Here is a 144179-nt window from a genome sequence, read left to right as displayed (position 1 = left end):
CACTCCCTGGCCTCTCAGTTCCTTGAACTCCTCTCCTCCATGACCTTCTACTCTGCTCTCCCTGAGTCCCCAACTCCCTTGTACCCATAGACCTTGTCTTGCCAATAACCCAGCCCTTCCCTGGTCTCCACTTCATGCTTCCCACTCTCTGACGTCCATTTCTCCTCCTCATCTTCTTGCAGGGTGGCCTAAGGTCTGGAAACACTGATACTATTATTTTATCATATATTTATCATATGTTGCCCAGAAATTGCGTTGATACCCACAGCATCAATCATGTCCCCCTATTACAGTGGGGCGTATAGAAGCCAGGTAATAAATGGAATCCTGGACAAAGTGTGGCTCAGAATGAGACCCCTGTGTCCACGGACCCACCCGGCAATCATCCCCCTTTCACGAGTGCATAATTGGCATTGATATGCTTGAAAGTTGGAGTAACCTCCACACTGGGTCCCTGGTCTGTGGAATACGGTCGCTCTTTGTGCTGAAGACCAAGGAAACCTCTGAAATTGGCCCTATCTTGGTCAAATCAGGAATGATACTGTGTCCTAGTGCAGGTATTGTGGAGGTTTTGCAGGTATTGTAGGGGTTAGCACCACCATTAGAGACCTGATGGATGCAGGGGCCATGGTGGTGTTATCTCCAGTTAATTCAGCAATCTGTCCCTGCAGGAGCCTGATGTGGTCTAAAGGATGCATGAGCTACTTCAGACTCAACCAAGTAGTGGTCCTGATGCAGCTGCTGTGCTGGATGTGATGTCACTGCTAGAGCAGGTTAGTAAGGCCTCAGGCACGTGGTATGTGGCTGTAGATTTGGTGAGTGTGCTCTTTTTTATTCCTGCTGGAAATGTGGAGGTGGAATGATTAGCTTCGAAGGAACAACATTTATTTATGGTTTGCCTCAGGGCTCTTTTAACTCTGCATTCCTTCAGATATTGTCTTAAGAGATCTGGACTCCTGGACATCACGTAGAATATCACGTTAGTTCATTTCTTTGACAACATCATGTTGATTGGGATGGATGAGCAATAAGTGGAAAGTATATTGGAGGCCTCGGTAAAGCATGTGCACTCCGGAGAGTGGAAGATAAACCTGACCGAGATTCAGGGAGTGGCCACCTCAGTTCGGTTCTAGAGGTCAGTGGTTAGGGGCATGCAGGCATGTCCCCTCCAGAGTAAAAGACAATTGGTGCATCTTGTATCCCTCACTGCAAAGAAGGAAGCACACTGCCTGGTAGGCCTATTTTGGGTTCTGACAACACATTCCACACCTGGGTATATTGTGTGGTCATGTTCTGGGTGACATAGAAGGATGCCAGCTCTGAGTGGGGCTTGGACATGAAAGGACACTGCAGCAGTTCCAGGCTGTGGTGTAATCAGTCACCATCCATCAGACCTGATGGTGTTGGAGGTGTCAGTGGTGGAAAAGATGCCGTGTGGAGCTAAAGGCAAATCCCAGTGGAAGAATCACATGCTGGCAGCTGGGATTCTGGAGTAAGGCCATGCTATCCACAGCACAGAAATGTTACCATCCATTCCTTGGTTTCTGGATCACTGAAGTGTTACAGGCGGTCGACAAGTGAGGAAGCCACAAGGGTAATTCCCCAGGTGGGAAGAAAAGAAAGAAATAGCCACCAGACATCCCCAGGCAAAAATCCATAAAACACTTCCGCGAAGTTGACTAACCACTGGCTGAGGCTAGGGTCCCTTCTGGGTTGCCAGAATTGATACAGAGCAATGGGCTCACTCTGCTCACCACAATCTAAGCCAGTTACTCACAATGAGTTAGGAATGGAGAAAGGAAGTTTAATTAGATTAGATTAGCCAGCAAAGCAGAAGATGATGACTAATGTCTCAAAAACCCAGCTTCAAACATTACAGAATCTTCAGGGTGTTATACAGGGGAAATGGGCAGTAATGAAGGGGTTCCCTTCAGGCATGACAGAGCAAAGTTTTAATTTATGAAGGTATTGGGGAGATGCCTGAAAGGGTCTCTCACATAGAATTTTGAACGGAGTCAATGTAAGTCCACTTCGGGGAGCTGCTCTAACCTGTAGCAAGGCAAAGGGCAGAGCCTCATCCCAAGTTAGTTGTGTTTCCTGGCAGATTTTGGCAATGGTCTTCTTTAAGGAGTGATTTATTTTCTCCATCTTTCCAGTTGATTGAGGTCTCCAAGCTGAGTGTAATATCCATTGGATGCCTAAGCTACTGGACACTTGTTGGGTTATTTGGGACACAAAAGCTGGTTATCACTCTGCAAGGAATCAGGCAGACCAAACCTAGGGATGATTTCTTTTAGCAACATGTGAGTGACTTCTGATCTTTTTTCAGTCTGAGTGGGAAAAGCTTCTACCCACCTGGTGAAGGTGTCCACAAACACTAATAAAAACCTAAAATTCCTAGCTGCCCGGGGCATCTAGATAATGTCTATTTGCCAGTCTCCAGTAGGCCAATTTCCTTTATGCTGGGTGCCCAGGTGTGGGGGACTGGAATTGGTCTTGGGGCTGTTCTTTGCACAGATTATGTAATTTTTAGTCACCTGTTATATAGTTCTTTGTAAGTGAGGCCCTATGATGTATATTTGGACCCATTAGATTTTCCCTCTGGTGGCCAGGGCAACCCGAGCAGGCTCATTAATAGCACCAAGCAGTTTCAAGATTTCAGAGCCATGTCTGATTTCTTTTTTCCTGCTGTTGAGGCTCCTTTCTTCCTTTCAGATTGCCCCAAGAGTATGACATTTTTATCTCCTTGAGCTAGATGTAGAGCCCGCATGAGGGTGATTATTTTTACCTTTTGATCTGATGTCCTTGTGAGTAGGGCCTTGCCTCTAAAAACTCTTGTAAAGTTATAATTGTGTGCCCCACACACCTCTCACCTTGATCCCTGAAGCTGCTGCCATCTGTGAAGAGTTCCACGTCAGGTTCCTCAGGCAGTCCTCAGACAGTCCTACAAGTCAGCTCAGCTAGAATACAGTGTCTTCATAACTTGTAAGCAGTCATGTTCTGAGGCTTGTGATGTCTTATTAGGGAGCAAGGTGGCTGGGTTTAGGGAGGATGATACTTGCATCCATACATGTGGATTGTCCAAAAGGATGGCCTGGTATTTGCCCATCTATCCTGAAATGAGCCAGTATCCTCCTTTTGGTTCCCACAATGTGAGTACTTGATGTGGCACACATACCATGGTGGGTTCGCCCAGGGTAAAATTTTCAGCTTTCTGTAAGATGTCACAGGTAGCAGTATTGCCCTTAGGTGGTGGTGCTTGTGGGGGCATCCCTTTACAGTCTGATCTAATTGCTTGGAAAAATAAGCCATTGGCTGGCAGGGGTGTCATGCCCAGTATTTGAGTTAAAACCCCCAAGCTTGTTCCCTGCCTTCCATGTACTTATAGGCTGAAGGGCTTGTCCAAGTTAGGAAGCCCCAAGGTTGGGGGTGAAATTAACTTTGTCTTGATGGTATCAAAGGCCACCTGACACTCCTTTGTCCATTCTAGTGGCTCCCGGTCTAGCCGTTTTAGAATCTCATAGAGGAGTTTTAGTATGAGACCATAGTCAGGAATCCAAATCCCACAGAGACCAGCCATGCCCAAGAATCCTCGCAGCTGTTTCCAGTTGGTGGGAGGGCTCAGCATGCCATAGCCCTGTCTTTGGTCTGGCAGCAGTTCCCTCTGCCTTTTGATAATGCAAACCCTAAGTATGGAACTTTTTGTTTGCAGATCTGTGCTTTCTTTTGTGAGACCTTGTACCCATATTCAGCCAAAGGATTTAAGGTCTTTATTGTGTTGGCCAGACACTGCTCACAAATGGTGCACACGATCAGCAAGACATCTACGTACTATAACAGTAATCCTTCTTATAATTGTAAGTGGCTCGGGTCTTTAGCTGGGGCCTCCCCAAATAGTGTAGGGGAGTTTTTGAAGCCCTGGGGCAGCACTGTCCAACAATATTGTTGAGTGGCCTGAATATCTGGGTCACATCACACAGAGGGAAAGATTTGTTGTGATTCTTCCACGAGCAGTATGCAGAAGAATGCATCTTTTAAATAAAAAACTGAAAACCAGCCAGATTCACCCAGCATGTTGGTTAGCAAGGTGTAAGGGCTGGGCACCACAGGGTGTAGGTCCTAAACCACCTCATTTATGACACAAAGGTCCTGAACAAACCGATATTTCTCTGAATTGTTCTTGTTGTTGTTTTTCGTTTGTTTGATTGGGAGAACAGGAGTATTATGTGGAGACTGGCAAGGTCTGATTAATCCTGCCACCAGGACTTTCTGAAAAACTGGCTGAATGCTTTTCTGAGCCTCCAGTATTTAGTAGACATTGTTTCGGGCTATATGAATCGCCTGGGCATGCTTTGTTTTCCCAGGCTTCCCCTCTGCCCACACGTCTGGTCTTACCTCCTTGAGAATCTCCAGTGGCAGTGGGTCAGGCAGTGTGTTTGAACATCTAGCAGGGCCATCTGGAACTGTAAAGATGATTGTTTTGGTGGTACTTGCACCTTTAGCTGGCCTGGAGCAAAAGTCACTTGAGCATTCAGTTTACATAGAAGCTTTTGTCCCAGGAGAAGAACAGGGCATCTAGGCATATAAATGTTTTTTCAGTTAAAATGATCTGAGGAATAGAGAGGAGAGTGGATCCAAAAAAAGCTAGCCAGTTGCCCTTGTCCCTTTAGGCCTATGGGGTATTGTCACAGTGGAAATTACCCTGCTCCGGAAAGGGGCCCCCTGAGTGAATTGTGTCCCTTCCTGGGTTTGAGGAGAGAGTCCCTCTCTTATACCTGGCAATCCTTCAGGCATTTTCCCCTGGGCAAGCAATGGGCCTGGGAAAAGAGAGAGGAGGAGCCCGGGGACTCCTCGGTCCATTGTCCCTCCTTCCCTGATCTAGCCAGAGCAGCATAAAGGCTTGAACATAGGAGACTTTATCTTCCTTTCCTTCCTTCTTGTAGAACAATTCTAGCTGCAAGATGGTATCCTGATTGAGCGATCCGTTTTGGGGCCACTTTTCTCCTGAGCCCGGTGTATGCTTGGGCCAGGCCACGTTACAGTAAAAAATTCTTTTCTTTGTCATGGGCTCATAACTGAAGCCAGCCCCATTTGCCAGCATGCACCCTAACAGACATTTTTATAGGGGTGATGGATGGAGTGGCCATGGAGAAAAACTGGCACACAGTCAAATCCCACTCCACCCAAAGGCACAGTTTTTGCACTAGTGCAAAACAAGCCAAAGAGGCAAGAGGTAATGGTTTAAGGTGGGCTAAAGATCTAATTTCCCAACTGGTTGTAGGGGGTCAGGTGCCTGGCAGAAAGTTTTTAAATCTTCTATTTTGCAAGAAGTCCAAGTCCGGTTTACTTTAAGCCCAAATCTAACTTACACACAATACAGCAAAGAAGGTACTGGACAAGACAGAAAAGGGGGGGAAAGGATGGTCGGGCCGTGCGCTCACAACCTCCTCCCAAGGGTTAGCACACAAAGAGCAATGCCTGCATGGAGGCGTATGATTCCGTGTTGACACTTGACAGTAAAGCTCGCAAACTTCACGTCCCCACAGATGACGTAACAAGCCCTGGAGGCTGTGGGATTCTGACACAGGGAAGAACTGGCACACAGACTAGAGGAATGACACACACACTCAGGAGAATAGACCATAGAAGCGTGCACACCACAGAAAAACCAGAGACTAGTCTTCCAGATAACATGCTAGGCAGTCTGTACTTTCCTTTATTCCTAAACAATGGCACTTAACAGATGGATCTTGGCCTGACCAAGAAGGAAAAAGGCATACATAGTACCCAAGAGTGCACTTTGGATTACTCACCTAGCTGCAGACACAAGCTCCGTCAGTTTACCATCCAATCCTGGGTTTCTGGATCACTGAAGTGTTAGAGGCGGTCGGCAAGTGAGGAAGCCACAAGGAGAATTCCCCAGGTGGAAAAAAAGAGAAAGCAAAAGCCACCAGACAGCCGCAGGGAAAAATACCAAAACCACCTCCTCCAAGTCGACTAGCCACAGGCAGAGGCTGGGGTCCCATCTACGTCGCCAGCACTGATACCTGAGCAACCGATTCACTTTGCTCATCACAATCTGAGCCAATTAATCACAATGAATTAGGGGTAGAGAAAAGAAGTTTAACTATATTAGATTAGCCAGCAAATCTAATCACTGGCCACCAGCCAGAAGACAGGTGACTAATGTCTCAACACCCATCTTCAAAGATTATGGAATCTGGAGGCAGTTTTATAGGGGAAATGGGCAGTAATGAAGGGTTTCCTTCAGGCATGACAGAAGAAAGTTTTAATTAATCAAGCTATTGGGGAGTACGTATGTAAGTGGAGGCCATGAATGAACAGAGCCTGTGGATTTGTTTAGAGTATGTGCAGAGCAGTGAGTAGTCACACAGAGGAGGGGCTGGGGCCATTTAGCATAACAAGATGGCCTCACTTATGCTCACTTACAAGACCAGCAGGTGAGGAGAGCAGTCACATCTTCTGGAGGGAGAAGTAATGGACCCTGATCCACAGGAGGGTGGGGCTGTGTCAAACATTGGGGCGGGAGGAATACCTGTGGAACCCGAGTGATGCACTTTGACACCTCCTGGTTCTCCCTCTGCTGTAACTGGACTGAACACGTGCAGCACCCAGCCTGAGAAGGGTTTGAGTTCCAAGAGCCCAGATCCCTCAGGTAGGAGGTTTTAGGTCACATCCCCCAGGAAAGCCACAAAGGCCCCCTCCTGGGCTCTGAAATCCAAGGCAGCATTTGCACAGAGGCCCTGCTTCCCATGGGCTGTTTCAGAATGACTAGTCACAGCAGGGACACCGAGGCAGGCTACTGCTGGGAGACAGGGGCTCCTCTGACAGCTGAATGTGGCTGAGGACCCCCTGGGGCCTTGCTCCATTCACTGAGATCGCCCAGTGGTCTAGGATAGTCCAACAAACCCTCTCTCCTTCTGACCATCACTTGGGATCAGACTTGCATCTCGGTCTGCTGCCTCTCTCGGCATTTTCTGGCTCCTTCTCCATATTCTCTGCTGGGTGTTTCTTCTAATAAAATACTGCTTAGTTTAATCTCATCTTGGTGTCTGCTTCTTGGAGGGCTTGGACTAACAAAATCATTTTCATCTGTATACCAACAACCTATTACTTATTCCATCTTGTAAAGTCCTCTCTTTATCCTCTCTATCCGCTCTGTTTTGCTTGTCTTTGTATTCTCTCTTTGACGTAACAGATATTTATTGTTGTAAGTCACTAAATTCTGGAGTAGTTTGTGGCACAGCAATAGATAACTAATAACTCTCCCTTAATTTCTATTAGTCTAGATCCTTTGATTTCCTCGGAAATGCCCTCTCTCTTTGCTATGTCCAATTCCTCCCCTGTTCCCTCTTTTCTTTTATCTTTTCTCCTTCTCTCTCTCCCTCATCCCTTTTTTCTTTTTATTACAGAAGAATTCAAACATAAAAAAGCACCATGTGGTTATGCTGAAAGGAAGAATTATCTGGACCTATATGATAAAAGTATAATGCCAACATACATGGAATAAAAGTAAATAAAGTTATTAAGAGAATCTGAAAAAATACCTAGGTGATTCTGCAGCCAAAGCAGTTGCTTTCAACTTTTTTCTCTTTTTAATGTTTTTATTGGGCCAGCCCTGGTGGCTGAGTGGCTGAGTTTGGTGCACTCTGCTTCGGTGGCCTGGGTTTGGTTCCTGGCATGGACCTACAGCACTAGTCTGTCAGTGGCCATGCTGTGGTGGTCGCTCATATACAAAATAGAGGAAGATAGGTGACAAATGTTAGCTCAAGGCAAATCTTCCTCAGCAAAAATAAAAAATAAAAAAATTTTCTGTCAAGAATCTTCTATTTTGTACGTGACCATGCCACCACAGCATGGTCACTGACAGACTAGTGGTGTAGGTCCATACCAGGAACCCTACCCAGGCTGCTGAAGTAGAACATGCCAAACTCAGTCATCAGGCCACTGGGGGCTGGCCCCACTTTCAACTTCTAATTCCTCCTCTTCGGCTGAGCTTTTTATTTTCAGAACAATCACATTGGCAGCGTGAACTCTTACATTCCTGGTAAAAGTTAAATTGGCACAAGCACTTTGGAAATCAAATTAACATTATCTCGTGTGGTTAAAGTACACACCCCATACAATCCAGCCATTCTACTCGTCATCATACACTCTGGGGAATTGCTTGTCTATGTGCCCCAGGAGACACGTTCACTGACGTTTACAGCAAAAACTGGAATAACCCAATATGCATCAAAGGAAAATAATAAAATTGTGGTATAATCATAAAATGTAAAACTTCAGCTGTAAAAATAGATGAATGACAGCTTCACACATGAGGGATAACTCTCCTACGTAAATCTGAGTCATGAAGAGTCTATGCAGTCTGAGTTCACTACAGGCAGTTCAAAACCAGGCAAAACTAAATACTATTTGGTTCAGGGATATATACACTTACTGTGAAATCTTTAGAGAAACTCAAGGGAATAGTGAACACAAGGCTCAGGGTAGAGGTTCCATCTGGGGGATGGGATTGCGGAGGTGGCCACAGTGGCTTCACAAGTTCTGTTTCTTACAGCACTGATGGGCGCTAGGTATTTGTCTGGTCATAACTCTGTAAACTGGCATTTTTCAAATTGCAGCTATGAAGCATTTCTGATTAATTTTTTAAAAATGAAAGAGAAAAGAAAATACCAAAATTCATTGAAAGGATCCTTAGCAAGAACACCCACATTGGAACAAAGCCACAGCCAATATTATGAGCAGTGTTGAGAGAGAGTGCCAGTTCGCCATAAAAAATTAGCACCGGCTAGAAATAGGCCATTTGATCTTCTGCTCACTGGCATCTCTGTAGATTTTCTGGTCTATTGTGTCCAATCTGATGTCAACGTAATTCTGTCTTGAGAAGGATTTGATGTGTTACATTTAACCCCACATAGAACCAAATTAACTACTTTTACAGAAGTGGAAAAGCACATTGTTGATCAATATGAAGGAAAATGGAAACCCTTATAAATGTATACCCAACCAGTGATAGAACAGAAAGCGTGAGTGGAAAACACAATGGAGTTGCTTTAAAAACACTTTAGAGGCACATATTAACGGTGCTTGTTAGAATCACATTGGTGTCCGAGTCACTTGTACCAAATCTCATTCCAAAACACAGGGAATGATGTTAAATTTATTATAGGATGCCAACTGAACAGCCAGTTTTTAGAAAACCTTGTTCCCAGATTGGGGTCAACCATTCCTCCCTACTGCATCCCACCAATATTGTCGTCATGATGCTAAGCTAGGTGTACAGACTGAGGTATGAGATTCACATTTTTCTAACTGAAAAGCAATTTCATTAGGCAACTATATTTGAATATGATCTTGAGTAAGAAAATTGGGTTTTTAACCAATATTTTTGACATTAAACTAAATTTGAAACTTCTAAAGGGAAACAGAGTTATTATTTCAAAGGTATTATTATTATGGCACTCACATCTTCAAAGTACAGCATTTGATCTACCTACTACATGTTCTCAACTTTCTTGCAATTTATTGAAGGGAACACTATTATTAAAGGCATTTGCAAGAAAAACTTATAAATATTGTTGTATCTCCTTTCTCTCCGTCAAACTTTTAATCATTATTTTCCAAAAGAGAAATATAAAGCACTAAAAAAAAATCCGATAAAAGAAGCTTTGATTTACAAAATTCTGAAACAATATCTAATTTAAATTTTGGTATTAACATGTATGTAAATTTGTTGATACTCCTCCCTTCTAGAGGTGGAGCTTAATTCCCTCCTCTTGAGTGTAGGCCGTGCTTAATTACTCACTGCTAACTGACAGAATAAGGCTGAGGTAATGGTGTGTGACTATGAGTCTAGGACAGAAAACACATTGCAGCTTCCACCTTCCCAGCTCTCTCTCGGATCACTTGCTTTGGGAGACATCAGCTACCTAATCATTAACCACCTAATGGAATGACATAGGTAAGAAGTGAGGCCTCCTGGGACCATCCAGCAAGGAACTGAGGCCTCTTCCAACAGCCATATCAATGAGCCAAGTTTCATGGAAATGTCCCAGCCCCAGTCAAGCCATCAGCTGATGCAGCCCTAGGCAACAACTGGACTGCAACCTTGAGAGAGGCCCTGAGCCAGAAGTACTCAGGTAACCCTCTGCTGGATTGCTGACCCTGGGAAATTGTGGGAGATAATACCTGTTTGTTGTTTTGAGCTGCTAAGTTTTGGGTAATTTCTTATGCTGGGGTACATAACTAACACAGAGTCCAAAGAGAGAGTGAATTATTGCCCTTTAACTTTTGCTTGCTCTAAATTAATTACACTAGTTCCCTCTTATCTGCACTTTTGCTTTCCACAGTTTCAGTTACCTGCTGTCAACTGTCGTCTGAAAACATTAAATGGAAAATTGCAGAAATAAACAATTTACAAGTTTTAAATTGCATGCCATTTTGAGTTGCTTGATGAAATCTGGCAGCATCCTGCTCTGTCCTGCCTGGGATGTGAATCATTTCTTGGTCCAGTGTATCCACGCCACGTATGCTATCCGCCCATTAGTCACATAGTAGCTGTTTCAGTTATCAGAGCAACTGTCCTGGTATCACAGTGCTTGTGTTCAAAGAACTCTTATTTTGCTTCATAACGGCCCCAAAGTGCAAAAGTATGCATAGGAAAAACCACAGTATGTAGGGTTTGATACTATCCCCGGTTTCAGGCATCCACTGGGGGTCTTGGAGGGTATCCTTGTGGATAAGCGGGACGACTGTATTAAATATTAATCACATCATTTGGTTTTAAGATTTAAGAAGAATTTCCATGGCTAATAAACAGGATGCATTTTATTACCATTCACAACAATCTATTTATTTGAACTTAAATTTCTAACCAAGACCCAATTGAACACAAAGGAATAACCATGCTGTGCTAGGCTGATTCTATGATGGTCCACAACAACTACCTTCTGGTTACTCTCCTTCCCCCCAGTTATTCAACCAAACACTAACATAGATGCTGCTGAGAAGGGATTTTGCAGATGTAACTAAGATCTCAAATCAGTCGATCTGAAGACAAGGGGATTGTCCTGGGTGGGACTGTCCTAATCAGGTCAGCCCTTAAAAGCACTGGGTTCTTCCTGAGCAAAGAGATTCAAAGGTGAGAAAGATTCAACATAAGGGATTTTCTCCATTGTGGGCTTTGAAATGGAAGCCTCATGGCGAAGAATGCTGGTGACCAGTAGGTGTTGGGAGCAGCCCTCCTCTGGCTCCTCGCTGACAGTTGTCAAGGAAAGAGGGTCCTCAGCCCTACAGCTGGAAAAACGTGAATTCCGCTAACAAGCTCTGTATAAGCTTAGAGCAGGATCCTGAGCTCAAGATGAGAATGCAGCTTTGTGAAATCCTGAACAGAGAACCCACACACACCACGCATGGATTTCTGACTAAGGAACTGTAAGCAAATAAGTGGGTGTTGTTTTGAACCACTAAGTTGTGGTTTTGTTACGCAGTACAAACTAATATAGAAGCTCACTGTGCAACAAATAAGCACATAGCATTTTCCCCAGTGGAATGAATTTATGAACTGATAAGCATGCTAGTCGCATAAAATAAAATCTTTCCAAATTTTTTTCTGTTTTTCATTTTATGATTTTTCAGTAACGTAATTAAATTTTAATGCAATCATATTTCATTCATTTAGTCAACAAGCAATTTAATCCCTACTATGTACAAGCATGGTTGTATATGCTGGGGATACAGCTTTGACCTGAATAGCCCAAAGCCTCTGTGCTCATGTGTCTTACATTCTAGAGGCTTCCCAAGAGTGAGATGGAGCCATTGGAGTGTTTTAGTGAAGAAATGACACCTCCTGACTCACACTAGCAGGATCCCTGACCCCTGTGGGAAGGATAGTCCATGGGTGGCAGGTGAGGGGTGGCACTGTTGCCACAGTTCAGGCCTGAGAGGGTGGTGGAGACGAAGGGGAGAAAAGGGGTGAGAGGGACAGAGAGAAGGGCTGGAGAAACAGGCGTAGGAAAAGAAGCAGAGGGAAAAAATTCTACAGCAGTGGAATCCTCAGATTTAAGCATATGTATTGTTTCATAGGTCTTTAGTAAATATATCTACAAGCCCAGCAGGGTAGCCTTTGCATTTGGTGTTTACTATATTCTGTGGGGCTTCCTAAACACTAATGCCCCTTATGTTAATCAGTTTAAAAAATGTGTCCCAATAAAATATTCACACTGCTCAGATGTGAAGAACTCATAAAAAGAGGCAGTGCAGGGGCTCTGGTGAATGGCATTCTGACTGCATGAGCACTAGCAACTTTGAGAAAATTAACCCACAACAACAAACTCTGTTTCCTTGTGCTTCGTTGTACTGAGGACATGTCAGGGACTCACCGGGACAAACGAGGGAATGAAGATCATTTTAAAATACAACAACCTGGGGTCACAGATATACTGACTGGAAAGTAACAGGAGCTTTGTTAGTCTGACTGCAGGGCTGGGCAGAGACATTTCTGTATGAAGGGGCCGAAATCACTGCTTTTACAGATGAGATTCCTGATGTTCAGGGTTTCCAAGATCGTGTTACCCACTGTGGTTAATAAACAAAAAGGAAGCTGGTCTCCATGAGAACCTCTATCTGGTGTTTTCAGGCACAACTTCTCCAGGTTTAAAGAGAAGAGCCCTGTCCCTCCACCTCCATTCCCAGGGCGAGCTCACTCTCTGGCATCAAGATCCCTGGGGGTGAGTTTTCTTCTAGAAGAGTCCAGGGGAGAGGTCAGGGGTGAAATGTAAGGAATCCATTTCAGGGAGAGGGATTCCAGTAAGAGGAGGAAGAGGGGCTGAGCCCAGCCTGGGGGTCTCTCCCTGGTTTCCTCAGACAGCCCCTGCGCCAGGACTCAGAGAGACGGTGTGACAAAGAGCTCTCGGTGCAGGAGGAGAGGGGTCAGGGCAAGTGGTTCTCAGGGTTCCAGGCCCCGAGGGCGGAGTCTGGGGCGGTTTCTGAAGCTCAGTGTTGGGGAGTCCCCGTCTCCCTGAGATTCACTGCTCCCTCTCACAGCCTGTGTCAGGTCCTCCTGCCTGGAGACTCATGACGGGGCCCCAGTTCCCACTCCCATTGAGTGTCTGGTTTCTGGGGAAGCCCATCAGCGTGTCTGCCTTTCTTGGTTATAAAGTCTCCACCACCCTCCGGGGCTCAGATTCTCCTCAGATCCTAAGAATAAGGGTCATGGCACCCGGAACCCTCCTCCTGCTGCTGTCGGGGACCCTGACCCTGACCGAGACCTGGGCGGGTGAGTGCGGGGTCGGGAGGAAACGGCCTCTGCGGGGGGCGGAGCTAAGACACCACGCGACTGGGGGCGTTGGACACCCAGGGAACCCGGGTCTCCGCGGACCCAGGTCCAGACCCGCAACCTGGGCCTCAGGTTTCCCGACCCCTCCCTTCTCTTGTCCCGCCCCAAGTCCCCGCACTTCTACGTCCGCCTCATCAACCTCTGACCCTGTGACCCTCGCCGGGAGGAGGGTCGGCCGGGTCTCATCTCCTCCCCGCCCCCAGGCTCCCACTCCATGAGGTATTTCGACACCGCCGTGTCCCGGCCCGGCCGCGGGGAGCCCCGCTTCATCTCCGTCGGCTACGTGGACGACACGCAGTTCGTGCGGTTCGACAGCGACGCCGCGAGTCCGAGAGCGGAGCCGCGGGCGCCGTGGATGGAGCAGGAGGGGCCGGAGTATTGGGAGCGGAACACGCGGATCTTCAAGGACAACGCACAGACTTTCCGAGTGAGCCTGAACAACCTGCGCGGCTACTACAACCAGAGCGAGGCCGGTGAGCGACGCGGGCCCGGGTCCAGGTCCCGACCCCCATCCCCACGGACGGGCCGGGGTCTCCCCGAGTCTCCGGGTCCGAGATTCACCCCGAGGCTGCGGGACCCGCCCGGCCCCGACCCGGGAAGAGCCGGCGGGGACTTCTCCGCGGTTTCATTTTCAGTTTAGGTTTAATCTCTGCGGGGGGCGGGGCGGGGCGGGGCGGGGCTGACCTCGGGGCGGGGTCAGGGTCTCACACCTTCCAGTTGATGTACGGCTGCGACGTGGGGCCGGACCGGCGCCTCCTCGGCGGGTACAGTCAGTACGCCTACGACGGCGCCGATTACATCGCCCTGAACGAGGACCTGCGCTCCTGGACCGCGGCGGACGCGGCGGCGCAGATCACCCGGCGCAAGTGGGAGGCGGCCGGTGCGGCGGAGGGCTGGAGGAACTACCTGGAGGGGGAGTGCGTGGAGTGTCTCCTCAGACACCTGGAGAACGGGAAGGAGACGCTGCAGCGCGCGGGTACGAGGGGCTGTGGGCCCTCCTGATCTCCCCTTGGGCTGAGCCTACCATCCCGCAGAGAGAGGAGGGAAAACGGGATCAACACCTGAATGTGCCCAGCCCATGGGTCTGGAGACTGAGTCCACCAGGGTTTTCAGATCCAGTGCCAAAGAGTGACTCCCCAGAGGGCTAGCCTTTCTCTCAGGGACTTTAAGGGGTCCAGGCTCTCCGGGGATGGAGGGAGAAGCTATCTCTGAAATAAGTGACAAGCGGTTCCCTTTGACTCTGGCAGCAGCTCTGGGACTTTGTCTCTCAGGCCTTGTTCTTCATTCTCACACCCTAACCGTGTTTGAGGTGTGACCAGGCTCTTTGAGTCATTCCACCTCCACCCAGCTCAGGACCAGAAATCCCTTTACTCCTATTCAGAGACCTGCCTCCTACCCTTGGGCTGACTCAGTCTTATTCCAGAAATTTCCAAGGACTGGAGCTTATTTCAGGTTTCTGTGTCCAGGCTGGTGTCTGGGTTTTGTGCTCCCTTCCCTCACTCCAGCTGTCCTGTCCATTCTCAGGATGGTCACATGAGTGCTGCTTCAATGCCCCAAACGGATGCAAAGTTCCTGAATTTTCTGATCCTTCTCCTCAGATCCCCCAAAGACACATGTGACCCACCACGCCATCTCTGACCATGAGGTCACCCTGAGGTGCTGGGCCCTGGGCTTCTACCCTGCGGAGATCACCCTGTCCTGGCAGCGTGATGGGGAGGACCTGACCCAGGACACGGAGCTTGTGGAGACCAGGCCTTCCGGGGACAGGACCTTCCAGAAGTGGGCGGCTGTGGTGGTGCCTTCTGGAGAGGAGCAGACATACACATGCCGTGTGCAGCATGAGGGGCTGGCTGAGCCCATCACCCTGAGATGGGGTAAGGAGGGAGCTGTGGGCTCAGAGCCTCTTCTCAGGGAAATCAGGAGCCCTTCTGGAGACCTTCAGCAGTGTCAGGACTCAAGCCTGAGCTCAGAGACCCTCATGTTCCCTTCTCTCTCCAGAGCCGCCTACTGAGTCCACCATCCTCACTGTGGGCATCATTGCTGGCCTGCTTCTCCTTGGAGCTGTGGTGGCTGGAGTTGTGATCTGGAGGAAGAAGCACTCAGGTACGGGAGGGGTGTGGTCTGAGATTTCTTGTCCCACTGGGGTGTTTCAAGCCCAGGTAGAAGTTTGTCCTGCCTGGTTAATGGATAGTCCCATCCACAGGCACATATGCTTTTCTAGTCTGGGACCCTGTTTGCTAACACTTACTCTTTAGTAAAGTACTTGTGAGAATGAAGGATAAATTTATCACCATGATGGATCTGGTGATGGGGACCTGATTCCCAACAGTCACAGGACAGAGGAGAAGGTGAGGGGAAGTCACCACACATGTGCTTCCCTCATGTTTCCTGATCCTGCCCTGGGTCTGTAATCACAGTTCTGGAAACTTCCCTGCGCTCCAGGACTAGGGGGTTCCTTTAGGATCTCATGGCCCTGCCTCCTCCATGGTTTCTCACAGGATGTTTTATTCCCTTAGGTGAGAAAGGAAGGGGCTATGCTCAGGCTGCAAGTAAGGATGGAGTGAGTGTGTTGCCTGAGACCCTTGTGATAGTGCAGACGGGAGCCCATGGGGAGCTCACCCACCACAGAGTTCCTCCTTTAGTCTCATCTCCTGTGGACTCTGACCATGTCCTGTTTTGTTCTAATCCAGGCAGTGACAGTGCCCAGGGCTCTGATGTGTCTCTCAAGGCAGGTGACACTCTGGAAGCCTGGAGTGGGGAGATGTTGGGGCAGAGGGGCCTGAACTAGGTTATGGAGACTCTTTGATTGGGACATTCTGAGCATGTGGTGTGCTATTCAGAATGTCACTAATTATAGTGAGTGACTTAAATTGTTCATAATTGTTTTCTTCTATAGCGTGAAACAGCTGCCTTGTAGGGGACAGAATGATGCAAGATTTGTTCCTGTCCCACCCCCATTGTGACTTCAGGAAACTCTGACTTCTCTTTCTGCAAAGGGCATCTGAGTGTGTCTGTGTTCCTCTTGGCATAATGTGAGGAGATGGGGAGACTAGTCCCCCCCCCCATGACTCCCTCCCAACTGCCCTGTGTTCTGTCCCCTGATTGACTTTCCTGTCCCAGGAGAGGCGGGGCTTATTCCATCCCTGTCTTAACTTTGTGTTGGGCTGAGCTGCAGCTTCTTCCTTCCTTATTGAAAATAAACATCTAGATATGAACTCATTTTTTAAGAATCTTGCCATCAGGGATTGATGGGCTAATTAAAGGAGAAGATTCCTAAAATTTGAGAGGGGAAATAAATGGAGGCTCTGAGAACCTTCCAGGATCTGCCTGTTCGCTGTGCTGAGTCTGTTGCAGGTGGGGACAGGAGAAGGCTATGAGGAGCTGAGTGTAAGCCTAAGGCCTGTGTCCAGTCGATGTTCAGTGCATTGTGGCCTTTGACGTGGGGACTCCTTGGTTGGGACATCTTCTCTGCTTCCTTGTCCTTGTCCTTTCAGGAGAACCTTGTCCCACCAGGATCTGTGATCACAGGGATTTGGACATCACCTGGGCCTTGTGTCTCCAGGACCGCGTGCAGGGCGGGCTTCATGTGGACGGGTCAGCCTAGGCTCAGGGTTGAGTCCAGCCCTCAGACCCCTTTTGGGTGTTTGTTTTTCCTTAGTTTCTGAAGCAGATTGTGCCTTTTCTTGTTCTTCTGTATAAGTTCTGGTCATTCTCCTCTGGTGTCCCCCATCTCTGACAGCAGCAGGAGTCATTTGGTCTGTCATTGTCCCCACAAGGCTAGATGGCCCTGCACACAGGCATCTGTGCTGTCCAGAGATGAGTTTTCAAGTCGTCCAGCTCTGTCCATCTTCTAGGGCTTGATTGTCATTTCCCTCTTTCCCCAACCTTCTCAAGGGAGCCAGAATCTGGAATTAGAGAGGAAGTACCCCGTAATTGCTCATCCTAGGCAAGTTCCTGTTGGAATTCTCCTCTGCGGCCTGCTCTCCCTCCCCGCCCTTAGCGCTGATTCTCCCAGCGCTGGCTCCAGTCTGAACTCACGATGTATGAAGCAGACCCTAGATTTATACTTGGTTGAAAAATCTGACTCACTTGTAGGGCTTGTTAATTAAGCGATTCCTTGGTCTTGTGCCTAATATTCTGAGATGGTGGGTCTGGGGAGAGCACTGAGTATTTTTTAAGAAATCCCACAGCACTGCTAGTGCTGAGCCCTCATCACTGGGGTCTTTCTAGTGATCAGCCCCCATCCTGAAGCTATCTAGGACTCCACAGACATCTCATTAGCATATGAAAGTCACTCATGACTCAGGAGATTCCAAGGGTTATAGGAGCTCTTTGCCAGGAACCGGGGACAAAGACTCAATATTTTTTTATTATACTGCAGTCTGCTCTCTGGTTTTGGACCACAGATCCCTTATAGCAAAAGGAGCATAACAGTTTGAAGGTGCTGGCAAATTACTGGTTCCCATTTAGTCATGAACAATTAGTCCAGTCTGTCATCCTCTTGTATGAGAATGTCTCCCAGGGTGAGGTCACTCAGGTTTGCAGGCTTCCATTTGATGTTGTCAGGTTCCAGAAGCAGAAATAGTGTCAGCAGTATATGTTTACACCTTTTCAGACATCTGGATAATTGAGTTAAGAGACAATATCATCTGTTGCTCACACTTCTTTTAGGTGTTAATGTAATATTGTGTTTCTCTCATTACGTAACCCATTTATTCATTGCTTTACCTTCAGCTGCTATTTTTCCTTCTCTCCGTTTATACCTAACCTTTCCACCTTTGGAAGGGACATTAGGTTTGGCTGCGGTGCTGGTCTAGACGCAGGCAGCAATACTAGTGTAGCAGCCCCTCCTCCTCAGTGCGCTCCCATTCATAGAGGGTCACATAGGTACAGAGCTAGGGGGCTAACTGACCACCAGGCAATATAGCTGCATTCACTGTCAGCCCCGATTTTGCCAGATGGGGTGAAGGCACTCTCTGCCCCTTCGGGTCCTTAGGAATTCTGACACAGGGGGTAAAAATATAGTTACAGTGTCTTGCTTAGGAATCATTCATGTTCTGGCACCTGTGGGCATCCCTGACCTGAGACCACTGCATCAGGCAGGAAGAAAGAGAGTCGGGTGGCTATAGTCATACCATCTTCCCCCCCATTTCGGAAGAATCGTACAGTCATACCAGCATCCTCTTCCACCCCTCCTCCGCAGATCTTCCAGGAAAAAGAGAGGAAACCTTCTACTAGGGACATTCGTTTAGCCCCACTCATGTTGCGTGTGAGCACACACTTGTGAAGATTTGTAAGCCAGCCTTTTGTGCCTCTTTAACCCCCACCACCCCATTTTAGACAATGTTCCAATTGCGCATTCAAATTCTCTATCACACTATTCTTCTGAGGAGGATGTCTCTGCCCATTGTTGGACTTTATGGGCTATAAAGTATGTTCTTTGGCCTGAAGAATTGTGACTCAGCAGTGCAAATTGGTGCACTATCTTCTGTTCTGGTTCTTTTATAGCACTCTGAGCATTCGTATCTACCACTGGGTAAGCAAAGCCCGTCCAGAGTCAATATCTACTCCTGTCGAGACCCATTTGTAGCCCCCCTGGGCCACCAGCATCAGTCTGATTTGCCAGCTACGTTCAAGGCATTCCCACCAGGCAATCTGCCACATAGCCTAACTTAGTCTCTGGTTGGCAGACAGAACAGTTCTGTTTGGTATTTTTCTTCAGAGGATGCAAGTGGAATATGTCTAGACTCAGCCCGTCTCTGCGTTGCTGCAGCCCCTCAATGTCCACTTATTTCTTGGATCCAGGTAGCCACATCAAGGGGAATAACAGGTTATCCGCTCCTTGATTCCAGTCTCTTCCCAACCCAGAGGGGGTTCTTGTGATGGGCATCAAGATGTCCTACTTTGCACACCCCTGAAATTCCCATAGTGATTTCCGTAGGACTGTGCTCCATATGGGCATGCCTTTAATAGACCAGGTTTCCCTTGCCCGTTGCCTAACCATATGGCCTGGCTGTTGACTACCGTCTATGAGTTTGTAAAAATCAAAGCATAAGGGCTTTTGTCGTTGTTCAATTCTTCCATCGCTGCTAGGAACCCTGCACACAGTTAGCTCATTGAGCTGATCTGCTTTTACTTTCCTTGATCAGAGAGGTGATGTTCCAAACAGGATGTTGCCCGCGCACCTTGGAACTGTCATCCATAAACCAAGCAGCTCTTCATAGGTCAGTTGAGAACTGTTTATAGGATATTGTCCAAGTGACGAAACAATCCAGCAGCTCCTCATGCAGTTCCAAAGTTAATCTGAGGGAAAGACAGGCTCCCTGCTCATGCGTGCATTCTTCCATATACATATGTTAGGGTTTATTTTTGGGCTCTTGATTCTATTCCATTGGTCTATGTGTCTGTTTTTATTCCAGTCCTGTAGTGTTTTGGTTACTATATCTTTGTAATGTAGTTTGAAATGAGGAAATGTGATGCCTCCAGCTTTATTCTTTTTTTTTCTCAGGATTGCTTTGGCTATTTGGGGTCTTTTGGGGTCCCATCCAATTTTAGGATTGTTTGTTCTATTTCTGTTAATAGAGGTTTTTAATTTTGATAGGGATTGCATTCCATCTGTAGATTGCTTTCACTAGTATGGACATTTTAAGACTATTAATTCTTCCAATGAAGGAACATGAGATATCTTTCCATTTATTTGTGTTGTCTTCAGTTTTTTTCATCAAAATCTTATAGTTTTAATGCATACAGCTTTCACTTCTTATTCTAAATTGTTTTCTTCATTTATTTTTCCTAAAAACTGTTATTGATTTATAGAAATGCAACTGACTTCTGTAAAGAAAAGTCACTCGCCCTTCTATATAGTGGCCTGAACAAATGGAATTTGAAATTAACAATGCAACAGTATTTACATTAGCATCCTACCAAATGAAATGCTTATGTATAAATCTAACAAAATATATATATGTATATGACCTATATGAGAAAAATTACAAAACTCTGATGAAAGAAATCAAGAACTAAATTCATTGAGAGGTATCCCATGTTTATGGATAGGAACATGTCAATATTCCCAGTCTGTCAAGGTATCACTACTTTCCAAAATGATCAACAGATTCAGTGAAATCCCAATCAAAATCCCAGCAAATTATTTTGTCTCAACAAAATGATTCTAAAGATTCTATTGAGAGGCAAAATACCCTAGTAGCCAACGCAGTAGTAAATGAGAGGAACAAATTTGGAGGACAGACACTACTCAACTTCAAGGCTTATTCTAAAGCTACAATAATCAAGTCAGTGTGGTATTGGTGAAAGAATAGACAAATAGATCAATGGAACAGAATAGAGAGCCCAGCATAGACCTGCATAAATATAGTCTATTGATCTTTGACAGGTATCAAAAGCAATACAATGGAGCAAAGACAGTCTTTTCAATAAATTGTGCTGGAACAGCTGGACAACATACACACGGAAAAAAATGAATCTAGACACAGATCTTACACCCATCACAAAAATCAACTCTGAATCATAAACCTAAATGTAAAGTACAAAATTATAAAACTCCCAAAAGACAGGAGAAAAGCTAGAGGACTTTGGGTATGGTGATGGCTTGTTAGACACAACCCCAAGGGCATGATCCATCAAAGAAGTAATTGATAAGCTGGATTTCACTAAAATTAAAAACTTCTGCTCTATGAAAGACAATGTCAAGAGATTGAGAAGAGAAGCCACAGAATGGGCAACAATATTTGCAAAAGATACTTCTGATGAAGATCTTTTACCCAAAATATAAAGAGAAGTCTCAAAACTCAACAGTAAGAAAAGAAACAACCTGATTGAAATTTGGGTCAATGATCTTAACATGATTCCTTATCAAGGGAGATTTGCAGATGGTAAATAGGCATATGAAAAGATTCTCCACATCGTATGTTATCAGGGAAATACATATTAAAACAACAAGGAGGTACCGCTACACACCTGTTAGCATGGCCAAAATACAGAACACTGACCACACCAAGTGATGGGGATGATGTGGAGCAGCAGGAACCCTCATTCACTGCTGGTGGGAATGCACAATGGTGTAGCCACGTTGGAAGACAGTTGACGGTTTCTTACAAAACTGAACATACTCTTACCATACAGTCTAGTAGTCACACTCCTTAGAATCTACCCAAAGGAGAGGAAAATGTACGTCCGCGTAAAAACTTGCACGCAAATGTTTATAGCAGCTTAATTCCTAATTGCCCAAACTTGGAAGCATCTGTGATGTCTTTCAGTAGGTGAAAGGATAAATAAAGTGTGGCGCATCCAGACAATGGAATATTATTCAGCACTCAAATAAATTAGCTATTAAGTCTTGAAATGACACGGAGGAGCCTTAAATGCATGTTAGTAAGTGAAAGAAGCCAATCTGAAAAGGCTACATACACGACTCCAACTATATGACATCTTACAAAAGGGAAAGCTGTGAAGACAGTAAAAAGATGAATGGTTGCCAAGGTTAAGCTAGGGTGTACGGTTGAATAGGTGGGGATTTTTAGGGTAGTGAAAATACTCTGTATTATATCATAATGATGGATACATGTCATTATATATTTATCCAAACCCATAGAATGTGCACCACCAAAGTAAACCGTATTGTAAACTATGGCCTTTGGGTGAATATGACATGTCAATGTTGGTTCATCAGTTGTAACACTTGTACCACTCTGGTGAGGGATGTTGATAGTAGAAGAGGCTGTGTGCATGCGGAGGCAGAGGGTATATGGGGAATCTCTGTACCTTGCTTTTAATTTTGCTGTGAACTTAAAACTGCTCTAAAAAACTTACGTTTTAGTAAAACAAAAACAAAACAAAGCAAACAAACTGTTCATCTACGTTGTTGCATGCATTGATAGTTCATTCTTTTTGATCACTGAATAGTATTCTAGTGTCTGTTGTACTGTGTTTGTTTATCTTTCCACTCTTGAAGGATATCTTGTTTACAGTTTTTGGTGATTATGAATAAAGCTGCTATACACATTGACCTGCAATTCTGTGGAAATAAGTTTTCCATTCACTTAGGTAAATATGTGGGAGTGGGCTTGCTGGGCTGCATGCTAAGTGTACATTTAAGTTTATAAGAAACTTGTTTGATGTCTCAACATTTGATTTCTCTTAGTGAATGCACCATAAGCACTTTAAAAATATTTGTAATCTGGGGACCAGTTCAGTGGCATAGTGGTTAGGTTCACACACTGTTAGTGCTTTATTTCTTCTAATCTTGTTTCAAACAAACTGTAGTTTTATTTTTTCTGAAAATATCTTTTCTTTTTTTCCCCTGAAGAACACTTTAACTGATGTAGAGTTCTGAGTTAACAGGTTGTTTTCTTATGGTGCTTAAAAAATGTCATTTCATTGTCTTCTGAACTCCATTGTTTCTGATGGAAAATTAGAGACATATTCACTGGTCAGTCTGATAACTGTTCCCTTGTATGTAATGTGTAATTGTCCTCTGGTTGCTCTCAAGATTTTCTGTTCATCTTTGGTTTTGGTCAGTTTTACTAGGTGTGGTTTTATTTATATATATACTGCTTGGGGTTCAACAAGTTTATTGAATCTATAAATTCATGTCTTTTACCAAATTTTGGAAAGTTTTTGGCTGATCTCTTTATGTATTTTTTTCTATCCTGTTCCCTCTTTCCTCTCCTGGGATTCCAGTTACACATGTGCGTGATTGCTTGGAGACTGTCCACAAGTCTCTGAGAATCTGTCACAGGTGACCTTCAGAAGAACTCTGCAAAGTAGCTTTTCCCTTCTCTAAGGACACTAAGGCACATCAAGGTTTGGTGACCTGTCCAAATTTACACAAGCAACTAAGTGACAGAATCAAGAATTAAAAACCAATCCTTCCATCATAACCCAATGATTTAAATTAGATTCCATTAATGCATCCTGATATCAAATGGACATGTAAATAAATACTCGGGGACAGGGAGAGTGGAAAAATCTACTCTTCACTGTGAAATGCTAATTAGTAAATATAAAAGAAGGAATGGAGTTTGAAAAATCATTGTTTTGCAACCATAGTAGTAATAATGGATACACACAGGAATCATCAAGGAAGGCTAAACTAGTGAGTGAATGTTGTTGAAGAACAGGATAGTTACATATTTTCAAAGTATCTCCCCTCCAGTTCCTTCTCAATTATAATGGAAAACAGTAACCTTATCCTGGAAATACTTGGGAGGCACTGCCTTAACCCAGTGATCAAGTTGACATCACCCACAGTGGGCTTCCTGATGCGATGCTCTGAGAAGGATGCAACATCCCTTCTGCAATATTCCTACCAGAAATGCATAACTTGAATCTAATCATGATGAGACATTGGATAAACCCAAGTTGAAGAATTTTCCATGATATAGGGCCTGTCCTCTACGAAAATACCATCATTAAAAAGAAATAAAATCTGAGGAACTGTTCCAGGTTAAAGGACACTAAAGATACGTGACAACTGAATGCAGTGCATGTTCCTGGATTAGATCCTGGACTGGAAAACAAGTGCTTATAAATATTACTATGACAATTTGGGACATCTGAAAAGGGACAATAGTATTGAGTCGATGTTAACTTTCCTGATTTTGATTATTGTGCTCTGAGTATGAAAGAAAATGTCCTTGTTCTTAAGAAACATACGCTAAAACCTTTGTGAGTAACAAGGCAGAGATATCTACAGTTTATTTTCATATCATTATATATGCAGCAAAAGTGGCAAAATGTTAGCAGTTGGTGAATCTGGAAAAAGGTATATAGGATCTTCTTGTGCTATACCGGCATGCTTTCTCTAAGTTTGAAATTATTTCAAAATAAAAATTAAAAGAGAACAAGTTATTCTGACTTCAACAATCAACATATCACACTTTATTTAGTATAGTCTTTACTAGTCTAACATGGATGGTTATTTCTCTATGCATATTTTGAACATTTCTTGAAATCACTTGTTTCAATGCCCCAGCATTAGGATATCCTTAATACTGTTCGCTCCTGTTTGAAGACTTCTGTTTGAAGATTTCCTAACTGACATCTTTGAAATACAGAAAACTCTCTAAATCTAGGGATTGTGGGATTTGGTCAAAAGTACCTCAGTTTAACTTCTACCACGAACTTTGGCCATCAAGGTAAGAGGAATGGGAGGGAGGGAGGAACGCCTTTATTTTCTTTCGCTTGGAAGAGCTCCCCACTCTTGCTGTTCTTTGCATGTCCCTGGGCCTGGGGGAAGGATGGCTCCCACAGACTATGAGAGACAAATGATAATGTGGAAACATCTTCCTCCATCACCTCCTCAATCCTTCGGCTTTGGGTGTTGAGCACTGGAGTCTGAACAGGAACAGACACCTGTGATCTGCTCACACTGAGCCCTGTCTGGTGCCTGGTTGTAGGATGACCTTATCTCCTGGATGCTCTTCTTTTTGGTCCTTGGGAAAAGTCCCTGGCCAACTTCTCTGTTGACACCTGGGAGACTCAGTCATCCTGGAATGATCACTATCTTTGAATCAAGCCCTGACTTTTCAGCGTTTAAACTATGTCAAAGACTTGCTAAATGCCCTCTCAGTTAGGACTTGTTTAAAAAGGGTGTGGTTATAACCCTAAGCACATTGATTTTGAGAACCCTAAAAAGAAGAACCCCTCAGGGAAAGAGCCCTCTTTGATTTCTCCCAGAACACCTCATTTCATCTTCTCATCTATTCACTTGGTTGCAAGGTGGCTTCCCTTTTGCCTGACTTCATTGCAAGAAATGGAAATACTTGCTCAGTAAATAAGTTCTTTGGAAAATCCAGGATCTCAAACACTGCTCTCCAGGAATCACACACATCAGAAAGACACTGGTCTCTACTTCTGCAGTCCTGGAGATTCTGTGTTTTGATTCCTGTGTGTGCATTACAAACACTAGAATACCTGACTTTTCATTCCCTTTCAGTATCGGAAAATGAGCTGAGTTTTCAGACTACTACCCTCCAGCGAGTCAATTTTAGAGACACTGTCCATATCCAGTGTCATCGTTTCCTGAGTCAATAAAGAAGCCAACACGTGAGTTCCTTCAAGAAAAATAAAGAGAATTTCCAGACTCCAAATTTCATGTGGCAGCTGTGAGTTGGGGCTGGTAGGATCTCTCCTCAGCTCTGGTCACACAGCAGAATATGCAACTTTGAGGTCCCTGTGGGAGGTAGTCAGCCACACTGTCTGGGGGACATCCAGGAAAATCCTCAGGGAGGATTCTGTCTACTCAGCTGCCTCCTTCAGCAGCTCCCCCTGAAGAAACCCCCAAGTCTTAGGAATCAGTTGAGAACAAAGGTATTAATTGTCCCTGATAAAGTGAAAAACCAGCCATCTGCCACCCAGTAGGGAAGCCACTTAAGACAACTTTAGGACAGTTTCCCACTTCTACACTGGACATGTCTGCACATGCAGAAGCTGTAGGAGTCGCCCCTGAAACGTTGTTCCAATTTGTGCTTCTACAAGTCTGGCCTGAGAGGGCCTGGCTCCCAAACTCTGCCAAAACTGGCTTTTCTTTTTTTCAGCCAATTTCTTAGAAGAAAAATAATGTCTTGTCACTTTTCAATCCTTTGTTGCTACCCAGTCTGAACATTTTTCCACGGGTACTGGCCATTTAGATCTCCCTTCCTGTCTATTGGGTTTCCATACCTTCAGTGCTACGTCTTAATTAAATCTAGGATGAAGAGGAAAGAATGGAGAAAATTAACAATTATTGAGTGCTGGTTACTTGCCAGTGTAGACTATTGAATTCCCAGGGACTCACTTATCCTTACAACAGGTCTGTTATTTCGCCATTTTATAGATGATGATGCTACAGCTTCTGCATGTGAAGAAAAGCCTAGTGTGGAAGTGGGAAATTGTCTTAAAAAGGGTTAGTGTAAAACAGACAGTATATGGTCATCAATGCCACAAGCCATGGCTTTCTGAGAGACGACTCCACTATTTGAAGTAATCCTCCTGTGAATAAAAACACTGTTTCTCTATGATAATAAGCCTATTATAGGAAATCATCTCCTATTGCTAATTTTTCAGTCAAGGTGGAATAATTGGGGTAATTGGTGCTGGTAGCCCACTCTGTAAGGAATTTCTCAGAAACCCTCATGAGATGTTCTTCAGGAGGCTGCACCAGAGGGAATGAGGCCTTGTATTTCTGCCATCCTGCTGTATCCACTGTGGTGGAGTTTAGTCCAGGTACGATGACAAACTGGAAATGTGGGAATGCAAGCGCAGGACCAAACCTCTCCCCTTGTCCTGATCCCATGCGCTTTTCTATTGCTCTTGCTCTGTCTGTGCTAGGGGAATTTTCCTGAAGGAAACGCAGCACAGGAAACACTGTCCTTGGCTCTGAATCTTTTGTCTGCAGTTCCTGTTATACACGGACATGTCCAGAAAATGGCTCACTAGCCATTCTGTTTTCTTGCCCTGCTCTTCCTCCATCCCACCCACTTGGAAGTCAGGTCTATGGAGAGGGGGCGCCCTCACAAGTACAAAGTAACCAAGGGGAGAATTTTATTTTCATCTGAGCTTGGGATTCCCTTTGCAAGGTTGGGAATAGAAATGTCCATTTATCATTCAGAAGTGAATAATGCTGCTCAGAAAAGAGACAAAAGAATTTAAATAGTGTTGTTTATCTTTGGCTTCTCAGCTCTGAGCTGCTGATTACTTTTGTTGGGTGCCTGAGAGATGCTGAGCATTCAGTACAAAGCAAGACAATTTAAGTTCTCAGAGAATCCTCTTTCTTAATTGTATTGGAAGATAGTTTGTCAGTTTCATCAGTCTCCTCCCTCTCTCTCATTTTTAAAGAAACTAATCACTGGTCTCTCCAAAAAAATTACCAAGAGATGAAAAAATATACAGTCTCGGGTTTACTTCAAAACAACACAGTGTGGGTGATGGTTGGGGTATGGATGAATCCTGATGGGGCGTGATTGATGCTGTGCTGAGTGAAGGTCAGGGTTTACTGCACATTCTCTCTACTTTTGTGTGTGTTGAAAATTTCCTCAGTACAGAGTTTAAAAAACAAGTATGAAGGTAACCCAGATCCGGTGGGGGCATCGCGGATTCTGAAGAATCAAGAGATCCTGGTTACAATTTCAAACCAAACCTCCAATGAAGATAGATATTTTGAAGTGAAAATGCTTCTAATCTCCTCCTCTTCCTCTTCTCAATCCAGGTGAGTCACTGTGTGCTTCCTCTCATCCATTGGTTCCACCTGGGCAAGGACTGGAGCTTACCCTCTGATAGGGCAGGGATTGAGGATTTAAAAACTATATTATTATCGATGACGGGAAATAGGATTGTCATTGAGAGGGAGGGCCAGGTAGGAGACAGCTGGAGAGTTGCTGTCCCCAGAAATTCCTATTTCACTCTCTGAGAGAAAGTGTAGACAGAGACCAAAGACCCTTGGTCTCAGGGGTCTCATAACCACCTGAAAATTGCATGAAAATTGTGTGGGAATGCAGGTGAGGGATTTTAGGTGGGGGCTGGTGTTGGGTAAGGCCATAGCTTTCCTGAGATTGTCAAAGTTGTCTTGATGCACCGAGGGGACAAGAGAGTCTGAATAGAGTCGGCCCATCCCACTGACTCTGAGGGAAACACTGGAGACACAGGTGTGTGTCAAAAGATTCTGAGACACCAGTGGGAGAGGGTCCCTTCAGCTGTCCTTGTCCCCTCAGCTGCTACTTCAGCTGGGGAAACTTCCTGAGGGCTTCCAGGTCATGTTTGCAGCCTGAAGTGGGGTGACCCTGAGCTAATGAAGATGAAGCTGCAGTTCCCCTCACCTACACAGGCTCCTTCTTCATAGTTACTCACTTTTGTGTCTAATTTTGTATTTATATTTTTGCATTCTTATTACTAAAGAACATCCCCTAGAAGTGTAAACTTTAGCCCCCATAAACCTTGCCTATTTCTACTGTACAGATGTTTCCCACATCTGTACATCTCAGAAGTGGGAGGTAAGTCACCCTTTTTCTGCTGCCCCTAGTCATTTGGTTACCACCCCTGAGGAACTCTTGTTACCAGTTGCTTGTGTGTCTTTCCAGAGATTGATTATGCATTTAAACTCTTACACTGTTCTTAACACAATAAAAAGATTTTTCCCATTTCCATATCTAGTTGCATGATTTGCTGAGAAATTTCATGAAATGTCCAAGGGCACCATTTATTGTCCTTCCAAAAGAACAGTTGTTCAAGTGAGATTCAAGCCAAGGACTTAGTATGGTGGAGACACACCCCACAGTCCTTCATGTTAACAATGGAGCTGTCCAAGACTTGTCATAATTCCTGTAGGACACTTAAATAATTTCTACCCTGATGTTTTGTTTTGATCTTATATTTGCATTGGTTCTGAACAGACAGCCACTACCTGGGTCCAATTCTCTGCTCCACACCCCAATGCCAGTTAACTTTCTCCAACTGTCCCCTCCGTGTCTACTATAGACAGTAGAGAATTATTTCAAAAAGACAAGGTGCCTTGATTGAGTCAATGCCCAGTGGACTTTAGAAACTGTGAGATTCTCCTTCATGAAGGCCCAAATGGAAATACTGCATGTACGGAAATATAATGATGATAATGATGTCTGAGTGTTTATTTTCCTGTGTGGCAAGGGAACTCAGGTGGCTTACATTCCAGTGCACAATTTAAGTGGGACAATTAAAAATAAACAATAAAAAATCAGCATCTTAAAGCAAAGATCCAGATATCCCATTTGTGAGGGATACAGTCAAGCATTATGTATGTTCAGTACTAGTTGTACCCTCAGCTTTTGGCACCTCAGGCAGTAAGGGAAAGAAATGGAGAATGTACTAAACCACCTGGAGAGAAAAACAAATTTTTATGATGTATTTAGGAAAGAATTTAACATGTAGATTTGTGTGTAAATGTCATTGCTTACAAAGATGAGAATTATTTATAACTGTACTCTTGAAAAAATACAAAATTGGTTTTTAAATGACTACTTATTTTATTTTTCAACTTTTGTATGCTCTTAAGTTTGGAATGTGTTTCTTCACAAGATCAAACATATAATTGGATTTGATCTTATAGAGTCTGACAATTTTTGTATTTTAATGAGAGTCTATAGGCAAAGGTATCAGACAAGGGTGCATTTTATTTCCCTAGCTGTTTAATCTGTACACAGAACACATCATGTGAAAAACTGGGCTGGACTCAGATGAAGGGGGAGTGAAAATTGGTGGGAGAAATATCAACAATCTCAGTTATGCAGATGACACCTTCGTACTGGAAGAAAGCAGCAATGACATGAAACGACTTTTGATGAAAGTGAAAGAAGAAAGTGCCAAAGCAGGACTGCATTTGAACATCAAGAAGACAAAAATCATGACTACAGAAGAACTACACAACTTTCATGTAGACAATGAAGACATTGAAATTATGAAATATTTTGTTTACCTTGGTGCAGTCACCAATTTAAGTGCAGACTGCAGCCAAGAAATCAAGAGAAGACTGAGACTTGGAAGGGCATCAACAAAAGAATTAGGAAAGATCAAGTGGAAGGAAGTGTCATTAGGGACCAAAGCCAAGATAGTCCACAGCCTTGTACTATGTACGGATGCTAAAGCTGGACAGTGAAGGAGGTTGACAGGAAAAGAATTGATTCTCTTGAAATGTAGTGTTGGAGAAGAGCTCCACGGAGGCCATGGACTGCCAGAAAGATGAGCAAATGGTTCCTAGAGCAAATTAAGCCTGAACTATCACTTGAGGCAAAAATGACCAAACTGAGGTTGTCCTACTTTGGAGACATCATGAAAAAGCAGAAATCTTTGGAGAACACAATAATGTTGAGAAAAGTAGAAGGTAGCAGGAAAAGAGGAAGATCAAATGTGAAATGGATTGACTCCATAAAGGATGGCATAGGCATGAGTCTAGAGAAGCTGAAAAGAGTTGTTGAGGACACGACATTGTGGACATCACACATTAATAGGGTCACCAGGAGTCAGAGCTGACTTGTTGAAACAAAACAACAAAATGAGAGTCTTTACTCCATATATATTTCCTAATGTAGTAAGAGTGAAGTCTACCATATTTCTATTTGTCTCGTCTCTTCTTTGTTCCTCGATTCTTATTTCTTACTTTCTTTGGGATTAATCAAGTATTTAAACTTTCAGAAAACTTAATCTCCTCTATTAGCTTGAAAGTTATACTTCTTATATCATTCTTCACCCATAGCCATCAAATACATTTTCTTTCCACCAAAATAAGCCAGATCCTGCTCTTGGTGCTTATAAATCAAATAACTCAACTTATTTATTCATTTGTACACAGTTATTCTGAGGGTTGTAAACTGAGGCTTAGAGAGAGGCCCTCTGACAATCTTGTCAAAAAAATTAAGAAACATAAGTGAGTACTGGAAAGATATGCTTGTTTAATTTAAAACTGGAACAGTTTTTGGGGGCTGGCCCCGTGGCTGAGTGGTTAAGTTCGCGCGCTCCGCTGCAGGCGGCCCAGTGTTTCGTTGGTTCGAATCCTGGGCGCGGACATGGCACCGCTCATCAAGCCACGCTGAGGCAGCGTCCCACGTGCCACAACTAGAAGAACCCACAGCAAAGAATATACAACTATGTACCGGGGGCTTTGGGGAGAAAAAGGAAAAAATAAAATCTTTAAAAAAAATAATAATAATAATAAAAAAAAAAACTGGAACAGTTTTTAGGGAGTACAATGGGACTATTAGGAAGGCAAAGAAACGTTAAAATAAAAGATAATGTAAAAACATAAGTGTAACTACATGAAATGGAAGGTAAATAAACAAGGGAAACTTGAAATATGTAAAACAAAATGTGGAATAAGAAAAGCAGGTTAGCTCAGTGGCATGACTTTCTAGGAGAATTCAAGGGAATTCTCTTTGACTAATTTCCATAGGCAGTGAACTCTCTCCTGTGCTAGCAGGACTTAGTGAAATGTTCCTAATTATTACTATGATCCTCATCACTAGCTATGCTTTGAAAAACATCACAGTAAGTGAACTCTGAAAAGACTGTAAGGGCCATCCATTCCAAAGGTGAATCCCATTTATAATATCCTTTTTAGGTTTCTCCTTGTGCTTGAACATCCTGATTGATGGAGACCTCACCACCACCTAAAACTCTCATTCTGACTTTGGAGATTTTCCATAGGGCACTCTTTGTCATGCTGATCTATTTCCATTACCTTCCACCTAATTTTAACTCATGGGGGATAAAGAACAGATCTAATAACTCCTTATCCATCTGTGCTCATACTAGAAAACTGACAGAATGCCTTCTCTTTCCCAAAATATGTCTTTATATTGTGGTTTTGAGTCCTTGTTAGCATCCTAATTGCTCTCATCTTACTATACTCCAGATTTTTAAATAGGTAAAACTAATCTATATTGCCTGACATCAGATAAGTGGTTACCTGTGGGGAAAAGGAAGAGATCAATGACTGATGGGGGTGTTCTGTGGTGCTGGTGATACTCTTTTTCTTGACCTGTGTGGCTGTACCAGGGATATGTTAATTTGGTGAAAATTCATTAAACTATTCATTGATGGTCTGTGTGTTTTATACTTGAATTGGAAGAAAAAAAAAACAACCCAAAACTCTGATTGGCGCTGGCCCCGTGGCATAGTGGCTAATTGTGTGGGAATGCAGGTGAGTGATTTTAGCTGAGGGCAGGTGTGGGGCAAGGCTGTAGCTTTCGTGAGATTGTCAAAGTTGTCTTGATCCACCGAGGGGACAAGAGAGTCTGAATAGAGTTGGCCCATCCCACTGACTCTGAGGGGAAACACTGGAGACACAGGTGTCAAAGGATTCTGAGACATCAGTAGGGGGATGTCCCTTCAGCTGTCCTTGTCCCCTCAGCTCCTGCTTCAGCTGGAGAAACTTCCTGAGGGCTTCCAGGTCATGTTTGCAGCCTGAGGTGGAGTGACCCTGAGCTAATGAAGATAAGTTCCAGTTCCCCTCACCTGCGCAAGACCCTTCTTTATAATTACTCACTTTTGTGTCTAATTTTGTATTTATACTTTGCATTCTGTTTACTAAAGGACACCTCCAAATGGTATAAACTTTAGCCCCCGTAAACTTTGCCTTTTTATACTGTAGAGATGTGTCCCACATCTGTAAATCTCACAAGTGGAAGGTAAGTCACACTCTTTCCACTGCACCTAGCCATTCAGTTACCACCCCCGAGGAATTTTTGCTACCAGTTGCTTGTGTATCTTTCCAGAGATTGATTATGCATTTAAACTCTTAGACTGTTCTTTACACAATAAAAGATTTTTCCCAGGCTAGCCTTGGTGAGGCCAAGTGGCTAAATTCACTGCACTCCACTTTGGTGGCCCGAGTTTTGTTCCTGGGTGCAGACCTACACCACTCATCTGTGAGTGGCCGTGCTGTGGCAGGAGCTCACATACAAAAAGAGAAAGATTGGCAGTGGATGTTAGCTCAGGGTGAATCTTCCTCAGGAAAAAAAAAAAATTACCCGTCTCCATATCTGGTTTCATGATTTGCTGAGGAATTTCATGAAATGTCCCTGGTCACCACTTACTGTCCTTCGGAAGGAAGAGTTGTTCAAGTAACATTCAATCAAGGACATAGTATGGTGAAGACACACCCCACAGTCCTTCAAGTTAAGAGTAGAGCTGTCTAGGACTTCATCGTAATTCCTACAGGATACTTAGATAAGTTCTGCCCTGATGTTTTATTTTGATTTTATATTCACATTGATTTTGAACAGACAGGTACTCCCTGAGTCCCATGCCCTGCTCCCCACCCCAGCTCTCCCCTCTAGGTCTACTACAGACAATAGAAAATTGGGCGGAAGTGAGACACGATGCCTCAATCCAGAGTCAATGCCCAGTGGACTTTGGAAACTTTGAGATTCTCCTTCATGAAGAACAAAAGGGAAATACTGAATATTCGTAAATATGATGATGTTGATGATGACGATGTGTGTTTATTTTCTTAGTCAGCAAAAGGAACTCAGGTGGCTTATATTATAATGCATAATTTAAGTGGGGCAGTTAAAAATAAACACAACAAAAGTCAACGTACTATAGCAGAGATCTAGATACCATATTTATGTGGGATACAGTCAAGCCTTATGTCCAGTAGTGATTGGCTCCTCAGCTTTCAGCACCTCAGGCCATATGAGAAACAAGTGGGGAATGTGCTAAACCACCTGGAGAGAAAAACAAATTCTTATGATGTATTTAAGGAAGAACTTATCACTTAGAATTGTGTGTAAAAGTCCTTGCTTACAAAAATGAAAATTCTTGATAGCTGTAATCTTGAAAAAATACAAAATTGGCTTTTAAATGTCTACTTGAAATACCTCCTAGAGGAAGATTGAGATCAAATAATTAACAATTTAAAGAAGCCCATTTCCTGCAGATCTAAGAAAATGTGGCCTAGGAAAATCCCTTTCCAATAGTCTAAACAAATACACAGGAAAGGGAGTGTCCAGAGGGGAGAGTGCCTAGAGGAATGGGCAGTTCCACTTAGAGCATCTCTCCCACTGACCAGGAATCCTAACCAGAGCAGGGCAGTGTTGTCTTACAGTGTAGTTTTCTTGTGTTGTTGTTATATTGTTATTCTATTTCATTTTTATTAGACAATGGTTTCAAATTTTCAGAAGTTTAAAACTACCCAAATCATACTGTGAAAATATTTTCAAAACTGTCTCCCCTTCTCACAGTTCCTACTGCTCTCCCCTTAGAGACCATTATCACTAAGTCCTTGGTTGTCTTTCCAGGCATGAAGGTGCATAGGGGTGTGTACACACCTATGTACATAAATTCTTGTTCCCCTTTTAAGGAAAATATAGCATAGTATACACAGTTCTGCAACTTGATTATTTTTGTTAATAATTTCGTTTGGAGATCTTGTCAACACGTGAAGAATTTCCCCTTTTCCTTTTTTTATAGCTTTATGGTGTTCTACTATGTGGATGGATTTAACTGATCCCCTATTTATTGACACTTGAGTAGTTTTATCTTTTGCTATTAGAATAGTGCTGCAATGCATAATCTTCTTCTATATGATTTCTAGGCATGATGATCTACCTGTAGGATAAATAATCAGAAGTGGGATTGTAACATGGATCAATATTTTACCTCCACGGGAGTTATAAGGAAGTGTGGTTGATCATTATACATTTGGGCAAATTTAGAGAAGTGTCGGTTCCACATCACTGAGAATCAGACTTCTCAGTTCCTCACCTGAAACCTAGACAGAGCAGCCACTCCTAATTCACAGTCAGGGAGGGCGGTTCCTAGTTGCAGGTGGAGACTTGAGATGAGCAGAACTACTGTATCGCTAAAGGAATAATAGGCTCGGCTCAGGTTTTGAGCAAAAGACAGCCCAGCTGTATTTCCCTCTCCAGGGAAACTAATGAGTCAGCCTAGAGACTGAAGGAGAGACAGTGGAGGACTCTGGCAATGGGAGGATAAGGTCCCTGATGGCAGGGTTGTGTTCACACCTGTAGCAGCAGAGCCTGATGCACTGAGAGGTTCAGACATTTCTGTTACGTCTTGCCGTTGGGTGGTTTCACTGCTTCTTTTCCTCCCTGCAAAGTTCCCTTCCCATGACAGTTTTCAGCTGGGCAATCTTAAAATTCAACTGATAGGAAGGAAATTATGTCTAATGTGGAAGAGACCACATAAAAATGTAGGTACTTTGGGGGGGTGGGGAGTGGTGTTCAATCGTTTCTCTTCTCCCCGTCTCCCCCCATAGGGTGTATTAGAGATCAACTTCCTCCACCCCACCAAGGTTACACCCCCCCACTCAGCCCTCCTCCCGTTCCCCACCCTCTTCTCCCCCTACTTCCCCAGCCAATGGAGATCATGGATGATGAGACGAAGCTGAGGCTGCATGGGTTGCAGCAGTGCTACATGAAACTGAAGGACAATGAGAAGAACCGGAAGCTCTTTGACCTTCTGGATGTCCTTGAGTTCCACCCGGTTAGTTGTTCAAGGCCCAGTAGGAGCATGAACATATCTCCAACTGTAGGAGAAACCTTTATTAAGTACCCTTGTGTTGAGAAAACCATGTATGTGATTTGAGAGAGAATGGTGGAGAAATTCTCTTAAATGTAATTCTTTTAATTGACAATATAAAGGTCTTTTTCGGGGCTGAGCATGAACAAGGTGGAAACTACGTTTCTGTTCCATGGCTGGCACCAACAGGTACTCAGTAAATAAGAACCTCAATAAATAATCCTCAAAAAATGAAAACTCTTGAGGGGTTTAATAAGTTCGTAAAAGTCCCCAAATATCTTGGGGCTGTTAGGTCCTTAAATTTGTTTGTTTGCTTTTACTTGTGTTACTGACTGAGGAAAAGCCTTCCATCACTGTACCTGTTGTGTGGTTTATCATCACTAAAAACTACTTTCTGGAATAGGGTAGGTTGCTTATGTTTGGTATTTTGATGAGCAGGTATATTGGTCATGGTCTTTCTAGACTTTAGTTCTAATTTTTACCACTTCTTCAAGAGGTGTCCTCATCCTTGTCTCCTAACATATCTGGTAATTTTGGTTACTTTTCTCTACATCTTCTCTGTAACATGTCTGCTCAGGAAGACTCAGAGCCGAGAGAGAGAAGCTAAGTTATATTTAGAGCAGAAGAGGAAATATGTGATGGAGACGAAGGGGAATTCCTTTAGAAGAGTGTAATCACTGAAAACTCTCTCGCCCATCATTTCTCTCATACACCCATGAACATACATCCCCATTCTTACACACAGAAACACAGAAACACACACACACACACATGCACACGTGGTGATCTTGTGAAGTCTGTGCAGCGTTGCATTGCCCTGGCCCAGTGCCTGGTGGAGCAGAACTTCCCAGCCATTGCCATCCACCGAGGGATGCCCCACGAAGAGAGGTGAGTCGGGGATGGGAAAGATGTTTTGTGTCCTTGGGAGGAAAAGAGGCCCTGGAGAGAAGGGACTTTCAACATTTTTCTAATTTCCTTTCTCGTGAAGACTTTCTTGGTATCAGCAGTTTAAAGATTTTCAATGACGAATTCTTGTGGCTACCAACCTATTTAGCCGAGGCAAGGACGTGGAGCAGCTGATCTTTGCCTTTAACTGTGACGTGCCTGAGCATTCTGACACCCACCTGCATCGGGTAAGCCCCACACCAAGGAGAACACCCCATTGTCCTCCCCCAACCCTCTATTTTCTGCAACCTTGCAACCTTTCATCTTCATCCCTCCTTTTGGGTGTCTTCTCTTTTTGGGGGTCTTCCAGTTCTATCCTCTGTGTCCTTCCAGGTGGCCACAGCAGGCCAGTTTGGCCCCTAAGGCTTGGCCATCAAATTTGTGTCAGATGAGAATGATGACAAGATCCTCAGTGATGTGTAGGATCGCTTTGAGGTTGATATTAGTGAGCTGCCTGATGAGATAAACATCTCCTACAGTGAGTACTGAAACTGGCCTCCCCAACTCTTTAGATTCCCCTTGTTCTTTTGTGTGTTTGTTATAAATCCTATTACTTAGCAAAGCCTCTCCTGCATCCTTGATGCCCTGTTGGGATGTTAGTTGACCTCTATATTGGGTGTCTTTCTTTTCTTGTCACATTTCTTTTTCCCACCCTCAAGTCTATCCTCTGCACCCACACACCACATAAACAACTGCCAACATCACTTCTTCTTCTCTGTGGCTTATCCTAATCATGCCGTGTTTTCTCTTGAGTTGAACAGACATGGTAGAGGAGTTACCTACCCATTCTGGAATGTGACAGCTGTCCCTCTTCAAGAGATGACACCATGGGTAGGAGCAAAGGAGACACTAATGCCACCTACCCCTGACAATCGCCAATCCCCACCTCATGACTTCCCTCTTTTGCATCACCACCACTCCTAAACCTCCATTTCCTGAGTTGTCAGAACTTTTTTTCAACAAAACTAAAAAACACATGCGTCTGTGATGTCTGTAAATGCTCCATCTCTTTATTGGATTTGGGGTGAGGTTGTTTTAGGGCATGATCCAGGGTATATTCCTGTAAGGACTGTGTTCCCTGCTGTGGGGCAGAGGTCAGTGGGAGGGGTCAAAGTGGGGGATGTGACTAAAAAGACTGCAGAGACCATGGTTCTCCACTTTTTTCCAATTTCTGGCCCTTTGTAGAGGTGTCTTCCATTTTTCTTAGTGGCCTGGGGGAGGCTGGGATGTTTCTGACTGAAGAGCTCAGAGGGCTGGTGTGTAATATTTCCATTGTTGGAGGGTGAAGTGGGAACTGGTGGAAAGCTTAGGCGTCTCCTATCAGGCTCTTTCTGTGTCTCCTCATCTGTTCCTTCAGCTTCTGGGTCTTGAGCACCAGGGTGTGGGCTTCCCAGGCCCCTTGTTGCCATTCCAGTAGGGCCTGGGACAGTTACAGCTGCTGCTCCAGCAACTCCTCAGCTTGGGTCAGCTCAGCTGTGGGGTGGGGCTGGGGATCCTGTATGAGAGGGTCACTGGGGACGGAGACAGGGCAGGGGGCTGGGTTCGTTGGAAGTCAGGAATTAGGCCTCTCCCATTTTTGGACCCTATTTAAGGTCATCTGTACTGTGTAGCCAAGCTAGCTTCCTGTCTTAGGTAAAGGCCTCTGGGGGACAGAGATCAGTGGCCCAGGGGCTATGACTGGCCTTGTACAAGGATATAGCATTATGAGAAAGAAAAGATTGGGTGTCCCCACCGCCTAACAAACAATGACCTCTTAGATGGGAACTCTTTATGGACTGTGCAGGGAGGGAAGCGTGTGGGAGAGGGAGCCCTGAGGCCTGGAGTGGGGTCGGGGTGGGCAGCTGAGAGTTGGAACTAGGCAACAAATTCCAGGAGTGTAGACGGGTGGTATCTGCAGGCCTGTGGTGCAGGACAAGTTTGAAGGGATCCCCTCACAGTACAAATACCCTCCACATGCCCCTTGCAACCTCCACCCCCACCCTTGGGGCTGCTTACCTGGGGGCATGACTTCATCTTTCACCAATACCACACTGTGTTGATTACTGTAGCTTTATAGTAAGTCTTGAAGTCTGGCTTTGTGAGTCCTCTGACTCTGCTGTCTCATGGTGTGCTGGCTACTCTGGCTCTTTTGCCTCTCCAGATAAACTTTAGAATGAGTTCATCAATGTTCTTGCTGGGATATTGAGAATATCAGCGGTCAATATCTAAAATAACTTGCTGGGATTTTAATTTGGATTCTGTTCAATCTAGAGATCAGGTTGGGAAGAACTGACATCTTGACAAGATTGAATTTTCTTATCCATGAACGTGGAATATTTTTCCATTTATTTAGTTCGTCGATTTCTTTCATCAGAGTTTTGTAATTTTCCTCACATAGATCTTGTACATATTTTGATAGATTTATACCTAAGTATTTAATTTTTTGTGTGCTAATGTAAATAGTATTGTGTTTTTAGTTTCAGCTTCCAGTTGTTCATTGCTGATCTGTAGGAAAGTGATCGACTTTTGCATATTAACCTTGTGTCCTGCATTTTGCTGTAATTGCTTGTTAGTTGTTATTCCAGGAGTTAGTTGTTGTTGTTGTTGATTCTTTGGATTTTCTACATAGACAATCATGTCGTCTGCCAACAGAGAATGTTTTATTTCTTCCTTCCCCCTCTGTATACCTTTTATTGCCTTTTTAAAAAAAATTTTGGTCCTGTATTAGCTAGGACTTCCAGTCTGATGTTGAAAAGGAGTGGTGAGAGGGGACATTCTTGCCTTGTTCCTGATCTTAGCAGGAAAGCCTCTCGCTCTCACTTCTCACTATCTAGTCTGATGTTAGCTGTGGGTTTTTGGTAGATTTTTTTTATCAGATTGAGAAAGTTCCCTCTCTATTCCTGGTTTGCTTAGAGGTTTTATCATGAATGAGTGTTTGATTTTGTCAGATGCTTTCTTGGCATCTATTGAGATGGTCCTGTGAATTTTCCTTTTTAGCTTGTTGATGTGATGGGTTACATTAATTGATTTTCTAACGTTGAACTAGCGTTGTATACTTGGGAGAAACCCCTCTCGGTTATGGCATATAGTTGTTTTTATACCTTGTGAGTTATATTTGCTAATATTTTGTTGAGGATTTTTGCGTCTATGTTCATGAGATATTGGTCCATAGTTTTCTTTTTTCGCAATGTCTTTGTCTGGGTTTGGTATTAGGGTAATATTGGCCTTTAGAATGAGTTAGGAAGTGTTCCTTCTGCATCTATCTTCTGGAAGAGATTGTCGAGAATTGTTATACTTTTCTTCCCTAAATGTTTGGTAGAATTCACCAGTCAACCTATCTGGGCCTGGTGTTTTGGAATGTTATTAATTACTGATTCAATTTCTTATGTAGATCTAGATCTATTTGGATTGTCTATTTCATTTCAGTTTTTAAAATTATGTTTTGAATAGTATTAGTTTGCAGAAGAGTTGTAAAGCTACAACACAGATTTCCCATATACCGTTCACCCAGCTTCCCTTCATGTTAATATCTTACAAAACCATGTCAAGACTAAGAAAGTAAGAAACTAACATCGGTGTAATACTACTAAGTAAACTATAGAATTTATTTGGATTTTACCAATTTGTCCACTATTGTCCTTTTTATTTTTTGTTCCGGGATCCAATCCAGGATAGCTTAATACGCATGAAGTTATCATGTCTTGTTAGTCTCTTCTGATCTGTTGAGTTTCTTAGTCTTTACCTGTTTTCATGACCTTGAAAGTTTTGAAGATTATTGGAGAGAGAATTTGTAGAATGCCACTCAGTTTGGGTTTATCTGATGTTTTCTCATGATTAGACTGGGGTTCTGGGTTTGGGGGAAGAACACCATAGAAGTGAAGTGCCCTTCTCATCACCTCATGTCAGGGGGAGCATGATGTCAACATGACATTTATCTCTGTTTAAATTACGTCTTCCAAGTTTCTGTAACTTTTCCCTCTCCATATTCTATTCTTTAAAAGTGAGTCGCCATGTCCAGCCCCCTTTCAAGGGGAGAGAAGGTAAGCTCCACCTCCTGGCAGGAGGATCCTCTTGCATCTATGTTCATGAGAGACATTACTTGGAATTCTTCTGTAAGAAAGATTTGTCCCTTCTCCCCCATTTAAAAATTTTCAATCACTTATCTATTTCAGTGTGAACTCAATATTTATTTTATATTTTTGGTTATAATCCAAGACTATTGTTATTTTACTGCCCAAATTTTTCCAGCTTTGTTCATAGGGAGCTCTTTCAGGTGATTTCACTTTCTAAAGAGGACACAGAGGTTCTAGAGCCGTCGAAGCTCACACAGGGAAACAGGTGCCTCTCACTTCAGCACCATGTTCGAGTTTGTTCAGTACAGCCTAAGGACCCAACACACTATGGCCAGTTCTCCATACATGCCTTTCTTTGTTAAAGCTGCTGTTTTTTCAGTCTCAAGTGCTGAGACATTAATAATTTAATTTCTTAATATTTGGAGACTTTCCTAAAACAAAAACTTTGGTCATAGAAAATTGAGTAGAATAGGCAAGAGAAATAAAAAAGCATATGGAGAAATCTCTTGTATTTTTCTTCCATGTGGAATATTTTCCTCTTCCTGCTGCTGTTTCCATGTCCCTGGGCCTGGGGGAAGGATGGCTGCCTTGGACCATGAGAGAAAAATGATGATGTGGAAACAACTTCCTTCATTGCCTCCCCCAGCTCTTCAGCTTCTCCTCTGGCTGTGCCCAACCGCCTCCCCCACCCCTGGCCCAGGAGCCCTTCCTGCCTTCAGCCTCACCTAGAGCCCAGCCTCTCCCCTAGAGCTGCCACTTAGTGAGAAGTGAGCCATTCCTACCACAGGAGGGCAGAGGAGGAGAGAGAGAGGTCAGAGCCTGGGAGTGCGGGAGAAGGAACAGCAGGAAAGAAGGAGGTTAGAGTAAGAAGGACTTCCTCATGACGGTGAGATGTGAGTGATCAGAGGGGAACTGAGGACATTGCTGGCATCTCCATTTAGGAGGGAAGCATTGGGTACAGGGGCACGGAGCATGGGCAGGACCTGGATGAGATTCACCCCCACCATCACCCCTGTCCTCTCAAACCCCGGGTCACACCAGGGGGCCCTTTAGGCCCAGGTCATCCATCAGACAGGTGTATCTCAGCTCCTCTCTGGGGAGGACCCCCACAGCTCCCCAGCTCTGGTGTGTCTTGTCCCCCCCGTGTCAGCTTCCCCTGGGTCCTGAGTCCACAGTCAGCTCCTTCCCTTCCTGCAGCCAGGTCCGCATGGTGTTGGCAGGGAAAGAGTCAAATGCTCAGCCTCTCACAGTGTGATGGTCCTCCTTGTCAGTCACCACGACCTTGGGGGACCCTGCATGCTGGAGAGATGGAGTGAGGTGGGGCCCCACCTTCGCTTCCTCCCTCCTCTCCTAGTCTTCCTCCACAGCAGCGCCTCCTCCCTCCCCCAGCCCCAGGACTTCTGAAAGCCCAGGCAGGGAGGGGGGAAGCCCACTTCTGTGCCAGGAGTCTCTCCACAGTGTGCGCACTTCCACTCCCACTGCAGTTGTAGGGCCTGCTCCGTGCAGAGCCCCGGGTACTCGCAGAAGGCGATCCAGGAATGTTCTTCCTTCAAATGTCTGTGTGGCTCAGTTCCTCACCTGCTTCAAGTCTGCACAAGTGTCATCTCAATGAGGCCCGTCCTGACCGCATCATTTAAAAGTGCCACCTCTCCCATCACCTTGCATTGACTGTCGACTTTTCATTGTTTTTTTTCTCCCTCTCTCTTTTATCACTGTCTAACACATGAAGAAGGTTTCTTTTTCCAAGGATGGCCTCAGCATTATCCCCCATCCCACATGCTCCTTTGCAATGTAACCTGGCCATCTCCTCTCTAGAGGTGGGGCCTAATTCCCTTCTCCTTGAATCAATGACCAGCTTTGACCACTAGAACATGGAATGGTGACATAGCTTGATTTCTAGGTTCTGATATAAGATGCTTTGTGGTTTCTGACTTGTCCACTTGATACACTCCCTCCTGGACCCCAGGTGCTGAGCTGGGAACAGCCAAGCCATGTGGAGAAGCGGGTGGAGGAGAGCCTAGGTCCAGAAGAGCTGCCCGACTCAGCCCTGTCAACCCAGAGAATGAGAGGGAACAAGAAGGTGGTTGTGTATTTAGGATTGTTTGTTACCCAGCAAACAAGGAGATAATGGGAACACATCCCATATAATGTGTTACTATTATGATGTTTTCATTTATTGTCTGTCTGTCCTGTCAGACTGTCAGCATCAGGAGAGCAGGTGTTTTGTCTGTTCTGATTAAATGATCCCCAGGCCTGGAACAGTGCCTGGTACAGAGGCTCTCATGGAATATTTGCGAGTGAATGAGTAAATGCTGTGACCACGTTCCTTAGAGCTGAGTCTGAGACTGAAAGGGAGAGTTTATGATGTTGGTTTGGAGGTTGTCTTCCTCTGCTCCGGCTGCCGTAACAAAATGCCACAGACTGGGGAGCTTAAACAACAGAAGTTATTTGGTTTCTGATCGGGTCTCCCTCCTGGCTTGTGGATGGCTGTCTTCTTGCTGTGTCCTCACATGGCCTTTCCTCTGTGTGCAGAGACAGAGATCTCTGGTGTCTCTTTCTCATAACCAGCAGTCCTGTCGGACAGGGCCCCACTCTTATGACTTCATTTAACCATAATTCTCTCCCTAAAGGCTCTATCTCTAAATACAATCACATTTGGGGTTAGGTCTTCCATGTAGAAATTTTGGGGGCCACAACTCAGCCCATAACAGGGGTTTCCTGTGATGTGTGTTTTTGGATCCTACCAATCAGTCTTGGTTTCTGGAACCCCTCGACGAGCACCATGCTCCGCATTGCCCCAAACTCATGTCTCGCCACACCAGCACAGCAGATGGAAGGTGTCTGACCACCAACTGCTCCAGATGTCTCTTGGGCCAGGAAAGGGGTCTGCCTAGGTTTGGGGTCATGGGCAACTGCTGCCCAGATGTGGCTGTGGCTTAGCTGGGGCATGTGGGGCTTTGGGACAGCCTCCCCTGGCTTGTGGACCCCATGTCTGTCAGCTGCTATAACAGAATGCCATAAATTGAGTAGCTTATAAACAACAGAAAATTATCTCTCACAGTTCTTGAGGCTGAGAAGACCAAGATCAAGGTGCTAGCAGCCTGCATGTCTGGTGAGAACCCTCTTCCTGGTACATAGATGGCCGTCTTCTCACTGTGTCCTTGCATGGTGAAAGGGACTGTGGGGTCTCTTTTATAAGGATGGTAATCCTACTCATGAGGGCTCCATTCATGACCTAATCACCTCCCCAAAGCCCCACCTCCAAACACCATGACATTAGGGATTAAGTTTCAATGTATAAATTGTGGGGGGAACACATTCAGTCTATAGCACCCCCAAATTCCTGGGTAAGTTGTCAGGGTAGAAATGAGATTTCAGGCTGGGATTGCAGAGCTCATAAGTTGAGGATTTGGGGCAGCAGAGAGCAGGGCCAGAGGAGACCAGTCTGAGGATCCGGGTGCTTGTGTCACCAGAGAGGAAAGGGATGGGATCCCCAGAGTCCTTGGGCAGCGAGCTGCAGAAAGTGTAGGGACCATTACTGGAGATGGGTAGTTGGTTGCCTGGGTCCTTTTGCTGAGATCCTTGTAGCCCCACCACATGTTCATCAGCTGGTGCTCAGGGGCCCCTTGGCCTGGTTCTCAAAGAGGAGGAAGGGACCACTGAAGGCTGGAACCACTGGCTGCTCTGGGCTGGGTTCAGACGTGGCTGTGATGTCCTAGTGCGGGGAGTGAGAGCCTGGAAATTCTGGGAATTTGGGATCAGGGTTGGTCCCTACAAGGGCAGCACAGGCACTTGCCCTTTTTTTTTTTTTTTTGCTGGACCATAGAGTATGGTCCAATACCCAGAAAACCCTCTGCAAACACAAGCCCACCGGTGTCCCCTAGGCCAGCCCTTCCCATGCCCCTCCCGTCCCTGGCTCCTTCTTCTCCCCTCCTTGTAACCTCTACCCCTCTGATTTCCTGTTTTCTGCCCTGTCCTCACTTCCCCAGGAACATCCTCTCCTTCTTGGACCTAACGCCCTGGGGCTTCTCTCCCCTACCCCCATCCTATATCGTGAGACTCACTGGACAGAGTCCAGCCCCAGAGGCAGCAGCAGGAACAAGTCATAAGGACTCAGGGGTCCTGGGTCCCATCCTGGGAGACTGAGGGCACCCAGTTTGTTTTGGGGGTCCATTCTGCACCTGGGAACCAGCTGTTATGGCCTGGAGACCTCCCTGTGCCCTGAGGCAGAGTCTACAGTGACTCATTGGGGAGGAACATCTATGTCAGTGTGGATTTGGGGAAACACTTCACACTCTGAACCCAACACGGGACAGGGGCACCCCCTTGTGTGCAGAGCCCAGTCCTGCTACTGGGGGCCCAGGGAGACCCTGCAGAGGTCCTGGCTGAGCAGGAGAAAAGGCAGCTGGCTCTTCTGTCCTCAACACTGTGGCCACACGGGGGCGCCACTGCTGTGCTTTCAGATTGTGACTGACCTGCAAGGAGGGTCTGAGCTTTAAGTTGGTCAGAAATGAAGGACCTCGCGGCTGGGCATCAATGAGGGGCAGAAGCTTCTGAGCCACCCTGGACTCCACAGGTGTCAAGGTCAGGGATGGACACGGATTGAAGGAGAAGAGAGCTCCGGAGCCCTGTGCCCTCTCTGAGGTTCCCATCCCCTCCCTGGGACCCTTCTCCCAGCCCTTGATGACAACACCCGGGAAACTGAGAAGAAACATTTTCTTCCACTTTCCATTTCTTTTCAGTACTCCTCCTTGATTTAGAAACAATAACAATATCTGTATAAATTTTTCTCAGGAGGATACACGAGAAATTGGTAACATGCTCATCTCCGGCAGGGGACCTGAAGGGAGCCTGGGGAGGGAGGAAAATTTCCCACCTTACACTCTTTGGAATGTCTTGAATGATCTTTTCAAAATATGTTACACTAAGAATCTCTTTCATTTGCACGACACTTTCCAGTTAACGCTTTCAGTTTACACAGATGCGGCTGTGTGATGGGCCTGTTCCCGCCTACAAACACTGGTTCTTTACCCACCACACAAGAGCGGCCCAAAGAAAACTGAAACGCCAGGCTTATGGCAAGGAAAGGGCTTTTATTTCGGGTGATGTCAGCCGGGAGACAAGAGTGAGCCCTGATATTCGTCTCGTTTTATCTCATCTTCCCGGAAGAGGGAAGGTGAAGGGTCTTAAAGGTTTTTGAGGAAAGTGGCTGCTTGTAGACAGGCAGGAGGAGTCAGTGGCCTTGCCCGTCGGAGCTTTCCCACAGGCCTGCATTAGGCCTTGGGAACTGCCCATAGGGAGAAGGAGATGATAAGGAATCCAGGTGGGCGACCTTGGCTGTTTGTCTCCATGGCAGATAGTGGATTCTGAAGCCAAGGATCCCGGGAGTAAGCAGGGAAGGAGTGCTTTGGTTTTAATCCCATATATGCTGGATTTAATGTGGGGGAAATGATATCAGGGCCAGCATCAGGCCGAGATGCAGGCCCTCCACTGTGTGGTTCCTCCAGCACTTCCAGGGTGTCTACACCTCAGAGCCTTCACTGCAGCTCCCCAGCCTGAAAAACGTGTCTCCCAGGCAGCTCTTCCCTCCCTGACATTCTCTCCAAACGTCCTCACTCAGAGGCCCTCCCTGCACCCCCCCTGCACGTGGCACCTTCAGCCTCCCCCCACCCCTGCCCTGCTTTGCCTTTGTTCACACCCTGCTCACTAACACACGTTTTTACATGTGCTTATTTAATTGTTTATCGTCTGTCCCTCCCGTAGAAAATGAGCTTCCTGAGGACAAGGATGGGGATTTGACTGTTCATGGCTGTGTTTGCCCTGCCCTGGAAGTGTCTGGTTGTTGGTTTTAACAATATTTGTTGAATGACTGACTGGATGAATGTGGGAATGCACATGCAGACTGACACACTCACACACACTGCCAGACACCAACACACAGACACTGTCACACACACTGACACATTCATACACGGAACACACGTACACACACATTGACACAAAACTGACACACATTCTTACACATGCATACTCTTGAAGCCTAATCTTCATTCAATATTATATTGTGAGCATTTTTCATGTCATTATGCATTGTTATTTTAAAAATTTTCTCCAAATTATTGGTAAAAAATTTCAACCATACTTCAAGTTTGAAAGAATAGTACAATGATTGCTCTAGTTTTAATCATCTTAATATTTTCCTGTATTTTCTTAATGTGTGTAATAAATAATATGGCTATAATTTTTGCTGAAATACTTGAAAATCATTTGCCAACATCATGACACTCATCCGTAAAGAGTTCAATATCCATCTACTAAAAAATAACCTTTTCATTCATACAATATTATTATTACACTGAAGAAAATAACTATATTTCCCTAATAATGAAAAATGTCAAAACAATGTAAAATTCTTTTAATTTCCTTCCGAATGTCTTTCATTTGGAGAAGAGGAGAGCTCAGTGTTGCCTGTCCCATCTCTGAGGTTTCTTTCTCCTGTCTGCACCCCCTCTCTCAGCCCCTTGATGTCAATACTCCAGAAAACTGAAAAGTGGAAACATTTTCTTCTGCCGCCTATTTCTCACTTTTGTAAATAAAATCACCTCCTATTTGAGAACATCTCAGTGTCTACATAATATTCCATAGTGTAGATATGCATACTAGGACTATTGAAACTAGGAGCACAGCTGCCCTAGACTTTCTGTCTCCCCAGTAGGACAGAAGAGGGACCCCTGTGCCAGGGGTCACACGTGGTGCCCCAGAAGTCACATCTCCAACAGCAGGTGTCAGGCAGACCTGAGACCAGGTGTGAGCACACTCGCCTCCCTCAGGGTGGGAAGAGTGAACATATGCACATCCTCTAGACCCCGCCTCTCCTTCAGGCGCTCCATCCCATAATCAGGGGGTTGAGAAATGGTCACAGACTAGAACCAAGACCCAATCACCCCGAGCCTCCTTATCTCCTTTGACAGAGTCCAAGTGAGAGCCCCAAACCGCTGCTCCTCCCCACCTTCATCTCTCACAGACTCACCCCCATCATCTGCCTTGAATCCACCAGGACTAATATCACTATGTCCCTTTCTCTGTTTGTGTCAGTCACTCCTGGTCCCCCAAATATCCTTCACTCTCACCTCCACAAGGCTCTGCACACCACTATTCTGTCTCCTCTCACACCCCCTCGCCAGCTCCTGAAACCTGTCCACTGCACCCCCTGCAGTTCTCAGCCCATGATCAGCAAAATCTCCAAAGACATCTCATGATGTTCCCTTCACATCTCAGCTCTGACAGAAACCTGGGTCTCCCTGAGGACATGGTTCCCTCTGGAGTCCTCTCCCACGAGGTGTTTCCTCTCCCACAGGCCTTGCATCCCTGGACCTGGAGATGAGTGGGGCCCTTGCTCCTCATTGCTGCTCTCAGACCTTTGTTCCTCCCTCTTTTCCAAACATCTTCAGATGTGAATCTTCTGTCATCAGATCAGCGCCCCCAATCCCCGCACTGTATGTGTTCCCTATGGACTTCCAGACCATTCCCCTCATTCCTCCTCTCTTAGGTTCTGGTTCACTGTGACGGTCTCCAGCAGTGCTATTGCCTTGATCCTTGGTGGTATCAACATGAGATGTGGTAAGCTGAACAGTGGTCCCCAAGGATGCCCATGCCCTAATCCTTGGAACTTATGAATAGGTTGCCTTACATCTCAAAAGGGATTTTGTCAATGTAATTAAGGCTAAGCTAGCCCTGGTGGTCTAGTGGTTAAGATTCAGTGCTCTCTGTGATAGCCCAAGTTCATTTCCCGGTCAGGGAACCACACTACCCATATGTCGGTTGTCACACGGTGGCAGCTGGATGTTGCTGTGATGCTTAGAGTTATGCCACCAGTATTTCAAACTCCAGCAGGGTCACCCATGGTAGACAGGTTTCTGCGGAGCTTCCAGACTAAGACAGACTAAGAAGAAGGACATGGCCACTCACTTCTGACAAGAATTGGCCACGAAATCCCTATGAGTAGCAGTGTGAACATTGTGTACTACAGCACCAGAAGGTGAGAGGATGGCTCAAAAAGACCAGGCAGGGTTCTGTTCTGCTGTACGCAGGGTTGCTAGGAGTCAGCCCAACTTGATGGCACTAACAACAGCAAATTCAGTTTAAGGACCTTAAAATAGAGGGATTATCCTGGTAGGGAGATTATTGTGGATTATCTGGGTGGGCCCAAACAAATGACATGAATGCTTAAAGAAGAGAATTTTCTCTGGGTAAAATCAGAGGGATGCTCTAGAGGAGACGTGGCAGAGGGGAAATCAGAGAGGTCTCAAGTGGGAGAAAGACTGGTGTGCTGTAGGTTCCCATGTTGGAGGACTGAGGAGATCCTCTATGGGCTAAGGACGGCTCCAGCTGACAGCCAGCAAGGAAATGAGACCTCAGCCTTACATCTGCAGTGAAGTAAATTGAGAGAACAACCTAAACCAGCTTGGAAGTGGATTCTTCCAGAGCCCCCAGTAAGGAACACAACCTGCGACACCTTGATCTCAGCCCAGTGAGAACCAGGACTTGTAACCTACGTAACCATGAGATAATAAATGGGTGTTGTTTAAAGCCACTAGGTCTGTGGTGATCTTTATGGCAGCGATAGAAACCCACACAGCAGAGAGGATGCTCTCACTCCCTGGCCTCTCAGTTCCCTGAACTCCTTTCCTCCATGACCGTCTACTCTGCTCTCCTTGGGCCCCCACTCCCTTGTACCCCTAGACCTTGTCATTGCCAATAACCCAGCCCTTTCATGGTCTCCACTTCATGCTTCCCGCTCCCTGACCTACATCTTTCCTACTCATCTCCTTGCAGGGTGGCCTAAGGTCTGGAAACACTGATACTATTATTTTATCATATATTTATCATATATTGCCCCAGAAATTGCATTGATACCCACAGCATCAATCATGTCCCCCTATTACAGTGGGGCCTATACAAGCCAGGTAATAAATGGAATCCTGGACAAAGTGTGGCTCAGAATGGGACCTCAGGGTCCATGGACCCACCAGCGATCATCCCCCTTCCATGAGTGCATAATTGGCATTGATATGCTAGGCAGCTGGAGTAACCTCCACACTGGGTCCTTGGTCGGTGGAATAGGTTCTCTCTTTGTGCTGAAGACCAAGAAAACTTCTGAAACTGGCCCCATCCCAGTCAAATCAGAAACGATACTGTGTCCCAGGGCAGGTATTGTGGAGGTTTTGCAGTTATTTAGGAGTTAGCACCACCACTAGAGATCTGACGGATGCAGGGGCCGTGGTGGTGTTGCCTATTATCTCCAGTTAATTCAGCAATCTGTCCCTGCAGGAGCCTGATGTGGTCTGAGGAATGCATGAGCTACTTCAGGCTCAACCAAGTAGTGGTCCTGATGCAGCTGCTGTGCTGGATGTGATGTCACTGCTAGAGCAGGTTAGTAAGGCCTCCGGCACATGATATGTGGCTATAGATTTGGTGGGTCTGCTCTTTTTTATTCCTGTTGGAAATGTGGAGGTGGAATGATTAGCATCGAAGGAGCAACATTTATTTATGGTTTGCCTCAGGGCTCTTTTAACTCTCCATTCCTCTCAGATATTGTATTAAGAGATCTGGACCTCCTAGACATCATGTAGAATATCACATTAGTTCATTTCATTGACAACATCATGTTGATTGAGATGAATGAGTAATGCTGCAGGCCTTGGTAAAGCATGTGCACTCCAAAGAGTGGAAGATAAACCTGAGGGAGACTCAGGGAGTGGCTGCCTCAGTTCGGTTCTAGACATCCAGTGGTTAGGGGCATGCAGGGATGTCCCCTCCAAAGTCAAAGACAATCGGGGCATCTTGCATCCCTCACTGCAAAGAAGGAAGCACACTGCCTGGTAGGCCTATTTTGGATTCTGACAACACATTCCACACCTGGGTATATTGTTTGGACATATTCCGGGTGACATAGAAGGATGCCAGCTTTGAGTGGGGCTTGGACATGAAAGGACACTGCAGCAGTTCCAGGCTGTGGTGTAATCAGCCACCGTCCATCAGACCCGATGGTGTTGGAGGTGTCAGTGGTGGACAAGATGCCGTGCGGAGCTAAAGGCAAATACCAGTGGAAGATTCCCGTGCTGGCAGCTGGGATGATGGAGTAAGGCCATGCCATCCACAGCAGAGAAATGTTACCATCCAATCCTCGGTTTCTGGATCACTGAAGTGTTACAGGCGGTCGACAAGTGAGGAAGCCACAAGGGGAATTCCCCAAGTGGAAAAAAAAGAGAAAGAAAAAGCCACCTGACAGCCACAGGGAAACATCCCAAAACCACCTCCTCTAAGTCGACTAGCCTCGGGCAGAGGCTAGGGTGCCATCTGAGTCTCTAGAATTGATACTAAGCAATGGGCTCACTCTGCTCACCACAGTCTGAGCCAATTAATCACAATGAGTTAGGGATCGAGAAAGGAAGTCTAATTAGGTTAGATTAGCCAGCAATCCAGAAGAAGGCAATTAATGTCTAAAAAACCTAACTTCAAAGATTACAGAATCTTGAGGCAGTAATATAGGGGAAATGGGCAGTAATGAAGGGGTTTCCTTCAGGCAGGACAGAGCAAAGTTTTAATTTATGAAGGTAGTGGGGAGTACATATGTAAGTGGAGGCCATGAATGAGGAGAGCCTATGAATTTGTTTGGAGTAGGTGTTGAGCAGCGAGTAGTCACACAGAGGAGGGGCTGGGGCAATTTACCATAACAAGATGGCCTCACTTATGCTCACTTACAAGACCAGCAGGGGAGGAGAGCAGTCACATCTTCTGGAGGGAGAAGTAATGGACCCTGATCCACAGGAGGGGTGGGCCTGTGTCAAACACTGGGGCAGGAGGAATACCTGTGGAACCCGAGTGACAGACTTTGACACCTCCTGGTTCTCCCTCTGCTGTAACTGTGACTGAACACGTGCAGCACCCAGCCTGAGAAGGGTTTGAGTTCCAAGAGCCCAGATCCCTCAGGTGGGAGGTTTTAGGTCACATCCCCCAGGAAAGCCACAAAGGCCACCCTCCTGGGCTCTGAAATCCATGGCGGCATTTGCACAGAGGCCCTGCTTCCCATGGGCTGTTTCCAGAATGACTAGTCACAGCAGGGACGCTAAGGCAGGCTACTGCTGGGAGACATGGGGCTCCTCTGAGAGCTGAATGTGGCTGAGGACCCCCTGCGGCCTTGCTCCATTCACTGAGATCGCCTAGTGGTCTAGGATAGTCCAACAAATCCTCTCTCCTTTCTTTCCTTCTGAACATCACTTGGGATCAGACTTGCATCTTGGTCTGCTGCCTCTCTCAGCATTTTCTGGCTCCCTCTCCATATTCTCTGCTGGGTGTTTCTTCTAATAGAATACTGCTGAATTTAATCTCATCCTGGTGTCTGCTTCTTGGAGGGTTCGGACTAACAAAATCATTTTCATCTGTAAACCAACAACCCATTACTTATTCCATCTTGTAAAATCCTCTCTTTATCTGCTCTCTTTTGCTTGTCTTTGTATTATCTCTTTGAGGTAATAGATATCTATTGTTGTAAGTCACTAAATTCTGGAGTAGTTTGTGGCACAGCAATAGATAACTAATAACTCTCCCTTAATTTGTATTAGCCTACATCCTTTGATTTCCTCGGAAATGTCCCCTCTCTTTGCTCTGTCCAATTCCTCCCCTGTCCTCTCTTTTCCTTTGTGTTTTCTTCTTCTCTCTCTCTCTCCTCCTTTTTTTCTTTTTATTATGGAAGAATTCAAACACATAAAACAACACCATGTGGTTATGCTGAAAGGAAGAATTATCTGGACCTATATGCTAAAAGTATAATGCCAACATACATGGAATAAAAGTAAATAAAGTTATTAATAGAATCTGAAAAAATGCCTAGGTGATTCTGCAGCCAAAGCAGTTGCTTTCAACTTTTTTCTCTTTTTAATGTTTTTATTGGGCCAGCCCTGGTGGCCGAGTGGCTGAGTTTGGTGCACTCTGCTTTGGTGACCTGGGTTTGGTTCCTGGCACCGACCTACACCACTACTCTGTCAGTGGCCATGCTGTGGTGGTGGCTCATGTACAAAATAGAGGAAGATTAGTGACAGATATTAGCTCAGGGCAAATCTTCCGAAGAAAAAATGAAAAAATAAAAAAATTTTCTGTCAACAATCTTCCTGTGTTTTTATGTGAGCTGCTACCACAGCATGGTCCCTGACAGACTGGTGGTGTAGGTCTGCACCAGGAACCCACCCCAGGCCACCGAAGCAGAACATGCCAAACTCAGTCATCAGGCCGCTGGGGGCTGGCCCCACTTTCAACTTTAATTCCTCCTCTTCAGCTGAGCCTTTTATTTTCAGAACAATCACATTAGCAGCGTGAACTCTTACATTCCTGGTAAAAGTTAAATTGGCACAAGCACTTTGGAAATCAAATTAGCATTATCTCTTGTGGTTAAAGTACACACCCCATACAATCCAGCAATTTTACCTGTCATCATACACTCTGGGGAATTGCTTGCTTGTGTCCCCTGTGGGCCACGTTCACTAATGTTTACAGCAAAAACTGGAATAACCCAATATGCATCAAAGGAAAATAGCAAAATTGTGGTATAATCATAAAATGTAAAACTTCAGCTGTAAAAATAGATGAATGACAGCCTCACACATGAGGGCTAACTCTCCTACGTAAATCTGAGTCATGAAGAGTCCATGCAGTACGAGTTCACTACAGGCAGTTCAAAACCAGGCAAAACTAAATACTATTTGGTTTGGGGATATATACACTAATTGCAAAATCTTTAGAGAAACTCAAAGGAATAGTAAACACGAGACTCAAGGTAGAGGTTACGTCTGGGGGATGGGATTGGGGAGATGGCAACAGTGGCTTCACAGCTTCTGTTTCTCATAGCACTGATGGGCGCCCAGGTATTTGTCTGGTCATAACTCTGTAAATTGGCATTTTTCAAATTGCAGCTGTGAACCATTTCTGGTTAATTTTTTAAAAATGAAAGAGAAAAGAAAATACCCAAATTGATTGAAAGGATCCTTAGCAAGAACACCCACATTGGAACAAAGCCACAGCCAACATTATGAGCCGTGTTGAGAGAGAGGGCCAGGACGCCATAAAAAATTAACACCGGCTAGAAATAGGCCATCTGATCTTTTGCTCACTGGCATCTCTAGATTTTCTGGTCTACTGCGTCCAATCTGATGTCAACGTAATTCTATCTTGAGAAGGATTTGATGTGTCACATTTAACCTCACGTACAAGTAAATTAACTACTTTTACAGAAGTGGAAAAGCACATTGTTGATCAATGTAAACTAAACTGGAAACCCTTATAAAGGGATAACCAACCAGTGATAGAATAGAAAGAAACGTGAATGGAAAACACAATGGGGCTGCTTTAAAAAAAACTCTAGAGGCACATCTGAACAGTGCTTTTTAGAATCACATTGGTGTCCAAATCCCTTGTACCAAATCTCATTCCAAAACACAGGGAAAGACGTTAAATTTCTTATAGGATGCCAACTGAACAGCCAGTTTTTAGAAAACCTTGTTCCTAGATTGGAGTCAACCATTTCTGCCTACTGCATCCCACCAATATTGTTGTCAGGATGCTAGGCTAGGTGTACAGACTGAGGTTTGAGATTCACATTTTTCTAACTGAAAAGCAATTTCATTAGGAAACTATATTTGAATATGATCTGCAGCAAGAAAATTGGTATTTTAACCAATATTTTTGACATTCTTAAACTAAGTTTGAAACTTCTAAGGGAAAACAAAGATATTCATTATTTTAAAGGTGTTCTTATTATGGCACTCACTTCTCAGAAGTACAGTATTTGGTGTAACTACTATATGTTCGCAACTTTGTTGCAGCTTATTGAAGGGAACACTATTATTAAAGGCATTTGCAAGAAAAACTTACAAATATTGTTGTATCCCCGTCTCTGTGTCAAACTTTTAATCATTATTTTCCAAAAGAGAAATGTAAAGCACTAAAAAAAAAAATCAGATAAAAGAAGCATTGATTTACAAAATTCTGAAACAATATAATAATTTAAATTTTGGTATTAACATCTATGTAAATTCTTTGATACTCCTCCCTTCTAGAGGTGGAGCTTAATTCCCTCCTTTTTTTTTTTTATAAAGATTATATTTTTTTCCTTTTTCTCCCCAAAGCCCCTCTAGTACATACTTGTATATTCTTCGTTGTGGGTCCTTCTAGTTGTGGCATGTGGGATGCTGCCCTGTGCTGAAGTGTCCTATATTCTAGAGGCTTCCCAAGAGCCAGTGGAGTGTTTTAGTGGAGAAATGATACATCCTGACTCGCACTAGCAGGATCCCTCACCCCTGTGGGGAGGATAGTCCATGGGTGGCAGGTGAGGGGTGGCACTGGTGCCACAGTTCAGGCCTGAGAGGGTGGTGGAGACGAAGGGGAGGAGAGGGGTGAGAGGGACAGAGAGAAGGGCTGGAGAAGCAGGGGTAGGAAAAGAAGCAGAGGGAAAGAATTCTAAAGCCATGGAATCCTCAGATTTAAGCATACGGATTGTCTCATAGATCTTAGTAAATATATCTACAAGCCCAGCAGGGTAGCCTTTGCATTTGGTGTTTACTATATTCTGTGGGGCTGCCTAAACACTAATGCCCCTTATGGTAATCAGTTTAAAAAATATGTGTCCCAATAAAATATTCACACTGCTCAGATGTGAAGAACTCATAAAAAGAGGCAGTGCAGGGGCTCTGGTGAATGGCATTCTGACTGCATGAGCACTTGCAACTTTGAGAAAATTAATGCACAGAAACAAACTGTGCTTCTGTGAGTGACTCTGTAGTGAAGACATGTCAGGGACTCACAGGGACAAACGAGGGAATGAAGATCATTTTAAAATACAACCACCTGGAGTCATAGATATACTGACTGGAAAGTAACAGGAGCTTTGTGAGTCTGACTGCAGCGCTGTACAGAGACATTTCTGTACGAAGGGGCCCAAATCACTGCTTTTACAGATTAGAATCCTGATGTTCAGGGTTTTCAAGACCGTGTTACCCACTGTGGGTAATAAACAAAAAGGAAGCTGGTCTCCATGAGAACCTCTATCTGGTGTTTTCAGGCACAACTTCTCCAGGTTTAAAGAGAAGAGCCCTGTCCCTCCACCTCCATTCCCAGGGCCAGCTCACTCTCTGGCATCAAGTTCCCTGGGGCTGAGTTTTCTTCTAGAAGAGTCCAGGGGACAGGTCAGGGGTGGGAGGCAGCGAGTCCATTTCAGGGAGAAGGATTCCAGTAAGAGGAGGAAAAGGGGCTGAGCCCAGCCTGGGGGTCTCTCCCTGGTTTCCTCAGACAGCCCCTGGGCCAGGACTCAGAGAGACGGTGTGACAAAGAGCTCTCGGTGCAGGAGGAGAGGGATCAGGGCAAAGTCCCAGGTCCCTGGACGTGGCTCTCAGGGTCCCAGGTCCAAGGGCGGAGTCTGGGGAGGGGAAGCTCAGTGCTGGGGAGTCCCCCCCCCCCCCCGCCCCGTTTCCCTGAGCGTCGCTTCTCCCTCAGCCTGTGTCAGCTCCTCCTGCCTGGAGACTCCTGACGCGGCCCCAGTTCTCACTCCCATTGCGTGTCCGTTTTCTAGGGAAGCCCATCAGCGTGTCTGCTGTTCCTGGTTATAAAGTCTCCACCACTCTCCGGGGCTCAGATTCTCCTCAGATCCTAAGAATAAGGGTCATGGCACCCGGAACCCTCCTCCTGCTGCTCTCGGGGGCCCTGAGCCTGACAGAGATGTGGGCAGGTGAGTCCCGGGTAAGGAGGAAACGGCCTCTGCGGGGGGCGGAGCGAGGGGACCACGCGGCGGGGACACAGGACCCCCGGGGAAGGCGCGTCTCCGCAGACCCAGGCCCAGACCCCCCTGACCTGGGCCTCAGCTATCCTGACCCCTCCCTTCTCTTGTCCCGCCCCCTTCCCGCCCCAAGTCCCCGCGCTTCTCCGTCCACCGCTTTTCCGTCTCACGACCCCATCACCCTCGGACCCGTGACCCGCGCCGGGAGGAGGGTCGGCCGGGTCTCAGCCCCTCCCCGCCCCCAGGCTCCCACTCCATGAGGTATTTCTACACCGCCGTGTCCCGGCCCGGCCGCGGGGAGCCCCGCTTCATCGCCGTCGGCTACGTGGACGACACGCAGTTCGTGGGGTTCGACAGCGACGCCGCGAGTCCGAGGGCGGAGCCGCGAGCGCTGTGGGCGAAGCAGGAGGGGCCGGAGTATTGGGAAGAGCAGACACGGATCGCAAAGGAAGCCGCACAGACTTTCCGAGTGAGCCTGAACAACCTGCGCGGCTACTACAACCAGAGCGAGGCCGGTGAGCGACGCGGGCCCGGGTCCAGGTCGCGACCCCCTATCCCCACGGACGGGCCGGGGTCTCCCTGAGTCTCCGGGTCCGAGATTCACCCCGAGGCTGCGGGACCCGCCTGGACCCCCGCCCCGGCAAGACCCGGCGGGGACTTTTCCGCGGTTTCATTTTCAGTTTATGTTTAATCTCGGCGGGGGGACGGGGAGGGGCGTGGCCAAGGCTGACCTCGGGGCGGGGTCAGGGTCTCACACCCTTCAAAGGATGTATGGCTGCGACGTGGGGCCGGAGGGGCACCTCCTCCGCGGGTACTGGCAGGAAGGCTACGATGGCGCCGATTACATCGCCCTGAACGAGGACCTGCGCTCCTGGACCGCGGCGGACGCGGTGGCTCAGATCACCAGGCGCAAGTGGGAGGCGGCCGGTGAGGCGGCGCGCTTCAGGAACTACGCGCAGGGGGAGTGCCTGGAGTCGCTCCTAAGATACCTGGAGATCGGGAAGGAGGCGCTGCAGCGTGCGGGTACGAGGGGCTGCGTGGCCTCCTGATCTCCCCTTGGGCTGGGGCTGCCATCCCACAGAGAGAGGAGGGAAATGGGATCCACACCTGAATGTGCACAGCCTATGGGTCGGGAGACTGAGTCCGCCGGGGTCTTCAGACCCAGTGCCAAAGAGTGACTCCCCAGAGGGCTTGCTTTTCTCTCAGGGACGTTAAGGGGTCCAGTCTCTCCAGGGATGGAGGGAGAAGCTATCTCTGAAATAACTGACAAGCGGTTCCCTTTGACTCTGGCAGCAGCTCTGGGACTTTCTCTCTCAGGCCTTGTTCCAGGCCCCACACCCTAACCGTGTTTGAGGTGTGATCAGGTTTTCTGAGTCATTTCACCTTCACCCAGCTCAGGACCAGAAATCCCTTTACTCCTCTTCAGAGACCTGCCTCCTACCCTGGGCTGACTCACTCTTATTCCAGAAATTTCCAAGGACTGGAGCTTATTTCAGGTTCCTGTGTCCAGGCTGGTGTCTGGGTTTTGTGTTCTCTTCCCGTGTACCAGCTGTCTTGTCCATTCTCAGGATGGTCACACGAGCGCTGCTTCAGAGGCCCAAACGGATGCAAAGTTCCTGAATTTTCTGATCCTTCTCCTTAGATCCCCCAAAGACACATGTGACCCACCACCCCATATCTGACCATGAGGTCACCCTGAGGTGCTGGGCCCTGGGCTTCTACCCTGCGGAGATCACCCTGTCCTGGCTGCGGGATGGGGAGGACGTGACCCAGGACATAGAGCTTGTGGAGACCAGGCCTTCCGGGGACAGGACCTTCCAGAAGTGGGCGGCTGTGGTGGTGCCTTCTGGAGAGGAGCAGAGATACACATGCCGTGTGCAGCATGAAGGGCTGGCTGAGCCCATCACCCTGAGATGGGGTAAGGAGGGAGCCGTGGGCTCAGAGCCTCTTCTCAGGGAAATCAGGAGCCCTTCTGGAGACCTTCAGCAGGGTCAGGGCTGAGGGCAGCGGGTCAGGGCCCTCACCTTCCCTTCCCTTACCAGGGCCACCTCCTGAGTCCACCATTCTCACTGTGGGCATCATTGTTGGCCTGGTTCTCCTTGGAGCTGTAGTGACTGGAGTTGTGATCCGAAGGAAGAAGCACTCAGGTGGGGAAGGGGTGTGGTCTGAGATTTCTTGTCCCACTAGAAGTTTGTCCTGCCTGGTTAATGGAAAGTCCCATCCACAGGCACATGTGCTTTCCTAGTCTGGGACCCTGTTTGCTAACACTTACTCTTTAGTAAAGCACTGTGAGAATGAAGGACAAATTTATCACCTTGATGAATCTGGTGATGGGGACCTGAATCCCAACAGTCAGAGGACAGAGGAAATGGTGAGGGGAAGTCACAAGTCACAGGTCACGAGGGTGGTTGGTCCAGTCCCCACACATGTGCTGTCGTTATGTTTCCTGATCCTGCCCTGGGTCTGTAATCACAGTTATGGAAACTTCTCTGGGCTCCAGGACTAGGGGGTTCCTTTAGGACCTCATGACCCTGCTTCCTCCCTGGTTTCTCACAGGATGTTTTCTTCCTATAGGTGAGAAAGGAAGGGGCTATGCTCAGGCTGCAAGTCAGGATGGAGTGAGTGTGTTGCCTGAGACCCTTTGATAGTGAGACGGGAGCCCATGGGGGAGCTCACCCACCCCAGAGTTCCTCCTTTAATCTCATCTCCTCTGTGCTCTGAATATGTTCTGTTTTGTTCTACTCCAGGAAGTGACAGTGCCCAGGGCTCTGATGTGTCTCTCAAGGCAGGTGACACTCTGGAGGCCTGAATGGGGAGATGTTGGGACAGAGGGGCCTGGACTAAGTTTTGGAGATTCTTTTATTGGGACATTCTGAGCATGTGGTGGGCTGTTCAGAATGTCACTAATTATAGTGATTGACTTTATAATTATTTTCTTCTATAACGTGAAACAGCTGCCTGTGGGGGTCAGAGTGATGCAAGATTTGTTCCTGTCCCACCCCCATTGTGACTTCAGGAATCTCTGACTTCTGTTTCTACAAAGGGCATCTGAGGGTGTCTGTATTCCTATTAGCATAATATGAGGAGATAGGGAGACTAGTCTCCTCCATGACCCCCTCACACACTGCCCTGTGTTCTGTCCCCTGATTGATTTTCCTGTCTCAGCAGAGGTGGGGCTGGCTCCATCCCTGTCTTCAGTTCGTGTTGCCCTGAGCTGCAGCTTCCTCCTTCCTTATTGAGAATAAACATCTGGATATGAACTTGTTTTTTCAGATTCTTCCCGTGAGGTATTGATGGGTTAATTGAAGGAGAAGATTCCTAAAATTTGAGAGGAAATAAATGGAGGCTCTGAGAACCTTCCAGAATCTGCCTCTTTGCTGTGGTGAGTCTGTTGCAGGTAGGGACAGGATAAGGCTGTGAGGAACTGAGCGTAAGACTGGGGCCTGTGCCTATTTGATGTTCAGTGCATTGTGGCCTTTGACATGGTGACTCCTTGGTGGGGACATCTTCTCTGCTTCTTTGTCCTGGTCCTTTCAGGATCTTGTCCCACCGGGATCTATGATCACAGGGATTCGGACATCACCTGGGCCTTATGTCTCCAGGCACGCGTGCAGAGGGGGCTTCATGTGGCCAGGTCAGCCTAGGCTCAGGCCTCGGTCTGGCCCTCAGCCCACATTTGGGTGTTCACTTGTTGTTCCTTTGTTTCTGTAGTGGATTGTGCCTGTTCTTGTTCTTCTGTATAGGTTCTTGTGATCTCCTCTGGGTGTCCCCCATCTCTGACAGCAGCAGGAGTCATTTGGTCTGTCACTGTCCCCACAAGGCCAGGCGGCCCTGCACACAGACATCTGTGCTGTCCAGAGATGAGTTTTCAAGTCGTCCAGCTCTGTCCTCTTTCTAGGGCTTGATTGTCATTCCCACCTGTCCCCAACTTCTCAAAGGAGCCAGAATCTGGAATTAGAGAGGAGGGACCCCGTAATTTCCCATCCTAGGCAAGTTCCTGTTGGAATTCTACTCTGCGGCCTGCTCTCCCTCCCCGCCCTTAGCGCTGGTTCTCCCGGTGCTGGCTCCAGTCTGAACTCACGATGTATAAAGCAGAGTTTAGACTTATACTTGGCTGTACAATAGGACTCATAAGTCAAGGATCATTGTTTACTGAAGAGAGAAATGTAATTGTGTGCTGGGGTATGCAGGAGGGTTGTTGTGGGAGGGAGAGATGGAGGGAGGAGCGGGGAGAGTAGCGCCTGTGAGGAAAGTACACGTGGCGTTGATGTCAGGGTGAGTGGACATTGTGCTGTAGCTGCCACAAAACAACATGTGGCCTCAGCTTACATTATTAAAGATGCTGTGTCTAGAAAAGGGAGATACTTTACCCTGAACAGTCATTCAACTGATACTGGTTGTATGCGGGATGTCTGACATACTATTTTTGTATCTGGGTAACATCATTGAACTAAAAACAGAAAAATTCCTGGCCTTGTAGAGCATATCTTGTAGTGGGAAGAGACAGGCTATACACTATAAGCACAGGATATAAGGACAGTGTTTATGTTAGAAGGTGGTAAGTGCTCCGGAAAAATTGCAGTGTGGAAGGCCATCCAGAGGGTGGGGGTGGGGACAGGGAAGATGGCTGTTTTAACTGGGGTGGTCAGTGGGAGCCTCACTGGGAAGGTGGCTTTGAGGAAAGATGTGAAGGACATGAGGAATTATCCACGAAGATGTCTGGGGGAAGTTCTGTCCAGACAGGGGAACCCCATTGCAAATGCATGTAGGGCAGGAGTGTGTCTGTGTTTTCTGGGAAGAGTGAGGAGGCTGGTGTGGTTGGAGCAGAGAGCAATTGAGATGAGATAGAGGTGTGGCCAGACCAAGTATGCCTGGAGGATGTTAGATGGGTTCTGACCTTTGCTCTGAGGGAGATGGGGAGTTACACGACAGTTTAGAGCTGGAGAGGGACATGGTATGACTTCTCCTTTAAAAGGATCACTGTGGCTGCTGTGCTGAGAGCAGAACTCAGGCAAAGGGCGAGGGAGGCCCTAGAGAAGCTCAGTGATCAGGGCAGGGTTCCAGGCTGGAGTAGGCTATGGCTTCCACTGGTGTGAGCTGTGGAATGAGTGGGAAGTGATTGAATTTTGGATGCATTCTGAAGATGGACTTTGTAACATTTCCTAATAGATTACTCTGGGAATGAGAAAGAGGAGACAAGGAGGACACCCCACATTTTGGATTGTGCGAGTATAAAGATGGAGTTGCTGTCAGGAGAGATGGGGAAGATTCTGGAAGGAGCATGTTTACAGGCATTCACATTAAGAAATATTGGAGCTCAGATGTCTATTAGAAATGCAAGTGAGATAACAGATTGGCAGTTGGACAGATGAGTCTGGAGATTAGGAGATGTGTCTGGGCTGGAGAAGTAGATTTGGGAGGTGACTCCATATAAATGATATTTAAAGTCTTAAGAACAGATGAGGTCACCAAGGGAGTGATGGGTATGGAAGAGAAAGGAACAAGGACTGAACCCTGGACCCCACGGTGCTAAGGGATCTGATCAGACTACATACCCAGGGTAGATTACACACTTCTGGTTCCATGTCTAGAAGGCATGGAGACCAGAGAGTCCCAAACTTTCCTGTGCACAGGAATCCCCTGGACATCTCAGTAAGATTCAGAGAATCTTGACTAGAGCATGAAAGTCTGTATTTATAACAAGGTTGGTACTGATGTGGTATTCAGGTCACACATTTAGTGGCAAGAATGTAGACCAGAGGGGCTGGTCCAGTGTCACAGTGGTTACATTTGCATGGTCTGCTTCAGTGGCCTGTCATTGGTGGGTTTGGATCCCAGACCTGGACCTACAGCCTGCTCATCAAACCATGCTGTGGGAGTATCCCACATATAAAATAGAGGAAGATTGGCAGATTGGCGGAGACATTAGCTCAGGAACAATCTTCCTCACCAAAAAAAAAGGAATGCAGATCAGGATTCCCTCATAGCTGGGCATCACCCTTACCTATAGGGCTTGTTAATTAAGCGATTCCTTGGTCTTGTGCCTAATATTCTGAGATGGTGGGTCTGGGGAGAGGCCTGAGTATTTTTTAAGAAGCCCACAGCACTGCTAGTGCTCAGCCCTCATCACGGGGGTCTTTCTAGTGACCAGCCCCCATCCTGAAGCTATCTGGGACTCCACAGACATCTCATTAGCATATGACACTCACTCATCACTCAGGAGATTCCATGGGTTTTAGGAGCTCTTTGCCGGGAACCAGGGACAAAGACTAAATATTTTTTATTATACTACAGGCTACTCTCTGGTCTTTGACCACAGATCCCTTACAGCAAAAGGAGCATAACACTTAGAAGGTGCTGGCAGATTACTGGTGCCCATTCAGTCATGAACAATTAGTCCAGTCCATCATCCTCTTGTGTGAGAATGTCTCCCAGGGTGAGGTCACTCAGGTTTGCAGGCTTCCATTTGATCTTGTCAGGTTCCAGAAGCAGAAATAGTCTCAGCAATATATGTCTACACCTTCTCAGACATCTGGAAAATTGAGCTAAGAGACAATATCATGTGTTGCTCATGCCTCTTTTGAGGTGTTAATGTAATACTGTGTTTCTCTCATTACACATCCCATTTATTCTTGCTTTACCTTCAGCTGCTATTTTTCCTTCTCTCCGTTTATACCTAACTTTTCCACCTTTGGAAGGGACATTAGGTTTGCCTGCTGTGCTGGTCTAGACGCAGGCAGCAATACTAGTGTAGCAGTCCCTCCTCCTCAGTGCGCTCCCATTCATAGAGGGGTCACATAGGTACAGAGCCAGTGGGCTAACTGACCACCAGGCAATATAGCTGCATTCACTGTCAGCCCCGATTTGCCAGATGGGGTGAAGGCACTCTCTACCCCTTCCGGCCCTTAGGAATTCTGACATAGGGGTTAAAAATACAGTTACAGTTTCTTGCTCAGGAATCATTCCTGTTCTGGCACTTGTGGGCATCCCTGACCTGAGACCACTGCATCAGGCAGGAAGGAAGAGAGTCGAGGTGGATATAGTCATACCATCTTCCTCCACATTTTGGAAGAATTGTGGAGTCATACTTGATGCGGGGTCGGTGAGCCGAGGAGTCAAAAGAAAGATTTCTTAGACTCTTAAGATCTGGCAGTAGTGCTCTTTTATTTAGAGAATAGTATAGAATAGCATGGGGACAGGACCCATGGGCAGTCAGAGCTTCTGCTGCCGCTTCTGTTGGCCCCGCTGGCATGGGGACAGGACCCATGGGCAGGCAGATCTGGTGCATGGGGACAGGACCCACGGGCAGGCAGAGCTCCTGCTGCTGCCGCTTCTGCTGCCCCCACTGGCATGGGGACAGGACCCATGGGCAGGCAGAGCTGGTGCATGGGGACAGGACCCACGGGCACTCAGAGCTCCTGCTGCTGCCACTTCTGCTGCCCCCGCTGGCATGGAGACAGGGCCCATGGGCAGGCAGAGCAGCTGCTGCTGCCCCTGCTGGCATGGGTACAGGACCCATGGGCAGGCAGAGCTGGTGCGTGGGGACAGGACCCATGGGCAGTCAGGGCTCCTGCTGCTGCCCCAAGTTGAGGGTTAGGGCTAATTTTATAAGGCATGGGTACGTGACTTATTTTTACTGGAGAAAAGAAAAGATGATGTAAAAAGTCATTAAATGATTTCAGTGCAGATGGGGTCTGGTTATTGTGCGGTCATATAACTTTAGATACGAATCTGGCCATATAGATCGGCATGTAGGTGAGGATGCCCTGGGCTTCTCTCCCTGGGGCGGTCCTAATTCATACCATAAAAAAAGTTCACTGGGTCGTATAGTTTGGCATGTAGGCCAGGTCACCTTGGGCTTCTCTAGCTGGGGCAGCCTTAATCCACATCAATACTAATGCTGGGTCGGTGAGCCGAGGAATCGAAAGATTTCTTGGACTCTCAAGATCTGGCAGTAGTGCTCTTTTATTTAGAGAATAGTGTGGAATAGCATGGGGACAGGACCCATGGGCAATCAGAGCTGCTGTCGCTGCCACTGCTGCTGCTGCCACTGCTGCTGCTGCTGCTGCAAACATGAGTTGAGGGTAGGGCTAAACTTAAGGCATAGGTATGTGAGTTATCTCTTTACAAGACAAAGGAAAGAATATGTAAAAAGAGTTGTTAAAATGCTATCAGGGCAGGTGGGGTCTGGTTATTGTGTGGTCCTCTAACTTTTAGATAAGAATCAAACCGGATTAAGTAAATGGCAGAAGCCACCACTTAAATATTATCTTCAGCTAAAGACAAAGAAGGATGTTGGGGCGGAGGTCAGTTACATGAGGTTGCCGGACACTAAACAACTTAAGTTCTTGCCTTTGGCATTGATTAAGAGTTTCTAGAGATAAGACCATCCCCCTTCTTCCTGGCACAGAGAGGGAGGAAACTTTACAGATGGAGATTTCCCTTACAAATGTAAATGTTTCCCAACAAAGGGCAAGCAAACTCAGCTCCTCAGAGCTGCTTTTATTAAAAGTAACCAGCCCCCTTCTCATCTGCAGTTTTAAAAGTAACCAGCCTAAAATAATCCTCATCAATACCATTATCTTCCTCTACCCCTCCTCCCCAGATCTTCCAGGAAAAAGGGAGCAAACTTTCTAGTAGGGACATTCCTTTAGCCCCACTCATGTTGAGTGTGAGCACACACTTGTGAAGATGTGTAAGCCAGCCTTTTGTGCCTCTGTATCCTTCACCACCCCATTTTAGACAACCAATATTCCAATTGTGCATTCAAATTCTCTATCACACTATTCCCCTGAGGAGGATGTCTCTCTGCCCATTGTTGGACTTTATGGGCTGTAAAGTTTGTTCTTTGGCCTGAAGAAATGTGACTCGGGCAGTGCAAATTGGTGCACTGTCTTCTGTTCTGGTTCTTTTATAGCGCTCTGAGCATTTGTATCTACCACTGGATAAGCAAAGCCTGATCCAGGGTCAATATCTACTCCTGTCAAGACCCATTTGTAGCCCCCCTGGGTCACCAGCATCAGTCTGATTTGCCAGCTATGTTCAAGACATTCCCACCAAACAATCTGCCACATAGCCCTCTATGGTCTCTGGTTGGCAGACAGAACAGTTCTTTTTGGTATTTTTCTTCAGGGGATGCAAGTGGAATATGTCTAGACTCAGCCCATCTCTGCTTTGCTGCAGCCCCTCAATGTCTAGTTATGTCATGGATCCAGGTAGCCATATCAAGGGGGACAACAGGTTATCTGCTCGTTGATTCCAGTCTCTTCCCGACCCAGGAGGGGCTTCTTGTGATGGGCATCAACATGTCCTACTTTACACACCCCTGAAATTCCCATAGTGATTTCCATAGGACTGTGCTCCATATGGGCATTCCTTTAATAGACCAGGTTTCCCTTGCCCTTTGCCTAACCATATGGCCTGGCTGTTGACTACCGTCTATGAGTTTGTAAAAATCAAACATTAAGGGCTTTTATCATTGTTCAATTATTCCATTACTGCTAGGAAAACTGCATGCAGTTCAGCTCATTGAGCTGATCTGTTTTTACTTGATCAGAAAGATGATGTTCTAAACTGGGTGTTGTCTGCTCACCTGGGAACTGCCATCCATAATCCAGACAGCTTCTCTTAGGTCAGTTGACAACTGTTTTTAGGATATTGTCCAAGTGATGAAACAATCCAGCAGCTCCTCATGCATTCCAAAGTTAGTCTGAGGGGAAGACAGGCTCCCTGCTCATGCGTGCATCCTTCCTGCAATTCCCTGGGAGCATGCTCCTCTATAAACTGTCTCCACTTTTTAGTGGAACTCTGTTGGGCACTGTCCCCTTCAGTGTGTTTCTCTGATTTTGTCGAACACAACATGGGTATTTCAGTTTTAAGATTATTTTACGTCTTTTAGTCATAAGGGTAGTTTCAATTAATGTCCAATAGCAAGCTAGTAACTGCCCCTCAAATGGAAACTCTCTACTTCCAAGTCCCATTAGTCATCACTGGGAGATGCTCAGGGGCTTTTGCCAGAAGCTCCAGTGCCCGCTCCACCCAGGGCTCTTGTGCAGAGAGTGTGTCTGCACTTCACTCCAACTTCTATTGTACACTGTTTGGTTTCCACTGAGCATGTCCAATTAATATTGCTTGTAGGATGGATTTGCATGCCTTCCGTGTTACAATACCAAGTAGGGAAAGTGTTCCACAGTCAGACAATTTCCATTCCCATAAAACAGTCAGGTAAGGGAGATGCAACTTGTTCACTTAAACCCTGTTTAAATGTTCCAATTTCATCCAAATTTTCACCTTCATCTTATCAACTCTTACATTTCTGTATTCTCTCAATCTCACTGTAGCCCACGTTAGGGCTTCACCAATGGGTTTTGGTGCCACAGTGCATGGGGCTCCTGTGTAAAGGAGTCCTGGAAACTTCTCTCTCCACCCCTGACCCTTTGACCCACTCTTGTGTAGAAGGCTCTGGATCCCAGCGAGGCATCAAGCCAGACAGCTTTGGCTCTTTTGTCATCTTTACCTTGATTAATCTGCCTGACTACTGCAGGTCAGGGTTCTCATTGTGATCTTTGCCTTCCTGCTTTTAAAATTCCTCTAAACTGGGACAAATGGAGCCATCTTATTTGGGGTCCTTTGATGTTGGGGAACCAGCAAGAGTCCCCTTGGTTCAACCAACCTCCAATCGTGCTATAATAAGACCTTTGTTTTAAGCTCATCAATGTTTGTTTTCTTCATTCCATTCTTTAAATATCATATGTATTAGGGTTCTCCAGAGAAACATAACCAATGGGATATGTATGAACCAATAGGGTATATAATATTTTATAAAGAGTTGGCTCATGGAATTATGGGGAGTGAGAAGCTCCATGATCTGCCATCTTTAAGCTGAAGAGCAAAGAAAGCCAGTGGTGTAATTCAGTTTGAGTCTGAATTCCTGAGAACAGGGCAGCTGGGGGTCTAAATCCCATTCTGAGGGCGGAAGACTGATGTCCCTTCACTTGCAATCAGGCAGAAAAAGGGGTGAATTCTCCCTCCCTCCCCTTTTTGTTCCATTCATGTCCTCAATGGATTGGATGATGCCTACCCCCATTGGGGAGGGCAGTCTCCTTTGCTGGGTCCACCAATTCAAATACTAATGTTGTCTAGAAACTCCCTCCTAGACACATGCAAAAATAATGTTTAGCCAAACATCTGGGCACACTGTGACCCCATCAAGCTGACATATAAAATTACCCATCCCTTGTCAATCTGGCACTGATATGCATCTCCTTAATCTATACTTAATCTCCAAATAATGATAATGACAAGGTTATCATTTCACTTAACATGATTCAGCTATGCTGCGTACAGCTGAAAATGCATTAACTTCTTCCCCAGAAAGGCGGTAAAGTGCTTGAGAGATGTTTATTCTTCTCTTTGTAAATATTGTGATGTAAAATTAACAGTACTTAAAACTATGATATAAAGTCAATGCATCTTATGCTACATGATAAGGGAAGGAGAGGAAAGAAAACAAAGATATTATACACACACACACATAACCTTTTCATTATTTGTAACAAAATGAACAGGAAATACTAGTCATTGTTTCTTTAACTGATCACTTGGTTATAGTTACTAATTGTAACTACCTTTTTTCACTATCCACTCTGTGTTTCCTTTGCCTTCAGCGAGCATCTCAGCTGGTTACTGTCTTTTGCCTGGTAGGGTGACCCATATCTTCATTCCTGTAGAGTCTGGGTCATTAGTAGTCCTGCTGGCACTAGGTTGTTGTAATTTTCCATTGACCTTCATCACAGGGCATGATAATACTAAAAGATGCCCTCAGTGTTCTCCTGTCTCCCAGACATACCCTTTCTGACCTCCGTTGTGGAACAGTAGTCCAATTTCCCCTTGGTCATGAGGATCAATCACCTCACCCAGCACTGTAACACCCTTCTTTGCTTGTTGGTTCAGAGGCACAAGGAGCCCAAAGTGGCCAGATGCAAGTCTCAGCTTCCAGTTCAATGGTATCCTTGTTGTGTCTCCTGGTGGAAGCATTCCCCATTCTGGAGCTAAGACCTCTAGGCCAGTAGAGCACAAAGTTGTAGGAACAGGAAGCAAAAAGTTTGCTAGTGGCTCACTAGTGGTCGTAGTGTTGCCATTCCCGTTTCCAATGCTCAATTCCTGGACCCAGGAATCCTAGCTATGGGAGAAACAGCAGCAGATATTGGATCCTGATTCAGAGCATATAAGCCATCTGGAGTACCTTGCCCCAGCCCTGCAAGGTATTGCGACCCAGGTGGTGGTATAACCGAGTCTTCAAAATCCATTCCACCATTCTTTGAAGCCACTTACTTCTGGATGGTGGAAAATGTAATAAGCCCCTTGAATTCCATGAGCATTGGCTCATTGCCACACTTCTTTTGCTGTGAAATTAGTTCCTTGATCAGAAGCAATGCTGTGTGGAATACCATGATGGTGAATAGGGCATTCTGTAAGTGCACACATGGTAGTTTTGTTAGAAGCATTGTCTTCAGGGAAAGCATATGTGTATCAAGAGTAATTGTCTATTCTAGTAAGGACAAAATGCTTCCCATTCAATGATGAAAGCAGTTCAATGGAATTAACGTGCCACCAGGAAGCTTGGTGACACCCCAGGGAATTGTGCCATATCAGGGACTCAGTCTTGGTCTCTGCTGCTGGCAGATTGGGTACTCAGAATTGGTACTAGCCAGCTCAGCCTTGGTGAGTGGAAGTCCATGATGCTGACCCCCCTCATAACCTCTGCCCCTGCCACCATGGCCACTTTGTTCACAAGTCCATTTTATGATTATGGGAGTGACTGGGGAAAGAGGTTGACAGGTTTCCTCACCTGATTATTAAAATTCTCCTCTGCTGACGTGACCCTTTGGTAAGCATTCACATGGCACACAAATATCTTCACATTATTTACCCATTCAGAGAGGTATATCTTCATACCTCTTCCTCAATTTTCCTTGTTATCAATTTCCCAATCATGTTCCTTCCACATCCCATCCAGGCAAACCACTGACTGCAGTCTGTGAATCTGTATACAGTTGCGTATTTGACCATTTCTACTTCAAAGCAAAGGGAATGACGAGGTGACTTTTGTCAGTTCTGCTCACTGGGAAGCTTTTCCTTCACTGCTGTATTCAGGGGTGAGTGCAGAAGGGCCTGTAGTGTTGCAGCTTTCCACCTTCAGGTGGTGTCTGCCTATGGTGCAGAATCATCTATGGACGAGGCCTGAGCCATCTTTTCTTGTGTGAACTGAGTGTAGGGAACTCCCCAGTGAGCCATAGGTGTGGGCTGGGAGAAAGAAGGTATTGTAGCAGGAGTATAGAAGATAGGCGTAACCATGGCCACTTGGACCAGTTTTTCGTGGAACTTGTGGCCCCAGGGCCTTCTCATGCCTAATTGTGTATATATCACTTCTGTTTGATGATAGAGTGCTACTGTGCATGCCCAACTTTATGGCTTGTGTGAATCAAATAACACCCATTTCATGATGGGTAACTCAGGTTGCATGGTAACTTGGCCCATGCTTCTGTGTTCAGTCTCTACTAAGGCACAGTAGCAGACCAAGAGGTGTTTCTCAAAAGGAGGGTAGTTATCTGTAGAGGATGGCAGAGCTTTGCTCTGAGATCCTAAGGGCCTGCACTGTGCTTCACCCATAGGGGCCTGCCAAAGGCTCCAAACAGCGTCTGTATCTGCTACTGACACATCAAGCACCACTGGATCTGCTCACTCATATGGTCCAAGCAGCAGAGCATCCGTCACAGCAGCCTGGACCTGTTGCAGAGCCTTCTCTTTTTCTGGGCCCCACTCAAAACTAGCAGCATTTCAGGTCATTCCACGAATGGGTCAGAATAACTCACCTAAATGAGAAATATGTTGCCTCCAAATGCAAAGAGGCCCACTAGGCATGGTGCCATGTTAATGGCTGTAGGAGGGGCGAGATGCAACAACTTCTCCTTCATCTCCAGCTTTATTGAAATTTGATATGTAACATTGCGTGAGTTTAACGCGTACGAGGTGATGATTTGATACATGTCTGTATTCCAAAATGGTTATCATGATAGGGTTACTTAACACCTCCATCACCTGATGCAATTATATATACATATTTTTTGGTATTGAGAACATTTAGTTTGCTCTGTTAGCAATTTTCAAATATATACGATATTATTGTTAACTATAGTCACCATGCTGCATATTGGATCCTCAGAACTTACTTATCTTATAACTGGAAGTTTGTTCCCTTTCACCAACATCTCCCCATTTCCTCCTTCGCCTATGCCCTGGCGACCACCATTCTACTCTCTGTTTCTATGAGTTTAGCCTCTTTAGATTCCACATATAAGTGAGATCATACTGTATTTGTCTTTGCCTGACTGATTTCATTTAGCATAATGCCCTCAAAGTCCATCCATGTTGTTGCAAATGACAGGATGTCCTTCTTTCTCATAGCTGAAGAATATTCCATTTTATATGTATACCACATCTTCTTTATCCATTCTCCATAGAGGGACATTTAGACTGTTTCCATAGGTTGGCTATTGTGAATAATGTTGCAATGAACATGGCAGTGTGGATAGCTCTTTGAGATCCTGGCTTGATTTCCTTTGGATATGCGCTGATGTGTGTCTGCTGGATCATATGGTAGTTCTATTTTTAATTTTTTGAGGAAGTTCCATACTGTTTTCCATAGTGGCTGTAGCAGTTTGCAATCTCATCAGCAGTGCACAAGATTTCCCTTTTCTCCACATCTTGACCAGGAGTTATCTCTTGTCTTTTTGATAATAGCCATTCTAACGGGTGTGAGTTGATATGTCATTGTGGTTTGATCTGCATTTCCCTGATGATTATGGTGTTGAGCATCTTTTCATGTACCTGTTGGCTATTTGTAAGTCCTCTTTGGAAAAATGTCTATACACATTCTGTGCTCATTTTCTAATTTGATGGGTTTTTTTCCTTTCTTCGATTGAGTTGTATGAGTTCTTTATATATTTTGGATGTTAACCCGTTTTCAGATTGACAGTTTGCAAATATGTTCCCCCATTCTGTAGGTTGCTTTTCCATTTTGATGATTGTTTCTTTTGCTTTGCAGAATCTTTTTAGTTTGATAAAGTCTACTTATTTGTTTTTGCTTTTCTTGCTTTTGGTGTCATATCTAAAAAATTATTGCCAAGACTAAAGTCAAGGAGATTTTTCTCTTTGTTTTCTTCCAGGAGTTTTACAATTTCAGGTCTTACATTTAAGTCTTTAATCCATTTTGAGTTGATTTTTGTGGATAGTGTCAAGTGGGGATCCAATTTTACTCTTCTGCATGTGACTATGCAGTGTTTCCAACATTATTTATTAGACAGACTATGCTTTCCCCATAGAACATTCTTAGCTTTCTTTTCAAATATTAGTTGACCATATACCTATGTGAGGGTTTATTTTTGGGCTCTTGATTCTATTCCATTGGTCTATGTGTCTGTTTTTATGCCAGTCCTGTAGTGTTTTGGTTACTATCTCTTTGTAACGTAGTTTGAAATGAGGAAGTATGATGCCTCCAGCTTTGTTCTTTTGTTTTCCTCAGGATTGCTTTGACTATTTGGGATCTTTTGGGGTCCCATCCAAATTTTAGAATTGTTTGTTCTATTTCTATGAATAGAGGTTTGGAATTTGGATAGGGATTGCATTGACTCTGTAGATTGCTTTGGGTAGTATGGACATCTTAACACTATTAATTCTTCCAATGCAGTAATATGAGATATCTTTCTATTTATTTGTATTGTATTCAATTTTTTTTTATCAAAATCTTATGGTTTTAATGCATACAGCTTTCACTTCTTATTGTAAATTGTTTTCTTCATTTATTTTTCCTAAAATTTGTTGTTGGTTTATAGAAATGCAACTGACTTCTGTAAACAAAAGTGAATCACTCTTCTATATATATAGTGGCCTGAACAAATGGAATTTGAAATTAGCAACACAACAGTATTTACATTAGTATCCCCCCAAATGAAATACTTATGTATAAATAATGAAATATTTGTATGTATACGACCTGTATGAGAAAAATTACAAAACTCTGATGAAAGAAATCAAGAACCAAATTCATTGAAAGGTATCCTATGTTTATGGATAGGAACATGTCAATATTCCCAGTCTGTCAAGCTGTCAGTGCTTTCCAAATTGATCAACAGATTCAGTGAAATCCCAATCAAAATCCCAGCAAATTATTTATTTATTTTTAAAGATTTTATTTTTTCCTTTTTCTCCCCAAAGCCCCCCAGTACATAGTTGTATATTCTTCGTTGTGGGTCCTTCTAGTTGTGGCATGTGGGACGCTGCCTCATCGTGGCTTGATGAGCAGTGCCATGTCCACGCCCAGGATTCAAACCAACGAAACACTGGGCCGCTGCTTCGGAGCGCGCGAACTTAACCACTCCACCACGGGGCCAGCCACCCAGCAAATTATTTTGTATCAACAAAATGATCCTAAAGATTCTCTTGAGAGGCAAAATACCCTAGTAGGCAACACAATACTAAAGGAGAAGAACAAATTGGGAGGACTGACACTACCCAACTTCAGGAATAATTCTAAAGCTACAGTAATCAAGACAGTGTGGTATTGGTGAAAGAATAGATCAATGGAACAGAATAGAGAGCCCAGCATAGACCCACATAAATATAGTCTATTGATCTTTGACAAGTATAAAAGGAATACAATGGAGCAAAGACAGTCTTTTCAATAAATTGTGCTGGAACAGCTGGACAACATCCACAATCAAAAAAGTGAATCTAGACACAGATCTTACACCCATCACAAAGATCAACTCAAAATGCATCATAAACCTAGATGTAAAGTACAAAGTTATAAAACTCCCAGAAGATAGGAGAAAAGCTAGATGAATTTGGGTATGGTGATGGCTTCTTAGACGCAACAGCAAGGGCATGAACCACGAAGGAAGTAATTGATAAGCTGGATTTCATTAAAATTAAAAACTTCTGCTCCATGAAAGACAATGTCAAGTGATTGAGAAGAGAAGCCACAGAATGGGCAAAAATATTTGCAAAAGATTATCTGATAAAGGTCTTTCACCCAAAATATACAGAGAAGTCTTAAAACTCAACAGTAGGAAAAGAAACGACCTGATTGAAAAGTGGGTCAAAGATCTTAACAGTGATACCTTATCAAGGGAGATTTGCAGATGGTAAATAGGCATATGAAAAGATTCTCCACATCATGTGTTATCAGGGAAATACATATGAAAACAACAATGAGGTACCACTACACACCTGTTAGCATGGCCAAAATACAGAACACTGACCACACCGAGTATGGGGATGATGTGGAGCAGCAGGAACCCTCATTCACTGCTGGTGGGAATGCACAATGGTGTAGCCACGTTGGAAGACATTTGGTGGTTTCTTACAAAACTAAACATGCTCTTACCATACAGTCTAGCAATCACACTCCTTGGTATCTACCCAAAGGAGCGGAAAACTTAGGTCCACGTAAAAACTTCCACACAAATGTTTATAGCAGCTTTATTCCTAATTGCCCAAACTTGGAAGCATCCATGATGTTTTTCAGTAGGTGAAAGGATAAATAAGCTGTGGAACATCCGGACAATGGAATATTATTCAACATTCAAATAAATTAGCTATTAAGTCATGAAATGACATGGAAGAATCTTAAATGCATATTAGTAAGTGAAAGAAGCCAATCTGAAAAGGCTACATACACAACTCCAACTATATGACACCTTGCAGCGGGAACCTATGAAGACAGTAAAAAGATGAATGGTTGCCAAGGTTAAGCTAGCGGGTATGGTTGAGTAGGTGGGGATTTTAAGGGTAGTGAAAATGCTCTATGTTATATCATAATGATGAATACATGTCATTATGTTTATCCAAACCCATAGAATGGCACCACCAAAGTAAACCCTATTGTAAACTATGGCCTTTGGGTGAATATGATGTGTCAATGTTGGCTCATCAGTTGTAACACTTGTACCACTCTGGTGAGGGATGTTGATAGTAGAAGAGGCTATGGGCATGTGGGGGCGGAGGGTATATGGGAAATCTCTGTACCTTGCTTTTACTTTTGCTGTGAACTTAAAACTGCTCTAAATAATTAAAGTTTTAGTAAAACAAAGCAAACAGTTCATCTAGCTTGTTGTATGCATTAATAGTTCATGTTTTTTGATCACTGAATAGTATTCTACTGTCTGTTGTACTCTTTGTTTATCTTTCCACTTTTGAAGGATATCTTGTTTACAGTTTTTGGTGATTATGAATAATGCTACTCTAAATATTAACCTGAAGTTCTGTGGAAATAAGTTTTCAATTCACTTAGGTGAATATGTGGGAGTGGGATTGCTGGGCTGCATGCTAAGAGTACATTTAAGTTTATAAGAACCTTTCTTGATGTCTCAACATATGATTTGTCTTAGTGAATGCACCATAAGCACTTTAAAAATATATATATTCTGGGGGCCAGCCCAATGGCGTAGTGTTTAAGTTCAGACACTTTTAGTGATTTTTTTTTTGGTGGAATCTTGTTTGAAACAAACCACTAGTTTTATTTTATCTGAAAATATCTTTTCTTTTTTTTTTCCCTGAAGAACACTTTAACTGATGTAGAGTTTTGAGTTAACAGTTTGTTTTCTTATGGGGCTTAAAAAATGTCATTTCATTGTCTTCTGACTTCCATTGTTTCTTATGAAAAATTAGAGACATATTCACTGATCAGTCTTATAACTGTTCCCTTGTATGTAACGTGTAATTTTCCTCTGGTTGCTCTCAAGATTTTCTGTTTATCTTTGGTTTTTGTCAGTTTTACTAGGTGTGGTTTTATGTATATATATACTGCTTGGGGTTGAACAGGTTTATTGAATCTATAAATTCATGTCTTTTACCAAATTTTGGAAAGTTTCGGGCTGATCTCTGACAAAATAGAAATGGCAAGCAATAGGATACATTGAAGTATATGAGGAAGCCATTTGATGTAAACCTAATTCGGCCTGACCTGTCTTTCCAAAAGGGCCTCACCGTGGCCGTTGAGCATGTATTGTATATCTGCTTTAGACATTTCCTACGTCAAGAAAAAAGGCCCTTGAGATAAAGGTGCAACTTCCCTCCCCCTCCCAACGTGGGCATTCCCTTAAGGATTAAGCATCTTTCCTTAGGCTACTAACTGATTGTTGCGCTCACCTGTGACCACCCAACTAGAGACAACAGACTTGCTTCCTGCTGCACCCGCCAAGATAGCAGACCCACTACCTGCTGTGTCCATCAAGCGCTGTGCCGACAGGGCAATCTTGTGACTATTGTGGGAGGGACATTTCAATCATATGTGAAACATCCTGTTTGGGGGTATATAACCACTCTGTATACCTCACTTCTTTGGTGCCCTATCTTCCTTTGGGAAGAAAAGCCCTAGGCCATGGTCCTCAGATTTTAGCTCAGAATAAACTCTCCCAAATTTTCATTTATTGATTGGTTATGGATTATTTTCGTCGACATCTCTTTATATATTTTTTCTATCCTGTTCTCTCTTTCCTCTCCTGGGGTTCCAGTTACACACATGTGTGCTTTCTTGGATATTGTCCACAAGTCTCTGAGAATCTGTCACAGGCGAGCTTCAGAAGAACTCAGCAAAATAGCTTTTCCCTTCTCTAAGGGCACTAAGGCACATCAGGGGTTGGTGACCTGTCCAAGTTACACAAGCAACTGAGTGACAGAATCAAGGATTAAAAACCAATCCTTCCATCATAACCCAGTGACTTAAATTAGAATCCTGATATTGAATGGATATGTAAATAAATATTAGAGGACAGGGAGAGTGAAAAATCTACTCTCTACTGTGGAATGCTAATTAGTAAATATAAGAGAAAGAATCGAGTTTGAAAAACCGTTGTTTTGCAACCATAGTAGCAATAATGGATACAGACAGGAATCATCAAAGAAGGCTAAAACTAGTGAGTGAATGTTTGTTGAAGAACAGGATAGTTACATATTTTCAAAGTATCTCCCCTAAGTTCCTTCTCAATTATAATGGAAAACAGTAACTTTATCCTGGAAATACTTGGGAGGCACTGCCTTAACCCAGTGATCAAGTTGACATCACCCACAATGGGCTTCCTGATGTGATGCTCTGAGAAGGATGCAACATCCCTTCTCCAATATTCCTACCAGAAATGCATAACTAGAATCTAATCATGACGAGACATTGGATAAACTCAAGTTGAAGAACTTTCCATGATATAGGGCCTGTCCTCTACGAAAATGCCAACATCGTTAAAAAGAAATAAAATCTGAGGAACTGTTCCAGGTTAAAGGACACTAAAGACACGTGACAACTGAATGCAGTGCATGTCCCTGGATTAGATCCTGGACTGGAAAACAAGTGCCTATAAATATTATTGTGACAATTTGGGACATCTGAATAGGGACAATAGTATTGAGTCCATGTTAACTTTCCTGATTTTGATTATTGTGCTCTGGGTGTGAAAGAAAATGTTCTTGTTCTTAGAAATATATGCTAAAACTTTTGTGAGTAACAAGGCAGAGATATCTACAATTTATTTTCATATCATTATATATGCAGCAAATGTGGCAAAATGTTAGCAGTTGGTGAATCTGGGAAAAGGTATATAGGATTTTCTTGTGCTATACCTGCATGCTTTCTCTAAGTTTGAAATTATTTCAAAATAAAAATTAAAAGAAATCAAGTTATTCTGAGTTCAAAACAGCATATCATAATTTATTTAGTATAGTCTTTACTAGTCAAACATGGATGGTTATTTCTCTATGCATATTTTGACCTTTTCTTGAAATCACTTGTTTCAATCTCCCAGCATTAGGATATCCTTAATACTGTTCCCTCCTGTTTGACGACTTCTGTTTGAAGACTTCCTAAATGACATCTTTGAAATACAGAAAACTCTCTAAATCTAGGGATTCTGGGATTTGGTGAAAAGTACCTCAGTTTAACTTATACCAGGAACTTTGGCCATCAAGGTAAGAGGAATGAGAGGGAGGGAGGAATGCCTTTATTTTCTTTCGCTTGGAAGAACTCCCCACTCTTGCTGTTCTTTGCATGTCCCTGGGCCTGAGGGAAGGATGGCTCCCTTAGGCCATGAGAGAAAAATGATAATGTGGAAACATCTTCCTCCATGACCTCCTCAATCCTTTGGCTTTGAGTGTTGAGCTCTGGAGTCTGAACAGGAACAGATACCTGTGATCTGCTCACACTGAGCCCTGTCCGGTGCCTGGTGGTGGGATGACGCTCTTGTTTTTGGTCCTTGGGAAAAGTCCCTGGCCAACCTCCCTATTGACACCTGGGAGACTCAGCCATTCTGGAATGATCACTATCTTTGAATCAAGCACTGACTTCTCAGCATTTACACCTTGTCAACCACCTGTTAAATGCTCTTTCAATGATTTTCTAAGGATTTGTTTAAAAACGGTGTGGTTATCACCCCAAGCACCTCGATTTTGAGAACCCTAAAAAGAAGAACAACTCAGGGAAAGAGCCCTCTTTGATTTATCCCAGAACACCACATTTCATCTTCTCATCCATTCACTTGGTTGCAAAGTGGCTTCCATTTCGCCTGACTTTATTGCAAAAAGTGGAAATACTTGCTCAGTAAATAAGTTCTTTGGAAAATCCAGGATCTCAAACACTGCCCCCGCAGGAATCAGACACATCAGAAAGACACTGGTCTCTACTTCTCCAGTCCTGGAGATTCTGTGTTTTGATTCCTGTGTGTCCATTACAAACACTAGAATACCTGACTTTTCATTCCCTTTCAGTATCGGAAAATGATCTGAGTTTTCAGAGTATTCCCCTCCAGAGAGTAAAGTGCACAGACAATCGGCCCAAATCCAGTGTTACGGTTTCCTGAGTCAATAAAGAAGCCAACACGTGAGTTCCTTCAAGAAAAATAAAGAGAATTTCCAGACTCCAAATTTCATGTGGCAGCTGTGAGATGGGGCTGGTAGGATGCATCCTCAGCTCTGGTCACACAGCAGAATATACAACTTTTAGGTCCCTGTGGGAGGCAGTCAGTCACGCTGTCTGGGGGACATGCAGGAAAATCCTCAGGGAGGATTCTGTCTACTCAGCTGCCTCCTTCAGCAGCTCCCCCTGAAGAAACCCCGAAGTATTAGGAATCAGTTGAGAACAAAGGTATTAATTGTCGGTGATAAAGTGGGAAACCAGCCATCTACCAACCAGTAGGGAAGCCACTTAAGACAACTTTAGGACAATTTCCCACTTCTACACTAGACATGTCTTCACATGCAGAAGCTGTGGCAGTCGCCCCTGAAACGTTCCAAGTTGTGCTTCTAGGAGTCTGTTCGTAGGGTTCCTGGCTCCCAAGCACTGCCCAAACTGACTTTTGTTTTTTTCAGCCAATTTCGTAGATGAAAAATAATGTCTTGTTTCACTTTTCAATCCTTTGTTGCTACCCAGCTGAAACATTTTTCCACGGGTACTGGCCATTTAGATCTCCCTTCCTGTGAATTGCTTTTTCACAGCATTGATGCTGTGTCTTAAGTAAGTGTAGGATGCAGAGGAAAGAATGGAGAAAATTAACAATTATTGAGTGCTTGTTACTTGCCAGACAGTGTAGACTATTGGCTTCACAGGGACTCACTTATCCTTACAACAGGTCTGTTGTTTCCCCATTTTATGGGTGATGATGCTACAGCTTCTGCATGTGAAGAAAAGCCTAGTGTAGAAGTGGGAAACTGTCTTACAAAAGGTTAGTGTAAAACGGAGAGTATATGGTCATCAATGCCACAACCCATGGCTTTCTGAGTGACCTCTCCGCTGCTTGAAGTAATCCTCCAGTGAATAAAAGCACTGTTTCTCTATGATAATAAAACACTACTTCTCTATGATAATAAATTATAGGCAATCATCTCCTATTGCTAATTTTTCATTCAAGGTGGAATAATTGGGGTAATTGGTGATGATAGGCCATTCTTTGAGGAACTTCTCAGAAAGCCTCATGAGATGTTCTCCAGGAGCCTGGACCAGAGGGAATGAGGCCTCGTATTTCTGCCATCCTGCTGTATCCACTGTGATGGAGTTTAGTCCAGGTATGATGACAAACTGGAAATGTAGGAATGCAAGCACAGGACCAAACCTCTCCCCTTGTCCTGATCCCATGTGCTTTTCTATCGCTCTTGCTCTGTCTGCTTTAGGGGTATTTTCTTGAGAGAAACAGAGCACAGGAAACACTATTCTTGGCTCTGAATCTTTTGTCTGCAATTCCTGTTATACGTGGATCTAACCAGCAGATGGCGGACTAGCCATTCGGTTTCCTAGCCCTGCTTTTCCTTGCTCACACCCACTTGTGGAGTGTGGGGGCTTCACAGGTGCAAATTAACAAAGAGAAACATTTTGTTTTCATCTGAGCTGGGATTCCCTTTGTGAGGTTGGGAATACAAATGTCCAGTTATAATTCAGAGATGACAAATACTACTCCGAAAAACGAGAAAAGAGATTAAATAATGTGTGTCTTTGGCGCCTCATCTCTCAGCTGCTGATTTCTTTTGTTGAGTGTCTGAGAGATGCTGAACATTCAGTATAAAGGAGGACACCTCGAGTTCTCAGAGGATCCTCGTTCGTAAATTGTATTGGAAAATAGTTTGTCAGTTTCATCACTCTCCCCCAGCCCCAACCCCGTAAAGAAGTTAAACACTGATGTCTTCAAAAAAATGACCAACGGATGAAATAATATACTGTCTGGGGTTTTCTTCAGAATAACGCAGTGTGGGTGATGGTTGGGGTGTGGATGAATCCCAATGGGGAGTGATCGATGCAGTGCTGAGTGAAGGGTCAGGGGGTTCCCTCACATTCTCTCTAATACTGTGTGTGGGGAAAATTTCCTCAGTACAGAGTTTACAAAACAGGTATGAAGGTCACCCAGACCCAGGCGGGGCACCACGGATTCTGAAGAATCAAGAGATCATGGTTACAATTTCAAACCACACCGCCAATCAAGACAGATATTTTGAAATGTAACTGCAGGGACTGAATGCCTTTAAATATCTCCACCCTCCTCCTCTTGGTCTTCTCAGGTCAGGTGGGTCACTCTGTGTCTCCTCTCATCCATTGGTTCCATGTGGGCAAGGACTGGGCCCCAACCTCTGATGGGGCGGGGAGTGAGGATTTAAAATGCTCTATTATCATCAATAACAGGAAATAGGATTGTCATTGAGAGTCAGGGCCAGGTAGGAGACACCTGGAGAGTTGCTGTCCCCAGAAATTCCTTTTTCACTCTCTGATAGAAAATGTAGACAGGGACCATAGACCCTTAGTCTCAGGGGTCTCATACCCACAGGAAAATTGCATGAAAATTGTGTGGGAATGCAGGTGAGGGATTTTAGGTGGGGGCAGGTGTTGGGCAAGGCCGTAGCTTTCATGAGATGGTCAAAGTTGTCTTAATTCACTGAGAGGACAACAGAATCTGAATAGAGTCGGCCCATCCGACTGACTCTGAGGGGAAACACTGGAGACACTGACTCTGAGGGGAAACACTGGAGACACGGGTGTCCAAGGATTCTGAGACACCAGTGGGGAGGGGCTCCCTTCAGCTGTCCTTGTCCCCTCAGCTCTTACTTCAGCTGGGGAAACTTCCTGAGGGCTTCCAGGTCATGTTTGCAGCCTGAGGTGGAGTGACCCTGAGCTAATGAAGGTAAGTTCCAGTTCCCCTCACCTACACAAGACTCTTCTTTGTAATTACTCACTTTCGTGTCTAATTTTGTATTTATACTTTGCATTTTGTTTACTAAAGGCTACCTCCAAATTGTAAACTTTAGCCCCCGTAAACCTTGCCTGTTTATACTGTAGAGGTGTCTCCCACATCACTATATCTCACAAGTGGAAGGTAAGTCACGCTGTTTCTACTGCCCCTGGTCACCTAGTTACCACCCCTGAGGAGCTGTTACCAGTTGTTGTGCATCTTTCCAGAGATTGATTATGCATTTAAACTCTTACACTGTTCTTTACACAATAAAAGATTTTCCCCAGGCCAGCCTTGGTGAGGCCAAGTGGTTAAATTCACTGCTCTCCACTTTGGTGGTCCGAGTTTTGCTCCTGGGTGCAGACCTATACCACTCGTCTGTGAGTGGCCATGCTGCGGTGGGAGCTCACATACGAAAAGAGGAAGGTTGGCAGTGGATGTGAGCTCAGGGTGAGTCTTCCTCAGGACAAAAGGAATTTTGCATCTCTATATCTGGTTTCATGATTTGCTGAGGAATTTCATGAAATGTCCCCGGGCATCACTTACTGTCCTTCTGAAGGAAGAGTTGTTCAAGTAAGATTCAACCAAGGACTTAGTATGGTGAAGACACAGCCCACAGTCCTTCATGTTAACAATGGAGCCATCCAGGACTTCATCGTAATTCCTACAGGATACTTAGATAAATTCTGCCCTGATGTTTTGTTTTGATTCTATATTCACATTGATTTTGAACAGACAGGCACTCCCCGAGTCCCGTGCCCTGCTCCCCACTCTAACTCTCCCCTAGGTCTACTACAGACAATAGAAAACTGGGTGGAAGAGAGACACGATGCCTCAATCCAGAGTCAATGCCCAGTGGACTCTGGAAACTTTGAGATTCTCCTTCATGAAGAACAAAAGGGAAATACCGTATATTCATAAATATGATGATGATGATGATGTGTGAGTGTTTATTTTCTTAGTTGGCAAAAGGAATTCAGGTGGCTTATATTATAGTGCATAATTTAAGTGGGGCAGTTAAAAATAAACACACCAAAGTCAACGTACCATAGCAAAGATCTAGATACCCTATTTATGTGGGATACAATCAAGCACTAGTGTCCTCAGCTTTCGGCACCTCAGGCTGTAAGAGAAACAACTGGGGAATGTGCTAAACCACCTGGAGAGAAAAACAAATTCTTATGATGTATTTAAGGAAGAACTTATCATGTAGAATTGTTGTAAATGTCATTGCTTACAAAAATGAAAATTATTGATAGGTATAATCTTGAAAAGATAGAAAATTGGCTTTTAAACGTCTACTTGAAATACCTCCTAGAGGAAGATTGAGATCAAATGATTAACAATTTAAAGAAAGCCTTTTCCTGCAGATCTAAGTAAATGTGGCCTAGGAAAATCCCTTTCCAATAATCGAAACAAAGACACAGGAAAGGGAGCGTCCAGAGGGGAGAGCGCCTAGAGGAATGGGCAGTTTCATGGAGAGCATCTCTCCCACTGACCAGGAATCCTAACCCAGAAAACTGCGGAGCTGCCAATCACTTGTGAAAACCCCATATCTTCTTCTATACTCTTACTCAGAATGAATTTGCACTGTATTCGGGGGAAGAGAGCAATGAGGGAGCCTGAAAGAAGGGCTGAGTTTTAATCAAATGTCCTCAACTGGATTAAGGTTCAAGCACAGGTTTAGAGCCCAGACTCCAAGTGTCAGAGGCGCATGGCCCTGTACAGAATATTTCCCAATTAATTGCTTTACCTGGAAATTAATCTAAGCACCCCCACCTCAGGACCTTTGCACTTGCTACTCCTCTTACCTGGGCTGCTTCTGCCTCACTTCTTTCATGTCTTTGTCCTCAGTGATGCCTGCTCTGTTTAGACTTCCAACCCCCAGCACCTACTACCCTCCACACACTTTCCCTCCCCCTACTTTCTCTGTAGCACAAATCATGACCTGATGTACCACATAATTGATTTATTTAACTTCGTGTCAGTCTCCTAAAAGTATAATGAAAATTTCATGACAGAGTGTATTTTTGTCATTTGTTTTTTTTCACTGCTTCTACTGAGCACTCGCACTATTTCTTGGCAAATTGTAGGTTTAATAAACATATGTTGAATGAATGAATCTGAATATATTTTTATTTTTATTAAGGTCAGATTCTGCAGAGCCCATCAAGATAAATAGTTATCTTCAAATTTGCTAAACTAGTTAGTCTCTTTCCGTGTAAGAGATCTCTTTGGTTTGTTTTTGTTGAGTTCAATTATTGGTCATTGCTGCTGTTGATGATGCTGCTACAAAACTGTTGACTGACTCCCTTGAACCTGCTTCAATTCATCCTTCATTAGCCTTAGACACACTCCTGAGAGTCCTCTGTGTCTGTGGTCTCCCAATACCATCCGTTTTCTATGTCTTCAGCCCTCAGAGTTCAGACTTGATCTTCATGGTTAAGGCCAGAGACACTGAAGTCCTGAGCTCCTGTGTGATGGTGCTTGGCTGCCCTCGGTGTCTCCTTACTCCCATCCTCTGTAGGAGGGGTCAGAGTGGAGTACCTGGAACACAGAGAGGACTTCTCTCTTGCTAATATTGATCATCTCACAGCAGAAACTGCCTGCACTCCACAATGGGGTAGGGCATAACGGATGTGGAAAGAGGCTGACAAGGTGCTTCTCATCGTTTGGGAGCTTACTCAGCCCTGCCTTGTCAGAGGACATTTGGATTGGAGCAAGCTGTGAACAGAGAGTTATTGAATCACCTTAGAATGAAAAAGTCTAAATGAGAGCAAGAGGGAGATACTCCATGTAGAACCAATCAGTAGACAATATTGAGAAGAGGGCAAATAATAGCTCTAGAAAATATCTTTCAATTGTTGATAAGTGGATTGTTGATTGGGGAAGTAGAATAATGTAATTCTATTCATTTAAAGATTGGGAAGTGGAATGCAAATCAGTTTCCCCACAGGTGACATGTGGACAGGCCCAAGTGTCATCTGCAGCCCAGGGCAGAGCAGCAATTGTCACAGGAGAGTGGGTAGCAACCCCGACATGCTTCCGTTGAAAATTGTTATGCCAGAGCAGGGCAGTGTTGTCTTACAGTGTAGTTTTCTTCTGTTGTTGTTATATTGTTATTCTATTTCATTTTTATTAGATAATAGTTTCAAATTTTCAGAAGTTTAAAACTACCCAAAGCATACTGTGAAAATATTTTCAAAATTCTCTCCCCTTCTCACAGTTCCTACTGCTCTCCCCTTTGAGACCATTATCACTAGGTCTTGTATGTCTTTCCAGGCACATATGTGCATAGGGGTGTGTACACACATCTATGTACATGAATTCCTGTTCCCTTTTTAAAGAAAATATAGCATAGTATACATAGTTCTGCAGCTTGATTATTTTTTGTTAATAATTCAATTTGGAGATCTTATTTGTCAATATGTGAAGAATTTCCCCTTTTCCTTTTTTTTCTATCTTTATGGTGTTCTACTATGTGGATGGATTTAACTGGTCCCCTATTTATTGATACTTGAGTAGTTTAATCTTTTGCTATTGAAATAGTGCTGCAATGCATAATATTATTCTATGTGATTTCTAGGCATGATGATGTATCTGTAGGATAAATAATCAGAAGTAAGATTGTAACATTGATAGATATTTTACCTCCACGGGAGTTATAAGGAAGTGTGGTTGATCTTCATTATACATTTGGGCAAATTTGGAGAAGTGTCGGTTCCACATCACTGAGAATCAGACTTCTCAGTTCCTCACCTCAAACCTAGACAGAGCAGCCACTCCTAGTTCACAGTCAGGGAGGGCGGTTCATATTGTAGGTGGAGACTTGAGATGAGCAGAGCTGCTGTATGGCTAAGGGAATAATAGGCTCGGCTCAGGTTTTGAGCAAAAGACAGCCCAGCTGTACTTCCCTCTCCAGAAACTAATGAGTCAGCCTATAGACTGAAGGAGAGATGGTGGAGGAATCTGGCAATGGGAGGATAAGGGGCATGAGGGAAGGGGTGTGTTGCTCATATTCACACCTGTATGCGCTTAGAGATTCAGGCATATCTGTTACATCTTGCCATTGGGTGGTTTCACTGCTTCTTTTCCTCCCTGAAAAGTTCCCTGCCCGTGACAGTTTTCAGTTGAACAATCCTGAAACTCAACTGATCGGAAGGAAATGACGTCTAATGTGGAAGAGACCACATAAAAATGTAGGTATTTTGGGCGGTGGGGAGTGGTGTTCAATCTTTTCTCTTCTCCCCATCTCCCCCCATGGGGTATATTGGAGACCAACTTCTTCCATCCCCCCAAGGTTTAACCCCCCCAATCTGCCCTCCTCCTGTTCCCCACCCATTTCCTCCCCCCTCCCCCCCAGCCAATGGAGGGCATGGATGATGAGACGAAGCTGAGGCTGCATGGGTTGCAGCAGTGCTACATGAAACTGAAGGACAATGAGAAGAACCGGAAGCTCTTTGACCTTCTGGATGTCCTTGAGTTCAAGGAGATCAGTTGTTCAAGTTCCAGTAGGGGGATGAACATATCTCCAACTGTAGGAGAAACCTGTATTAAGTACGCTTTTATTGAGAAAACCATGCATCTGATTTGAGAGAGAATGGTGGAGAAATTCTCTTACATGTAATTCTTTTAAATGAGAATATAAATATCTTTTTGGGGCTGGCCATGAACAAGGTGGAAACTGCTTTTCTGTTCCATGGCTGGCACCAACAGCTACTCAATAAATAAGAACCTCAATAAATAAACCTCAAAATATGAAAACCCTTGAGGGGTTTAATAAGTTCGTAAAAGTCCCCAAATATCTTGGGGCTGTTAGGTCCTTAATTTGCTTGTTAGTTCTTGTGTTACTGACGGAGGAAAAGCCTTCCATCACTGTACCTGTTGTGCAGTTTATCATCACTAAAAACGACTTTCTAGAATAGGGTAGGTTGCTTATGTTCAGTATTTTGATGAGCAGGTATATTGGTCATGGTCTTTCTAGACTTTAGTTCTAATTTTTACCACTTCTTCTAGGGGTGTCCTCATCCTTGTCTCCTAACATATCTGGTAATTTCGGTTACTGTTCTCTGCATCTTCTCTGTAACATGTCTGCTCAGGAAAACTCAAAGCTGAGAGAGAGAAGCTAAGTTATATCTAGAGCAGAAGAGGAAATATGTGATGGAGACTAAGACTTCCTTTAGAAAAGTGTAATCACTGAAAACTCCTTTGCACATAATCTCTCTCACACACCCATGAACACACATCCCCCTTCTCACTCAGATGCAACCCCCCCCCCCCCACACACACACACACAGGTGGAGATCTTTGTGAAGTCTGTGCAGTGTTGCTTTGCCCTGGCCCAGCTCTTGGTGGAGCAGAACTTCCCAGCCATTGCCATCCACCGACAGATGCCCCAGGAGGAGAGATGAGTCAGAGATGGGGAAGATGTTTTGTGTCCTTGGGAGGAAAAGAGGCCATTGAGAGAAGGGACTTTCAACATTTTCCTAATTTCCTCTCTCGTGAAGGCTTTCTCGGTATCAGCAGTTTAAAGATTTTCCATGACGAATTCTTGTGGCTACCAACCTATTCAGCCGAGACATGGACATCGAGCGGGTGAACATTGCCTTTGACTACCACATGCCTGAGGATTCTGACACCCACCTGCATTGGGTAAGCCTCACACCAAGAAGAACACCCCATTGTCCTCCTCCAACCCTCTATTTTCTGTATCTTTGCAACCTTCCATCTTCATCCCTCCTTTTTGGTGTCTTCCCTTTTTGGGGGTCTTCCAGTTCTATCCTCTGTGTCCTTCCAGGTGGCCAGAGCAGGCCAGTTTGGCCCCTAGGGCTTGGCCATCACATTTGTGTCACGTGAGAATGATGCCAAGATCCTCAATGATGTGTAGGATTGCATTGAGGTCAATATTAGTGAGGTGTCTGATGAGATAAACATCTCCTCCCACAGTGAGTATTGAAACTGGCCTCCCCAACTCTTTAGATTCCCCTTGTTCTTTAGTGTGTTTGTTGTAAATCCTACTATGTAGCAAAGCCTCTGCTGCATAATGGACACTTGACAAGTTCGTGGCCCCCTGGTCTAGATGCCCTGTTGGGATGTTTGTTGGAATCTACATGGGGTCGCTTTCTTTTCTTGTGACATTTCTTTTTCCCACCCTCAAGTCTATCCTCTGAACCCACACACCACATAAACAACTGCATGTATGGGTGTGTGTGTCTCTGCCAACCTCACTTTTTCTTTTCTGTGTCTTATCCTAACCATGCCATGTTTTCTCTTCAGTTGAACAGACGCGGTAGAGGACTTACCCACCCATTCTGGAAAGTGACAGCTGTCCTTCTTCAGGAGATGACACCAGGGGTAGGAGCAAAGGATACGCTACTACCACTTACCCCCAACCCCCGCTTCATGGCTTCCCCTTTTGCATCACCACCACTTCTAAACCTCCATTTCCTGATTTGTCAGAACTTTTTTTTAACAAAAGTAGAAAACACATGCGTCTGTGATGTCTGTAAATGCTCCGTCCCTTTATTGGTTTTGGGGTGACATTATTTTAGGCTATGATCCAGGGTATATTCCTGTAAGGACTGTGTGCCCTACTGTGGGGCAGAGGTCTGTGGGAGGGGTTAAAGTGGGGATGTGACTAAAAAGACTGCAGAGACCATGGCTCCCCAATTTTTCCAATTTCTGACCCTTTGTAGAGGTGTCTTCCGTTTTTCTGAGTGGCCTGGGGGAGGCTGGGATGTTTCTGATTGAGGAGCTCGGTGAGCTGGTGCGTAATATTTCCTTTGTTGGAGGATGAAGTGGGAACTGGTGGAAAGCTTAGGCGTCTCCTCTCAGGCTCTCTCTGTGTCTCCTCATCTGTTCCTTCAGCTTCTGGGTCTTGAGCACCAGGGCGTGGGCTTCCCAGGCCCCTTGTTGCCCTTCCAGTAGGGCCTGGGACAGCTCCAGCTGCTGCTCCAGCAACTCCTCAGCTTGGGCCAGCTCAGCTGAGGGTGTGGGGCTGGGGATCCTGGGTGAGGGGGACATTGGGGAGGGAACTTCATCAGCCAGGACAGGGACCTGAGGCACGTTGGAAGTCAGGAATTAGGCCTCTCCCATTTTGGGACCCTATTGAAGGTCATCTGTACTGTGCAGCCCACCTAGCTTCCTGTGTTAGGTAAAGGCCTCTAGGCGATAGAGATCACTGGTCCAGGGGCTATGACTGGCCTGGTACATGGATATAGGGTTATGGGAGAAGAAAGACTGATTGTCCCCACCCCTCAGAAGCAATGACCTCTTAGATGGGAACTCTTCATGGACTGTGCAGGGAGGGAAGCGTGTGGGAGAGGGAGTCCTGAGGCCTGGAGTGGGGTCGGGGTGGGGAGCTGAGAGTTGGAACAAGGCAACAAACTCCAGGAGTGTAGGGAGCTGGTATCTGCAGGTCTGTGGTGCAGGATAAGTTTGAAAGGATCCCCTCGCAGTAGAAATACCCCCCACATGCCCCTCACGACCTGCACCCCCACCCTTGGGGCTGCTTACCTGTGAGCATGACTTCATCTTTCACCAATACCACACTGTGTTGGTTACCATAGCTTTATAGTAAGTCTTGAAGTCCGGCTGTGTGAGTCCTCTGACTCTGCTGTCTCATGGTGTGCTGGCTACTCTGGCTCTTTGGCCTCTCCATATAAACTTTAGAATGAGTTCATCAATATCCTTGCTGGAATATTGACAATATCAGCTGTCAATATCTAAAATAACTTGCTGGGATTTTAATTTGAATTCTGTTGAATCTATAGATCAGCTTGGGAAGAACTGACATCTTGACAAGATTGAATTTTCCTATCCATGAACATGGAATATTTTTCCATTTATTTAGTTCGATGATTTCTTTCATCAGAGTTTTCTAATTTTCCTCATATAGATCTTGTACATATTTTGATAGATTTATACTTAAGTATTTACTTTTTTGTGTGCTAGTGTAAATGGTATTGTGTTTTTAGTTTCAGCTTCCAGTTGTTCATTGCTGATCTATAGGAAAGTGATTGACTTTTGCATATCAACCTTGTGTCCTGCATTTTGCTATAATTGCTTAGTTGTTATTCCAGGAGTTAGTGGCTGTTGTTGTTGATTCTTTGGATTTTCTACATAGACAATCAAGTCGTCTGCCAATAAACAAAGTTTTCTTTCTTCCTTCCCCCTCTGTATATCTTTTATTTCCTTTTTTTTTTATTGAGTTTGTATTAGCTAGGACTTCCAGTCTGATGTTGAAAAGGAGTGGTGAGAGGGGACATTCTTGCCTTGTTCCTGATCTTAGCAGGAAAGCCTCTCGCTCTCACTTCTCACTATCTAGTATGATGTTAGCTGTGGGTTTTTGGTAGATTTTTTAAAAATCAGATTGAGGAAGTTCCCCCTCTATTCCTAGTTTGCCAAGAGTTTTTATCATGAACGAGTGTTTGATTTTGTCAAATGCTTTCTCGGCATCTATTGAGCTGGTCTTGTGAATTTTCCTTTTTAGCTTGTTGACGTGATGGGTTACATTAATTCATTTTCTAACGTTGAACCAGCCTTGTATACTTGGGGGAAACCCCACTTTGTTATGGCATATAGTTGTTTTTATACATTGTGAGTTACATTTGCTAATATTTTGTTGAGGATTTTTGCATCTATATTCATGAGAGATATTGGTCCACAGTTTTCTTTTTTCACAGTGTCTTTGTCTGGGTTTGGTATTAGGGTAATATTGGCCTTTAGAATGAGTTAGGAAGTATTCCTCCTGCATCTATCTTCTGGAAGTGATTGTCGAGAATTGTTATACTTTCTTCCCTAAATGTTTGGTAGAATTCACCAGGGAACCTATCAGGGCCTGGTGTTCTGGAATGTTATTAATTATTGATTCAATTTCTTGTATCGATCTAGATCTATTTGGATTGTCTACTTCATTTCACTTTTTAACATTATTTTTTGAATAATATTAGTTTGTAGAAGAGTTGTAAAGCTAGAACACAGATTTCCCATATACCCTTCACCCAGCTTCCCTTGATGTTAATATCTTACAAAAACAAAATGTCAAGACTAAGAAACTTGGAAACTAACCTTGGTGTAATAGTATTAACTAAACTATAGAATTTATTTGGATTTTACCAATCTTTCCACTATTGTCCTTTTTTTTTTTGTTCCAGGATCCAATCCAGGGTAGACTAATATGCATTAAGTTATCACGTCTCGTTAGGCTCTTCTGATCTGTTGAGTTTCTCACTCTTTACCTGTTTTCATGATCTTGAATGTTTTGAAGAGGAATGGAGAGAGAATTTGTAGAATGTCACTCAGTTTGGGTTCATCTGATGTTTTCTCATCATTAGCCTGGTGTTCTGGGTTTGGGGGAAGAATGCCATAGAAGTGAAGTGCCCTTCTCATCACATCATGTCAGGGGGAGCATGATGTCAACATGACATTTATCTCTGATTAAATTATGTCTTCCAAGTTTCTGTAACTTTTCCCTCTCCATATTCTATTCTTTAAAAGTGAGTCACCATGTCCAGCCCCCTTTCAAGGGGAGAGAAGGTAAGCTCCACCTCCTGGCAGGGGGATCCTTTTGCATCTATGTTCATGAGAGACATTACTTGGAATTCTTCTGTAGGGAAGATTTGTCCCTTTTTCCCATTTAAAAATTTTCAATCACTTATCTATTTCAGTGTGAACTTGATATTTACTTTATATTTTGGGTCATAATCCAAGACTATTGTTATTTTGCTGCTCAAATTGTTCCAGCTTTGTTCCTAGGGAGCTCTTTCATGTTGGTTCCTGTGTCCCTTTGACGTGCACGATTTTGTGGAGTTGCACTTCTCTTCTGCTTTACAAGATGTTCCAGGCTCATCTTGTGTTGTTTCTGTCTCAGCTCTAGAATCAGCTATATATCTAAGGATCCCTGGTTCCTTTTATTGGAGAATGATATTTGGAGACTAAGATCTGGGCACAGGGTGATGATTTCACTTTCTAAAGAGGACACAGAAGTTTTAAGAGCCGTCCAAGCTCACACAGGCAAATAGGCGGCTCTCACTTCAGCACCATGTTCGAGTTTGTTCAGTGCAGCCTTTAGGACCCAACTACTATGGCCAGTTCTCCATACATGCCTTTCTCTGTTAAAGCTTCTGTGTTTTCAGTCTACAGGGCTTAGACATTAAAATTTGATTTCTTAATATTTGGAGACTTTCCTAAAAGAAAAACTTTGATCTTACAAAATTGACTAGAATAGGCAAGAGAAACAAAAAAGCATCTGGAGCAATCTCTTGTATTTTTCTTTCATGTGGAATATTTTCCTCTTCTTGCTGCTGTTTCCATGTCCCTGGGCCTGGGGGAAGGATGGCTCCCTTGGACTATGAGAGAAAAATGATTTGGAAACATCTTCCTTCATTGCCTCCCCCAGCTCTTCAGCTTCTCCTCTGGCTGTGCCCATCCTCCTCCCCCAGCCCTGGCCCAGTAGCCCTTCCTGCCTTCAGCCTCACCTAGAGCCCAGCCTCTCCCCTAGAGCTGCCCCTTAGTGAGAAGTGAGCCATTCCTACCACAGGAGGGCAGAGGAGGAGAGAGAGAGGTCAGAGCCTGGGGCTGTGGGAGAAGGAACAGCAGGAATGATGGAGGTTAGAGTAAGAAGGACTTCTGAATGAGGGTGAGATGTGAGTGATCAGAGGGGGACTGAGGACATTGCTGGCATCTCCATTGAGGAGGGGAGCATTAGGGGCAAAGAACATGGGCAGAATCTGGATGAGGTTCACTCCCACGCTCACCCGTGTCCTCTGACAAAACCCCAGGTCACAGCAGGGGGCCCTTCAGGCCCAGGTCATGCACCAGACAGGTGTATCTTAGCTCCTCTCCAGCGAAGACCCCGACCAGTGCCAAGCCCTTATGTGTTTTGTCCCCGCCGTGTCAGGTTCCCCTGAGTCCTGAGTCCACAGTCAGCTCCTTCCCTTCCTGCAGCCAGGTCTACCTGGTGTTGGCACGGAAAGAGTCAAGTGCTCAGCCTCTCACAGTGTGATGGCCCTCAGAATCTTCCTTGTCAGTCACCACGACCTTGCGGGACCCTGGATGCTGGAGAGAGATGATGTGAGGGTGGGGCCCCACCTTCTCTTCCTCCCTCTTCTCCTAGTCTTACTCCACAGCAGCGCCTCCTCCCTCCCCCAGCCCCAGGACTTCTGAAAGCCCAGGCAGGGAGGGGGGAAGCCCACTTCTGTGCCAGGAGTCTCTCCACAGTGTGCGCACTTCCACTCCCACTGCAGTTGTATGGCCTGCTCCGTGCAGAGCCCCGGGTACTCGCAGAAGGCGATCCAGGAATGTTCTTCCTTCAAATATCTGCGAGGCTCAGTTCTTCACCTGCTTCAAGTCTGCTCAGCTGTCACCTCAATGATGCCCATCCTGACCTCACTATTTAAAAGTGCCACCTCTCCCATCACCTTGCATTGACTGTCGACTTTACATTGTTTTTTTCCTCTCTCTCTTTATCACTTTTTAACACACAATGAAGTTTTCTTTTTCCAAGGATGGCCTAAGCATTATCCCCCATCCCACAGGCTCCTTTACAATGTGACCTCGCCATCTCCTCTCTAGAGGTGGGGCCTAATTCTCTTCTTCTTGAATCAATGACCAGCTTTGACGACTAGAACATGGAATGGTGACATAGCTTGAATTCTGAGGTTCTGACGTAAGACGCCTCGTGGTTTCTGACTGGTCCACTTGAAACACTCCCTCCCGGAACCCAGGTGCTGAGCTGAGAGCAGCTAAGCCACGTGGAGAAGCAGGTGGAGGAGAACCTAGGTCCCCTGTTAACAGCCCCAGTGAGCTCCCAGCCAAGAGCCAGCATCACCTGCAGCCCCATGATGGAGCCCTCTTGAATGTTCTGGATCCGTCGGGCCTCCAGATGACTGCGGTCCCAACCCACGTCACATGGAGCAGAAGAGCTGCCTGACTCAGCCCTGTCAACCCACAGAATGAGAGAGAACAAAAAGGTTGTTGTGTATTTTAGGACTGTTTGTAACCCAGCAATAGATGATGGGAACACATCCCATATAATGTATTACTATTATGATGTTTTCATGTATTGTCTCTCTGTCCTGTCAGACTGTCAGCATCAGGAGAGGAGGTGTTTTGTCTGTTCTGATTAAATGATCCCCAGGCCTGGAACAATGCCTGGTACAGAGGCGCTCATGGAATATTTGTGAGTGAATGAGTAAATGCTGGGCCCACGTTTCTTAGAGCTGAGTCTGAGGCTGAAAGGGAGAGTTTATGGTGTTGGTTTGGAGGTTGTCTTCCTCTGCTCCAGCTGCTGTAACAAAATACCACAGACTGGGAGCTTAAACAGCCGAAGTTTATTTTCTCACACTTCTGGAGGCTAGAAATCTGAGATCAAAGTGCCAGGAAATTTGGTTTCTGATCGGGTCTCCCTCCTGGCTTGTGGATGGCTGTCTTCTTTCTGTGTCCTCACATGTCCTTTCCTCTGTGTGCAGAGAGAGAGATCTCTGGTGTCTCTTTCTTATAACCACCAGTCCTATCAGACAGGGCCCCACTCTTATGACCTCATTTAACCTTAATTCTCTCCCTAAAGGCTTATCTCTGAATACAATCACATTTGGGGTTAGGGCTTTGACATACAAATTTTGGGGGACACAACTCAGCCCATAACAGGGGTCACCCGTGATGTGTGTGTGTTTGGATCCTACCAATTGGTCTTGGTTTCTGGAACCCCTGGACAACACAGTTCTCAACACTGCCCCAAACTCATGTCTTACCACACGAGCACAGCAGATGGGAGGTGCCTGGCCACCAACTGCTCCAGATGTCTCTTGGGCCAGGAAGGGGGTCTGTCTAGGATGTGGGGTCATGAGTGACTGCTGCCCAGATCGCAGCGGTGGCTTGGCTGTGGCATGTGGGGCTCTGGGACACCCTGGCTTGTGGAGCCCATATCTGTCAGGCTGCTATAACAGAATGCCATAAATTGAGTAGCTTATAAACAACAGAAGATTATCTCTTACAGTTCTCGAGGCTGAGAAGACCAAGATCAAGGTGCTAGCAGCCTGCGTGTCTGGTGAGAACCCTCTTCTTGGTACATAGATGGCCGTCTTCTCACTGTGTCGTTGCATGGTGAAAGGGACTATGGGGTCTCTTTTATAAGGATGATAATCCTACTCATGAGGGCTCCATTCTTGATCTAATCACCTCCCCAAGGGCCCACCTCCAACCACCATGACATTAGGGATTAAGTTTCAATATATAGTTTTTTGGGGGACTCATTCAGTCTATAGCACCCCCAAATTCCTGGATAAGTTGTCAGGATAGAAATGAGATTTAGGGCTGGGGCTGCAGAGCTCCTAAGTTCAGGATTTGGGGCAGCAGAGAGCAGGGCCAGAGAAGTCCAGTCTGAGGATGCAGGTGCTTGTGTCACCAGAGAGGAAAGGGATGGGATCCCCAGAGTCCTTGGCCAGTGAGCTGCAGAAGGTGTACTGGCCACTACTGGAAATGGGTAGTTGGTTGCCTGGGTCCTTTTGTTGAGATCCTTGTAGCCCCACCACATGTTCATCAGCTGGTGCTCAGGGGCCCCTTGGCCTGGTTCTCAAAGAGGAGGAAGGGACCACTGAAGGCTGGAACCACTGGCTGCTCTTGGCTGGGTTCAGACGTGGCTGTGATGTCCTAGCGCAGGGAGTGAGAGCCTGGAAATTCTGGGAATTTGGGATCAGGGCTGGTCCCTACAAGGGCAGCACAGGCACTTGCCCTTTGCTCTCTATGGTCCAGTACTCAGAAAACCCTCTCCAAACACAACCGCACAGGTGTCCCCTAGGCCATTCCGTCCCATGCCCCTCCCTTCCCTGGCTCCTTCTTCTCCCCTCCTTGTAACCTCTCCTCCTCTGATGTCATTATTTCTGCACTATCCTCAGTTCCCCAGGAACATCCTCTCCTTTTTAGACCTAACGCTGTGGGGGCTTTTCTCCCCCACCCCCATCCCATATCGTGAGACTCACTGGACAGAGTCCAGCTCCAGAGGCAGCAGCAGGAACAAGTCATAAGGACTCAGGGGTCCTGGATCCCATCCTGGGAGACTGAGGGCACCCAGCTTGTTTTGGAGGATTATTCTGCACCTGGGAACCAGCTGTTATGGCCTGGAGACCTCCCTGTGCCCTGAGGCAGAGTCTACAGTGACTCAATGGGGAGGAAATATCTATGTCAGTGTGGATTTTGGGAAAAACTTCACAGCCTGAACCTGACGCAGGACAGAGGCATCCCCTTGTGTGCAGAGCCCAGTCCTGCTACTGGGGGCCCAGAGAGACCCTGCAGAGGTCCTGGATGAGCAGGAGAAAAGGGAGCTGGGTATTCTGTTCTCAGCACTGTGGCCACACACAGGGGCACCACTGCTTTGCTCTCAGATTGTGACTGACCTGCCTGGGAGGGTCTGGGCTGTAAGTTGGTCAGAAGTGGATGACCTGGAGGCTGGGCATCAATGGGGGGAAGAAGCTTCTGAGCAGCCCTGGACTCCACAGGTGTCAAGGTCAGGGGTGGAACAGGGACTGAAGGAGAAGAGAGCTCAGGAGCCCTGTGCCGGCTCTGAGGTTCCCATCTCCTCCCTGTGACCCCTCTCCAGCCTTTGACGACCACACCTGGGAAACTGAAAAGTACAAACATTTTCTTCTACTCTATTTCTTTTCAGTACTCCTCCTTGATGTAGCAACAATAACAATATTTGCATAAATTTTTCTCAGGAGGATACATGGGAAATTGGTAACATGCTCATTTCTGGCAGGGGACCTGAGGGGAGAGTGGGGAGGGAGGAAAATTTCCCACCGTAAACCCTTTGGAATGTCTTGAATGATCTTTTCAAAATATGTTACACTAAGAATCTCTTTCATTTGCAGGACACTTTCCAGTTAACACCCAGTTTACACAGATGCAGCCGTGTGATGGGCCTGTTCCCACCTACAAACACTGGTTCTTTACCCACCACACAAGAGCGGCCAAAGAAAAACTGAAACGCCAGGCTTATGGCAAGGAAAGGGCTTTTATTTCAGGTGACATCAGCCGGGAGACGAGAGTGAGCCCTCAAATTTGTCTTGTTTTGTCTCATCTTCCAAAAAGAGGGAAGGTGAGGGGTTTCCAAGGTCTGTGAGGAATGTGGCTGCTTGTAAACAGGCAGGGGGAGTCAGTGGGCTTGCTGGTAGGAGCTTTCCCACCAGCCTCCATTAGGCCTCGGGAGCTGCTTGCAGGGAGGAGGAGGAGGTGACAAGGAATCCAGGTGGACGACCGTGGCTGTTTGTCTCCATGACAGATAGTGGATTCTGGAGCCAGGGAGCCAGGGAGTAAGCAGGGAAAGAGTGCTTTGGTTTTAATCCCATGTATGCTGCATTTAATGTAGGGGAACTGATATCAGGGCCGGCATGAGGCCGAGATGCAGGCCCTCCACTGTGTGGTTCCTCCGGTATGCCCAGGGTGTTCACACTCAGAGCCTTCACTGTTGTTCCCCAGCCTGATAATGTGTCTGCGAGGCAGCTCTTCCCTCCCTGAACATTCTCTCCAAAGGTCCTCACTGAGAGGCTCCTGCTGCACCCCTGCACGTGGCACCTTCAGCCTCCCCCCAACCCCTGCCCTGCTTTGCCTTTGTTCACACCCTGTTCACTAACGCACATTTTTACATGTGCTTATTTAATTGTTATTGTCTGTCCCTCCTCTAGGAAATGAGCTTCATGAGGACAAGGATGGGGATTTGATTGTTCACGGCTGTGTTTGCACTGCCCTGGAAGTGCCTGGTTGTTGATTTAAAAATATTTGTTGGGGCCGGCCTGGTGGTGCAGCAGTTAAGTGCGCATGTTCCACTTCGGTGGCCTGGGTTTCGCCGGGTTGGCATCCCAGGTGCGGTCATGGCATCACTTGGCAAGCCATGCCCTGGTAGGCCTCCCACATATAAAGTAGAGGAAGATGGGCATGGGTGTTAGCTCAAGGCCAGTCTTCCTCAGCAAAAAAAGAGGAGGATTGGCAGCAGATGTTGGCTCAGGGCTAATCTTCCTAAAAAAAAAAAAGATTTGTTGAATGATTGAGTGAATGAATGTGTGAACGCACATGCAGACTGACACACTCACCGACACACACTGCCGGACACCAACACACAGGTACTGTCACACACACTGACATATTCAAACACAGAACACACACACACACACATTGGCACACACACAATTCTCACACACGCACACTCTTGAAGCCAAATTTTCATTCAATGTTATATTGTGAGCATTTTTCATGTCATTATGCATTGTTATTTCAAAAATTTTCTCCCAATTATTGTAAAAGATTTCAAACATACTTCAAGTTTGAAAGAATAGTACAATGATCACTCTAGTTTTAATCATCTTAATATTTTCCCGTATTTTCTTTATGTATGTAATAAATAATATGGCTATAACTTTTGCCGAAATACTTGAAAATCACTTGCCAACATCATGACTCTTATCCCTAAAGAGTTCGATATTCATCGATTAAAAAATAACCCTTTAATTCAAACTATATTATTACACTGAGGAAAATAACTGTATTTCCCTAATACTCTACAATGTCACAATAATATAAAATTCTTTTAATTTTCCTCCGAGTGTCTTTCATTTGGAGAAGAGGAGAGCTCACTGTCGCCTGTGCCGTCTCTGAGGTTTGCTTCTTCTCGCAACCCCTCTCCCAGCCCCTTGATGTCAACACTCTAGGAAACCGAAAAGTGGAAAGATTTTCTTCTGCTGCCTATTTCTCAGTTTTGTGAATAAAATCATGTCTTATTTGAGACCATCTCAGTGTCTACATAATATTCCATAGTGTGGACATGCATATTGGGACTATTGAGACTAGGAGCACAGCTGCCCTAGGCTTTCTGTCTCCCCTAGTAAGACAGAAGAGGGACCCCTGTGCCAGGGATCACACGTGGTGCCCCAGAAGTCACATCTCCAACAGCAGGTGTCAGGCAGACCTGAGACCAAGTGTGAACACACTCGCCTCCCTCAGGGTGGGAAGAGTGAACATATGCACATCCTATAGGCCCTTGCTCTCCTTCAGGTGCTCCATCCCATAATCAGGGGGTCGAGAAGTGGTCCACAGACTAGAACCAAGACCCAATCACCCCGAGTCTCCTTATCTCCATCGACAGAGTCCAAGTGAGAGCCCCAAACTCCTGCTCCTCCCCACCTTCATCTCTCACGGACTCACCCCCATCATCTGCCTTGAATCCACGAGGACTAATATCACTATGTCCTTTTCTCTGTTTGTGTCAGTCACTCCTGGTCCCCCAAATATCCTTCACTCTCACCTCCACAAGGCTCTGCACACCCCTATTCTGTCTCCTCTCACACCCCCTCGCCAGCTCCTGAAACCTGTCCACTGCACCCCCTGCAGTTCTCAGCCCATGATCAGCAAAATCTCTGAAGACGTCTCTCAAGATGTTCCCTTCACCTCACAGCTCGACAGAAACCCAAGTCTCCCTGAGGACATGGTTCCCTCTGGAGTCCTCTCCCAGGAGGTGTTTCCTCTCCCACAGGCCTTGTATCCCTGGACCTGGAGATGAGTTGGGCCCTTGCTCTTCACTGCTGCTCTCAGATCTTTCTTCCTCCCTCTCTTTGAGACATCTTCAGATATGAATCTTCTGTCATCAGATCAGTGCCCCCAATCCCCTCATTGTCTGTGTTCCCTATGGACTTCCAGACCATTCCCCTCATTCCTCCACTCTTCGGGCCTGGCTCACTGTCACTGTCTCCAGCAGTGCTATTGCCTTGATCCTTGGTGGTATCAACATGAGATGTGGTAAGCTGAATAGTGGTCCCCAAAGATGCCCATGCCCTAATCCTTGGAATTTATGAATAGGTTGCCTTACATCTCAAAAGGGATTTTAGCAATGTAAGTAAGGCTAAGCCAGCCCTGGTGGTCTAGTGGTTAAGATTGGGTGCTCTCTGTCATAGCCCAAGTTCATTTCCCAGTCAGGGAATCACACTACCTGTCTGTCGGTTGTCACACGGTGGCAGCTACATGTTGTTGTGATGCTGAAAGCTATGCCACCAGTATTTCATATACCAGCAGGGTCACCCATGGTGGACAGGTTTCAGCGGAGCTTCCAGCCTAAGACAAAGAAGAAGGACACGGCCACTCACTCCTGACAAGAATTGGCCATGAAAACCCTATGAATAGCAGTGTGGACATTGTGTACTACAGCGCCAGAAGGTGAGAGGATGGCACCAAAAGACCAGGCAGGGTTCTGCTCTGCTGTATGCAGGGTATCTAGGAGTCAGATCAACTTTTTTTTTTTAAAGATTGGCACCTGGGCTAACAACTGTTGCCAATCTTCCTTTTTTTTTTTTTTTGTAAGGATTGGCTCCTGGGCTAACAACTGTTGTCAATTTTTTTTTTATTTTTCTGCTTTATCTCCCCAAACACCCCCCACCCCCAACCGTACACAGTTGTATATCTTAGTTGCAGATATTTCTAGTTGTGGGATGTGGGATGCCACCTCAACGTGGCCTAACGAGCAGTGCCATGTCCACGCCCAGGATCTGAACCCTGGCCCGCCGCAGCGGAGCATGCGAACTTAACCACTTGGCCACGGAGCCGGCCCCAGAGTCAGATCAACTTGATGACACTAACAACAGCAAATTAAGTTTAAGGACCTTAAAATAGAGGGATTATCCTGGTAGGGAGATTATGGTGGATTATCTGGCTGGGCCCAAACAAATGACATGAATGCTTAAAAGATGAGAATTTTCTCTGGCTGAAATCAGAGGGATGCTCTAGAGGAGATGTGGCAGAGGGGAAATCAGAGAGGTCTCAAGTGGGAGAAAGACTGGTGTGCTGTAGGTTCCCATGTTGGAGGACTGAAGAGATCCTCTATGGGCTAGGGCGGCTCCAGCTGACAGCCAGCAAGGAAATGAGGACCTCAGCCTTACAGCTGCAAAGAAGTGAATTGAGAGAACAACCTAAACCAGCTTGGAAGTGGAGTCTTCCAGAGCTCCTAGTAAGGAAGAGAACCTGCGACACCTTGATCTTAGCCCAGTGAGAACCTGGCCTTGTATCCTACGTAACCATGAGATAATAAATGCGTGTTGTTGAAGCCACTAGGTCTGAGGTGATCTTTATGGCAGCAATAGAAACCACACAGCAGAGAGGACGCTCTCACTCCCTGGCCTCTCAGTTCCTTGAACTCCTCTCCTCCATGACCTTCTACTCTGCTCTCCCTGAGTCCCCCACTCCCTTGTACCCATAGACCTTGTCATTGCCAATAACCCAGCCCTTCCATAGTCTCCACTTCATGCTTCCCATTCTCTGACGTCCATTTCTCCTCCTCATCTTCTTGCAGGGTGGCCTAAGGTCTGGAAACACTGATACTATTATTTTATCATATATTTATCATACGTTGCCCAGAAATTGCATTGATACCCACAGCATCAATCATGTCCCCCTATTACAGTGGGGCCTATAGAAGCCAGGTAATAAATGGAGTCCTGGACAAAGTGTGGCTCAGAATGGGACCCCTGGGTCCACGGACCCACCCGGCAATCATCCCCCTTCCACGAGTGCATAATTGGCATTGATATGCTTTGCAGTTTGAGTAACCTCCATACTGGGTCCCTGGTCTGTGGAATAAGGTCTCTCTTTGTGCTGAAGACCAAGGAAACCTCTGAAATTGGCCCCATTTTGGTCAAGTCAGAAATGATACTGTGTCCCATGGGCAGGTATTGTGGAGGTTTTGCAGGTATTGTAGGGGTTAGCACCACCATTAGAGACCTGACGGATGCAGGGGCCGTGGTGGTATTATCTCTAGTTAATTCAGCGATCTGTCCCTGCAGGAGCCTGTTGTGGTCTAAAGGATGCATGAGCTACTTCAGACTCAACCAAGTAGTGGTCCTGATGCAGCTGCTGTGCTGGACGTGATGTCACTGCTAGAGCAGGTTAGTAAGGCCTCAGGCACATGGTATGTGGCTGTAGATTTGGTGAGTGTGCTCTTTTTTATTCCTGCTGGAAATGTGGAGGTGGAATGATTAGCTTCGAAGGAACAACATTTATTTATGGTTTGCCTCAGGGCTCTTTTAACTCTGCATTCCTCTCAGATATTGTCTTAAGAGATCTGGACTCCTGGACATCACGTAGAATATCACGTTAGTTCATTTCATTGACAACATCATGTTGATTGGGATGGATGAGCAATAAGTGGAAAGTATGCTGGAGGCCTCGGTAAAGCATGTGCACTCCGGAGAGTGGAAAATAAACCTGACAGAGATTCAGGGAGTGGCCACCTCAGTTCGGTTCTAGAGGTCCAGTGGTTAGGGGCATGCAGGCATGTCCCCTCCAGAGTAAAAGACAATTGGTGCATCTTGTATCCCTCACTGCAAAGAAGGGAGCACACTGCCTGGTAGGCCTATTTTGGGTTCTGACAACACATTCCACACCTGGGTATACTGTTTGGCCATATTCTGCGTGACCTTGAAGGATGCCAGCTCTGAGTGGGGCTTGGACATGAAAGGACACTGCAGCAGTTCCAGGCTGTGGTGTAATCAGCCACCGTCCATCAGACCTGATGGTGTTGGAGGTGTCAGTGGATGAAAAGATGCCGTGTGGAGCTAAAGGCAAATCCCAGTGGAAGAATCACATGCTGGCAGCTGGGATTCTGGAGTAAGGCCATGCTATCCACAGCACAGAAATGTTACCATCCATTCCTTGGTTTCTGGATCACTGAAGTGTTACAGGCGGTCGACAAGTGAGGAAGCCACAAGGGGAATTCCCCAGGTGGGAAGAAAAGGAAGAAATAGCCACCAGACAGCCACAGGCAAAAATCCATAAAACACTTCCTCCAAGTTGACTAACCACTGGCAGAGGCTAGGGTCCCTTCTGGGTCGCCAGAATTGATACAGAGCAATGGGCTCACTCTGCTCACCACAATCTAAGCCAGTTACTCACAATGAGTTAGGAATGGAGAAAGGAAGTTTAATTAGATTAGATTAGCCAGCAAAGCAGAAGATGATGACTAATGTCTCAAAAACCCAGCTTCAAAGATTACAGAATCTTCGGGCTGTTATACAGGGGAAATGGGCAGTAATGAAGGGGTTCCCTTCAGGCATGACATAGAAAAGTTTCAATTTATGAAGCTATTGGGGAGATGCCCGAAAGGGTCTCTCACATAGAATTTCGAACGGAGTCAATGTAAGTCCACTTCGGGGAGCTGCTCTAACCTGTAGCAAGGCAAAGGGCAGAGCCTCATCCCAAGTTAGTTGTGTTTCCTGGCAGATTTTGGCAATGGTCTTCTTTAAGGAGTGATTTATTTTCTCCATCTTTCCAGTTGATTGAGGTCTCCAAGCTGAATGTAATATCCATTGGATGCCTAAGCTACTGGACACTTGTTGGGTTATTTGGGACACAAAAGCTGGTTATCACTCTGCAAGGTATCAGGCAGACCAAACCTAGGGATGATTTCTTTTAGCAACATGTGAATGACTTCTGATCTTTTCTCATCTGAGTGGGAAAAGCTTCTACCCACCTGGTGAAGGTGTCCACGAATACTAATAAAAACCTAAAATTCCTAGCTGCCTGGGGCATCTAGATAATGTCTATTTGCCAGACTCCAGTAGGCCAATTTCCTTTATGCTGGGTGCCCAGGTGTGGGGGACTGGAATTGGTCTTGGGGTTGTTCTTTGCACAGATTATGTAATTTTTAGTCACCTGTTATATAGTTCTTTGTAAGTGAGGCCCTATGATGTATATTTGGACCCATTAGATTTTCCCTCTGGTGGCCAGGGCAACCTGAGCAGGCTCATTAATAGCACCAAGCAGTTTCAAGATTTCAGAGCCATGTCTGATTTCTTTTTTCCTGCTGTTGAGGCTCCTTTCTTCCTTTCAGATTGCCCCAAGAGTATGACATTTTTATCTCCTTGAGCTAGATGTAGAGCCAGCATGAGGGTGATTATTTTTACCTTTTGATCTGATGTCCTTGTGAGTAGGGCCTTGCCTCTAAAATCTCTTGTAAAGTTATGACTGTGTGCCCCACACACCTCTCACCTTGATCCCTGAAGCTGCTGCCACCTGTGAAGAGTTCCACGTCAGGTTCCTCAGACAGTCCTACAAGTCAGCTCAGCTAGGATACAGTGTCTCCATAACTTGTAAGCAGTCATGTTCTGAGGCTTGTGATGTCTTATTAGGGAGCAAGGTGGCTGGGTTTAGGGAGGATGATACTTGCATCCATACATTTGGATTGTCCAAAAGGATGGCCTGGTATTTGCCCATCTATCCTGAAATGAGCCAGTATCCTCCTTTTGGTTCCCACAATGTGAGTACTTGATGTGGCACACATACCATGGTGGGTTCGCCCAGGGTAAAATTTTCAGCTTTCTGTAAGAAGTCACAGGTAGCAGTATTGCCCTTAGGTGGTGGTGCTGGTGGGGGCATCCCTTTACAGTCTGATCTAATTGCTTGGAAAAATAAGCCATTGGCTGGCAGGGGTGTCATGCCCACTATTTGAGTTAAAACCCCCAAGCTTGTTCCCTGCCTTCCATGTACTTATAGGCTGAAGGGCTTGTCCAAGTTAGGAAGCCCCAAGGTTGAGGGTGAAATTAACTTTGTCTTGATGGTATCAAAGGCCACCTGACACTCCTTTGTCCATTCTAGTGGCTCCCGGTCTAGCCGTTTTATAATCTCATAGAGGGATTTTAGTATGAGACCATAGTCAGGAATCCAAATCCCACAGAGACCAGCCATGCCCAAGAATCCTCACAGCTGTTTCCAGTTGGTGGGAGGGCTCAGCATGCCATAGCCCTTTTTTTGGTCTGGCTGCAGTTCCCTCTGGCCTTTTGATAATGCAAACCCTAAGTATGGAACTTTTTGTTTGCAGATCTGTGCTTTCTTTTGTGAGACCTTGTACCCATATTCAGCCAAAGGATTTAAGGTCTTTATTGTGTTGGCCAGACACTGCTCACAAATGGTGCACACGATCAGCAAGTCATCTATGTGCTATAAGAGTAATGCTTCTTATAATTGTAAGTGGCTCGGGTCTTTAGCTGGGGCCTCCCCAAATAGTGTAGGGGAGTTTTTGAAGCCCTGGGGCAGCACTGTCCAACAATATTGTTGAGTGGCCTGAATATCTGGGTCACATCACACAGAGGGAAAGATTTGTTGTGATTCTTCTACGAGCAGTATGCAGAAGAATGCATCTTTTAAATAAAAAACTGAAAACCAGCCAGATTCACCCAGCATGTTGGTTAGCAAGGTGTAAGGGCTGGGCACCACAGGGTGTAGGTCCTAAACCACCTTATTTATGACACAAAGGTCCTGAACAAACCGATATTTCTCTGAATTGTTCTTGTTGTTGTTTTTCGTTTGTTTGATTGGGAGAACAGGAGTATTATGTGGAGACTGGCAAGGTCTGATTAATCCTGCCACCAGGACTTTCTGAAAAACTGGCTGAATGCTTTTCTGAGCCTCCAGTTTTTAGTAGACATTGTTTCGGGCTATATGAATCGCCTGGGCATGCTTTGTTTTCCCAGGCTTCCCCTCTGCCCACACGTCTGGTCTTACCTCCTTGAGAATCTCTGGTCGCAGTGGGTCAGGCAGTGTGTTTGAACATCTAGCAGGGCCATCTGGAACTGTAAAGATGATTGTTTTGGTGGTACTTGCACCTTTAGCTGGCCTGGAGCAAAAGTCACTTGAGCATTCAGTTTACATAGAAGCTTTTGTCCCAGGAGAGGAACAGGGCATCTAGGCATATAAATGTTTTTTCAGTTAAAATGATCTGAGGTATAGAGAGGAGAGTGGATCCAAACAAGGCTAGCCAGTTGCCCTTGTCCCTTTAGGCCTATGGGGTATTGTCACAGTGGAAATTGCCCTGCTACGGAAAGAGGCCCCCTGAGTGAAGTGTGTCCCTTCCTGGGTTTGAGGAGAGAGTCCTTCTCTTCGACCTGGCAATCCTTCAGGCATTTTCCCCTGGACAAGCAGTGGGCCTGGGAAAAGAGGGAGGAGGAGCCCGGGGACTCCTCGGTCCATTGTCCCTCCTTCCCTGATCTAGATATAACAGCATAAAGGCTTGAACATAGGAGACTTTATCTTCCTTTCCTTCCTTCTTGTAGAACAATTCTAGCTGCAAGATGGTATCCTGATTGAGCGATCCGTTTTGGGGCCACTTTTCTCCTGAGCCCGGTGTATGCTTGGGCCAGGCCACGTTACAGTAAAAAATTCTTTTCTTTGTCATGGGCTCATAACTGAAGCCAGCCCCATTTGCCAGCATGCACCCTAACAGACATTTTTATAGGGGTGATGGATGGAGTGGCACCCATGGAGAAAAACTGGCACACAGTCAAATCCCACTCCACCCAAAGGCACAGTTTTTGCACTAGTGCAAAACAAGCCAAAGAGGCAAGAGGTAATGGTTTAAGGTGGGCTAAAGATCTAATTTCCCAACTGGTTGTAGGGGGTCAGGTGCCTGGCAGAAAGTTTTTAAATCTTCTATTTTGCAAGAAGTCCAAGTCCGGTTTACTTTAAGCCCAAATCTAACTTACACACAATACAGCAAAGAAGGTACTGGACAAGACAGAAAAGGGGGGGAAAGGATGGTCGGGCCGTGCGCTCACGACCTCCTCCCAAGGGTTAGCACACAAAGAGCAATGCCTGCATGGAGGCGTATAATTCCGTGTTGACACTTGACAGTAAAGCTCGCAAACTTCACGTCCCCACAGATGACGTAACAAGCCCTGGAGGCTGTGGGATTCTGACCCAGGGAAGAACTGGCACACAGACTAGAGGAATGACACACACACTCAGGAGAATAGACCATAGAAGCGTGCACACCACAGAAAAACCAGAGACTAGTCTTCCAGATAACATGCTAGGCAGTCTGTACTTTCCTTTATTCCTAAACAATGGCACTTAACAGATGGATCTTGGCCTGACCAAGAAGGAAAAAGGCATACATAGTACCCAAGAGTGCTCTTTGGATTACTCACCTAGCTGCAGACACAAGCTCCGTCAGTTTACCATCCAATCCTGGGTTTCTGGATCACTGAAGTGTTAGAGGCGGTCGGCAAGTGAGGAAGCCACAAGGAGAATTCCCCAGGTGGAAAAAAAGAGAAAGCAAAAGCCACCAGACAGCCACAGGGAAAAATACCAAAACCACCTCCTCCAAGTCGACTAGCCACAGGCAGAGGCTGGGGTCCCATCTACGTCGCCAGAACTGATACCTGAGCAACCAATTCACTTTGCTCATCACAATCTGAGCCAATTAATCACAATGAATTAGGGGTAGAGAAAAGAAGTTTAACTATATTAGATTAGCCAGCAAATCTAATCACTGGCCACCAGCCAGAAGACAGGTGACTAATGTCTCAACACCCATCTTCAAAGATTATGGAATCTGGAGGCAGTTTTATAGGGGAAATGGGCAGTAATGAAGGGTTTCCTTCAGGCATGACAGAAGAAAGTTTTAATTAATCAAGCTATTGGGGAGTACGTATGTAAGTGGAGGCCATGAATGAACAGAGCCTGTGGATTTGTTTAGAGTATGTGCAGAGCAGTGAGTAGTCACACAGAGGATGGGCTGGGGCCATTTAGCATAACAAGACGGCCTCACTTATGCTCACTTACAAGACCAGCAGGTGAGGAGAGCAGTCACATCTTCTGGAGGGAGAAGTAATGGACCCTGATCCACAGGAGGGTGGGGCTGTGTCAAACACTGGGGCAGGAGGAATACCTGTGGAACCCGAGTGATAGACTTTGGCACCTCCTGGTTCTCCCTCTGCTGTAACTGGACTGAACACAGGCAGCTCCCAGCCTGAGAAGGGTTTGAGTTCCACGAGCCCAGATCCCTCAGGTAGGAGGTTTTAGGTCACATCCCCCAGGAAAGCCACAAAGGCCCCCTCCTGGGCTCTGAAATCCAAGGCAGCATTTGCACAGAGGCCCTGCTTCCCATGGGCTGTTTCAGAATGACTAGTCACAGCAGGGACACCGAGGCAGGCTACTGCTGGGAGACAGGGGCTCCTCTGACAGCTGAATGTGGCTGAGGACCCCCTGGGGCCTTGCTCCATTCACTGAGATCGCCCAGTGGTCTAGGATAGTCCAACAAACCCTCTCTCCTTCTGACCATCACTTGGGATCAGACTTGCATCTCGGTCTGCTGCCTCTCTCGGCATTTTCTGGCTCCTTCTCCATATTCTCTGCTGGGTGTTGCTTCTAATAAAATACTGCTTAGTTTAATCTCATCTTGGTGTCTGCTTCTTGGAGGGCTTGGACTAACAAAATCATTTTCATCTGTATACCAACAACCTATTACTTATTCCATCTTGTAAAGTCCTCTCTTTATCCTCTCTTTATCCGCTCTGTTTTGCTTGTCTTTGTATTCTCTCTTTGACGTAACAGATATTTATTGTTGTAAGTCACTAAATTCTGGAGTAGTTTGTGGCACAGCAATAGATAACTAATAACTCTCCCTTAATTTCCATTAGTCTAGATCCTTTGATTTCCTCGGAAATGCCCTCTCTCTTTGCTATGTCCAATTCCTCCCCTGTTCCCTCTTTTCTTTTATCTTTTCTCCTTCTCTCTCTCCCTCATCCCTTTTTTCTTTTTATTACAGAAGAATTCAAACATAAAAAAGCACCATGTGGTTATGCTGAAAGGAAGAATTATCTGGACCTATATGATAAAAGTATAATGCCAACATACATGGAATAAAAGTAAATAAAGTTATTAATAGAATCTGAAAAAATGCCTAGGTGATTCTGCAGCCAAAGCAGTTGCTTTCAACTTTTTTCTCTTTTTAATGTTTTTATTGGGCCAGCCCTGGTGGCTGAGTGGCTGAGTTTGGTGCACTCTGCTTCGGTGGCCTGGGTTTGGTTCCTGGCATGGACCTACAGCACTAGTCTGTCAGTGGCCATGCTGTGGTGGTCGCTCATATACAAAATAGAGGAAGATAGGTGACAAATGTTAGCTCAAGGCAAATCTTCCTCAGCAAAAATAAAAAATAAAAAAATTTTCTGTCAAGAATCTTCTATTTTGTACGTGACCATGCCACCACAGCATGGTCACTGACAGACTAGTGGTGTAGGTCCGTACCAGGAACCCTACCCAGGCTGCTGAAGTAGAACATGCCAAACTCAGTCATCAGGCCACTGGGGGCTGGCCCCACTTTCAACTTCTAATTCCTCCTCTTCGGCTGAGCTTTTTATTTTCAGAACAATCACATTGGCAGCGTGAACTCTTACATTCCTGGTAAAAGTTAAATTGGCACAAGCACTTTGGAAATCAAATTAACATTATCTCGTGTGGTTAAAGTACACACCCCATATAATCCAGCCATTCTACTCGTCATCATACACTCTGGGGAATTGCTTGTCTATGTGCCCCAGGAGACACGTTCACTAATGTTTACAGCAAAAACTGGAATAACCCAATATGAATCAAAGGAAAATAGAAAAATTGTGGTATAATCATAAAATGTAAAACTTCAGCTGTAAAAATAGATGAATGACAGCTTCACACATGAGGGATAACTCTCCTACGTAAATCTGAGTCATGAAGAGTCTATGCAGTCTGAGTTCACTACAGGCAGTTCAAAACCAGGCAAAACTAAATACTATTTGGTTCAGGGATATATACACTTACTGTGAAATCTTTAGAGAAACTCAAGGGAATAGTGAACACAAGGCTCAGGGTAGAGGTTCCATCTGGGGGATGGGATTGCGGAGGTGGCCACAGTGGCTTCACAAGTTCTGTTTCTTACAGCACTGATGGGCGCCAGGTATTTGTCTGGTCATAACTCTGTAAACTGGCATTTTTCAAATTGCAGCTATGAAGCATTTCTGATTAATTTTTTAAAAATGAAAGAGAAAAGAAAATACCAAAATTCATTGAAAGGATCCTTAGCAAGAACACCCACATTGGAACAAAGCCACAGCCAATATTATGAGCAGTGTTGAGAGAGAGTGCCAGTTCGCCATAAAAAATTAGCACCGGCTAGAAATAGGCCATCTGATCTTCTGCTCACTGGCATCTCTGTAGATTTTCTGGTCTACTGTGTCCAATCTGATGTCAACGTAATTCTGTCTTGAGAAGGATTTGATGTGTTACATTTAACCCCACATAGAACCAAATTAACTACTTTTACAGAAGTGGAAAAGCACATTGTTGATCAATGTGAAGGAAAATGGAAACCCTTATAAATGTATACCCAACCAGTGATAGAACAGAAAGCGTGACTGGAAAACACAATGGAGTTGCTTTAAAAACACTTTAGAGGCACATATGAACGGTGCTTGTTAGAATCACATTGGTGTCCGAGTCACTTGTACCAAATCTCATTCCAAAACACAGGGAATGATGTTAAATTTATTATAGGATGCCAACTGAACAGCCAGTTTTTAGAAAACCTTGTTCCCAGATTGGGGTCAACCATTCCTCCCTACTGCATCCCACCAATATTGTCGTCATGATGCTAAGCTAGGTGTACAGACTGAGGTATGAGATTCACATTTTTCTAACTGAAAAGCAATTTCATTAGGCAACTATATTTGAATATGATCTTGAGTAAGAAAATTGGGTTTTTAACCAATATTTTTGACATTAAACTAAATTTGAAACTTCTAAAGGGAAACAGAGTTATTATTTCAAAGGTATTATTATTATGGCACTCACATCTTCAAAGTACAGCATTTGATCTACCTACTACATGTTCTCAACTTTCTTGCAATTTATTGAAGGGAACACTATTATTAAAGGCATTTGCAAGAAAAACTTACAAATATTGTTGTATCTCCTTTCTCTCTGTCAAACTTTTAATCATTATTTTCCGAAAGAGAAATATAAAGCACTAAAAAAAAATCCGATAAAAGAAGCTTTGATTTACAAAATTCTGAAACAATATCTAATTTAAATTTTGGTATTAACATGTATGTAAATTTGTTGATACTCCTCCCTTCTAGAGGTGGAGCTTAATTCCCTCCTCTTGAGTGTAGGCCATGCTTAATTACTCACTGCTAACTGACAGAATAAGGCTGAGGTAATGGTGTGTGACTATGAGTCTAGGACAGAAAACACATTGCAGCTTCCACCTTCCCAGCTCTCTCTCGGATCACTTGCTTTGGGAGACATCAGCTACCTAATCATTAACCACCTAATGGAATGACATAGGTAAGAAGTGAGGCCTCCTGGGACCATCCAGCAAGGAACTGAGGCCTCTTCCAACAGCCATATCAATGAGCCAAGTTTCATGGAAATGTCCCAGCCCCAGTCAAGCCATCAGCTGATGCAGCCCTAGGCAACAACTGGACTGCAACCTTGAGAGAGGCCCTGAGCCAGAAGTACTCAGGTAACCCTCTGCTGGATTGCTGACCCTGGGAAATTGTGGGAGATAATACCTGTTTGTTGTTTTGAGCTGCTAAGTTTTGGGTAATTTCTTATGCTGGGGTACATAACTAACACAGAGTCCAAAGAGAGAGTGAATTATTGCCCTTTAACTTTTGCTTGCTCTAAATTAATTACACTAGTTCCCTCTTATCTGCACTTTTGCTTTCCACAGTTTCAGTTACCTGCTGTCAACTGTCGTCTGAAAACATTAAATGGAAAATTCCAGAAATAAACAATTTACAAGTTTTAAATTGCATGCCATTTTGAGTTGCTTGATGAAATCTGGCAGCATCCTGCTCTGTCCTGCCTGGGATGTGAATCATTTCTTGGTCCAGTGTATCCACGCCACGTATGCTATCCGCCCATTAGTCACATAGTAGCTGTTTCAGTTATCAGAGCAACTGTCCTGGTATCACAGTGCTTGTGTTCAAAGAACTCTTATTTTACTTCATAACGGCCCCAAAGTGCAAAAGTATGCATAGGAAAAAACACAGTATATAGGGTTTGATACTATCCCCGGTTTCAGGCATCCACTGGGGGTCTTGGAGGGTATCCTTGTGGATAAGCGGGACGACTGTATTAAATATTAATCACATCATTTGGTTTTAAGATTTAAGAAGAATTTCCATGGCTAATAAACAGGATGCATTTTATTACCATTCACAACAATCTATTTATTTGAACTTAAATTTCTAACCAAGACCCAATTAAACACAAAGGAATAACCAGGCTGTGCTAGGCTGATTCTATGATGGTCCACAATAACCACCTTCTGGTTACTCTCCTTCCCCCCAGTTATTCAACCAAACACTAACATAGATGCTGCTGAGAAGGGATTTTGCAGATGTAACTAAGATCTCAAATCAGTTGATCTGAAGACAAGGGGATTGTCCTGGGTGGGACTGTCCTAATCAGGTCAGCCCTTAAAAGCACTGGGTTCTTCCTGAGCAAAGAGATTCAAAGGTGAGAAAGATTCAACATAAGGGATTTTCTCCATTGTGGGCTTTGAAATGGAAGCCTCATGGCGAAGAATGCTGGTGACCAGTAGGTGTTGGGAGCAGCCCTCCTCTGGCTCCTCGCTGACAGTTGTCAAGGAAAGAGGGTCCTCAGCCCTACAGCTGGAAAAACGTGAATTCCGCTAACAAGCTCTGTATAAGCTTAGAGCAGGATCCTGAGCTCAAGATGAGAATGCAGCTTTGTGAAATCCTGAACAGAGAACCCACACACACCATGCACGGATTTCTGACTAAGGAACTGTAAGCAAATAAGTGGGTGTTGTTTTGAACCACTAAGTTGTGGTTTTGTTACGCAGTACAAACTAATATAGAAGCTCACTGTGCAACAAATAAGCACATAGCATTTTCCCCAGTGGAATGAATTTATGAACTGATAAGCATGCTAGTCGCATAAAATAAAATCTTTCCAAATTTTTTTCTGTTTTTCATTTTATGATTTTTCAGTAACGTAATTAAATTTTAATGCAATCATATTTCATTCATTTAGTCAACAAGTAATTTAATCCCTACTATGTACAAGCATGGTTGTATATGCTGGGGATACAGCTTTGACCTGAATAGCCCAAAGCCTCTGTGCTCATGTGTCTTACATTCTAGAGGCTTCCCAAGAGTGAGATGGAGCCATTGGAGTGTTTTAGTGAAGAAATGACACCTCCTGACTCACACTAGCAGGATCCCTGACCCCTGTGGGAAGGATAGTCCATGGGTGGCAGGTGAGGGGTGGCACTGTTGCCACAGTTCAGGCCTGAGAGGGTGGTGGAGACGAAGGGGAGAAAAGGGGTGAGAGGGACAGAGAGAAGGGCTGGAGAAACAGGCGTAGGAAAAGAAGCAGAGGGAAAAAATTCTACAGCAGTGGAATCCTCAGATTTAAGCATATGTATTGTTTCATAGGTCTTTAGTAAATATATCTACAAGCCCAGCAGGGTAGCCTTTGCATTTGGTGTTTACTATATTCTGTGGGGCTTCCTAAACACTAATGCCCCTTATGTTAATCAGTTTAAAAAATGTGTCCCAATAAAATATTCACACTGCTCAGATGTGAAGAACTCATAAAAAGAGGCAGTGCAGGGGCTCTGGTGAATGGCATTCTGACTGCATGAGCACTAGCAACTTTGAGAAAATTAATCCACAACAACAAACTCTGTTTCCTTGTGCTTCGTTGTACTGAGGACATGTCAGGGACTCACCGGGACAAACGAGGGAATGAAGATCATTTTAAAATACAACAACCTGAAGTCACAGATATACTGACTGGAAAGTAACAGGAGCTTTGTGAGTCTGACTGCAGGGCTGGGCAGAGACATTTCTGTATGAAGGGGCCGAAATCACTGCTTTTACAGATTAGATTCCTGATGCTCAGGGTTTCCAAGATCGTGTTACCCACTGTGGTTAATAAACAAAAAGGAAGCTGCTCTCCATGAGAACCTCTATCTGGTGTTTTCAGGCACAACTTCTCCAGGTTTAAAGAGACGAGCCCTGTCCCTCCACCTCCATTCCCAGGGCGAGCTCACTCTCTGGCATCAAGATCCCTGGGGGTGAGTTTTCTTCTAGAAGAGTCCAGGGGAGAGGTCAGGGGTGAAATGTAAGGAATCCATTTCAGGGAGAGGGATTCCAGTAAGAGGAGGAAGAGGGGCTGAGCCCAGCCTGGGGGTCTCTCCCTGGTTTCCTCAGACAGCCCCCGGGCCAGGACTCAGGGAGACGGTGTGACAAAGAGCTCTCGGTGCAGGAGGAGAGGGGTCAGGGCAAGTGGTTCTCAGGGTTCCAGGCCCCGAGGGCGGAGTCTGGGGCGGTTTCTGAAGCTCAGTGTTGGGGAGTCCCCGTCTCCCTGAGATTCACTGCTCCCTCTCACAGCCTGTGTCAGGTCCTCCTGCCTGGAGACTCATGACGGGGCCCCAGTTCCCACTCCCATTGAGTGTCTGGTTTCTGGGGAAGCCCATCAGCGTGTCTGCCTTTCTTGGTTATAAAGTCTCCACCACCCTCCGGGGCTCAGATTCTCCTCAGATCCTAAGAATAAGGGTCATGGCACCCGGAACCCTCCTCCTGCTGCTGTCGGGGACCCTGACCCTGACCGAGACCTGGGCGGGTGAGTGCGGGGTCGGGAGGAAACGGCCTCTGCGGGGGGCGGAGCTAAGACACCACGCGACTGGGGGCGTTGGACACCCAGGGAACCCGAGTCTCCGCGGACCCAGGTCCAGACCCACAACCTGGGCCTCAGGTTTCCCGACCCCTCCCTTCTCTTGTCCTGCCCCAAGTCCCCGCACTTCTACGTCCGCCTCATCAACCTCTGACCCTGTGACCCTCGCCGGGAGGAGGGTCGGCCGGGTCTCAGCCCCTCCCCGCCCCCAGGCTCCCACTCCATGAGGTATTTCGACACCGCCGTGTCCCGGCCCGGCCGCGGGGAGCCCCGCTTCATCTCCGTCGGCTACGTGGACGACACGCAGTTCGTGCGGTTCGACAGCGACGCCGCGAGTCCGAGAGCGGAGCCGCGGGCGCCGTGGATGGAGCACGTGGGGCCGGAGTATTGGGAGCGGAACACGCGGATCTTCAAGGACAACGCACAGACTTTCCGAGGGAGCCTGAACAACCTGCGCGGCTACTACAACCAGAGCGAGGCCGGTGAGCGACGCGGGCCCGGGTCCAGGTCGCGAACCCCATCCCCACGGACGGGCCGAGGTCTCCCCGAGTCTCCGTGTCCGAAATTCACCCCGAGGCTGCGGGACCCGCCCGCATCTCGACCCGGGAAGAGCCGGCGGGGACTTTTCCGCGGTTTCATTTTCAGTTTAGGTTTAATCTCCGCGGGGGGACGGGGCGGGGACGGGGCCGGGTGTGCTGGGCTGACCTCGGGGCGGGGTCAGGGTCTCACACTCTCCAGGTTGTGTATGGCTGCGACGTGGGGCCGGACGGGCGCCTCCTCCGCGGGTACAGGCAGGACGCCTACGACGGCGCCGATTACATCGCCCTGAACGAGGACCTGCGCTCCTGGACCGCGGACCCGGCGCAAGTGGGAGGCGGCCGGTGAGGCAGAGCGCTGGAGGAACTACCTGGAGGGCACGTGCGTGGAGTGGCTGCTCAGACACCTGGAGAACGGGAAGGAGACGCTGCAGCGCGCAGGTACGAGGGGCCGCGGGACTCCTGATCTCCCGAGGGGCTCAGCCTGCCATCCCGCAGAGAGAGGAGGGAAACGGGATCAACACCTGAATGTGCCCAGCCCATGCGTCTGGAGATTGAGTCCACCAGCGTTTTCAGATCCAGTGCCAAAGAGTGACTCCCCAGAGGGCTAGCCTTTCTCTCAGGGACTTTAAGGGGTCCACGCTCTCCGGGGATGGAGGGAGAAGCTGTCTCTGAAATGACTGACGCGGTTCCCTCTGACTCTGGTAGAGGCTCTGGGACTTTCTCTCTCAGGCCTTGTTCTTCATACTCACACCCTAACCGTGTTTGAGGTGTGACCAGATTCTCTGAGTCATTCCGCCTCCACCCAGCTCAGGACCAGAAATCCCATTACTCCTATTCAGAGACCTGCCTCCTACCCTTCGGCTCACTCACTCTGATTCCAGAAATTTCCAAGGACTGGAGCTTATTTCAGGTTCCTGTGTCCAGGCTGGTGTCTGGGTTTTGTGCTCCCTTCCCTCACTCCAGCTGTCCTGTCCATTCTCAGGATGGTCATATGAGTGCTGCTTCAGTGCCCCAAACAGATGCAAAGTTCCTGAATTTTCTGATCCTTCTCCTCAGATCCCCCAAAGACACATGTGACCCACCACCCCATCTCTGACTGTGAGGTCACCCTGAGGTGCTGGGCCCTGGGCTTCTACCCTGCGGAGATCACCCTGTCCTGGCAGCGTGATGGAGAGGACCTGACCCAGGACACGGAGTTTGTGGAGGCCAGGCCTTCAGGGGATGGGACCTTCCAGAAGTGGGCGGCTGTGGTGGTGCCTTCTGGAGAGGAGCAGAGATACACATGCCGTGTGCAGCACGAGGGGCTGCCTGAGCCCGTCACCCTGAGATGGGGTAAGAAGGGAGGTGTGGGCTCAGAGCCTCTTCTCAGGGAAATCAGGAGCTCTTCTGGAGACCTTCAGGAGGGTCAGGGCCCTCACCTTCCCTTCCCTTCCCAGAGCCGCCTCCTGAGTCCCCCATCCTCACTGTGGGCGTCATTGCTGGCCTGCTTCTCCTTGGAGCTGTGGTGGTTGGACTTGTGATCTGGAGGAAGAAGCGCTCAGGTAGGGAAGGGGTGTGGTCTGAGATTTCTTGTCCCACTGGGGTGTTTGAAGCCCAGGTAGAAGTTTGTCCTGCCTGGTTAATGGATAGTCCCATCCACAGGCACATGTGCTTTTCTAGTCTGGGACCCTGTTTGCTAACACTTCCTCTTTAGTAAAGCACTTGTGAGAATGAAGGACAAATTTATCACCTTGATGAATCTGGTGATGGGGACCTGATTCCCAACAGTCATAGGACAGACGAGATGGTGAGGGGAAGTCACCACACATGTGCTTCCCTCATGTTTCCTGATCCTGCCTTGGATCTGTAATGACAGTTCTGGAAACTTCTCTGGGCTCTAGGACTAGGGGTTCCTTTAGGACCTCATGGCCCTCCATCCTCCCTGGTTTCTCACAGGATGTTTTATTCCCTTAGGTGAGAAAGGACGGGGCTATGCTCAGGCTGCAAGTAAGGATGGAGTGAGTGTGTTGCCTGAGACCCTTGTGATAGTGCAGACGGGAGCCCATGGGGAGCTCACCCACCCCAGAGTTCCTCCTTTAGTCTCATCTCCTGTGGACTCTGACCATGTCCTGTTTTGTTCTAATCCAGGCAGTGACAGCGCCCAGGGCTCTGATGTGTCTCTCAAGGCAGGTGACACTCTGGAAGCCTGGAGTGGGGAGATGTTGGGGCAGAGGGGCCTGGACTAGGTTATGGAGACTCTTTGATTGGGACATTCTGAGCATGTGGTGGGCTGTTCAGAATGTCACTAATTATAGTGAGTGACTTAAATTGTTCATAATTGTTTTCTTCTATAGTGTGAAACAGCTGCCTTGTAGGGGACAGAATGATGCAAGATTTGTTCCTGTCCCACCCCCATTGTGACTTCAGGAAACTCTGACTTCTCTTTCTGCAAAGGGCATCTGAGTGTGTCTGTGTTCCTCTTGGCATAATGTGAGGAGATGGGGAGACTAGTCCCCCCCGTGACTCCCTCCCAACTGCCCTGTGTTCTGTCCCCTGATTGACTTTCCTGTCCCAGGAGAGGCGGGGCTTATTCCACCCCTGTCTTAACTTTGTGTTGGGCTGACCTGCAGCTTCTTCCTTCCTTATTGAAAATAAACATCTAGATATGAACTCATTTTTTAAGAATCTTGCCATCAGGGATTGATGGGCTAATTAAAGGAGAAGATTCCTAAAATTTGAGAGGGGAAATAAATGGAGGCTCTGAGAACCTTCCAGAATCTGCCTGTTCGCTGTGCTGAGTCTGTTGCAGGTGGGGACAGGAGAAGGCTGTGATGAGCTGAGCGTAAGACTGAAGCCTGTGCCCAGTCGATGTTCAGTGCATTGTGGCCTGTGACGTGGGGACTCCTTGGTTGGGACATCTTCTCTGCTTCCTTGTCCTTGTCCTTTCAGGAGAACCTTGTCCCACCAGGATCTGTGATCACAGGGATTTGGACATCACCTGGGCCTTGTGTCTCCAGGACCGCGTGCAGGGCGGGCTTCATGTGGACGGGTCAGCCTAGGCTCAGGGTTGGGTCCAGCCCTCAGACCCCTTTTGGGTGTTTGTTTTTCCTTAGTTTCTGTAGCAGATTGTGCCTTTTCTTGTTCTTCTGTATAAGTTCTGGTCATTATCCTCTGGTGTCCCCCATCTCTGACAGCAGCAGGAGTCATTTGGTCTGTCATTGTCCCCACAAGGCTAGATGGCCCTGCACACAGGCATCTGTGCTGTCCAGAGATGAGTTTTCAAGTCGTCCAGCTCTGTCCATCTTCTAGGGCTTGATTGTCATTTCCCTCTTTCCCCAACCTTCTCAAGGGAGCCAGATTCTGGAATTAGAGAGGAGGGACCCCGTAATTTCCCATCCTAGGCAAGTTCCCGCTGGAATTCTCCTCTGCGGCCTGCTCTCCCTCCCCGCCCTTAGTGCTGGTTCCCCCAGTGCTGGCTCCAATCTGAACTCACAATGTATAAAGCAGAGTCTAGGTTCATACTTGGTTGAAAAATCTGACTCACCTGTAGGGCTTGTTAATTAAGCGATTCCTTGGTCTTGTGCCTAATATTCTGAGATGGTGGGTCTGGGGAGATGCCTGAGTATTTTTTAAGAAGCCCCACAGCACTGCTAGTGCTCAGCCCTCATCACTGGGGTCTTTCTAGTGACCAGCCCCCATCCTGAAGCTATCTGGGACTCCTCAGACATCTCATTAGCATATGAAAGTCACTCATGACTCAGGAGATTCCAAGGGTTATAGGAGATCTTTGCCAGGAACCGGGGACAAAGACTAAATATTTTTTTATTATACTGCAGTCTGCTCTCTGGTTTTGGACCACAGATCCCTTATAGCAAAAGGAGCATAACAGTTAGAAGGTGCTGGCAAATTACTGGTTCCCAATTAGTCCAGTCTGTCATCCCATTGTATGACAATGTCTCCCAGGGTGAGGTCACTCAGGTTTGCAGGCTTCCATTTGATCTTGTCAGGTTCCGGAAGCAGAAATAGTCTCAGCAATATATGGCTGCACCTTTTCAGGCATCTGGATAATTGAGTTAAGAGACAATATCATCTGTTGCTCACACTTCTTTTAGGTGTTAATGTAATATTGTGTTTGTCTCATTACATAACCCCTTTATTCATTGCTTTACCTTCAGCTGCTATTTCTCCTTCTCTCCGTTTATACCTAACCTTTCCACCTTTGGAAGGGACATTAGGTTTGGCTGCGGTGCTGGTCTAGACGCAGGCAGCGATACTAGTGTAGCAGCCCCTCCTCCTCAGTGCGCTCCCATTCATAGAGGAGTCACATAGGTACAGAGCCAGTGGACTAACTGACCGCCAGGCAATATAGCTGCATTCACTGTCAGCCCCGATTTTGCCAGATGGGGTGAAGGCACTCTCTGCCCCTTCGGGTCCTTAGGAATTCTGAAACAGGGATTAAAAAATAGTTACAGTTTCTTGCATAGGAATCATTCCTGTTTCTGGCACTTGTGGGCATCCTGACCTGAGACCACTGCATCAGGCAGGAAGAAAGAGAGTCGAGGTGGATATAGTCATATCATCTTCCTCCCATTTTGGAAGAATTGTGGAGTCATACCAGCATCCTCTTCTACTCCTCCTCCCCAGGTATTCCAGGAAAAAGAGAGGAAACTTTCTAGTAGGGACATTCCTTTAGCCCCACTCATCTTGGCTGTGAGCACACACTTGTGAAGATGTGTAAGCCAGCCTTCTGTGACTCTATAACCCCCACCACCCCAATTTAGACAACCAATGTCCCAATTGTGCATTCAAATTCTCTATCACACTATTACTCTGAGGAGGATGTCTCTCTGCCCATTGTTGGACTTTATGGGCTGTAAAGTTTGTTCTTTGGCCTGAAGAACTGTGACTCAGCAGTGCAAATTGGTGCACTATCTTCTGTTCTGGTTCTTTTATAGCACTCTGAGCGTTTGTATCTACCACTGGATAAGCAAAGCCCAATCCAGAGTCAATATCTACTCCTGCAAAGACCCATTTGTAGCTCCCCTGGGCCACCAGCATCAGTCTGATTTGCCAGCTATGTTCAAGACATTCCCACCAGACAATCTGCCACATAGCCCTCCTTAGTCTCTGGTTGGCAGACAGAACAGTTCTTTTTGGTATTTTTCTTCAGGGGATGCAAGTGGAATATGTCTAGACTAAGCCCATCTCTGCATTGCTGCAGCCCCACAATGTCCACTTATTTCATGGATCCAAGTAGCCACATCAAGGGGCAACAGGTTATCCGCTCATTGATGCCCGTCTCTTCCCAACCCAGAATGGGGTTCATGTGATGGGCACCAACATGTCCTACTTTACACACCCCTGAGATTCCCATAGTGATTTCCATAGGACTGTGCTCCATATGGGCATTCCTTTAATAGACCAGGTTTCCCTTGCCCTTTGCCTAACCAAATGGCCTGGCTGTTGACTACTGTCCATGAGTTTGTAAAAATCATTGTATAAGGGCTTTATCATTGTTCAATTCTTCCATCACTGCTAGGAACACTACCTGCAATTCAGCTCATTGAGCTGATATGTTTTGACCTTCCTTGATCAGAGGCGATGTTCCAAACAAGATGTTGTCTGCTCACCTTGGAACCGCCATCCATAAACCAAGCAGCTCTTCATAGGTCAGTTGAGAACTGTTTATAGGATATTGTCCAAGTGACGAAAAAATCCAGCAGCTCCTCCTGCAGTTCCAAAGTTAGTCCGAGGGGAAGACAGGTTCCCTGCTCATGCGTGCATCCCTCCTGCATTTCCCTGGGAGCGCGATCCTGTATAAAGTATTTCCACTTTTTAATGGAACTCTTTTGGGCACTGTCCCCTACGTGAGTGTGTTTCTCCAATTTTATCCAAGACATCATGCGTATTTCAGGTTTTAAGATTATTTTACATCTTTTAGTCATAAGGGTAGTTTCAATTAATGTCCAAAAGCAAGCTAGTAACTGCCCCTCAAATGGAAACTCTCTACTTCCAAGTCCCATTAGTCATCACTGGGAGATGCTCAGGGGCTTTTGCCAGAAGCTCCAGTGCCCGCTCCACCCAGGGCTCTTGTACAGAGAGTGTGTCTGCACTTCACTCCAGCTTCTATTGTACACTATTTGGTTTCCACTGAGCGTGTCCAATTAATGTTGCTTGAAATGTGGATTTACATGCCTTCTGTGTTACAATACCAAGTAGGGAAAGTGTTCCCCAGTCATACAGAATTTCCATTTCCATAAAACATTCAGGTAATGGAGACACAACTTGTTCACTTAAAGCCTGTTTAAACATTCCAATTTAATCCAAATTTTCACCTTCATGTTATCAACTCTTATATTTCTATATCTCTCAATCTAACTGTAGCCCATGTTAGGGCTTCACCGATGGGTTTTGGTGCCACGGTGCATGGGGCTCCTGTGTAAAGGAGTCCTGGAAACTTCTCTCTCCACCCCTGACCCTTTGACCCACTCTTGTGTAGAAGGCTCTGGATCCCAGCGAGGCATCAAGCCAGACAACCTTGGCTCTTTTGTCATCTTTTCCTTGATTAATCTGCCTGACTACTGCAGGTCAGGGTTCTCATTGTGATCTTTGCCTTCCTGCTTTTAAAATTCCTCTAAACTGGGACAAATGGAGTCATCTTATTTGGGGTCCTTTAATGTTGGGGAACCAGCAAGAGTCCCCTTGGTTCAACCAACCTCCAATCGTGCTATAATAAGACCTTTGTTTTAAGCTCATCAATGTTTGTTTTCTTCATTCCATTCTTTAAGTATCATATGTGTTAGGGTTCTCCAGAGAAATATAACCAATAGGATATATATGAACCAATAGGATAGATATAATATGATATAAAGAGTTGGCTCATGGAGTTATGGGGGATGAGAAGTCCCATGATTTGCCGTCTGTAAGCTGAAGAGCAAAGAAAGCCAGTGGTGTAATTCAGTTTGAGTCTGTAGTCCTGAGAACAGGGCAGCTGGGGGTCTAAATCCCATTCTGAGGGTGGAAGACTGATGTCCCATCTCTTACAATCAGGCAGAAGAAGGGGTGAATTCTCCCTCCCTCCACTTTTTGTTCCATTCAGGTCCTCAATGGATTGGATGATGCCTAACCACTTTGGGGAGGGCAATCTCCTTTACTGAGTCCGCCAATTCAAATACTAATGTCATCTGGAAACACCCTCCTAGACACATGTAGAAATAATGTTTATCCAAACATCTGGGCACGCTGTGACCCCATCAAGCTGACATATAAAATTACCCATCCCCTGTCAATCTGGCACTGATATGCATCTCCATAATCCATACTTAATCTCCAAATAATGATAATAAAAAGGTCATCATTTCACTTAACGTGATTCAACTATACTGCGTACAGCTGAAAATGTGTTAACATCTTCCCCAGAAGAGGCGGTAAAGTGCTTGAGTGATGTTTATTCTTCTCTTTGTAAATACTATGATGTAAAATTAACAGTACTTAAATACTATGATGTAAAGTCAATGCATCTTATGCTACATGATAAGGAAAGGGGAGGAAAAAAACAAAGGTATTATACACACACACACATAACCTTTTCGTTATTCATAACAAAATGAACAGGAAATACTAGTCCTTGTTTCTTTAACTGATCACTTGGTTATGGTTGCTAATTGTAACTACCTTTTTTCACTATCCACTCTGTGTTTCCTTTGTCTTCAGCAAGCATCTCAGCTGGTCATGGTCTTTTGCCTGATAGGGTGACCCAAATCTTCATTCCTGGAGAGTCTGGTTCATTAGTAGTCCTGCTGGCACTGGGTTGTTGTAATTTTCCATTGACCTTAATCACAGGGCATGATAATACTAAAAGACGCCCTAAGTGTTCTCCTGTGTCCCAGACATACCCTTTCTTACCTCCGTTGTGGAACAGTAGTCCAATTTCCTCTTGGTTGTCAGGAACAATCACCTCACCCAGCACGGTAACTCCCTTCTTTGCCTGTTGATTCAGAGGCACAAGGAGCCCAAAGTGGCCAGATGCAACTCTCAGCTTCCAGTTCAAGGGTTCTCATTGTGTTTCCTGGTGGAAGCACTCCCTGTTCTGGAGCTAAGACCTCTAGGCCAGTAGAGCACAAAGTTATAGGAACAAGAAGCAAAAAGTTTGCTAGTCACTTACTAGGGTTATAGTGTTGCCATTCCCGTGTCCAATGCTCAATTCCTGGACCCAGGAATCCTAGCTATGGGAGAAACAGCAGCAGATATTGGATCATGATTCAGAGCATATAAGCCATCTGGAGAACCTTGCCCCAGCCCTGCAAGGTATTGCGACCCAGCTTGTGGTATAACTGAGTCTTCAAAATGCCATTCCACCATTCTTTGAAGCCAGTTACTTCTGGACGGTGGAAAATGTAATAAGACCCTTGAATTCCATGAGCATTGACCCATTGCCACACTTCTTTTGCTGTGAAATTAGTTCCTTGATCAGAAGCAATGCTGTGTGGAATACCATGATGGTGAATAGGGCATTCTGTAAGTGCACACATGGTAGTTTTGTCAGAAGCATTGTCTTCAGGGAAAGCATATCTGTATGAAGAGTAGTTGTCTGTTCTAGTAAGGACAAAACGCTTCCCCTTCAATGATGAAAACAGTTCATTGTTTTCACCCTGCCACCAGGAAGCTTGGTGACACCCCAGAAATGGTGCCATATCAGGGACTCAGTCTTGGTCTCTGCTGCTGGCAGATTGGGTACTTGGAATTGGTACTAGCCAGCTCAGCCTTGGTGAGTGGAAGATCATGATGCTGACCCCATGCATATCCTCCACCCCTACCACCATGGCCACTTTGTTCACGAGTCCACTGTACGATTATGGGAGTGACTGGGGAAAGTGGTTGACAGGTGTTCTCAGAATGGGTCGTCCTAGTCACCTGATTATTAAAATTCTCATCTGCTGACGTCACCCTTTGGTAAACATTCACATGGGGCACAAATATCTTCACATTATTTACCCATTCAAAGAGGTGTATCTTCATACCTCTTCCTCACTTTTCCTTGTTACCAATTTTTTAATCATGTTCCTTCCACGTCCCATCCAGGCAAACCATTGACTGCAGTCCATGGGTCTGTATACAGTTGCGTATGTGACCATTTCTACTTCAAAGCAAAGGGAATGACCAGGTGACCTTTGGCAGTTCTGCTCACTGGGAAGCTTTTCCTTCGCTGCTGTATTCAAGGGTGAGTGCAGAAGGGCCTGTAGTGTTGCAGCTGTCCACCTTCAGGTGGTGTCTGCCTATGGTGCAGAATCATCTATGGACGAGGCCTGAGCCATCTCTTCCTGTGTGAACTGAGTGTAGGGAACTCCCCAGTGAGCCCTAGGTGTGGGCTGGGAGAAAGAAGGTATTGTAGCAGGAGTACAGAAGATAGGGGGAACCACGGCCATTTGGACCACTTTTTCATGGAACCTGTGGCCCCAGGGCCTGCTCATGCCCAATTGTGTATATACCACTTCCATTTGATGATAGAGTGCTACTGTGCATGCCCAACATTATGGCTTGTGTGAATCAAATAACACCCATTTCATGATGGGTAGCTCAGGTTGCATGGTAACTTGGTGGCCCCTGGTTCTGTGTTCAGTCTCTACTAAGGCACAGTAGCAGACCCAGAGGTGTTTCTCAAAAGAAAAGTAGTTATTTGTAGAGGATGGCAGGGCTTTGCTCCAAGATCCTAAGGGCCTGCACTGTGCTTCACCAATAGGGGCCTGCCAAAGGCTCCAAACAGCGTCTGTATCTGCTACCGACACATCAGGCACCACTGGATCTGCTCAATCATATGGTCCAAGCGGCAGAGCAGCTTTCACAGCAGACTGGACCTGTTGCAGAGCCTTCTCTTGTTCTGGGCCCCACACAAAACTAGCAGCTTTTTAGGTCATTCCATAAATAGGCCAGAATAACTCACCTGAATGAGAAATATGTTGCCTCCAAATCCAAAGAGGCCCACTAGGCATTGTGCCTTGCTTTTAGTTGTAGGAGGGGCGAGATGCAACAACTTCCCCTGCATCTTAGAAGGGAGATCTTTTCTTCCCCAGGTTTATTGAAATTTGACATGTAATGTTGAGTTAGTTTAAGGTGTACAACGTGATGATTTGATACATGTATATATTCAAAAATGGTTATCATGATACGGTTAGTTAACACCTCCATCACCTGATGTAATTATATATATATATATATATATATAGGTATTGAGAACATTTAGTTTGCTCTCTTAGCAATTTTCAAATATTATATATATTATTGTTAACTATAGTCACCATGGTGCATGTTAGATCCTCAGAACTTGCTTATCTAATAACTCGAATTTTGTCCGCTTTCACCAACATCTCCCCATTTTCTCCTTCGCCCATGCCTTGGCAACCACCATTCTACTCTCTGTTTCTATGAGTTTAGCTTCTTTAGATTCCACATATAAGTGAGATCACACTTTATTTGTGTTTGCCTGACTGATTTCGTTTAGCATAATGCCCTCAAAGTCCATCCATGTTGTTGCAAACCACAGGATGTCCTTCTTTCTCATAGCTGAAGAATATTCCATTTTATATGTATACCACATCTTCTTTATCTGTTCTCCATAGAGTGACATTTAGACTGTTTCCATGTGTTGGCTATTGTGAGTAATGTCGCAATGCACATGGGAGTGTGGATAGCTCTTTGAGATCCCGACTTGATTCCCGTGGATACGCACTGATGTGTGACTGCTAGATCATATGGTAGTTCTATTTTTAATTTTTTGAGGAAGCTCCATACTGTTTTCCATAGTGGCTGTAGCAGTTTGCAATCTCATCAGCAGTGCACAAGATTTCCCTTTTCTCTACATCTTGACCAGGAGTTATCTCTTGTCTTCTTGATAATAGCCGTTCTAACGGGTGTGAGTTGATATGTCATTGTGGTTTGATCTGCATTTCCCTGACGATTATGGTGTCGAGCATCTTTTCATGTACCTTTTGGCTATTGTTAAGTCCTCTTTGGAAAAATGTCTATACACATTCTCTGCTCATTTTCTAATTTGATGATTTTTTCCTTTTTTCTATTGAGTTGTATGAGTTCTTTATATATTTTGGATGTTAATGCGTTTTCAGATTGACAGTTTGCAAATATTTTCTCCCATTCTGTAGGTTGCTTTTTCATTTTGTAGATTGTTTCTTTTGCTTTTCAGAAAGTTTTTGGTTTGATGCAGTCCACTTATTTGTTTTTGCTTTTCTTGCTTTTGGTATCAAATCTAAAAAATTATTGCCAAGACTAAAGTCAAGGAGATTTTTCTCTTTGTTTTCTTCCAGGAGTTTTACAGTTTCAGGTCTTACATTTAAGTCTTTAATCCATTTTGAGTTAATTTTTTTGTGGGTAGTGTCAAGTGGGGATCCAATTTTACTCTTCTGCATGTGACTATCCAGTGTTTCCAACATTACTTATTAGACAGACTATGCTTTCCCCAGACAGCATTCGTAGCTTTCTTTTCAAATATTAGTTGACCATATACATATGTGAGGGTTTATTTTTGGGCTCTTGATTCTATTCCATTGGTCTATGTGTCTGTTTTTAGGCCAGTCCTGTAGTGTTTTGGTTACTATATCTTTGTAATATAGTTGGAACTCAGGAAGTGTGATGCCTCCAGCTTTATTCTTTCTTTTCTCAGGATTGCTTTGGCTATTTAGAGACTTTTGGGGTCCCATCCAAATTTTAGGATTGTTTGTTCTATTTCTGTGAATAGAGGTTTGGAATTTTAATAGGGATTGCATTGAATCTGTAGATTGCTTTGGGTACTATGGACATTTTAACACTATTAATTCTTCCAATGCAGGAACGTGAGATATCTTTCCACTTATTTGTGTTGTCTTCAATTTTTTTAATCAAAATCTTATAGTTTTAATGCATATAGCTTTCACTTCTTATTGTAAATTGTTTTCTTCATTTATTTCTCCTAAAATTTGTTGTTGGTTTATAGAAATGCAACTGACTTCTGTAGACAAAAGTCAATCACTCTTCTATATAGCGGCCAGAACAAATGGAATTTGAAATTAGCAACACAACAGTATTTACATTAGCATCCCCCCAAATGAAATACTTATGTATAAATTTAACAAAATATTTGTGTGTATATGACCGATATGAGAAAAATTACAAAACTCTGATGAAAGAAATCAAGAACTAAATTCATTGAGAGGTATCCCATGTTTATGGATAGGAACATGTCAATATTCCCAGTCTGTCAAGGTAGGAGTGCTTTCCAAATTGATCTATAGATTCAGTGAAATCCCAATCAAAATCCCAACAAATTATTTTGTATCAACAAAATGATCCTAAAGATTTTATTGAGAGGCAAAATACCCTGGTTGCCAACACAATACTAAAGGAGAAGAAGAAATTTGGAGGACTGACACTACCAAGATTCAAGACTTATTCTAAAGCTACAGTAATCAAGACAGTGTGATATTGGTGAAAAAATAGATCAATGGAACAGAATAGAGAGCCCAGCATAGACCCGCATAAATACGGTCTGTTGATCTTTGACAGGTATCAAAAGCAATACAATGGAGCAAAGATGGTCTGTTCAATACATTTTGCTGGAACAGCTGGACAACATCCACAATTAAAAAAAATAAATCTAGACACAGATCTTACACTCATCACAAAAATCAACTCAAAATGCATCATAAACCTAAATGTAAAATACAAAATTATGAAACTCCCAGAAGATAGGAGAAAACCTAGGTGACTATGGGTATGGTGATGGCTTGTGAGACACAACAGCAAGGCCATGATCCATGAAGGAAGTAATTGATAAGCTGGATTTCATTAAAATTTAAAACTTCTGCTCTATGAAAGACAATATCAAACGATTGAGAAGAGAAGCCACAGAATGGGCAAAAATGTTTGCAAAAGATATATCTGATAAAGGTCTTTCACCCGAAATATACAGAGAAGTCTTAAAACTCAACAGTAGGAAAGTAAACGACCTGATTGAAAAGTGCCTAAGAGGTCTTAGCAGTGATACCTTATCAAGGGAGATTTGCAGATGGCAAATAGTCATATGAAAAGGTTCTCCACATCATATGTGTATCAGGGAAATACATATGAAAACAACAAGGAGGTACCGCTACACACCTGTTAGCATGGCCAAAATACAGAACACTGACCACACCGAGTGATGGGGATGATGTGGAGCAGCAGGAACCCTCATTCACTGCTGGTGGGAATGCACAATGGTGTAGCCACGTTGGAAGACAGTTGGTGGTTTCTTACAAAACTAAACATACTCTTACCATACAGTCTGGCAGTCACACTCCTTGGTATCTACCCAAAGGAGTGGAAAACTTATGTCGACGTAAAAACTTCCACACAAATGTTTATGGCAGCTTTATTCGTAATTGCCCAAACTGGGAAGCATCCATGATGTCTTTCAGTAGGTGAAAGGATAAATAAACCGTGGTACATCCAGACAATGGAATATTATTCAACACTCAAATAAATTAGCTATTAAGTCATGAAATGACGTGGAGGAACCTTAAGTGCATATTAGTAAGTGAAAGAAGCCGGTCTGAAAAGGCTACATACACGACTCCAACTATATGACATCTTGCAAAAGGGAAAGCTATGAAGACAGTAAAAACATGAGTGGTTGCCAGAGGTTAAGCTAGGGGGTACGGTTGAGTAGGTGGGGTTTTTTAGGGTAGTGAAAATACTCTATATTCTATCATAATGATAGATACATGTCATTATATATTTATGCAAACCCATAGAATGTGCACCACCAAAGTAAACCCTATTGTAAACTATGGCCTTTGGGTGAATATGATGTGTCAATGTTGGCTCATCAGTTGTAACACTTGTACCACTCTGGTGAGGGATGTTGATAGTAGAAGGGGCTGTGTGCATGTGGGGGCAGAGGGTATATGGGAAATCTCTGTACTTTCCTTTTAATTTTGCTGTGAACTTAAAACTGCTCTAAAAAAATTAAGTTTTAGTAAAACAAAAACAAAACAAAGCAAACAAACAATTCATCTAGGTGGTTGTATGCATTAATAGTTCATTTTTTTGGATCACTGAAGGTATTCTAGTGTCTGTTGTAATGTGTTTGTTTATCTTTCCACTCTTGAAGGATATCTTGTTTACAGTTTTTGGTGATTATGAATAATGCTACTCTAAACATTGACCTGAAGTTCTGTGGAAATAAGTTTTCCATTCACTTAGGTGAATATGTGGGAGTGGGATTGCTGGGCTGCATGGTAAGTGTACCTTTACGTCTATGAGAAACTTTTTTGATGTCTCAACATATGATTTCTCTTAGTGAATGCACCATAAGCACTTTAAAAAAATATATATTCTGGGGGCCAGCCCAATGGCGTAGTGTTTAAGTTCAGACACTTTTAGAGCTTTTTTTTGGTGGAATGTTGTTTGAAACAAACCGCTAGTTTTATTTTATCTGAAAATATCTTTTCTTTTTTTTCCCCTGAAGAACACTTTAACTGATTTAGAGTTTTGAGTTAACAGGTTGTTTTCTTATGGTGCTTAAAACATGTCATTTCATTGTCTTCTGACCTCCATTGTTTCTGATGAAAAATTAGAGACATATTCACTGATCAGTCTTATAACTGTTCCCTTGTATGTAATGTGTAATTTTCCTCTGGTTGCTCTCCAGATTTTCTGTTTATCTTTGGTTTTTGTCAGTTTTACTAGGTGTGGTTTTATGTATCTATATACTGCTTGGGGTTCAACAAGTTTAGTTAATCTATAAATTCATGTCTTTTACCAAATTTTGGAAAATTTCGGGCAGATCTTTGACAAAATAGAAATGGCAAGCAGTAGGATATATTAGAGTATATGAGGAAGCCATTTGGTGTAAACCTAATTCGGCCTGACTTTGTCTTTCCAAAAGGGCCTGACTGTCCCGTTGAGCATGCATTGTATATCTGCTTTAGACATTTCCTATGGCAAGAACAAAGGCCCTTGAGATCACGGTGCAACTTCTCTCCCCGTCCCAACGTTGGCATTTCCTTAAGGATTAAGCATCTTTCCTTAGACTAGGAAGTGATTGCTGCATTCACCTGTGACCACTCAGCTCAAGACAACAGACTTGCTTCCTGCTGCGCCCGCCAAGATAGCAGACCCACTACCTGCTGTGTCCATCAAGTGCTGTGCAGACAGGGCAATCTTGTGACTATTGTGGGAGGGACATTTCAATCATATATGAAACATCCTGTTTGGGGGTATATAACCACTCTGTATACCTCACTTCTTTGGTGCCCCTTCTTCCTTCGGGAAGAAAGGCCCTGGGCCATGGTCCGAAGATTTTAGCTCAGAATAAACTCTCCCAAATTTTCATTTACAGATTGGTTATGGATTATTTTTGTCAACATCTCTTTATATATTTTTTCTATCCTGTTCTCTCTTTCCTCTCCTGGGATTCCAGTTACACACATGTGTGGTTTCTTGGATATTGTCCACAAGTCTCTGAGAATCTGTCACAAGTGAGCTTCAGAAGAACTCGGCAAAGTAGCTTTTCCCTTCTCTAAGGGCACTAAGGCACATCAGGGGTTGGTGACCTGTCCAAGTTTACACAAGCAACTGAGTGACAGAATCAAGAATTAAAAACCAATCCTTCCATCATAACCCAATGACTTAAATCAGAATCCGTTAATGCATCCTCATATTAAATAAATATGTAAATAAATATTTGGGGACAGGGAGAGTGGAAAAACCTACTCTTTATGGTGAAATGCTAACTAGTAAATATAAAAGAAAGAATGGAGTTTGAAAAACCATTGTTTTGCAACCATAGTAGTAATAATGGATACAGACAGGAATCATCAAGGAAGGCTAAAACTAGTGAGTGAATGTTGTTGAAGAACAGGATAGTTACATATTTTCAAAGTATCTCCCCTCAAGTTGCTTCTCAATTATAGTGGAAAACAGTAACTTTATCCTGGAAATACTTGGGAGGCACTGCCTTAACCCAGTGATCAAGTTGACATCACTCACAATGGGCTTCCTGATGTGATGCTCTGAGAAGGATGCAACATCCCTTCTCCAATATTCCTACCAGAAATGCATAAGTAGAATCTAATCATGACGAGACATTGGATAAACCCAAGTTGAAGAATTTTCCACTATATAAAGGACCTGTGCTCTACGAAAATACCAACATCGTTAAAAAGAAATAAAATCTGAGGAACTGTTCCAGATTAAAGGACACTAAAGATACGTGACAACTGAATGCAGTGCATGTTCCTGGATTAGATCCTGGGCTGGAAAACAAGTGCCTATAAATATTATTGTGAGAATTTGGGACATTTGAATAGGGACAGTAGTATTGAGTCAATGTTAACTTCCCTGATTTTCATTATTGTGCTCTGAGTATGAAATAAAATATCCCAGTTCTTAGTCAACATACACTAAAACTTTTGTGAGTAACAAGGCAGAGATATCTACAATTTATTTTCATATCATTATATATGCAGCAAATGTGGGAAAATGTTAGCAGTTGGTGAATCTGGGAAAAGGTATATAGGATTTTCTTGTGCTGTACCTGCATGCATTCTCTAAGTTTGAAATTGTTTCAAAATAAAAATTAAAAGAGAACAAGTTATTCTGACTTCAACACATCAACATATCACAATTTATTTAGTATAGTCTTTACTAGTCAAACATGGATGGTTATTTCTCTATGCATATTTTGACCTTTTCTGAAATCATTTGTTTCAATCTCCCAGCATTAGGATATCCTTAATACTGTTCCCTCCTGTTTGAAGACTTCTGTTTGAAGACTTCCTAAACGACATCTTTCAAATACAGAAAACTCTCTAAATCTAGGGATTCTGGGATTTGGTGAAAAGTATCTCAGTTTAACTTCTACCACAATCTTTGGCCATCAAGGTAAGAGGAATGGGAGGGAGGAACGCCTTTATTTTCTTTCACTTGGAAGAGCTCCCCGCTCTTGCTGTTCTTTGCATGTCCCTGGGCCTGGGGGAAGGATGGCTCCCTTAGACTATGAGAGAAAAATGATAATGTGGAAACATCTTCCTCCATCGCCTCCTCAATCCTTTGGCTTTGGTTGTTGAGCACTGGCTTCTGAACAGGAGCAGACACCTGTGATCTGCTCACAGCAAGCCCTGTCCGGTGCCTGGTTGTGGGATGACCTTCTCTCCCTGATGCTCTTCTTTTTGGTCCTTGGGAAAAGTCCCTGGCCAACCTCCCTATTGACACCTGGGAGACTCAGCCATCCTGGAATGATCACTATCTTTGAATCAAGCCCTGACTTCTCAGCATTTACACTATGTCAACCACCTGCTAAATGCCTTTTCAATGATTTTCTCAGGATTTGTTTAAAAAGGGTGTGGTTATCACCCCAAGCACGTTGATTTTGAGAACCCTAAAAAGAAGAACACCTCAGGGAAAGAGCCCTCTCTGATTTCTCCCAGAACACCTCATTTCATCTTCTCATCCATTCACTTGGTTGGAAAGTGGCTTCCATTTCGCCTAACTTTATTGCAAAAAGTGGAAATACTTGCTCAGTAAATAAGTTCTTTGGAAAATCCAGGATCTCAAACACTGCCCTCCAGGAATCAGACACATCAGAAACACACTGGTCTCTACTTCTCCAGTCCTGGAGATTCTGTGTTTTGATTCCTGTGTGTCCATTACAAACACTAGAATACCTGACTTTTCATTCCCTTTCAGTACCGGAAAATGAGCTGAGTTTTCAGTGTATTCCCCTCCAGAGAGTTTAGTGTAGAGATAATCTGCCCAAATCCAGTGTCATGGTTTCCTGAGTCAATAAAGAAGCCAACACGTGAGTTCCTTCAAGAAAAATAAAGAGAATTTCCAGACTCCAAATTCCATGTGGCAGCTGTGAGATGGGGCTGGTAGGATCCATCCTCACCTCTGGTCACACAGCAGAATATACAACTTTTAGGCCCCTGTGGGAGGCCGTCAGTCACGCCGTCTGGGGGACATGCAGGAAAATCCTCAGGGAGGATTCTGTCTACTCAGCTGCCTCCTTCAGCACCTTCCCCTGAAGAAACCCCAAAGTCTTAGGAATCAGTTAAGAACAAAAGTATTAATTGTCGCTGATAAAGTGAAAAACCAGCCATCTGCCACCCAGTAGGGAAGCCATTTAAGACAACTTTAGGACAATTTCCCACTTCTACCCTGGCCATGTCTTCACATGCAGAAGCTGTGACAGTCGCCCCTGAAATGTTGTTCCAAGTTGTGCTTCTAGGAGTCTGGTCTGAAAGTGCCTGGCTCCCAAATTCTGCCCAAACTGACTTTTGTTTTTTTCAGCCAATTTCGTACATGAAAAATAATGTCTTGTTTCACTTTTCAATCCTTTGTTGCTACCCAGCTGAAACATTTTTCCACGGGTACTGGCCATTTAGATCTCCCTTCCTGTGAATTGCTTTTTCATAGTGTTGATGCTGTGTCTTAATTAAGCGTAGGATGCAGAGGAAAGAATGGAGAAAATTAACAATTATTGAGTGCTTGTTACTTGCCAGACAGTGTAGACTATTGAATTCCCAGGGACTCACTTATCCTTACAACAGGTCTGTAGTTTCCCCATTTTATGGGTGATGATGCCCTAGCTTCTGCATGTGAAGAAAAGCCTAGTGTAGAAGTGGGAAACTGTCTTACAAAAGGTTAGTGTAAAACGGAGCATATATGGTCATCAGTGCCCCAAACCATGGCTTTCTGAGTGACCTGTCCACTATTTTAAGTAATCCTCCAGTGAATAAAAACACTGTTTCGGGAGTTCTCGTCAAGATGGCGCTGTGAGCAGATGTTGAACTCGCCTCCTCCCACGAATACAACCAGGTTACAACAATCTTAGGAAGAATCACCCTGGACTGAAAACTGAAAACTGGATAAAAAGAACCCCCACAAGAAGGGACAGTCCTGATGAAAGGAGAAGAGGCAGTAACTCCGGCCAGAGAGGAAAAAAGCCACCTTTAGGAGCAGCGGAGCTTCTCAGCTGGCCAGGCGGGAGCCAACCTAAGATACATAGCCCTCCCTGGAGGAGTGAGGTCTGGGGTGGGGGCAATACTGCTATAACCATCCTTCGGACTCAGACCAACTGAGAGGGGGGGTCTTACTGTCTGGCTTTGCTGGCTATTAACTGCAGCGAGGACACCCCAGAAAAGCTATCGGCCGAAAGCTGAAAAGATCCGGCTGTTAAAGGGCCCATGCACAAACTCACTGATTTCAGCAACCTAAAATCACCAGAGAGAAGGCTGACTGTCCTTTGGGGAAATGAGACTCACCTGGTGGGCTCTGGGGGCATCTTGGTGAAAGGAGGATTCTCTCCAGAGACTGACACATTGGTGGGGGCCATTGTTCTGAGGTGGTCCAGGTGTGCTGATACAGACACCGGTGGGGGCAATTGAGGTGCGTCCCTTGGGCTGTTAGCCCAGGAGTCTGCCACACCCACTAGAGCACAGATTTAATCCAGTTCAGCCAAGGCAGGCAACCCGCCCTGGGGACTGGCCCCACCTAACAGCAAGCCCTCAGGCTACTTTTCAGCCTGCATTGACTGAGTGCCTTGATCCTCTACAGGCAGGCAAAGGTGTCTGCCTCTGTGGGGTAGGGCTTGTGTGAGGACCAGGTGAACTGTGCGGGGCACTGGGGCAGAGGTCGGGGCCTCTGCAGTGTAGTGGTGGGGTACGCTCCAGGGGGTTGAGAAGTGTGCACGGACCAGGACTGTGCTGACAGTGTATGTGGTCCAGAGGGGAGTGAGGCTTATCAGCGGCAGAAGACTTGTGTTTCACAATTAGCCATAAAAAGGATCAGCCCCACCTTCCAAAGCCTGAAACAACTGAGTGCCTCCATGCCAAGGGCTAGCCACACTCAGCTGCACTCCTAAGAGAACTGACGTCAGCCTTGTTGGCCTCAGGCCTATCACAACTGTACGCCCCTAAGCCTAGCAACCAGCTACACTACGTACCAACCCAATTAAGAGGACAATTGCAATAAAAGTGTGCTAATAGACTTTGTAGCCAACAGTGCTGAGGCCCCTCCAAACCGCATTTACAAACAGCTGGCCAGGGAAGGAAAGATCAGATTCCCTGGGTACCTGCAGTGGGAGCAACCCTGCCACAGGAGAAGAACACAAGTAGCCCCCAAAGAGGTCACTCGTTGTGCTTATGGTCTGGTGACGAGAGGGAAGCACACTGCTGGGCCTCAGAAGGCATCTCATACATAAGGCCACTTCTCCAAGATCAGGAGACATAGCCGACTCACCTAGTACAAAGAAAATAGCACAGAGAAAGAGGCATAATGAGGAGGCAAAGGAATACTTTCCAAGCAAGGGAACACTACAAAACACCAGAAAAAGAACTAAGTGAAACAGAATCTAGTGACCTCCTTGACAAAGAATTCAAACAAAACATAATGAGGATGCTCACAGATATGCAGAGAAGAATGGATGAACACAGTGAGCAAATCAGCAAAGAATTGGAAGATATAAAAAAGAACCAATCAGAAATGAAGAATACAATACTCGAAATGAGAAATTCACTAGAGGGCCTCAATAGCAGAGTAGGGGAAGCATAAGAACGGATCAGCGAGCTAGACGAAAGATTAGAGGAAATCAGCCAAGCAGAATAGAAAAGAGAAAAAAGAATTAGACAGAATGAGAACAGTGTAAGGGAACTCTGGGACAAGATGAAGCGTGCTAACATTTGGATTATAGGGGTCCCAGAAGGAGAAGAGAGAGACAAAGGGGCAGAAAATTTATTTGTCGAAATAATAGAGGAAAATTTTCCTCACCTGAGGAAGGAAACAGACATCCAAGTTCAGGAAGCACAGAGAGCTCCAAACAAGAGAAGCCCAAAGAGGCCCACACCAAGACATATTATAATCAAAATGTCTAAAATTAAAGACAAAGAGAGAATCCTAAAAGCAGCAAGAGAAAGGCCACAAGTGACATATAAAGGGAAGGCCATGAGGCTGTCAGCGGACTTCTCAGTCGAGACCCCACAGGCGAGAAGAGAACGGCACGACATATTTGAAGTGCGAAAAGGAAAAAAACCTATAACCAAGAATACTCTATCCATCAAGGCTGTCATTCAGAATGGAAGTAGAGATAAAGAGCTTCCCAGACAAGCAAAAATTAAAGGAGTTTATCACCAAGAAACCAGTTCTACAAGAAATGCTGAAGGGACTTATTTAAGTGGGAAAGCAATGACCACAAATAGAGATAAAAGAAAAAAATTATCAAAAAAACCCCAAAACAACAAGAAAAAACAGGCAATAAAATCACTTGTAAGGTAAAAGTATAGTAAAGGCAGCAGATCAAGAACCTGTGAAGGTAATATGAGGGTTAAAGGACAAATGTACTAAAATTACCTATTTCAATGATAAGAGGGTAATGGATATACACACACTAAACAAAAGACTATATACGATGTGAAAAACATATAATGTGGGAGGAGGGGAGTGAAAAAGTAGAGCTTGTAGAAAGAGGTCAATAGACTGTTATATGCATAGTATATTAAATAGGATCCTCACGGTAACCACAAACCAGAAACCTATAACAAGCGGGAAAAAAAGTAAGACAAAAGAAATCAAACATATTACTAGAGATAGCCATCAAACCACAAGGGAAGAGAGCAAGAGAAAAAGCAAGGAACTGAGAAGAACTACTAAAACACCCCAAAAAAGAAAAAGTGACAAAATGGCAATAAATACATATTTATCAATAACTACTTTAAATGTCAATGGACTAAATGCTCCAATCAAATGCCATAGGGTGGCCAACTGGGTAAAAAAACAAGATCCACGTATATGCTGCATACAAGAGACACACTTCAGACCTACAGACGCTCACAAACTGAAAGTGAAAGGATGGTAAAAGATATTCCATGCAAATGGCAAAGAAAAGAAAGTGGGGGTAGCAATATTTATATCAGACAAACTAGACTTTAAATCAAAAACTGTAATAAGAGACAAAGACGGGCACTACACAATGATAAAGGGAACAATCCAACAAAAAAATATAACACTTGTAAATATCTACGCACCCAACATAGGAGCACCTAAATATATAAAGCAATTATTAACAGACATAAGAGGAGAAATAGACAGTAACACAATAATAGTAGGGGACTTTACCACTCCACTTACACCAATGGGATAGATCATCCAAACAGAAGATCAATAAGGAAACACTCGCCTTAAAGGACACATTAGACCAGATGGACTTAGTAGATCTATACAGAACATTCCATCCAAAAACCACAGAATACACATTCTTTTCAAACGCCCATGGAACATTCTCCAGGATTGGTCACATATTAGGCCACAAAACAAGTCTCAATAAATTTAAGAAGATCAAAATAATACCATGCATCTTTTCTGACCACAAAGTTATGAAACTGGAAATCAACTACAGAAAGAAAGCCAGAAAAGCCATAAAAATGTGGAGATTGAACAAATGCTACTGAACAATGATTGGGTCAATGAAGAAATCAAAGAAGAAATTAAAAAATTCCTGGAGACAAATGAAAATGAAAACACGACATGCTAAGATCCGTGGGATACAGCAAAAGCGGTTCTAAGAGGGAAGTTTACAGCAATTCAGGCCTACCTCAACAAGGAAGAAAAATCCCAAATAGACAATCTAAAAGTGCACCTAAAGGTACTGGAAAAAGAACAACAAACAAAGCCCAAAATCAGCAGAAGGAAGGAAATAATAAAAATCAGAGCAGAAATAAACGAAATAGAGACTAAAAAAAAAAATAGAAAAAATTAATGAAACCAAGAGCTGGTTCTTCGAAAAGATAAACAAAATTGACAAACCCTTAGCTAGATTCACCAAGAAAAAAAGAGAGAAGGCTCAAATAAATAATATCAGAAGTGAAAGAGGAGAGATTACAACAGACACCTCAGAAATACAAAAGATAATAAGAGAATACTATGAAAAGCTATACGCCAACAAATTGGATAATCTAGAGGAAATGGATAAATTCTTAGAAACATACAACCTTCCAAAACTGGACCAAGAAGATGTAGAAAATTTGACTAGACCGATCACCAGTAAGGAGATCAAAACAGCAATTAAAAACCTCCCAAAAAATAAAAGTGCAGGACCAGATGGCTTCCCTGGTGAATTCTACCAAACATTCAAAGAAGACCTAATACCTGTCCTTCTCAAACTCTTCCAAAAAATTGAAGAGGAGGGGAGGCTTTCTAACTCCTTCTACGAAGCAAACATTATCCTGATAGCAAAACCAGACAAGGACAACACAAAAAAAGAAAATTACAGGCCAATATCACTGATGAACATCGATGCAAAAATCCTCAACAAAATACTAGCAAATCGAATACAACAATACATTAAAAAGATCATCCATCATGATCAAGTGGGTTTCATTCCGGGGATGCAGGGATGGTTCAACATCTGCAAATCTATCAAGGTGATACACCACATTAACAAAATGAAGAATAAAAATCACATGATCATCTCAATAGATGCAGAGAAAGCATTTGACAAGATGCAGCATCCATCTATGATAAAAACTCTAAATAAAATGGGTATAGAAGGAAAATACCTCAACATAATAAAGGCCATATATGACAAACCCACAGCAAATATCATTCTCAATGGAGAAAAACTGAAAGCTATCCCTCTAAGAACAGGAACCAAAGAAGCATGCCCACTGTCACCACTCTTATTTAACATAGTATTGGAAGTCCTAGCCAGAGCAATCAGGCAAGAAAAAGAAATAAAAGGGATCCACATTGGAAAAGAAGAAGTGAAATTATCACTCTTTGCAGACGACATGATTTTATATCTAGAAAAGCCTAAAGAGTCCACTAAAAACCTTTTAGAAATAATAAAGGAATACAGTCAAGTTGCGGGATACAAAATCAATGTACAAAAATAGGTTGCGTTTCTATACACTAACAACGAAGTAGCAGAAAGAGAAATTAAGAATACAATCCCATTTACACTTGCAACAAAAAGAATAAAATACCTAGGAATATGCTTCATGAAAGAGGTAAAAGACCTGTACACTGAAAACTATAAGACATTGTTGAAAGAAATCGAAGAAGACACAAAGAAATGGAAAGATATGCCGTGCTCTTGGATTGGAAGAATTAACGTTGTTAAAATGTCCGTACTTCCTAAAGCAATCTATAGATTCAACGCAATCCCTATCAAAGTTCCAACAACATTTTTTACAGAAATAGAACAAAGAATCCTAAAATTTATATCGAACAACAAAAGACCCCGAATAGCCAAAGGATTCCTGAGAAAAAAGAACAAAGCTGGAGATATCACACTCCCTGATTTCAAATTATACTACAAAGCCATAGTAACCAAAACAGCACGGTACTGGCACAAAAACAGACACACAGATCAATGGAACAAAATTGAGAGCCCAGAAGTAAACCCACACGTTTATGGACAGCTAATATTCGACAAGGGAGCCAAGAGCATACGATGGAGAAAGGAGAGTCTCTTCAATAAATGGTGTTGGGAAAACTGGACAGCTACATGCAAAAGAATGAAAGTAGACCATTCCCTTACACCATGCACAAAAATCAACTCAAAATGGATTAAAGACTTGAATGTAAGACCCGAAACCATGAGACTTCTAGAAGAAAACATAGGCAGTACGCTCTATGACATTAGTCTGAGCAGCATATTTTCAAGTCCCCTGTCTGACCGGGCAAGGGAAACAAAAGAAAAAATGAACAAATGGGACTACCTCAAACTAAGAAGTTTCTGCACAGCAAAGGAAACCATCAACAAAACGAAAAGACAACCTAACAATTGGGAGAAGATATTTGCAAACCACATATCAGATAAGGGGTTAATATCCAAAATATACAAAGAACTAATACAGCTCAACAACAAAAAACCAACAATCCAATTAGAAAATGGGCAAAAGATCTGAACAGAGATTTCTCCAAAGAAGATATACGGATGGCCAACAGGCATATGAAAAGATGCTCAACATCATTAGCTATCAGGGAAATGCAAATCAAAACTACAATGAGGTATCGCCTCACTCCGGTCAGAATGGCCATTATTAACAAGACAGGAAACAACAAATGTTGGAGAGGGTGTGGAGAGAAGGGAACCCTTGTTCACTGCTGGTGGCAGTGCAAACTGGTGCAGCCACTATGGAAAGCAGTTTGGAGTATCCTCAGAAAATTAAGGATAGATCTGCCATATGATCCAGCTATTCCACTGCTGGGTATTTATCCAAAGAACTTGAAAACACAAAGGCATAAAGATACTTGCACCCCTATGTTCATTTCGGCATTATACACAATAGCCAAGACTTGGAAGCAACCTAGGTGCCCATCAAGGGACGAATGGATGAAGAAGATGTGGTATTTATACACGATGGACTACTACTCAGCCGTAAGAAATGACGAAATCCGGCCATTTGGGACAACATGGATGGACCTTGAGGGTATTATGCTGAGTGAAATAAGTCAGAGGGAGAAAGTCAAATACCATATGATCTCACTCATAAGTAGAAGATAAAAATGACAAAAAAAACCACACATAGCTTTGGAGATTGGACTGGTGGTTACCATTGGGGAAGGGGGTAGGGGGGAGGGCAAAAGGGGTGATTAGGGGCACATGTGAGGGGATGCACTATAATTAGTGTTCGGGTGGTGAACATGATGTAATGTATACAGAATTTGAAATAGAATGTACATCCGAAAAAAATAAAAATTTAAAAAAAAAAAACACAGTTTCTCTATGATAATAAAACACTGCTTCTCTGTGATAATGTCTCTTATAGGCAATCATCTCCTATTGCTAATTTTTCATTCAAGGTGGAATAATTGGGGTAATTGCTGCCAATAGGCCTCTCTTTGAGGAATTTCTCAGAAAACCTCATGAGATGTTCTCCAGGAGGCTGCACCAGAGGGAATGAGGCCTTGTATTTCTGCCATCCTGCTGTATCCACTGTGATGGAGTTTAGTCCAGGTATGATGGCAAACTGGAAATGTAGGAATGCAAGGACAGGACCAAAGCTCTCCCCTTGTCCTGGTCCCATGTGCTTTTCTATTGCTTTGCTCTGTCTGCTTTAGGGGTATTTTCTTGAGAGAAACGGAGCACAGGAAACACTATTCTTGGCTCTGAATCGTTTGCCTGCAATTCCTGTTATACACGGATCTAACCAGCAGATGGCGCACTAGCCATTCGGTTTCCTCGCCCTGCTTTTTCGCCGTCCCATCCACTTGAAAGTCAGGTCTGTGGAGTGTGGGGGCTTCACAGGTACAAATTAACAAAGAGGAACATTTTGTTTTCATCTGAGCTCGGGATTCCCTTTGTGAGGTTGGGAATAGAAATGTCCAGTTATAATTCAGAGATGACAAATACTACTCCGAAAAAAGACAAAAGAAATTAAATAATGTGTGTCTTTGGCGCCTCAGCTCTGAGCTGCTGATTTCTTGTGTTGAGTGTCTGAGAGATGCTGAACATTCGGTATAAAGCAGGACACTTCGAGTTCTCAGAGGATCCTCGTTCTTAATTGTATTGGAAAATAGTTTGTCAGTCTCATCACTCTCCCCAAGCCCCCAGCCTGTCATTTTTGAAGAAGTTAAACACTGATGTCTTCAAAAAAATGACCAACGGATGAAATAATATACTGTCTGGGGTTTTCTTCAGAATAACGCAGTGTGGGTGATGGTTGGGGTGTGGATGAATCCCGATGGGCGTGATTGATGCAGTGCTGAGTGAAGGGTCAGGGGATTCACTCACATTCTCTCTAATATTCTGTGTATCGAAAATTTCCTCAGCACACAGTTTAAAAAACAAGTACGAAAGTCACCCAGACCCAGGCGGGGCACCGCGGATTCTGAAGAATCAAGAGATCCTGGTTGCAATTTCAAACCACACCGCCAATCAAGACAGATATTTTGAAATGCAACTGCAGGGACTGAATGCCTTTAAATATTTCCACACTCCTCCTCTTGGGCTTCGCAGGTCAGGTGGGTCACTGTGTGTCTCCACTCATCCATTGGTTCCATGTGGGCAAGGACTGGAGCCCAACCTCTGATGGGGCGGGGAGTGAGGATTTAAAATGCTGTATTATCATGAATAACAGGAAATAGGATTGTCACTGAGAGGGAGGGCCAGGTAGGAGACACCTGGAGAGTCGCTGTCTTCAGGAATTCCTTTTTCACTCTTTGATAGAAAGTGTAGACAGGGACCGTAGACCCTTGGTTTCAGGGGTCTCATACCCACCTTAAAATTGCATGAAAATTGTCTGGGAATGCAGGTGAGGGATTTTAGGTGGGGGTAGGTGTGGGGCAAGGCCGTAGCTTTCATGAGATGGTCAAAGTTGTCTTAATTCACTGAGAGGACAACAGAATCTGAGTAGAGTCGGCCCATCCCACTGACTCTGAGGGGAAACACTGGAGACACTGACTCTGAGGGGAAACACTGGAGACACGGGTGTCCAAGGATTCTGAGACACCCGTGGGAGGGGCTTCCTTCAGCTGTCCTTGTCCCCTCGGCTCTTCAGCTGGGGAAACTTCCTGAGCGCTTCCAGGTCATGTTTGCAGCCTGAGGTGGAGTGACCCTGAGCTAATGAAGATAAGTTCCAGCTCCCCTCACCTACACAAGACTCTTCTATGTAATTACTCACTTTCGTGTCTAATTTTGTATTTATACTTTGCCTTCTTTTTACTAAAAGACACCTCCAAATTGTATAAACTTTACCCGCCATAAACCTTGCCTGTTTATACTGTAGAGGTGTGTCCCACATCGCTATATCTCACAAGTGGAAGGTAAGTCACGCTCTTTCTACTGCCCCTGGTCACCTAGTTACCACCCGTGAGGAACTGTTCCTAGTTGCTTGTGTATCTTTCCAGAGAGTGATTATGCATTTAAACTCTTACACTGTTCTTTACACAATAAAAGATTTTTCCCAGACCAGCCTTGGTGAGGCCAATTGCATACGTTCACTGCACTCCACTTTGGTGGCCTGAGTTTGGCTCCTGGGTGCAGACCTACACCACTTGTCTGTGAGTGGCCATGCTGTGGTGGGAGCTCACATACAAAAAGAGGAAGACTGGCAGTGGATGTGAGCTCAGGGTGAATCTTCCTCAGCAAAAAAAGAATTTCCCATGTCCATATCTGGTTTCATGATTTGCTGAGAAATTTCATGAAATGTCCCTGGGCATCACTTACTATCCTTCCAAAGGAAGAATTGTTCAAGTAACATTCAACCAAAGACTTAGTATGGTGAAGACACAGCCCACAGTTTACAATGTTAACTGTTCATGTTAACAATGGAGCCATCCAGGACTTCATCGTAATTCCTATAGGATGCTTAAATAAGTTCTGCCCTGATGTTTTGTTCTGATTTTATACTCACATTGATTTTGAACAGACAGGTACTCCCCGAGTCCCGTGCCCTGCTCCCCACCCCACTCTCCCCTCTAGGTCTACTACAGACAACAGAAAACTGGGTGGAAGAGAGACACGGTTCCTCAATCCAGAGTCAATGCCCAGCGGACTCTGGAAACTTTGAGATTCTCCTTCATGAAGAACTAAAGGGAAATAGCACATATTCATCAATATGATGATGATGGTGCGAGAGTGTTTATTTTCTTAGTTGGCCAAAGGAACCCAGGTGGCTTATATTATAATGCATAATTTAAGTGGGGCAGTTAAAAATAAGCACAACAAAAGTCCACATATTATAGCAGAGATCTAGATACCCTATTTATGTGGGATACAGTCAAGCCTTATGTCCAGTAGTGATTGGGTCCTCATCTTTCGGCACCTCAGGCTGTTTGAGAAACAAGTGGGGAAGGTGCTAAACCACCTGGAGAGAAAAACAAATTCTTATGATGTATTTAAGGAAGAACTTATCATGTAGAATTGTGTGCAAATGTCATTGCTGACAAAAATGAAAATTATTGATAGGTGTAATCTTGAAAAAATACAAAATTGGCTTTCAAATCTCTACTTGAAATACCTCCTAGAGGAAGATTGAGATCAAATGATTAACAATTTAAAGAAGCCCTTTTCATGCAGATCTAAGAAAATGTGACCTAGGAAAATCCCTTTCCAATAATTGAAACAAATACACAAGGAAGGGAGTGTCCCGAGGGGAGAGTGCCTAGAGGAATGGACAGTCTCATGGACAGCATCTCTCCCACTGACCGGGAATCCTAAGCAAGAAAACTGCGGAGCTGCTAATCACTTGTGAAAATGCTATATCTTCACCTATACTCCCACTCAGAATAAATTTGCACTGTATTCGGGGGAAGAGAACAACGAGGGAGCCTGAAAGAAGGGCTGAGTGTTAATCAAATGTCCTTGACTGGATTAAGGTTCAAGCACAGGTTTATATCCCAGACTCCAAGTGTCAGAGGCGCATGGCCCTGTACAGAATATTTCCCAATTAATTGCCTTACCTGGAAATTAATCTGAGCACTCCCACCTCAGGACCTTTGCACTTTCTACTCTTACCTGGGCTGCTTCTGCCTCACTTCTTTCATGTCTTTGTCCTCAGTGATGCCTGCTCTGTTTAGACTTCCAACCCCCGGCACCTACTACCCTCCACACACTTTTCCTGCCTTTACTTTCTCTGTAGCACAGATCATGGCCTGATGTACCACATAATTTATTTATTTAACTTAGTATCAGTCTCCTAAAAGTATAATGAAAATTTCATGACAGAGTGTATTTTTGTCATTTGTTTTTTTTAACTGCTTCTCCTCAGAACTCACACTATTTCTTGGCAAATTATAGGTTTAATAAACATATGTTGAATGAATGAATCTGAATATATTTTTATTTTTCTTAAGGTCACATTCTACAGTGCCCATCAAGATAAATAGCTATAGAGTATATCTTCAAATCTGCTAAACAAGTTAATCTCTTTCCTTGTAAGAGATCTCTTTGGTTTGTTTTTGTTGAGTTCACTTATTCGTCATTGTTGCTGTTGATGCTGCTGCTACAAAACTGTTGACTGACTCCCTTGAACCTGCTTCAGTTCATCCTTCATTAGCCTTAGACACACTCCTGAGAGTCCTCTGTGTCTATGGTCTCCCAACACCATCCATTTTCTATGTCTTCGCCCCTCAGTGGTCAGACTTGATCTTCATGGTTAAGGTCAGAGACACTGAAGTGCTGAACTCCTGTGTGATGGTGCATGGCTGCCCTCGGTGTCTCCTTATTCCCATGCTCTGTGGGAGGGGGCAGAATGG

The 144179-nt window shown here is 44.9% G+C and overlaps 2 protein-coding genes, 3 long non-coding RNA genes and 1 pseudogene across 36 annotated transcripts; 4 read left to right on the top strand and 2 right to left on the bottom strand.

Moving 5' to 3' along the window:
• The first annotated feature begins 12962 nt into the window (after positions 1–12962).
• On the top strand, positions 12963–31926 carry LOC111769187 (HLA class I histocompatibility antigen, B alpha chain-like). 24 transcript variants are annotated; one of them, XR_011429980.1, is made up of 10 exons: positions 13123–13300; positions 13564–13833; positions 14061–14336; positions 14959–15234; positions 15359–15463; positions 23060–24516; positions 25317–25426; positions 26426–26584; positions 27398–27566; positions 29533–31926. XR_011429980.1 is itself a non-coding variant. In XM_070245296.1 (7 exons), the coding sequence occupies exons 1-7, from the start codon at positions 13099–13101 to the stop codon at positions 29982–29984; spliced, it is 1671 nt and encodes a 556-aa protein (XP_070101397.1). In that variant the 5' UTR covers positions 12963–13098; the 3' UTR covers positions 29985–31926. The 24 variants fall into 24 exon arrangements, 6 of the variants coding, with proteins under 6 accessions (XP_070101397.1, XP_070101400.1, XP_070101398.1 ...); XR_011429986.1 differs by having other exon boundaries at positions 13126–13300; positions 24354–24516; positions 27403–27566; positions 29514–31926; XR_011429987.1 differs by having other exon boundaries at positions 13126–13300; positions 24354–24516.
• A 24014-nt stretch (positions 31927–55940) lies between these two features.
• LOC100053764 (HLA class I histocompatibility antigen, B alpha chain-like) lies at positions 55941–97717 on the top strand. Of its 9 annotated transcripts, XR_011429960.1 has the most exons (15): positions 55957–56140; positions 56434–56703; positions 56936–57211; positions 57831–58106; positions 59462–59570; positions 77044–77206; positions 78002–78113; positions 79141–81885; positions 85050–85142; positions 86451–86595; positions 87220–87297; positions 92670–92915; positions 93028–93124; positions 93941–93991; positions 95811–97717. XR_011429960.1 is itself a non-coding variant. In XM_070245237.1 (8 exons), exons 1-8 carry the CDS (start codon positions 56077–56079, stop codon positions 59162–59164), a joined length of 1095 nt encoding a protein of 364 aa, XP_070101338.1. In that variant the 5' UTR covers positions 55941–56076; the 3' UTR covers positions 59165–59448. The 9 variants fall into 9 exon arrangements, 2 of the variants coding, with proteins under 2 accessions (XP_070101338.1, XP_070101337.1); XR_011429963.1 differs by lacking the exons at positions 92670–92915; positions 93028–93124 and having other exon boundaries at positions 95811–95963; positions 96624–97717; XR_011429959.1 differs by lacking the exon at positions 93028–93124.
• LOC138919630 (uncharacterized) lies at positions 87439–89515 on the bottom strand. The gene is made up of 2 exons (XR_011429972.1): positions 88459–89515; positions 87439–87949 (listed from the first exon to the last, which is right to left on the bottom strand). It is a non-coding gene; the product is annotated as an uncharacterized lncRNA (long non-coding RNA).
• On the bottom strand, positions 91192–92564 carry LOC138919628 (uncharacterized). Its single transcript, XR_011429970.1, has 3 exons — positions 92139–92564; positions 91701–92001; positions 91192–91292 (listed from the first exon to the last, which is right to left on the bottom strand). It is a non-coding gene; the product is annotated as an uncharacterized lncRNA (long non-coding RNA).
• A 1280-nt stretch (positions 97718–98997) lies between the features above and the next one.
• LOC138919629 (uncharacterized) lies at positions 98998–112837 on the top strand. Its single transcript, XR_011429971.1, has 3 exons — positions 98998–99141; positions 100761–100862; positions 112747–112837. It is a non-coding gene; the product is annotated as an uncharacterized lncRNA (long non-coding RNA).
• A 310-nt stretch (positions 112838–113147) lies between these two features.
• Positions 113148–116441, top strand: LOC111769185 (class I histocompatibility antigen, Gogo-OKO alpha chain-like; annotated as a pseudogene).
• The last annotated feature ends 27738 nt before the right edge of the window (positions 116442–144179 follow it).

The sequence above is a fragment of the Equus caballus genome, chromosome 20 (assembly GCF_041296265.1).
Source record: "Equus caballus isolate H_3958 breed thoroughbred chromosome 20, TB-T2T, whole genome shotgun sequence".
NCBI lineage: Eukaryota > Metazoa > Chordata > Mammalia > Perissodactyla > Equidae > Equus > Equus caballus.
Note: the sequence above shows the minus strand (reverse complement) of the source record. Positions and strands in the feature narration are given on the sequence as shown.

Coding starts and splice junctions, on each gene's coding strand:
- LOC111769187 (XM_070245296.1), top strand. CDS start 13,099: ATGACGGGGCCCCAGTTCCCACTCCCATTGAGTGTCTGGTTTCTGGGG. Junction 14,337..14,958: donor GGAGACGCTGCAGCGCGCGG/GTACGAGGGGCT, acceptor CCTTCTCCTCAG/ATCCCCCAAAGACACATGTG. Junction 15,464..27,397: donor CTGGAGGAAGAAGCACTCAG/GTACGGGAGGGG, acceptor AAATTTCCTCAG/TACAGAGTTTAAAAAACAAG.
- LOC100053764 (XM_070245236.1), top strand. CDS start 56,077: ATGGCACCCGGAACCCTCCTCCTGCTGCTCTCGGGGGCCCTGAGCCTG. Junction 56,141..56,433: donor CCTGACAGAGATGTGGGCAG/GTGAGTCCCGGG, acceptor CCCCGCCCCCAG/GCTCCCACTCCATGAGGTAT. Junction 57,212..57,830: donor GGAGGCGCTGCAGCGTGCGG/GTACGAGGGGCT, acceptor CCTTCTCCTTAG/ATCCCCCAAAGACACATGTG.